The 137,757-nt window shown below is 50.2% G+C and overlaps 9 protein-coding genes across 15 annotated transcripts; 4 read left to right on the top strand and 5 right to left on the bottom strand.

Annotated features, from left to right (window-relative positions):
• The first annotated feature begins 14,150 nt into the window (after window positions 1-14,150).
• LRFN3 (leucine rich repeat and fibronectin type III domain containing 3) lies at window positions 14,151-20,864 on the top strand. The gene is made up of 3 exons (XM_008139841.3): window positions 14,151-15,023; window positions 16,462-17,898; window positions 20,274-20,864. The coding sequence occupies exons 2-3, from the start codon at window positions 16,478-16,480 to the stop codon at window positions 20,731-20,733; spliced, it is 1,881 nt and encodes a 626-aa protein (XP_008138063.2). The 5' UTR covers window positions 14,151-15,023; window positions 16,462-16,477; the 3' UTR covers window positions 20,734-20,864.
• A 21,641-nt stretch (window positions 20,865-42,505) lies between these two features.
• On the top strand, window positions 42,506-43,442 carry SDHAF1 (succinate dehydrogenase complex assembly factor 1). Its single transcript, XM_008140104.3, is given in 2 exon segments — window positions 42,506-42,964; window positions 42,967-43,442. Coding segments are annotated over 2 exon segments (351 nt in total). The 5' UTR covers window positions 42,506-42,648; the 3' UTR covers window positions 43,002-43,442.
• Window positions 43,443-49,550: 6,108 nt separating this feature from the next.
• SYNE4 (spectrin repeat containing nuclear envelope family member 4) lies at window positions 49,551-53,281 on the bottom strand. The gene is made up of 8 exons (XM_054711261.1): window positions 53,157-53,281; window positions 52,816-52,966; window positions 52,127-52,270; window positions 51,735-51,929; window positions 51,412-51,660; window positions 50,546-50,623; window positions 49,853-49,900; window positions 49,551-49,748 (listed from the first exon to the last, which is right to left on the bottom strand). The coding sequence occupies exons 1-8, from the start codon at window positions 53,279-53,281 to the stop codon at window positions 49,551-49,553; spliced, it is 1,188 nt and encodes a 395-aa protein (XP_054567236.1).
• Window positions 53,282-53,902: 621 nt separating this feature from the next.
• Window positions 53,903-58,839, bottom strand: ALKBH6 (alkB homolog 6). 4 transcript variants are annotated; one of them, XM_028143558.2, is made up of 7 exons: window positions 58,769-58,839; window positions 58,055-58,130; window positions 57,686-57,754; window positions 56,225-56,285; window positions 55,705-55,856; window positions 55,412-55,528; window positions 53,903-54,319 (listed from the first exon to the last, which is right to left on the bottom strand). In XM_028143558.2, the coding sequence occupies exons 2-7, from the start codon at window positions 58,118-58,120 to the stop codon at window positions 54,056-54,058; spliced, it is 729 nt and encodes a 242-aa protein (XP_027999359.2). In that variant the 5' UTR covers window positions 58,121-58,130; window positions 58,769-58,839; the 3' UTR covers window positions 53,903-54,055. The 4 variants fall into 4 exon arrangements, with proteins under 4 accessions (XP_027999359.2, XP_054567255.1, XP_054567256.1 ...); XM_054711280.1 differs by having other exon boundaries at window positions 55,412-55,519; XM_054711281.1 differs by lacking the exon at window positions 55,412-55,528.
• A 392-nt stretch (window positions 58,840-59,231) lies between these two features.
• On the bottom strand, window positions 59,232-71,385 carry CLIP3 (CAP-Gly domain containing linker protein 3). Its single transcript, XM_008139842.3, has 14 exons — window positions 71,275-71,385; window positions 70,759-70,965; window positions 67,547-67,686; window positions 67,366-67,459; window positions 67,013-67,174; window positions 66,517-66,635; window positions 65,384-65,620; window positions 63,222-63,357; window positions 62,939-63,067; window positions 61,946-62,089; window positions 61,756-61,879; window positions 61,492-61,556; window positions 61,067-61,139; window positions 59,232-60,760 (listed from the first exon to the last, which is right to left on the bottom strand). Exons 2-14 carry the CDS (start codon window positions 70,922-70,924, stop codon window positions 60,706-60,708), a joined length of 1,644 nt encoding a protein of 547 aa, XP_008138064.2. The 5' UTR covers window positions 70,925-70,965; window positions 71,275-71,385; the 3' UTR covers window positions 59,232-60,705.
• A 1,991-nt stretch (window positions 71,386-73,376) lies between these two features.
• Window positions 73,377-78,519, bottom strand: THAP8 (THAP domain containing 8). The gene is given in 4 exon segments (XM_054711101.1): window positions 73,377-73,600; window positions 73,603-73,657; window positions 74,830-74,955; window positions 78,445-78,519. Coding segments are annotated over 4 exon segments (480 nt in total).
• WDR62 (WD repeat domain 62) lies at window positions 78,474-118,821 on the top strand. Of its 3 annotated transcripts, none has more exons than XM_008140107.3 (32): window positions 78,474-78,655; window positions 80,545-80,636; window positions 81,557-81,619; window positions 85,719-85,776; window positions 86,011-86,181; window positions 87,459-87,596; window positions 88,015-88,197; window positions 89,747-89,907; window positions 91,495-91,684; window positions 95,697-95,834; window positions 97,555-97,733; window positions 98,924-99,015; window positions 100,992-101,117; window positions 104,886-104,953; window positions 105,036-105,157; window positions 105,994-106,069; window positions 106,751-106,862; window positions 106,958-107,021; window positions 107,743-107,862; window positions 108,865-108,998; window positions 110,530-110,582; window positions 112,464-112,682; window positions 114,204-114,328; window positions 114,670-114,773; window positions 115,135-115,245; window positions 115,518-115,652; window positions 115,921-116,032; window positions 116,141-116,273; window positions 116,354-116,414; window positions 116,573-117,241; window positions 118,238-118,395; window positions 118,486-118,821. In XM_008140107.3, the coding sequence occupies exons 1-32, from the start codon at window positions 78,518-78,520 to the stop codon at window positions 118,747-118,749; spliced, it is 4,569 nt and encodes a 1,522-aa protein (XP_008138329.2). In that variant the 5' UTR covers window positions 78,474-78,517; the 3' UTR covers window positions 118,750-118,821. The 3 variants fall into 3 exon arrangements, with proteins under 3 accessions (XP_008138329.2, XP_027999220.2, XP_054567192.1); XM_028143419.2 differs by having other exon boundaries at window positions 78,475-78,655; window positions 116,702-117,241; XM_054711217.1 differs by lacking the exons at window positions 78,474-78,655; window positions 80,545-80,636; window positions 81,557-81,619 and adding an exon at window positions 84,393-84,477.
• A 6,779-nt stretch (window positions 118,822-125,600) lies between these two features.
• POLR2I (RNA polymerase II subunit I) lies at window positions 125,601-126,849 on the bottom strand. Of its 2 annotated transcripts, none has more exons than XM_008139843.3 (6): window positions 126,726-126,849; window positions 126,596-126,650; window positions 126,237-126,310; window positions 126,082-126,156; window positions 125,918-125,969; window positions 125,601-125,704 (listed from the first exon to the last, which is right to left on the bottom strand). In XM_008139843.3, the coding sequence occupies exons 1-6, from the start codon at window positions 126,782-126,784 to the stop codon at window positions 125,642-125,644; spliced, it is 378 nt and encodes a 125-aa protein (XP_008138065.1). In that variant the 5' UTR covers window positions 126,785-126,849; the 3' UTR covers window positions 125,601-125,641. The 2 variants fall into 2 exon arrangements, with proteins under 2 accessions (XP_008138065.1, XP_054567271.1); XM_054711296.1 differs by having other exon boundaries at window positions 126,596-126,678; window positions 126,726-126,770.
• Window positions 126,850-127,361: 512 nt separating this feature from the next.
• On the top strand, window positions 127,362-137,320 carry TBCB (tubulin folding cofactor B). Its single transcript, XM_008139844.3, has 6 exons — window positions 127,362-127,572; window positions 127,945-128,088; window positions 131,553-131,649; window positions 132,276-132,467; window positions 136,776-136,848; window positions 137,032-137,320. Exons 1-6 carry the CDS (start codon window positions 127,459-127,461, stop codon window positions 137,144-137,146), a joined length of 735 nt encoding a protein of 244 aa, XP_008138066.1. The 5' UTR covers window positions 127,362-127,458; the 3' UTR covers window positions 137,147-137,320.
• The last annotated feature ends 437 nt before the right edge of the window (window positions 137,321-137,757 follow it).

The raw sequence follows: 137,757 nt of genomic DNA, 5'->3' as shown, positions 1-137,757 counted from the left end.
TTCACCTATGCTCAGAAAGAGTGTGTGGTTAGTCTCCATGTCCCCTCTCCCTTTCCCACTGCCTGGATGTTGTAGGAAGCATCTTGGATCACGTCCTGTGGATGGCAGGGCCATAGATAGAAGCACCTTGGATCTCTGATACTATGACACCTCCATACCAGTGTCATGAAGCCCTGTGTAGTTTATACTTGGTCTATTGGCAAGAGAGAAATGAAGTTCCATCTTGTTATATTGAGTTCTATTACCGAGGTCGTATTCTACCTAATCTATATCCTACCTAATCTATATCCTATCCAAGTGCTCATAATACATTAGCAATTTCTCATCTTTCTAAACTCTCCGTAGAAATAGACTTAATGCATTCATAATATTATATCCTCTGAAGATATGATTGTTTTATTCACTCATGCATTCATTCCTTTAGTCAATGTACATTTGTTGGATAGATGGGTGAGTGATAGGGATGCAATGGTGAATAAAATTGCCCTTGCTGAGCTTACATCCTGGTGGAGAAAGACAGGTGATAAGCAAGAAAACAAACAAAAAACCCACAACACAATACTTTTCTATTTTCAGATATAGCATGTTCCAAAATGTGTGGCAGAGACTGGCTAATTGCTCACCAAAATGGCTTCCTTTGCTCCTTTGTACACAGCTGGTCTACATTTCCCATCCTAACCTTGCAATCAGGTATGTGGGCCAAGTGAGCAGATGTGTTGTGTCCAACTTCCAGGTGATTCAAAAAGCCCTCACCTCTTTCCTCATCCACTGATGGAGCAGACTGGGGGGTGGAGAAAGGGAACTAAAGGAGCCCAGAGCTGCTGGTTGGAAAGAGCCTCAGGGCAAAGCCACCCTATTCACTGCATTGCATATGAAGTGAAGGAAAAATAGATTGTATTGCGGATGAAAAAGGGTGGTATAGCCCTAGCCGGTTTGGCTCAGCAGATAGAGCGTCGGACTGCGGACTGAAGGGTCCCAGGTTTCATTCCAGTCAAGGGCACATGCCTGGGTTGCGGGTTTGATTCCCAGTAGGGGGCGTGCAAAAGGCAGCCCATCAATAATTCTCTCCCATCATTGATGTTTCTATCTCTCTTTCTCTCTCTTCCTTCCTCTCTGAAATCAATAAAAAATATATTTTTAAAAAGTTATAGGGCTGGGGCACAACTACCCACCATGACCTACCCAGTGAGGAATCTGTGATTTTTAAAAATATATATTTTATTGATTTTTTACAGAGAGGAAGGGAGAGGGATAGAGAGCTAGAAACATCGATGGGAGAGAAACACCGACCAGCTGCCTCCTGCACACTCCCTACTGGGGATGTGCTCGCAACCAAGGTACATGCCCTTTACCGGAATCGAACCCAGGAACTTTCAGTCCGCAGGCCGACGCTCTATCCACTGAGCCACATCGGTTAGGGCGGAATCTGTGATTTATTACAGCACCCTTTAAAAAATATTTTACTGCCGAAACCGGTTTGGCTCAGTGGATAGAGCGTCGGCCAGCGGACTGAAAGGTCCCAGGTTCGATTCCGGTCAAGGGCATGTACCTTGGTTGCGGGCACATCCCCAGTAGGGGGTGAGTAGGAGGCAGCTGATCGATGTTTCTCTCTCATCGATGTTTCTAACTTTCTCTCCCTCTCCCTTCCTCTCTGTAAAAAATCAATAAAATATATTAAAAAAATATTTTACTGATTTTAGAGAGGAAGGAAGAGGGAGAGAGAGATGGAAACATCAGTGAAGAGAGAGAATCATTGATCTGCTGCCTCCAGCACCAGGGATTGAGCTTGCAACCCGGGCATGTACCCTGACCAGGAATTGAGCCATGACCTCCTGGTTCATAGGTCAATGCTCAACCACTGAGTCACACCAGCTGGACCCTATAACTTTTTCTTTAATTTAAATTTTTTAAAAATATATATTTTATTGATTTTTTACAGAGAGGAAGGGAGAGGAATAGAGAGTTAGAAACATCGATGAGAGAGAAACATAGATCAGCTGCCTCCTGCACACTCCCCACTGAGGATGTGCCTGCAACCAAAGTACATGCCCTTGACCGGAATCGAACCTGGGACCCTTGAGTCCGCAGGCCGACGCTCTATCCACTGAGCCAAACTGGTCAGGGCTGCATTTAAATTTTTTATTGTTTAAAAGTATTGCATATGTCTCCTTTTCCCCCACCCCCATTGACCTCTCCCTGGCCATTCCCAACCCCCAGCACATGCCCTCACCCCCCTACTGTCTGTGTCCATGGTTTATGCTTATATGCATGCATATAAGTCCTTGGTTGATCTCTTACCCACTCTCTCGCCACCCTATAACTTCTTTAGTGAAAGGTTTTAAGCAAGCCCTGTCCATTGTTCTTGTGCATCTAGGTTAACACACCACTGAAATGCCAAAAGTAATAGCCCCTGAAGGCATAATCACCCTCAAGAGAACACATAATTTTAATTATCCTGTAATCCAAACCCTGCCTCACTTTCTCCCACCTTTATGTAATCTTCCTTACATTTTCTCCCTAATTTCAAATGCTGCAAAACTGTTATTCTCCAAAGCATTTGAGATCTTGCTTCTAGTCATGTCATCAGTTTGGTTCAAATAAATTAAAAAATGGGCAAAGGTCCTAAATATATACTTCTCCAAAGAGGACATACAGATGGCCAACAGACACGAAAAAATGCTCAAGGTCACTAATCATCCAAGAGATGAAAATCAAAATGACAATGAGGTACCATCTCACACCTGTCAGTATGGCTATCATCAACAAATCAACAAATGATTACTGAGGATGAATTTGGCCTTCATCTTTTTTTAGCTATTTGTATTCTGTGAGTTGTCTTTTCATATTAACTGCCCATTTTTCTTTTGGGTATTAGCTTTTATTCCACATTAAATTTATGTTAATTAATGTAATTCCACATTTATTTATTAATATCTTTATTACATTATGTTAACCATTTTTCTATTGTACCTGTTACAAATATTTTTCTACACTATTTGTTTAACTTCAGTTTTAGTCATACTCTTTTTGGACATATGGAATATTTAACTCTATACAGTCAACCCCATCAATCTTTTCCTTGGTGATTTGTTATCCCACTTAGAGAGAGAGAGAGAGAGAGAGAGGAGAGAGAGATATTTTGTCTGTCTTGTCACCTTCACCATTATATCCATGACACTTAAAACAGAGCCTGGCCCTAGCTGGTTTGGCTCAGTGGATAGAGCGTCGGCCTGCGGACTCAGGGGTTCCGGGTTCGATTCTGGTCAAGGGCATGTACCTTGGTTGTGAGCACATACCCAGTGGGGAGTGTGCAAGAGGCAGTTGATCGATGTTTCTCTCTCATTGATGTTTCTAACTCTCTGTCCCTCTCCCTTCCTCTCTGTAAAAAATCAATAAAATATATTTAAAAATTAAAAATAAAAATAAATAAATAAAACAGAGCCTGGCACATGGTAGGATTTCAATAAATATCTGGTAAAAGAATGAATGAGCCCAGTTGGTGTGGCTCAGAGGTTGAGCATAAACCTAGGAACCAAGAAGTCACAGGTTCAGCCGAAACCGGTTTGGCTCAGTGGATAGAGCGTCGGCCTGCGGACTCAAGGGTCCCAGGTTCGATTCCGGTCAAGGGCATATACCTTGGTTGCGGGCACATCCCCAGTAGGGGGTGTGCAGGAGGCAGCTGATCGATGTTTCTCTCTCATCGATGTTTCTAACTCTCTATCCCTCTCTCTTCCTCTCTGTAAAAAATAAATAAAATATATTAAAAAAAAAAACAAGAAGTCACAGGTTCAATTCCCTGTCAGGGCACATGCGTGGGTTGTTGGTTCAATCCCCAGTAAGGGTGTGTGTGTGTGCAGGAGGCAGCTGATTGATGATGTTTCTCTCTCATCGGTGTTTCTATTTCTCTATCCCTCTCCCTTCCTTTCTCTTTAAAAATCAATAAAAACATTTTTTAAAAAAAATGAATGAATGAGCAAAAAAAAAATGAATGCATCCAATATGCTAGCCCTGATCTGGGCAGTGAGTGTATTTATTTTGGGAATAACATTCTGCCTCTTCTTCTGATTAATAGGAAACAGTTCCCTCAATCTTATCAGGTATCTATTGCTACATAACAAAATTCCCCAAAACTAGTGGCTTAAAACAGCAAGCAGGTTATGAATTACTCACTGTCCTTAGTTTCAAGAATTTGGATAGAACATCCAAGAAAACTTCTTCACTTACGTGTCTGGCGCTTCGGGACAGCTAGAATGAATGAGGCACAGTTAGAGCAGCTGAGTTGGGGTCAGATATTAGGGACATCTTTCACTGTTATCTGACTTTCTCTGTTCCCCACGTGGTTTCTCCACATACCAGTAGTCTTTCTATGTGGCCTCTCCATGTTGCCTTTCCACATGGTTTCCCCAACAGTGTACACAATCAAAAGCTGCTTGGCCTAAGGCTTAAGCCACAACTGGGCAGGAGTGACTTCTGTCACATGATTGGTTAAAGCAAGTCACTTTATGTCCAAAGCAGATTCAAGGAGAGAGTGTGAATAGGGAGGTATAGTTCTTTGGGAATCTCAGTATAATTGACTTTCACAATCAATTAAATGGCTCCTTAATGACTATTCACAAGGGGCATGCAGGAAGCAGATGCAATGGCAGGCCCCACAGACAGTTTCCTGAAATGCAGTGAACAAATGGGCCCAGGTCTTACTGAGTAAGGGTCGTGGCATTAGAAAGGTTGAGAACCACTGCTCTAGGGCAACAGAGAATTTGCATTTCTAATGTTGACCTAAAAAAAAAAAAAAGTTATTTTAAAGTTATTTTAGCAGCAAAAATGGGTTGATTAGGGGACAGCAAAGAATTGCAAATTGGGATATGTGAGCTGAGGCAAAACTTTAGGCAAATCTGGAGAACAAAGGAGAGGAACGGTTCTTCTATAGAGGAAAAGGAGGAGGTGGGAGGAGCTGTTACTGTGAGTCCACTGAAGGAAATTGGGAGTTCAAATGTTTCATTGGCTGAGTTGTGACAATCTCTTATTGGTTGAGTTGTTGCTCAGGTAGGAGAAAAATCTTTCTTCCTCTTGCTCAGGTAGTAAAGTAGAAAACATCTTCCTGTTGGAGATGCAAGGTATGTCTCTTCCTGTTTGGGGCAATTAACCATGAGGGTGTGAGAGCTCCCCCTACAGGCCATGATGACTCCAATTTTAGTTGAGTTTCCCTTTAAGTTTCACACTAATAAGTCATGTTGATGCTGCTGGTCCAGGTCACACTTTGAAAATCACTGGTCTAGAACAACACTTTCAAAGAGAAATATAATGTGGACCACATATGGGGTTTTAAATGTTCTAGTAGCCACATTTTTAGCTGTGATAAAAGTGCTATGTTTTTTTTCAAGACCCTTAGATTTTAGAGATACTAGTATATATGTATAAGTATTTATGGGTGAAATTATATGATGTCTGGGATTTGCTTTAAACTAATTCAGTGAGGAAATAGAAAAAATTAAACAAGATTGGCCATATGTTGATAATTGTTGAAAAATAGTGATGGGTACCTGCAGGATCATTATACTATTCTATTTTTTTGCACGATTTAACATTATCATGATATGTTTTTTTTAACGGTGAGGGGGGGCGAAGAGAGAGAGAGAGAGAGAGAGAGAGAGAGAGAGATGAATGAGAGAGAGAGATTTTTTTTAAAAAAAGACTGGAGCTCCATGAGCAGGCTGGAGAGCTGACAAGGGAGGGTGGAGATGCAGAACAGGAAGGCGGCAGACCTGGCTCCAGGGTATACACAGTGTGGGGGCCTCACTCTTCCTGGAGTAAAGGAGTGCGCAGACTCGACCGCTGCACTAACTTGAACTGCGGTGGTTGCATCTCCTGGGCCAGAACGCCTGTCCCTACCCACCTGCTAGGGTTCAGCGGATGCGGCAGACCGCCCACGCCTGCGCAGCATCGCCCTCCTACGCGTGCAGGGGTCAGTCCCTCCACCCCATAACTCTCCGAGCAATTCTGGAGGCCCGCTTGGGAGGTGAGATAGAGGGTATCGCCTGGCCTTCTGGGAATTGCAGTTCACGTGCAAGACTGGAGCTACCGCTTAACCCGTCCTGGAGACTACGCAACCCACAATGCACGGCGCGTGCAGTGCCTGAGTGGGGTATTGCTGCCCCCACGCGGCACCGCTGAGAGGGGCCGGGGCTGGGGCTGGGGCTGGGGCTGGGGCGGGGGCGGGACTGGGAATGCTGAGGTTCACCCTAGGAACTTCTAGGAAGTCTTTCCAGGAGTGAGCCTCCCAGACCTGGGCCAGGGAAGGGTGGGAGCAGTGAAGAAATTGGCCGTAGGGCCCGCTATGAGGATTAAACGAAATCAGTACAGTAACTGTTGGATGCATATTAGCCTTATCACTAGAGGCCTGATGCCAGAAATGCGTGCATGGGTAGGGTCCCTAGGCCTGGCCAGTGATCAGGGCTGATCTGTGGGGCAACCTGTGGGGCGATGGCCCGCCCCATCCCCCCCCCATCCCCCCCCCCCCCCCCCCCCCCGGCTGGCAACCGCCTTGGCCGGCTCTCAGAAGCCTCTCGACTCCCTCTGCTGGGCTACCGGGAGCTCCTGCTTTGAGCATCTGCCCCCTGGTGGTCGTGCACATCATAGCAACCATCATTTTACCGATTGTTCTGCCGTTTGGTCAATTTGCATATTAGGCTTTTATTATATAGCATTATTACAGCTAGTACTTAATACAGTAAACACTTATGTGCCAGGCACTGTTCCCAGCGTTTTACATGTATTGTCTTGTTTAATCCTCCCAGCTGCCATTTGAAATACTATCAGCCCCCTTCACCTCTTTAGAGGAATGAAGCTGAGGCCAGAGAAAGGATAATTTGTTCAAAGCCACTCAGCTGCTCAGTGGCAGAGCTGGGATTTGAACCAAGGCTCTCAGGCTTCAGAGTCTGTGTTCTTCCTCACTGAATAAAACACTCTTTGATCACTCTATTAATTTATCCCAAGGTTGTATTTAGCACATGAACCAATTCAAGATGGCAATTAGCATGTGGATCTCTGGTTGGTGATGATCTCACACATTCCTGCCCAAGTCTGTGATTTAGCCGAACTCCAAGACGGAGTTGGTGATTACATAAATTTATAATTAGCACATGAATCAGCAGTGCTAGGAGTTGGAATCATTAGGTTTTAATTAGTACCTGTGTTTGCGCACAGCCAATCTGTCCATGCCTAGAAAGCCCTATCCCCTTTTGGTCCAGGTCAGCGGTCGGCAAACCGCGGCTCACGAGCCACATGCGGCTCTTTGGCTCCTTGAGTGTGGCTCTTCCACAAAATGCCATGGCCTGGGCGAGTCTATTTTGAAGAAGTGGCGTTAGAAGAAGTTTAAGTTTAAAAAACTTGGCTCTCAAAAGAAATTTCAATCGTTGTCCTGTTGATATTTGGCTCTGTTGACCAATGATCCAGGTGATCACCTCCTCAAATGCTGCCCCATCCCTTCCATGAGCCCCACCGCAGCATCACCTGGCTAGCAGACTTGCCCCTCTCCTGTCCCTCATCTTGTTCACAATGGAGTATCAAAGGGACACCCTCAGGTTCAGAAATTATCTGTTCTCTTTCTGTCTTATGAGGAGACACAATTCCAAAGCCTGAACTGTATCTAATTCACAGGTATGTTCCCGGCATTGGGCCTGCACCACAGTGAGAGCTCAATAAATGCTCAGCGGAAAAGCACTGTACATGCACTATCATCCTTCTGCACTGACCTAAGGACTTACCAAATCAAGCCAGATTCACTCTGCCCTCAAACGGGCCAAATTTGTGGTCACCCACCCCAAAGTCAAGTACCAGGTTATATGTGGGGGTGGTTAGGGTGGGGCTAGGAACTTCTCCCTGAAGAGGATTTGGTCAAGTGGATGAAACAAGGTTCCATAGCCTCTTCCTTCTGCTTCCCCTGAGGCTGTGGATTTGGTGGAGATTGATGTTGAGTCCGTTGTAATTCACACTCTCTTTAAATAACTGTGCCTGAGAGGAGCTGCCCAGCCTGGGAATACGTTCCAGCACCCCTTCCATCCAGGATGGCCACGTGACTGAAATACGGGCAGAAAGGAGCTTTGTAGGTCACTTTGGGGCCATGTTTTAAAAGAAGTCGGTGAATCTTCCACATCCCATCTCCTTCCATTTTGCCAGGTGGAAGCAGATAATTCTGAGCCCCATAAAATAATTGAGGCACAAAATGGACAAGTCTGTGTATGAATCACCAGGTGGAGGACAGCTGCCAAGCAGGACACCTGTGGTGAAAAACAAACTATCATATGAAGTCACTGAAATCCAGGGGGTTATTTGTTACAGCAGCTGGAATTATGCTCACTAATACACTAAACTTGCCTCTCTGGGCCCCTGATATCAGTAAAGCTTGAGCACTAGTCATTCTGTAAAACATGCCTCTAACCTCCCCTTGTGGCGGTCAGGCTTTTACACGGCAGGTCTACACAGTGGCCCAGAGTCTCTCTGTTTACTGTTTAAAGTTGTCAGTATACAGTATATCCCTCCATTCTTTGCACAAATATAAACTTTTCTCCATATTCTTATGGAAGTTTTATTCCATGTTGATAGCCGGAAGTCCTTAAGCAGACCCTGGAAGTTGTGGTAGGTCTTCCACTGTAGTTAAGCAGAACCTCATGCATAGGGTCTTGGGAGAAGTTGGTGCTTGCCTGGGACCCATCGGTCTGATTTAGGGTTAGTGTATGTGTATGGGGAGGGGATGGAGAGGGGAGAGGGTGTACTAATCTTTCTGCTTCTCTCTTTTGACCTTCCATATGGGGCTGCACCTTCGGGCCTGATTTATTTTTTATTTTTTTTTAATTTGGGAGAGGATTGAGGGAGAGGGAGAGAAATGTCAATTTGTTGTTCCACTTACTTATGCAGTCATTGGTTGATTTTTGTATGTGTCCTGATAGGGGATCAAACCTGCAACCTCTAACCAACTGGGCTACCCAGCCAGGGCCAGGCCTGAACTTTATTTTTATTTATTTATTTAATGTATTTTTATTGATTTTTTACAGAGAGGAAGGGAGAGAGAGTTAGAAACATCTATCAGCTGCCTCCTGCACATTCCCTACTGGGGATGCGCCCGCAACCAAGGTATATGCTCTTGACCGGAATCGAACCTGGGACCCTTCAGTCCGCAGGCCAACGCTCTATCCACTGAGCCAGACAGGTTAGGGCCAGGCCTGAACTTTAAAGTGAGTCCCCAGTCCTCGGTACTGATTAATGTGCTAATTACAAAGCTGAGCTAATTCCCATGAACTCCACTGGCTAGACTGGAGTTGGTGGGTGTTAGTTGAGGATAAAGAGACACTACCTCCATCTTTTCTTGCTCTGATAAACCCTTGACGTGGAAGGGGCCTAAGTTTGTTTATTTTTTTAAAATATATTTTTATTTATTTCAGAGAAGAATGGAGAGGGAGAGAGAGAGAGAAACATCAATGATGAGAGAGAATCATTGATAGGCTGCCTCCTGCACGCCTCCCACTGGGGATCAAGCCCACAACCTGGGCATGTGCCCTTGACCGGAATTGAACCTGGGACCTTCCAGTCCACAGGCCGATGCTCTATCTACTGAGCCAAACCGGCTAGGGTAAGTTTGTTTATTTTTAAAGTGACTTTATTTTGGCAGACAGACTGACTTCATTAATTTGGTTGTACTTACGCACACATGTGCATGTGTGTATATGTGTATCCATCACTTGTAATTGTTTGACTCTCTAAATACAGGGTTGGGCAGAAGTAGATTTACAGATATTCGCATGGAAAATAATACAATAATTAATAAAAAATAATACAAGAATAAACTGTTTCACGTACTCACAACTGTAAACCTATGTTTGTCCCACCCTGTATGTTTCTTGTATGTATGTGTGGGTGTATCATTTACACATGTGTACAAGAAAGAATCTGGGTGCAGAATGTTCCTGCACACGTACCCTCTCACATGTCTGTGAGTCTGTGTATGTGTTTCAGAAGTGTGTGTTTCTAAGTATGCACTTGTGTATGTCTCTTCAACTCGAACATGAGTCTAGGTGTATGTTTGTTCCATGTCCCTGCTGAGTCCATGTGTGTTCTGGTGAGCCTCTGAGTACTTGATGTGCATGTGTGAGTATGGGTATGTCCCCTCTGTGTATCTGTGTATATTCGAGCAGACTCTGTGTATGGATACGAGCAGTCCTCTTCCCACTTAGGTCCCCTCAGCTCTCAGGCAGTTTAACCTCATTCTTCCTCCTGTGGCTGTTTCCATTGCTTCTGTCCCCTTCTCCAAATGCTGAAATTAAGTGAAGGCAGCAATTAAGTGGAGTTCCCCAGACAACCATCCTACCAGGATCCCCTTCCAGGAGCTAAATGAGCACATGCACACCCACGCATAATACTATCCAGGCACAGCAGAGCCCCGAGGCTGCACTTGCTATGGCATGAAGGCACCATTGGGCTGCACACAAACCGCATAGGAGGGTTCTTTGTCCATCTGCTTCATTTGTCCCATCCTTCAGGCTTCAGCATAAAGGTCCGCTCCTGCAGGAAGCCACCGTAACTCCCTAGAGCCTGCTTCTGGGGTCCCACACCCATTTGGTCCCCATCAGAGGATGGGGATGAGGTGTCTGGAGATGTGTCTTTCCCTCTTTTGGAATGTGAGCTCAGTGAAGGCAGGACCTAATGCTCTTAGTCGCTACTTTTGCTGCAGGGCCATCTGGCCCACAAATCTACAGGAAATACAGAACTAGCATCTTTGCCGCTGCCTGTCCCTGTTTCCAAACACCTCTGTCTGTCTCCAAGCACTTTGGTCTCTTCGGCACATCCTTGGGTTGCTATATCCTCTCGGTCCGCCAGGATAACCACAGCTGTAGTGGGCAGTTCCATGCACATTGCAGCTATTCCCGGTTTACCCCAGTGGTTCTCCAAGTATGGTTCCTGGACCAACAGCATTAGCATCCCCCGGGAACTTGTTAGAGATGCAAATAGTTGGACTCCACCTCAGACTTACTGAGTCAGAAACTCTGGGTTAGGGGCCTGAAGGTCTATGGTTAACAAGTCCTTCTAGTAATTCCAATGCAGCTAGCGTGTGAGGATTACTGGTCTAGCGCACACAAGACATCCCTCCCTCCTTTTCTGCCTCAGGTTGTTAGGGGCAGAAATAGAATATTGGAAATGAATGATAATGATAGGAAATATTAATCAAGCTCTGATAACCATGATGGCTCTGTTCTGATTACAAAGCACATTTTCACATGGCTGGCTACCATTGGCATGCAGTCCACTCTCCTTCTGAGAACTGCCTGTCATTATGGAAAGATGTACAACCTGATGGCTGAGACAATCTAGTCCTGGAGGCACCTGCTCTTGACAACCCCCAGCCCTATTTATTGCCTGTAATCTGGTCCCAGGATTCCCAAGGCACTCGCCCGCTGGGACTCCTCCCTCACCCCCTCCCCCCTCCCACCCCAGCCCCAGCCTGCATGACTTGTATCCTGTAATGATTATCCGGTGCCTACTTTCCCATTCCTCTAATTCCCACTTTCCCATGTAACCTTTGTCCTTCTACCCAATATAAGCAGCTGGCTTATGGTGGAGTGCAGAGCAGATTTTTGTTGATAACCTGCTGCTCTCCCATAATGCCAGCATCATTGGAGTAAACACTGATATATGATTCAACCCGGTCTCTGCTTAATTGGCTGAAGTAGAAACAGGCAGCCTGGACCCCTTGGTTGTCCGGTTACAGGATTGGGATGGTTCTCAGTACTACCCCCTCCCCCACAAAGGGACAATCATCACCCAAAGTGGTAAGAATGGGTGGATAAATGCCCCAGCCTCTCTGAATTTTGCAGGTGGGAGGAAGAGGGGAAACAGTGTGTGTTCTACACGGTTCCTTACTGTTCCCCAGAAGAACTGACCCCTAGTTGCCCAGAAAGGTAACTTGCTTTTCATCTCCACCTTCTATTCACTTTCTTCTTTCTCTGTTTCACTCTGCTTCCTCCCTTACCCATTTCCTGCCCCCCCCCCCCAAAAAAAAAATAAATAAACCAGTTCCACTGAATTCTAATCCCACTCTTCTCATGGCATTATCTCCGGGTGTTTCCCTCTGTCTCCCCTCACCTTCACCACTTCTGTAGCACCCCTAAAACTGTCCTTTTTCTGAGTGTCTGCAAACCCGTATCCACTGTGCTGGGCCAGGAGCGTGATGCACTTTGCTGATGATTTGGAAAGATGGGCCCTGGAGCTGAGTTTATTTAGCTGCAATTTTTCAATACACATAAGTGGAAGGAGCCTAAAGTCTGTTTTGAAGCCTTCAGCAAAGCTAGGGCTGACAAAGTGGGTGACCCTGTCCCCAAAGTGGGTGACCCTGTCCCCAAAGTGGGTGACCCTGTCCTCCGCTCAGATGAGGGTTCCCACAGGTGGCTTATGACCATCCAGGTTCCACCAGGCTAGGGCCATGGCCATTGGCCAAGGCTGTGTTCCCTTCAGACCAGGGCTCTCAAAGGATCAGGTCCTCCCTGTTACTATAACCAAGTTCCCAGGTCAGGCTTGTAGACCCCTTCCCACATCCCTCCTCCTGCAACACCATCGCCATGAGACACGTGGGACACCCCACATTACCCTCCCCTATCCTCTCACAGCATCAGGATGAGCGGACACCAGTTCTGGTGAGTCCTGTGTTGGTACAATTCCAGTAGGTCTGCTGGGGCCGTGGATGTGAGTGGAGAGGGGAACTCAATGGATAGACTTCTCTGGGTCAACCTAGCAAGGTCCTGCCTCTCCCATTTCCTATCTCCTCCTCCTTCCATGGGCTATCTGGTCAGTGTATTTTATTTGTTTGTTTTTTGTTAATCCTCACCTGGAGATATTTTTTCCAGTGCTTTTCAGAGGGAGTAAAAGGGAAGGAGGGAGTGGGAGACGAGAGAGAGAGAGAGAGAGAGAGAGAGAGAGAGAGAGAGAGAGAGATTTGAGAGACACATTGACTGGTTGCCTCCCTCGTGTGCTGCCATCGGGGGCTGGGAGCGAACCTGCAACCGAGGTACATGCCCTTGGCCAGGAATTGAATCTAGGACCCTTAGATGCATAGGCCAACACTCTAACCACTGAGCACACTGGCCAGGGCTAGTCAGTGTGTCTCGATGTCTAGCTCCAAGTCCAGAGGGCACAGTCTCGAAGTCAGCGTTTCCCTTTGCAGCCAGGGCAAGGAGTCTTGGGGAGGAGCACTCCCTCCTCTGGCCTGAAAGGTCGGTCCTGTTGCTGGGCAGGGTCCAGGTAAGGAAGCTCCACTTGTGGAAAGGACATCAGGGGAGGTGGTGCTGAGACAGGGGACAGGTTTGGGGGTCCGGGGACTCTGGGATGGAGGGCCACATGCAATGCTCTGAATGAGAACTGGACTCTCTCTCTCTCTCTCTCTCTCTCTCTCTCTCACACACACACACACACACACACACACACACACACGTGCACATACCCATCCTCACAGCTGAGTTGGCCCAGCTCAGTCCCCCCACTGTGTCTCTTTGACTTTCTCTATGTCTTTCTCTTTCTCAGTCCCTGACTTGTCCTTGTCTCCTCTGTTTCTCTCCGGGTCTCTCAGTGTCTCTTTGTATTTCCATCGCTCCTTGAATAAGTCTGTGTCTTTCTATCTCTCTGTCTCTGTCTTTCTCATTCTACTTCTCTCTATCCTCCTAATCGAAGTCTGCCCATATTTTTTTGTCTCTGACTCTCTCTCTGCATCTCTGTCTGTATCCCAGGATTCTTGCTCCCAAGCAACGCCCGGGCGACTCCATGGGAGGCGGGGGCGGGGATGCGCCTTTGAAAAAGGGAGGGCAGCCTACGCCTTTAAGCGCGGGCGCGCGCCGAGCCTGCGCCTTTAAGCGCGGGCGCGCGCGCGGCCCTGGGTTCCTGGCGTGGAGGCCGCGGGAGCACCCGGGCCCGGCCTGCCTGCCCAGCCCCCGCCCCGGCCCCCGCCCCGGCCCCGGCGGGGGAGGGGTCTCTGAGGACGGCCCCTCCCCCCTGCGCCCCTCCCGCGCTGCGGTGCCCTCACCCGGCGTGCCCCTGTCTGTTCGCCCCACCCCGGCCCCCGGGGCTTCCTGGCCGGCCCCTCCCCCACCGCCGCCGACCCCTTCCCTCCTGGCCAGCCTCCGCTACATACTGGGAAGCAAGCTGGTAGCCTGCACCACAGACCCAGAGCCTGCAACCCGACATCGGGGGGCCTGCACCTCGAGATCGGACCCAGAGATCTGGAAACGGACCCCAAGACTGGAGTCTGAACACCAATATCTGGGGCTGGAATCTCAATATCAGTCGCTGAGAACCCAATATTTGGAACCTGAGCCCCAAGACTTGGATTATGGATCCCAACATTTGGAGCCTGAACCTCAAGATTTGGAATCTAAAACCCCCAATCTGGAGCTAAAACTGAATTCTGTGCCTGAGACTTTGAAATCTGGGATGGGATTCCTGTGTCTATTCCCCCAGAATCCACCACTTGGGACCCGAACCCTGAGATTTAGGCCTCAAATTCCAAGATCTGTACCCTGGCATTCCAAGGGGCCTAAACCTGAGTTCTGGCCTGAAGTCCTTGCTGCGAACCTGAATGCTGAAATCTGGGACTAGAGACCTCCAAAACTTGACTTAGCACCCCAATAACTGAATCCAGCACCCCAGTACCAGACCCCAGGACTAGACTTAGGGCTTAGACCCTAAACTCTCCATTTGGCTGTTTTGCATCCCAAGACTGGAGCTGGGTGACCCTGACTCTGAACAACCTAAAGGGGTGCCTGAGTCTCTAAAATTGGACCCTAGCTGCCCAATATTTGGGGACCTGGGACCCTTAAGTATCAAGGTCTAGAGACTCCATGACCACATATATAAGCTGAAACACGAGGACAGTCCCTCTACAGAGGCCTTGGGGACAGGAAGGAGCGACTGAGCACCCCCTCCAGAGCCCTGACCTTTGACCCCCTGGGAGCCTGAAGACTCTGCTCCCTGGGACGCTTCCAACTCAGGTAAGGCAATTGGGAGGGAGTTTCTCAGTGACTCCCATCATGGGAAGGGACTAGAGAGGAACTTTGTGGATGGGGTTGGGGGTAGGTAAGGACCATGTAACCCTGGGAATTCTCAGGGTTTCTCCCAGAAACAGACACCCCATCCATGGATCTACCTCCAGTTCCTCTGCCTCAGACACTCTCTGGACATTTGGCCAGCCCTGCCCCTCTCTGATCTCCTCTTCCCCAGTTGATGGCATCTCTAGGTCTGTGACCCACTCCCAGTAGATCTTCTAACTTCTTCCCACCATGTATCTTGTCTGACCATCTCCAACCACCTCTCCTGCCTGCCTCTCCCATCCACCACTCCTGTCTCTTTTCTCCCCCTCTCTCTCTGACCATCTTTGACACTTCTGTCCACTGCTCCTCTCTCTGGCCACCTCTGGCCACCACTCATCTCAGTAACCACCTCTGTCCACCTCTTCTGTCTTTGATCGTCCACAGCCCTGTCCACAGCTTCTCTCTCTGGCCACCTCTATCTACTGCTTCACCCGTGACCACCTTTGATATCTTGGCTGCTCTCTAGTCATCTTTCATTGGCTCTCTTACCCTTCTCCGGCCCGGACTCTCAGCTGTGGCCTTTGACTGTCTGACCATTTTTGACATCTCTGTCTACGACTCTTCCCTCCAGCCACTTGTCTGTCTATTCTCCGGCTTCCTCTGGTCCACATTTCCTTTCTCTGCCCATCTTTCACCATCTCTCTTGCCCTCCTCCCACTCCTGACCCTAATTGCCAGTTGACCACCATCTGACCATCTCTGGCCTTTACTGACTTGACTACCTCTCTTCTCTGTTCTTTGATCATTTCTCATATCCCTGGCTGCTTCCCTCTGTCTGATGACCTCTCCACACCCATCGCCCAGCTGTCCTCTCCTCCTGACCACCTTTCTGGCTTTTGACCATCTTTTACCGTCTCTCCCAGATCTGACCACCCCTGACCACGTCCTCTCTCTTTGTCCACCACTTATCTTCTTGATTATCTCTAACCATCTCTCTTCCGTGGTCATTTTCAACGACTTCTGACCACCTCTTCTCTCTTTGGCCATCTTGGACCATCTCTCGGTGACCATGTCTAAAGCCCTCTTGCTTATCTTCTCATCACCGCCACCCTGACCAACCTTCCCATTCTATCACCATCTCTGGCCATTTCTAATCACCTCCCTGCCTTCTGACCGTCTTTGTTCATTTCTGCTCCCTCTGTCCTCCCGTGATACATCTGAGTCTTGGACCATCTTTTCCAGCTTTTTGATATGTCTGACCCTTCCTCTGACCATCACTAACCAACTCTTCTGCTCTTAGCTCATTGTGACCTTCTCTCCTGGTCTTGGACCACCCCAACCCCCTCTGGTCGCCCTCTCCTGACCTCAGCCTGCCCTAATGCCTCCCTTCTTCCCTGCAGGCCAACCCTGCCCGAGATGGCCATCCTCCCGCTGCTCCTTTGCCTGCTGCCGCTGGCCCCCGCCTCATCTCCACCCCAGCTAGCGACGCCCAGCCTGTGTCCCCGTCGCTGCCGCTGCCAGACACAGTCACTGCCCCTAAGCGTGCTGTGCCCAGGGGCAGGCCTTCTGTTTGTGCCACCCTCGCTGGACCGCAGGGCGGCCGAGTTGCGCCTAGCGGACAACTTCATTGCGGCCGTGCGCCGCCGTGACCTGGCCAACATGACGGGCCTGCTGCATCTGAGCTTGTCACGGAATACCATCCGCCACGTGGCAGCCGGTGCCTTTGCTGATCTTCGCGCCCTGCGTGCCCTGCATCTGGACGGTAACCGGCTGACCTCACTGGGCGAGGGTCAACTGCGTGGCCTGGTCAATTTGCGCCATCTCATCCTGAGCAACAACCAGCTGGCAGCCCTGGCAGCTGGTGCCCTGGACGACTGTGCCGAGACACTTGAAGACCTCGACCTCTCCTACAACAACCTGGAACAGCTGCCCTGGGAGGCTTTGGGCCGCCTGGGCAACGTCAATACATTGGGCCTCGACCACAACCTGCTGGCTTCTGTGCCCGCTGGCGCCTTTTCCCGCCTGCACAAGTTGGCGCGGCTGGATATGACCTCCAACCGCCTGACCACCATCCCACCTGACCCACTCTTCTCCCGCCTACCCCTGCTAGCCAGGCCCCGGGGGTCACCTGCCTCTGCCCTGGTGCTGGCCTTCGGTGGGAACCCCCTGCACTGCAACTGCGAGCTGGTGTGGCTGCGGCGGCTGGCGAGGGAGGACGACCTCGAAGCCTGCGCCTCCCCACCTGCTCTGGGCGGCCGCTACTTCTGGGCTGTGGGTGAGGAGGAGTTTGTGTGTGAGCCCCCCGTGGTAACCCACCGCTCACCACCCCTGGCAGTGCCTGCTGGTCGGCCAGCTGCCCTGCGCTGTCGGGCTGTGGGGGACCCCGAGCCCCATGTGCGCTGGGTATCGCCCCAGGGGCGGCTGCTGGGCAACTCGAGCCGTGCTCGCGCCTTCCCGAATGGGACGCTGGAGCTGCTGATCACTGAGCCGAGTGATGGAGGCATCTTCACCTGCATTGCGGCCAATGCAGCTGGCGAGGCCACGGCTGCTGTTGAGCTGACTGTGGGCCCCCCACCCCCACCCCAGCTAGCCAACAGCACCAGCTGTGACCCCCCGCGGGACGGGGATCCTGATGTCCTCACCCCACCTTCTGCTGCCTCTGCCTCTGCCTCCGCCAAGGCGGCAGACACTGGGCCCCCTACTGACCGTGGTGTCCAGGTGACTGAGCATGGGGCCACAGCTGCTCTCGTCCAGTGGCCAGATCAGCGGCCTATCCCAGGCATTCGCATGTACCAGATCCAGTATAACAGCTCAGCCGATGACATCCTCGTCTACAGGTGCAGTGTCCAGGCAGTGGGCAGCTTGGGGGGGGGGGGTGAGATGGAGGGAGGGTTAGAGATATGTCTACTGATACCCAGGCTGCAACACAGCTGAGAAATGAGGCTGCAAACTTACAAAGGAAACCAGACAGCAAAGGTAAAAGAAATCAGGCAGAGAGAGTAAAAAGGAATCTGGCAGCAGTGTTAAAAAGAAACAAGGCAGCAAAAGTAAATAGTAACAAGCATATAAAGGAAATCAGGCAGCAAAAGTAAAAAGTGACCAGGCCAAAAGAATAAAGAGTCGAAGGGGAAGGGCAAGTTTGGGGAGATACAAGCAAATTTAAGTAGTAAAGGAAAAGAGAGACCAGGTATTTCCAGATGACAGGACTAAATACAAGACACGCTGCAGGAAGAAAAAGAGATCAAGCAAGAAGGTATAGGGATCGTGGGAAAAAACGGAATGAGTCAGCCCCGCTGCAGAGGCACTCAGACCAGGGGTTAAAAGGAAAAACGGGAAGGAAGTTAAACAGATTTCACTTTGGGTTTGTGCCGTGCGAACGGCTCCACATATTTGGAGTTCTTATATGCAACATCTCAATTTTTTTATTTTCTAAATCAAATGAAACCTAGTTTAAGCTCCACCTGCTAGGTGAGCAGGAATGTTCAGTTTGCCACTGTTGGGGATTCCCTTCTCTCTTCTGTTGTTGCAAACACAAAACCTGGGGCTTAAATACTCCACGAGGTGGGCCAGCGTAACTTGCGCCCCTGCGCTGGAGAGGACGTGGCACATCTGCTGTGGCCACATGTGTTCTGTAGTCTTGGCTCTGGCGTGGGGGCTGCTGACGACTCTCCCCCGGTCCAGCCTTGCATGGATAGCGGTGGATGGCTCCCTGTTCTCACTGCCAGGCTGAGCCAGTGGTGCAGCCCCACCTCCTGGCTGCGGAGAACTGGGCCTCCTAAGACTTGGGGTCTGCACCTTGTCACCTGGCATCTGGGTCCAGTTTCCCTCCTCAGGGACCCCAAGAGATAATCACTTGATCTCCTTTTCAGTCTTGGAAATCTAATAAGCTCATTCCACTCTCTTTCATAGGCAGTGTGCGCAGTAGATTCCATGGAGGGTCCACCTGAAAATCACACCAATTCTATCCACTGTGCCTGGCAGGGGAAGGGACGAATGCTCTCCTAGATAGTCACCCTCCCAGAGACAATCACAGAGTTTCCTGTAGCTCCCTCCCTCATTAAAGCAATTTAAGAATAAAACTGATTATAAAACAAGTTAAATCTCCAACAGAGTGCTCTGCTACAAAAGGTAGTATAGTGGAATTGGGGATCAGAGAAACTAAGCAACAGAGATAAAAGGAATCAGTAGGCAGAGATGGGAATAAATAAGGCAGCAGAGAAAAAAATCAGCAGTGGTGACTGAGGCACATCCGTTGAATGAAAAGGGTATCAGATGGCAGGACTCACTGCAAAGCAGGTGATAGATATAATAAGGCAGTGGGACTAGGAAGGTGTTCGTTCGCAGGTTAGAAGGAAATCGGGCTCAGTGATACGGAGGAATCAGGTGGTTAGATGAGAAAGAATCTAACTGGACACTGGAGGCAAAGAGAAATCGGCACGGGCTGGAGGGAAGTCAGAAGCTAGAGGGAAACTGAGAGGTGGAATCAGAGGGAACGTGGATATGGGGGTAGAAGGAAATGGGAATTGGGTTAGAGGGAGGTCAGAGAAGGTGAGGATGCAATTGGGCGGTGAGCTAGAGATTGCTGGCTGTAGGTCTAGAAGGAGCTTCAGGTGGTAGGCTGGTGGGACGTTAGGTGAAGGACTGAAGGAACTCAGGCAGTGAGCTAGGGGAGACTAGGGTGGGAGGACCAGAGTGAAATTAAGGGGTGGAGTGGAGCAAAACTGGGCAGCAAAGTCAGAGGGAGCTGCAGTTGCGGGCTGGTGGGAAATTGGGCTGGCAGTGCAGGATGGAAATCAGGCAGCTGGGTATAAAATGAAACAGGACTGGGAGAACTCAAGCAGTGGGCCACAGAGAAATTGGGCAGTGGGCGAGAGTGAAATTAGGCAGCAGAGCAGAGGGGAAGCGGTCAGTGGCACTGGAGGGAATTTGAGCTTGTGGGGGAGACCAAACGGGGGGATTTGAGAGGAATGGGACAGTAAAGTTAGATGGTGGGCTGAGGCAAAATTGGCTAACAGACTGGAGGCAGATCAGTCAGGCCACTGACTGGGTGTCAGACTAAAGGAATTCCAGCAGTGGTTAGAGGGAATTCAGAGGTTAGAGTGAAACGCAGCCGCTGGACTGGGGAGAAATTCTCTAGACTGGAGGGTAGGGATGGAGTGCAGGGTGGGTGCTGGCAGCTGGAGACCTGACCCCTACCTGCCTGTCCCTCCAGGATGATCTCCGCCGACAGCCGCTCCTTCCTGTTGACAGACCTGGCGACCGGCCGCACCTACGATCTGTGCGTGCTAGCAGTGTACGAGGACAGCACCACGGGGCTGACGGCCACGCGGCCCGTTGGCTGCGCCCGCTTCTCCACGGAGCCCGCGCTGCAGCCCTGCGGGGTCCCGCACGCACCCTTCCTGGGCGGCACCATGATCATCGCGCTGGGCGGTGTCATCGTGGCCTCGGTGCTGGTCTTCATCTTCGTTCTGCTCATGCGCTACAAGGTGCACGGTGGCCAGGCCCCCGGCAAGCCCAAGGCACCCGCACCCGTCAGCAGCGTGTGCTCCCAGACCAACGGCACCCCACAGGCCCCGTCGGCTCCTCCTGCGCCCTCCGCACCGAGGGCCCACACCATGGTCCAGCTGGACTGTGAGCCCTGGGGGCCCAGTCACGAACCCACAGGACCCTAGCCTCGTGCCCACCAAGGGGTGGCAGGACCTAAAGCACCCTGTGGGGCCTGGCCTCAGACTCACCAAATTGTTCACGGTTTTTAAAAACTCGGATGGGGCGGGTGTCAGGGGCCCTGAGGGGCACAACAAGAAAGTCCTATTTTTCTAAGCGTGGGCCTGGGCCCTTGCCCTTGTCTCTGTCTGTGGGAGTTGGGATTGCCATGCAGGGTCTGGAGCTGGGGATGCCTCTTCTGGGGAGAGATCCATCTAGTTCTGTCCAAGGTCCCTGGATGTGGCGGAGGAGGGTCACCCATTTAGCCAGCAGACATTCCCTGAGCGTCGTCTCTGAGCACGCCCTGTGATGGGTGATGCTGTGGTGCCTCTGACGGCCCCAGCTCTGCCCTCAGACAGTGATCAGAGATGTGGTCATGAGGGAAGCCTGGGAGATGGTGGGAGCCCAGAAAAGGTGCCTCACGCAGCCTAGGAAGGGCTTCCTGGAAGAGACATGGGACCTGAGAATTATCTCTGAAGGAGATAATTGGCCAAGAGCAGAGGGAAGGGTGTTCCAGGCAGAGGGCACAGTACAACCAAGGACTTGGTAAGTGCCAGGCATTGGGGTACTGTGATAGAGGGGAGGTAGGAGGGGTGAGCAGGGTCCAGGCTCTCCAGGTGGCGGAGCTCAGACTCTGGCCAGGTAGTATTGGGAAGCCATGGGAGACTTAATGCAGAGGAGGACAGCATCAGGTTTGGGCTTTAGGAATATCCTTCTAGCTGCCATGGGGAAGGTGGACCAGAGGGGAAGACTGAAGTAAGGAGCCCGGATGGAAGCCAGGGTGAGGACCTGTGTGAGTAAGGACAAGACTGGACCAGGGCGGGAGGGCTGGGAAAGCAGTTAGGGTTGGATGAGAGAGACCTTCAGGAAGCTGAGTGGCTGAGTTATGGAGCTGAAGAACCATGGGGGAGGGAAGTGTCCAGGATGAGGCCCAGGGCTCTGGCCAGGGAAGGGACAGCAGAGCTGCTATGGTCCTGGACCAGGGAGAAGGGGCAGATTTGGGGAAGATACCGAAGCCAGTGTGGGACTTGGTGGATATGGGATACCCAGAGGGTGATAGTCAGGGGTCCTCGGCCTCTGGGAGTTTTCATGTCTAAGGGACAGACAAAGAAAAGCCTAGACTAAAAAAGACTAAACGAGCCGCAGGTGGCGGGACATAGTGAAGCAAACTGGGCAAGTCAGACCCAAGTTATTCTTGTGTTTAATGATATCGAGGCTGCCGTGAGAGTAGTGTTAGGGGTTCAGTTGGACAGATGCCAGACTCCACTGATTTGAAAGTAGGAGGTAAGAAAGTGTAGGGAGGGAGTGTAGACCTGCCATTCTGTGAGCCTAGAGCCTGGTTCAGGTTGATCTGGACCTTTCTGCACATCTCTCCAGCGCTGGTCCTCACTGTCTTGAACTGCCCTAGGGCTCCCCTCCTATACCAAGAGGTTCGGAGGACCAAACCCTGGGCCTTGGAAATATCAGGCCTCATTGGAAATCCAGGAATGGGATTAGCAGTAAGAGGAATAGTGCTCCTTGATCTCAGGCTACCTCTCGTGGTGGGTCCAGAGGCAGAGATGTGGAGGGAACTTGGGTCCTATCCGTATTCTCTGGAGTGATGCTGATGTGAGGAGCAGGGTGAAGTGGGCCCAGGACCAGACTGGCCGTTCTCATGATGTAGGGCGCCACAGCTTTGTTGGTGGGTGTAGGCCTTGGAAATGACCTTCCATTGGCCATGGAACACCTGAATCCCAGGGATCTGGCCTGACTCCCAAGTCCTCCAGCAGCATCATTAGGTCCTTCCTCTTGTTATCCTCCGGGGGCTGAGGTCAGGAGCAGCCGTCAGGGACAGTGGGATATCTTGAGAAAAAGGCCTAGGGAGGAGCAGGTTTGGATACCTAGAGCCAGTTGCTGCCATGAGGGGGAGCCAGAGTGCACTGTTCCTCAACCCTGTTTTTAAGTCATTGTGTGCCTACTTGTGCTACATGCTGGGGATTCAATAATGAACAGATACTGGCCTGTCCGGCCCTCATTTACCTCACCATTTGATGGGGAAACAAATGTTAAATAATCACAAAAGCAAGTGTAAGCATCGGTGGTGACAAGTGGGGCCACGCAGGAGAGATCCATGCAACTGTGAGACCGGACCCAGGCAGGGAGGTTGAAGGAGGCTTCCTGGAGGAAGTGATGCCTCAGCTGATCGGGCCGGAGTTAACTACACGGCGGCGGGCGGAAAGGGCATTCCATGCTAATGGAACAGCATGTACAGAAGTCCAGGAGCTGAGGGATGCATGGTGAGCGAAAGGGACTGAAAGAGGCCCTGTGCTGGAGTATGGTGGGGAGAAGGAAGTGATGCCGTGTTGAGACTGGAGAGTAAGAAGGGGACAGGTGATGCAGGCTGCTGGGAGAGTCTGGATTTTATTCTAAGTGGCATGAGAAGCCATTGGAGGGTTTTGCGCAGTGAGGAGAGTTGTCCTTTTTAATCCTAAAGAAACTCCAGTGGCAGGTCTGTTTGCGTGTGGGAACTAAAGTAAAGCAGGGCGACCAGGGAGGAGGCTAGTGTAATGGTCCAAGCAGAAGGTGTGGGGCCTGAGTGGATGGATTGGAGAGAGATTTGAGACTACTTCGCCAGAAGCCTCCATCCCCTATGCAAATGAGGATAGTGTGGATCACTGCCCAGCTACCTGGTTTTCAGGCAAGATTGCTGAGGCTGGGGAAGAAAGATCCATTCCTTAGATGGGGGAGCTGACCTCTCTGTAGCATAGGAATTGATGACCTTTTCCAGGTTCAAGTACCAGGCAAACAGTAGATCAAGGCTCTGCAAGGCAGAGGCTGTGGCTGGTTGTGGGGGATGTGAACACAGGAAATGTGGGCCCAAAAGGGGGACACACCTGGTGGTAGCTTATTACATGTCTGAAAGCAGGGAGGATGGAAGGAGGTATATAGGAGTAGTCTGGTCCTTCCAGCATACCCCCCCCGCCGCCCGTACAGGCGCCCCCACAGGATGCCTGGACCATCTCCCACTCCCATGCAGAGACAATACAAGTGGACATGTATCTAGAATTTAAAGTTAAAAATGTAGCTTGTCCAACACTGCCTCGCTGAGTCCACCAATTTCCTGAGCTCAGGGAGTGCCACTCCTTCACTGCCCAGCCCCGTGTGGCTTTGAAAATGCCCTGCACATTTTTGAGACCAGCTTTCCTGGTGCCCAAGTGCCACGATACTGGAGCATTTTCTTCAAGTGACGAGTTCTGATACCAGGACTCTGTGTGCTGCCCAGTCCAACCCATGTGTTGGGGTGTGGCTAATCCAACACGGGTGGAGTGTCTGGGCATACTTGTGACCTCTTGCAAGGCCTCAGCTCTTGCCAAGTTTTTGCAGCTCTTCACATGGACACATATGTGGGAGAATCAGAAAAAGGGGTCATCTCTTCTGGGTTGAACGTGAGCATGGCTCCTGCCTTTGATTCCTTTCTGGTGCCTGTGCTGTTTCATGCCACACAAGAGCAAGAATAGGTATCAGTGCTCAGTGTTGCCCTGACCTGTGTAGAGTAGAGCTGAGAATGATATAGCAGTGAGCAACACACCCTCAGACCCTGTCCTCACAGAGTTCCAGTCCAGCGGAGGAACTAGATATGAAAAAATGACAGCCCAGAGAGGCCAGGGCTGGGATGGGGGAAGCACAGGTGAGAATGATTAGGGCCTGTTGAAGCTCAGGGAACTTTGGAAGTCCCGACGGGCTCCTAACAGCCTGGGGTGGGAGTTGGGAAGAGTCCAAGATTTCCTGAAGGCAGGGCCGACTTCATGGCAGTGTGATCTGTGCAGGCACACAACGCTCCACTTTTAGAAGGGCCTTGTGCTTGGTTGAATGACCTGCTATCGCCATTGTGAACTTCTTCGTGGTTTTTTAATAAGGTACTCCACATTTTCATTTTGCACTGGGTCTTGCACACTTGCAGGATATACAAAGAGGGCCAGGAGAAGAAAGGGATATACAAAGAAAGCCAAGGAGAGAGAACATGGTGTGCAAAAGACAAGAAAGGAGGACAGAGGATTGTGTACTTGAAGAGCTGGCCAAAGTTCTGTGCAGCAAAGCCTGGGAGAAGGGGGACGGTGACAGCTAAGCTCACAAAGCAGGCAGTCGCCAGCTGCCAGGCTGAGGAGCTGTGACTGTGCCAAGGGCACTGGGAGTCATGGGGAGGGACGGTGTCAGGTTCAGACTTCAGAAAGATCCATCTGGCTACAGTGGGGAGAGTGGCTGAGGACACACAGCAAAGAACAAGTTTGGAGTGGGGGGCTCAGTTGCCTGTGGAGGGAGTGGGGAATGTCTGGCTCCCGTGGACATTGAAGAGCCTTGAATGCTTGGATGACAAACACCCCAATGTACCTGGACACTGTCTGGGGAGACCACAAAACCACAGGATGAACCCACAGCTTCCTTTTCACTTGAAGATTTTCACTGTTGAGGCTGGGAGGAGGGCACACAAGGGTAGGTTAAAGGGTGTCCCTGGTAAGCACTTGAAAATCTTTTTATATGAATACTCATGGATAGATTAATTGAGGTGAATGCAAAAATTGGCAAGAATTTAGAGCATAAAAGTGAGACTTCAAAGAACTTATTCTGGGTACATTCTGGCTTCGACTCTGTGGAACTCCTAGGGTGCACTTCCCTCTTCCCAGTCCTCTGGAAAAAGTATCAGTTCTTTGGGAAACTCCTCCTCATCCACAGTCCTGAATGCTGTGGCCCCAGGGCTAGGAACTGACCCCCTTCCTGCTTCTCCACTCACTCCTTCCTGGAGCATCACCCCCATCCCCACGTGCCTCACCGCCTTGATTTTCCTTCTCTGCTGATGACCTCTGCCATCTCTGTCCCAAGAACTGGCCCCTCTCCTAGCCCCTTAGGTATCTCACACCCACTGGGAGTTACGCTGGCCTTAGCTTTTCCCCAACCTGAAAAGCCTGGGAAGGATCTTGAGCAGGTGAGAAATGAAGCTATTGTAAGAAAGTCAGTTTCTTCTTGAATTCTCTGCTACTCCCCCTACCAAAGGAAAGGGTTCTGTGGGAAAAGGGGAACTAGAGGGTGCAGGCTCCTAGGTCCTAGGGGAGGAGGGAGGAGGGGGCTGAAAAATATATCCAAGGTCCCTTGCCTCTCCCAGTCTGGAACCAGCCTTGTCCTTCCTCCTGGATCCTCCATGAAGGTCTATTGTTCTCCAGCTGAGACTGATGTGGAAGCCATTGTCTTCCCTTGGGGAGCTCCACCCCAAATCCTCCAGACCTGCACATCTGGCAGGTGGTGTCTTTTGCCTCTGTCTCAGTCACTTCCATGACCTAGGCATTCAGGTCCCTAGTCCCCTATTCCCTCAGACACAAATCAGTCTCCATTCCCCTCCTTTCTCAGAATCAGGAGTCCTGGCTCCTTGCCCCCACCTCCCCAGGACCCCAGAACTTCAAGCCTGAAGCCTCTCCCTCTGCAGCAGGCTCAGGAGTCTGCCCCTCTTAGGAACCATGGTATTCTTGCCCCCTTTAATCTTCTTTTTTTAAAAATATATTTTATTGATTTTTTATAGAGAGGAAGGGAAAGGGACAGAGAGTTAGAAACATCGATGAGAGAGAAACAGTGATCAGCTGCCTCCTGCACACCCCCCACTGGGGATGTGCCCGCAACCAAGGCACATGCCCTTGACCGGAATCGAACCTGGGACCCTTCAGTCCACAGGCCAACGCTCTATCCACTGAGCCAAACCGGTCAGGGCCAATATTCTAAGTCAGTGATGGGCAACCTTTTGAGCTTGGTGTGTCAAACTTCGCCAAAAAACTGAGCATAACTCGGGTAGTGTGTCACTTTGAAGAAAAAACATTATTTCGCAAATGTTTCATCCTCAGGAGCAGCAAATGTTTCATCCTCGGCATGCGGCCACCTCAGCGGCCGCGTGTCATCAGAAATGGCTACGCGTGTCAGTGCTGACACGTGTGTCATAGGTTCGCCATCACGGTTCTAAGTCATCATTTTCTGTCTCAAACTTGGACCCCTCTCCCGTCCAAACACAACCATGTCCTCCACACTCAAAGGCCCTTTTCTGAAGAAATCTTTTTCTTTTCTCTCTCTTGGTCTTTATGTCTCTCCCTCACTCTGTTTTTTCTCTGTTTCTTACCTTGTCTGTCCCTCTCCCCACACCCATCTCTCCATCTGGTTATAATTTTTCTTGTGTTTTCTCTCTCCCTCTTTTAGTGTCTCTGCTCATCTCTGTCTCTCCCGCAGAACTGTCTCTCTCCTCTCTCTGTCCCTCCCCTCCCCCCGCCTCTGCCCCGCTGCTGGGGACATCTGTGTACAGGCCCAGGGAGTGTGCTGAGAGCCAGACCCAGGCACCTGAGACTATACATGCCCCCACAGCGTGCCTGGCCTCAGCCCAGCTCTGGGCAGGTGAGGCTCCCAGCCGTGCCTTTCCCCCTGGACTCCAAGGTGGAGCCCTTCTCTGGGATTCCCCTTGTGCTCCCCTCTGGTCCTGCCGTGGGAGGGCTGGAAGGCAGGCTGGCAGGAGAAACTACCCTGAGGAGCCGGGATCTGTGCATCAGCCGTAGCTGCCCTCACACCTGCCCTGCTGAGCCCGGCGTTTCCTCTGCAGTGAGTGATCCACGGAGACACAGGCTGGGGGGCTGGGCTGGGTTTGGACTGGTTGTGCTGTCCGGGGTTGGGGCTGGCTGCCTGGCTTGGCTCTGTAGCAGGGAATTGGCCACAGTGGAGCTTCTTGGGACAGGGCCCTGGCCAGCTGTGACAAGGGACTGTGTTGGCAGATTCTGGGGCAGAGGATTTAGCAAATTGGTTGTGGGAAGGCCAGGCAGGTCTTTTGGGGATGAATGGTGCAAAGGAAGTGACTTTATTTTAAGCTAATATTTATATAGTTAGACATCGTTCCATGCCCTTTACATACGTCATCTAATCTTCCCATAGCTCTGTGGAGGGGGTGCTAACACCCCCTTTTATAGATGAGACAGCTGCAGTCCAGAGAAGTTACATACTTTGCCCACGTTCACTTGGCTAGAGAGTGGCAGGGTCAGAATTAGAATCCCATGTATTGGCCTCCAAATCCACCTGATTTTGCGGATTCCCTTCTCTCCTCTCCCGGTTCCCCGGTTCCCTCAGGCCCGACCGCTGCGTTTATGAGTTTGCAAGGCCATCAATCACTTCGTCCTGGCTGTCTGGGAGGAGGCTGGGAAAAGCTCACCTTCCCGTAGTGCGCGCGTCGCCGCCCCGCTGACAGCGGTGCTACCTGACAGCACGCAGCCGGCAGGGGCGCCGCCCTTCCCGCGCCTGAGCCTGCGGCCAGGGCGACTGCATGGCACCCACCTTGCGCTTTGGAGCCGAGGGGCTCGCAGCGCGGCCGGCAGCAGGGTGCGCCTCGCTGGGTCTCGATGGGTGGGAGTGACCGCGTCGAGAACGCGAGCGGGCCGGGCGCGCCTCCCTGGTCACAGCGCTAGCCTGTCGGACAGCGGCTACACGGTGGTGGCGCCGTCGCGGCAGCCCCAGGACTGGCACAGGAGTTTGCCGGGGTGGCCCGCGCCCGGCCCACACGCCTGGCCTCACGCCTCCCGTGCCAGTCCTGCTGGACTGCGTCCCACACGCTGCCCGCAGCCGCTCCCCGTGCGTCCTGGGCTCCCAGGCGCTGCAGGTGCAGAGCGCTGATGTGCCAGGCGCGCGCGCGGATGGCCGGCCACAGTTGTTTGCAAGCCGGAGGACGAGGCCTGTAGCCACGAGTCCAAATAATTGCTGCCACAGGGTTGCTGGAGCTACGTCTCCACGGTGCCCCGTCCGTGCCTTCCGGTCCTCCTCATCCACAGCCAGAGACCTTGTGTCTGTGCCGGCTGGCACCCCGGGCAGCCTGCGTTTGGGGGAGGGGAACCGCGTCCAAGCGGCGCGGGCTCTGGGCCCCGGCGCCTTGCCGCGCTCTCTGGTGATTCTGGTGATGCATTCCTCCGCCTGGTGCAAGTGCTTCGCCGGCTACAGCTCAACCCGCCCGCGTCGCCTGTGATCCCTTCTTCTCGCTCATGCCCTAGGTGGGCGCACGGCCGCAGCTTCCTACGCCAAGTGCAGCCCTGCTTTCCCCAAGGGGAGGTGCTGGCTCCTCTACCGGGGTTCGCTGTCATTCCCTCCGGCTGACAGCATTCGGACCAAAGCCAAGCCCTGGCTCCGGCCTTCTCCTGGGCAGAAGCGGCCTATGGCACCGCCGTGCCCCGGCTGGAGAGGTGCAGGGCATAGGGCAGCTGATGGCAGGTGAGCAGCCCCGGGCCCAAGAGAGTCCTGAGGTGGGCAGAGAGATTCCTGGGGATCAGGGTAGGGGGAACATAAAACTTGATATTCATTTGCTCATAGAGCAGCCAGAGAGATAGTATTTAAATGCCAGTCTTGTCCCTCCTCCACTCAAAATCTTCCCCTGCAGGCCTGTCCGGCATGGCTCAGGGGGTTAAAGACTACCCTAGACCCACGCACAGAAGGGTCGCAGGTTCCATTCCCAGTCAAGGGCATCTACCTGAGTTACAGGTCCCATCCCCAGCCAGTGGGGGCACATGCTGGTAGCAATCAATCAGTTTGTCTCTCTCACATCAATGTTTCTCTCTCTCCCTCTCTCTCTCTCTCTCTCCCTCGCTCCCTCCCTCCCTCCCTCACTTCCACTCTTTCTAAAAATCAATGGGGGGAAAAAATACTCAGGTAAGGATTAATAGCAATAACAAAAAAACTTCCCATGCGGGGTAGGGGAGGCTGGGGGAAGGTCAAATGGGGGTTGGGGGGAAGGAGACATATGTACTACTATTTTTAATACTTTAAACCAGGCGTCCTCAAACTTCGGCCCGCGGGCCACATGCGGGTGTTTTTGCCGTTTTGTTTTTTTACTTCAAAATAAGATATGTGCAGTGTGCATAGGAATTTGTTCATAGTTTTTTTTCAACTATAGTCCGGCCCTCCAACGGTCTGAGGGACAGTGAACTGGACCCCTGTTTAAAAAGTTTGAGGACCCCTGCTTTAAACAATAATAAAATAAAATAAACAACTTCCCATGCAATCATCCCACCGCACTCCCAGTGTAGCTGTACGGTGGCCCAGAGGCCCAGGAGGTATCCCTGTGATGGGCCCTGCCGCTGTCTTTGTGCCTGGCAGCTGTGCCTGCATGCTGAGCCATGGCCCTCACCAAACCCAGTGGCCTCCCTGCCTTCCAGCTGTGGGCCTCCTGCTCCAGAGGGAACCACCCCATGCAGTTTGTCACAATGCACATTGTACCAAACCATGTTCAAGACACTGACACTATGTCAGTGACCAAGACAAACAAAATCCTTGTTTTCACGGTGCTTATATTCTAGTGGAGCACTCCTAGATCCTTAGGGAATTACTTATCTGAATTCCTGCAAGGAAGACCTTGGAGTTTTGCATGAGGACACATCTGGGTTTTGGAAACAAGTCTCCTGGTTAGTGGATGAGAGTGAGAACTTCTAGATCCTTAAATCCCCCGCTCCCTCAGCATCCCAACATCCAACCCCTCAGCTTTCATCCCTTACCCCTCCTCAAATGCTCAGGAATGCAGCCTTTCTGGTGACCCCCGTTCTTGAATCACCCCTGCACATGAACCAGCAGCAGCTGCAGATGCCAGTGATCCTGAGTGACCAGTGGTTGCTGTTGTAGTTCCAGGCTCACACTGGAGATACAGCACCAAACAGGGCAGAGAACTGCATACATTCTTGTTGGGAAAACAGATTTAATTTTATCTCTTCCTTAAAAATTACAGAGTAGTCATTTTATATCAGACAGTGGTTCTAGAATTGTCCCTGAACCAGTGGCATCAGCAAGACCCAGGACTTGTTTACAATGCAAACTCTTGCCCTGTCCCAGATTTACTGAATCATAAACTCTGGAGTGGAACCTAGCAACCTACGTTTTAGAAAGCTTTCCAGGAGACTCCGATGCAAGGCTAAGTCTGAGAATCTCTCTTTTACCTGCTTTAGGTCAGCTCACCCACCTTCAAACTGCTCTAGGAGATAGGGACAATTATTGTCTGCCTTCTACAGTTGAGGACAAAGAGGCACAAAGAAGCTAAGGCCTTTCCACCTGGCTCCAGAATCCTTGCTCTGACCTCCTATGCTATAGTATCTCTCCAACAATAATGTAAAAATAGTTCCAGCAATAACATAAAAAGAGCAGCTGACCTATCTATACTAATAATCTTACCTAATAATAGAGAAACATGTAAATTGACTGTACCTTCGCTATGCCCACAGCCAATCAGAGTGAGTATGAAAATTAACCCAACAAAGATGGCGGTTAATTTGCATACATACCTGGGTCCGGGGAACCTCCTCAGCACCCAGGTCACTCCCAACCGGCCATCAGGCAGAGGCTTTAGGCTTGGAAAGGGGCCGAACCTGCGATCAGAGGTGCGGGTCGGGGAACCCCTTCCCAAGCCTAAAGCCTGGGGCGGAGGCTTTTGGCTTGGGAAGGGGCTGCACTTGGGATCGGAGGGAAGGGGAAAATATCAATGGAAACATATCTTCAGGTGAGGATAAAAAGAAAAAGAAAGAAAGAAATGTCATATACTATGAAAGACACATCTTGAAAATGCCTAAAGAAAGTTGTCATTTTTTCATGGTGAAGGGACTGGAGTCCATGTTGATGAAAATACCTTGGCAGCTGTGGTGACTGGCAGTGGCTGCAGCAGCGGGGTGATGGGGCTGTTGCCTTCCCCTGATCAGCCCCGTTGCCTCCCACAAAGGGAGGCCAGACTGCAGCTTAGGTCTGCTCCCAATGGGGAGCGGGCTTAAGCCATCCATAGGACATCCCCTGAGGGCTCCCAGTATGTGAGAGGGGGCAGGCTGGGCTGAGGGACCCCTCCCCAGTGCACGAATTTCGTGCACCAGGCCCCTAGTCTATACTAATAAAAGGGTAACATGCTAATTAGGATGTCTTCCAGACGTCCATCTGGGCAAAGACACAGTGGCTGCGGCTGCGAGGGCCTAGGACCAGCTGTGCGGGAGAGGTGCCACTGTGGGAGAGGTGGGCGGAACCACACGGGAGAGGAGGGCAGCGCTGTGGACCGGTCCAGCGCCACTGGACCAGCACCACAACCCCTTTTGCAGAGGCGGTGAGAAGGCAATGCCGTGCCCCCTTCGAGGCGCAGCCGGGTCCCAGTGCTGCCCCTTCTGCAAAGGCAGCCACAGAGGCAGCAGCGTGGGCCCGGTCCAGGCACCACGCCTCCGCAGAGGCTGGACGGGGTGCAACATGCTGTGCCTCAACCTCCCACAGCCCCTCCCGCAGCCGGCCTGGCCCCAGATCGCTCCCCACCCACCAGTGGGCAGGGGGCGGGGGCAGGGCCAGCGCTAAGAAGCGAGGGCCGAGGGCGGGCAGCTGCGGTAGCTGGCTGGCAGTGGCAGCAGCAGCAGGGTGATGGGGGCAGCGCCTTCCCCTGATCAGCCCTGTTGCCTCCCTCAGAGGAAAACATCCTCTGAGGGTTTTTGGACTATAAGAGGGGGCAGGCTGGGTTGAGGGAACCCGCCCCCCCCCATCCTAGTGCACAAGTTTTCGTGCACTGGGCCTCTAGTATTGAATACTTGCTCGGAATTAAGCCTTGCACTACCTCAATTCTCCCGACAGCCTCATGATGCAGGTACATTTTTAAAAATATATATTTTATTGATTTTTTACAGAGAGGAAGGGAGAGGAATAGAGAGCTAGAAACATCGATGAGCCCTTGACCGGTATCGAACCTGGGACCCTTTAGTCCGAAGGCCGACACTCTATCCACTGAGCCAAACCGGTTTCGGCGATGCAGGTACATTTTATGGAGGAGGGAAACCAAAGCATCGATGGTAAGGAGTTTGCCCAATGTCTCACATCTAGAAAATAATTTGGCATCTGAACATTTGTTCACTTATTTAACAAATTATCATAAATTCTGAGTCTCAATGTCCGTATGTCTCCTCAATGCTCTTCATGGACCCTTGGCCCCACCCTGACATATCATCTTTGTCTCGGTGTCCATCTCTTTCTGATCTCTTTTGCCTCTGGATTTAAATGCCCCTGGCAGGAATCTATTTGACTTGCTCTTTACTTAAAGATTGATGACCTCCATACCTCTGCCTGCCATGGTCATTTATCCAGCCCTCCAATCAGCTGTGGCAGAGGTGAGGTCATAGGGACACCATACAGCCACTATACCAGGCAGGACTCTTAATGGCAGTGTCAGAATCCCAATTCCGAGTAGGGGAGAAAGAAAAAGGGATTTGGAGTACATATCATTGCAAAGACCAAGGGTATTTCTATTTTGGGGCTTAGCTAGATTAAGAAATTTCAAATACAGTTATAGAAGAAATCTCTTTTCTTCTGTCTTGTTCTCTCTTCTCTGTCTTGGTCTTGCCTTCCTTCTCCTCTATGTGTTATCTTTATTCCCAAGAAGAGTCTCCCCGTGTAGAAGCCAGGCTTCAGCAACTCCAAGCTGGCAATTCTTCCAGCCCTCCTAAAAATGTAACACCCGTGCTCACTGGCTCCAGAAAAAGTCCCAGGTTCACCACCCATTCGCTTTAACTGACCAATTTGGGGGGCCCAGAGGAGAGAAGAAAAATCTGCTTAGCCAGCCAGGGATTCTGTACCCATCCCTGAAGTCTAGATGTAGAATCATGTCAGTCCACATGTTGAAAGTAAGGATAATGGTTACCAAAAAGGAGGTGGAGGTATTATTTTAGAACAGTAGTAAGGGCAAAAAAGACATCCATGCTGGAATCCACTGACTCAAGCAGGATAGGAGGTGGGATCACTTGGTTCAAGAGATAATCCCCTTCAGCAAGTGCTGGGGAAGGGAGGGGCAGGACCCCGAGAAAGACAAAGCACAGGGCAGTCATGTTAATAATACCTAGGGCTTGTGAAAATAGGTAGCACATTGCATTGTGTGCAGATATCCTCAGTCATTTCTGGGTATTATTGCTGTTGTGATTCATCCAAGGGAGAGGTCTCTTGGGAAAGATGCAATCTGGGGGTGCTGGTTGACTGGATAGCCAGTCCCTAGCTTACCTGATGCTAACACACTGCCTCTTCCAGCCATGCAGTGCCCTCCACACAGCCACTGTAGCCTGTGTGTGAACCCCTGCCCTGGGGCCTGTCGGGGTGTTCAAGAGGTGGCATAGCTCCCACCTCCCTGTGTGATGATGGATTCTTCCTGGCTGGGGGTGACTGCGTTCCTGTGGACCATCGTTCTTGCTTCTTCTGCAGTGGCCAGTACTTCCCTGTGCTTCCTTGTTAAGAATTTCACTTGGATCCTTCCACTTTGCTTCTGATCTCCATGTGCTTGTATGGGTCTTATCTCAAAACCTCTAGCTGCACCTTCCCTTCAATACCACCTCTCCTTTTACCCTCCCTCCCTTCTTCCGCTGCCTGGCTAGAATATCTTCATCAAGAATTGCTCCTTCTCTTATAACTGGGTGAGGGTGTGACCTGTGTCCCCTTCAGCTGTCCTATGAAGGAAGACTGTTGGCATCAAAGATGAATCCTAGACTGATGATTGCAAGATGACTAGGGCTGTGGTCTGAGGGGTCAGGGATTGGGGCATACCCTAACCCTAACCCTCCCTGGGTTCTGGAATAAGGGGACTGATGACTTAGACTCCTGTGACTTATGAGTCCCTGACCATCTCTCTGCCCTCCAGGTACCTTGGCCCCTTCCCTGAGCCCTGTGGCCCCACTGCTAGTTTCCCTACCTTTGCTCCAGAGCCCCAGTCCCCAGCAAATTCCCACTTTGTCCCATGTGGCTCTGCGTGCCCAGCCACATGTGCCAACCCCGCAGATTCAGAGCACTGTAGTAGCCACCCTTATGCCCCTACCTGCCAGTGCCTGCTTGGCTACCTGTTTGCTGCTTTGGAGCTGTGTATCCTGTGCCCGCTGTTCCTGCTTCCTATTCTAAGACCATACTTTCTAGGCAGACAAGTGAACTCAGCACAGCCACTGCCTAACCCTTGGAGCCTTGGTGAGGAAGGTACCCAGGTGCTGGCCTGACAAGTGCTGTGGTTGCTGCCAGGCCTCCACAGGTGGCTGGCACCACTGCCTGTTAGCCCAATCCTCAGCAACCCCCTGTCCTGGAGAAGCCACTGCTCTGTACTGTCGCTGGAGATTTCCACTTACACACATTTGAAGGAGCCCTCTATGAATTCTCTGGCTCCTGTCTATTGCCTGGCAAGTCTCTGTGGCACAGCCCATGCCAACTTTGAGCCCTTTAGACTGGATTTTACCCCCTTCTGTGGCCAAATGGCTGTGCTGAGGCCCTGATCTTCTCATCCTGTGGTCTGTGGCTGGACATGAGTTCATAAGATCTCAACCACTTCCAGATGAGGCTCCACAGGCTCCACCCACCATCCTTCACTGTCCTCACTACCCTCAGGTCACCCATAGTGACCCCTCTTTTCCTGCTGATACACCCTTTGACTCTCCCATTGGGTCCTCAAAGATGTCTACTCCAACTTCCAGTGGCCCTATTCATCTCCCACCAATGGCTACTGACCCCCACCCCTCATTGACTTGCTTCTTGACTCCTTCTCACTGGCTCTCCACTTGTCATCATTCACCACCCTTGAGACTTCTATTACCCTCTTATTAACTACCCAGAGTCCTCAATGACTCCTAATTGATTTCCTTTTAACTCACAGGCTCATCCCTGACTTTCCCACTGACCCTCCCTCTCACCCCATTGAGCATCCCATTAACCCATTGCCCCCCCCCCAAATGATCCTACTATATTAAATTGACTTTGCTATTAACCTCACTTACTATCCTGTTGACCTCACCCCACTCCCCTACCCCACTGATCTGCACTGAGCTGTCCATTGGCCTTCCCAGGGATCCAATGACTGGCCCATTAATGCCCACATTTACACCCCTGTGGATCTTATCATTGAGCAAGCTCCCACACCATCTGATTTGACCATTGAGCTTCCCATTGATATTCACTCCTCTGTTAAATTCTCAGGCCTTTTATTATCCCAACTGAGCCTCTCTTTGACTAATTTTCTCTCTCACTGAGCCTTCCAGTGTTCCATTATTCATTGACTCACCTTCTGACCCCACCCCCATTCACCCTCTAACTGAGCCTCCCCATTACCACCCAAGACCACCTAATAAGCCTACTTTTGGTCCTCAATGACCCATAAATTTGTTCATCCACTTCCTCCATTTGTCCTCTTCTTGATCCTCCCATTAATCCTCATGTGACCCCTCTCCACTGACTCCCTAATTATTCTTCTTACCTTCATTGAGCTCCCACTGACCCCTCTTTAACTCTGATCATCTACTCTTCTATTGATCTCCCATTAAATCTTTTACTGACCCTCCATTTAGCCTCCAACTGACCTATTGAACCCTCTTGTGACCCATAATGACTACCTACATTAACCAACCATTAATATTCTCCTTGATCCCTCTCTGATGCTTCCAAGAATGTTTGCTAACCACTGCTACCACCCCCTTCCCCAGCTGTTCTCCCCACCCACATGCCCTCCCTGTAGGTGGACAGAATTCTGGGATCACTCCTCTTCTTTCAGAACTACTGCCTCCATATTTACTGCCAGAACTTCCAACTCTATCTAGACACACTTCAGTTTCTTGCTGTCTTAAAATTGGGACAGCCTGGCACATGTGATGCTGTGAAGGCTCTAACTGTGTGAACTCTGTGGCCCAGAAGACCCAAGAGACTGCCCTGTGCCCTTGCCGGACACCTGGAAGATGGCAGAGATGCCAGGCTGTGGCCCAGTCTGTGGACCCTCTGCCCTGGTCCATGCCCAGTGGCAGCACACTCTTTCATTTCACAGGGGACATGTACTTCCAGCTTCTGGAAGGAACTGAGGCTCCCCTGAGGCCATGTTGAACCTGCTTCTGTTCCTAAATGACTGGCTGGATGATGTGTGCTGCCACTGTGGCCCCTGCCACATGGCCTGCCCAGCCCTGGCCACGTACACTGTCACCTGTCAGGCTCTGGGCATGTGTCTGTGGCCCTGAATGATACCTGACTTCTGTCATGAGTGTGTGGGAATTGGCAAAGACAGGTGAATCTCAGAACTCCAACTTGGGCCATTAGGGGACAGAGGCGAGAGTTCAGTCCTGGGTGGATGAGGACAAGCAAAGAAAGATGGGACTTGCAGAAGAGTTAGGACTAGGGTTGAAAAGCGGTCAGACCTGGAGGGGAAGCAGTTGCATTTACTGTGCCTGTCTCTCTCTCTTTCTAAGACTACTTTTATTAAAGCTGGGAACGGTGAAACAAGGAAGGGCCTAGGAGAGAAGAAGACTGCTTTGGCTCTCCAGAACACTTATGGGAAAGAAGTGAGCCTGAGCCGGGCTACTGTTAGCTCACTGGGAAGTCAGAGAAAAGAGGGGGACAGGTTCAGGGGGTTAGCCAAGATGAACTGCCACTGCCCATTGCTCCCTTGGTTGCAAGTCTCTGGGGACCCTTACAGTTTAGGAGATGCACCCTGTGGGGGAAGAAGTGGGGGGAGGGAAAGGTGGGGGTGTGCTCCTGGGAGGGAGAGCGCACTGTGCCTGTCTTTTCCTCACTTTCTCTGTCTTGTGCCTCTCTCTCTTTGAGCCTCATTGTTTCCTCCTGGAGGTCCTACTCTATCTGTTCCTCCTTCTGTCTTCCCTGAGACCCCTGTGTTGCACTCAAAATGCTCCGTCTCTGCTTTCGGGTCTGTTACCCCATCTCTCCCGTCTTTCACTACCTTCCCCCACCCCCAACTCCCCCTAGCATTGCAGTGCCAGGCACTCACACTACAAGCTGTGTGGCAGGTGCTGCCCAGTCACTTGCACGCGTGACAGCTGCTGCTGTGAGAGCCATGTGTGCCACATGAGTTTTGTGCTGAGCAGCGCCTTCTGCCTGCCTGCAGCCATCTATGCCTGCTTTGGTGCAGGCCACTAGACGTGTTCAGGTAACCAAGCCCAGCCAGGTTGCGCGTGCTGTGGCCGCTCCAGCCTGGGTGACGTGGGCACGGTGGTCCAGTGGGTGGGGTGCGTGTGCGGCCTCCATGGAGGCATGTGCCACTGCCTGCTCCACGGCGGCCTGCTCACGCTGCCCCTGCCTGTGCCCTTCCACCCTGTGCCCACACTGGCCTGCGCCTCACACCTGGCGACCTGCCAGGCTGCTCAGTCTGCACCTCAACCTCTCCTGGCAGCAAGACCGTGCCTTAGGGAAAGGCTGCACAGCACTGAGCCAAAGGCAGCAAAAGGCCTATGATGGCAGCAAAAAGAAGAAGCAACAGGAGAGCCTCGGCTGGGCTGCTTTGGCTCACTGAGAAGTCAGAGAAAAAGGGGCCTTGGAGACAGGTTCAGGGGGTTAGCCCAGGATGAGCGGCCACTGCTTATTGCTCCCCTGGTTGCTAGGGGAGGACAGTTTACCCTGAGGGCGAGGTTCTTGTTTTCCCAGTTTTGTCCCTTGCTAGGCATTCGGAGCTTTCTACGCTGGTGAGTTTCTGTACTGGGCCCATTGTCCTTGCTCTGCTCGTGTCTAACAATAAGCCCTGGAGAACTGGATGGTGAGCAAGTCCTGGAGGAACTCACATTCTTCTGGGTAAAGAGATGGGTAAAACAGGTGGCTATGAGAACGATAAAGAAAAATGAATCAAGAGAGAGAGACCGCCAAAACCGGTTTGGCTCAATGGATAGAGCGTCGGCCTGCAGACTGAAAGGTCCCAGGTTTGATTCCGGTTAAGGGCATGTACCTTGGTTGTGGGCACATCCCCAGTAGGGGGTGTGCAGGAGGCAGCTGATCAATGTTTCTCTCTCATCAATGTTTCTAACTCTCTATCCCTCTCCCTTCCTCTCTGTAAAAAATCAATAAAATATATTTTTTTTAAAAAAAGACAAACGCCAAAACCGGTTTGGCTCAGTGGATAGAGCGTCGGCCTGCGGACTGAAAGGTCCCAGGTTCGATTCCGGTCAAGGGCATGTACCTTGGTTGCGGGCACATCCCCAGTAGGGGGTGTGCAAGAGGCAGCTGATCGATGTTTCTCTCTCATCGATGTTTCTAACTCTCTATCCCTCTCTCTTCCTCTCTGTAAAAAATCAATAAAATATATTAAAAAAAAAAAAAAAAGACAAAGAGTACAGAGAAGGTTTAGAATTTTAAATAAGGTGATGAGGAAGACCCTACTGAGAAAGCATTTTTTTAAATTTCTTTATTGATTAAGGTGTTACATATGTATCCTTATTCCCCCATTACCCCACACACACACTCATGCCATCACCCCCCTGTTGTCTGTGTCCATTGGTTAGGCTTATATGCATGCATACAAGTCCTTTGGTTGATCGAGAAAGCAATATTTGACTCAAGATCTGAAGGAGGTAAATGAGGAAGGAGCAAGGCAGAAAGAACACCAAGTGCAAAGGTAAGGGGACTGGGAAGGTGCCTAGTGTGTTGGAGGAACAGCAAGAGAGGCCAGTATAGCTTGTGCTAAGAGTTTGAGGAGGAGGAGATGATGAAGTCAGAGAAGAGACAGGGCCCAGACCACTAGAGACTTACAGAGTGAGCAGAAGTAAAGAATTGGCAGAGTAGTCGCAGGAAAAGCCAAAATGTGGTGAAATTCAGCATCCAGAAGTAGAGGGAGCTTCAAAAAGGTGTGTGGTCCATGCTCATGAGGAAGGTAATGCCAGAGAAGGGGGCCTAGGATTTATTTAGTGCTTATTCTGTGTTGCGTGCTGTTCTGAGCATTTTGCCTCATTTTGTTACAGGGCAGTGAAAAGCTAGGAAAATTCCAGGGCAAGAGGAATAGGAAAACTGAGACAAGAAAATTAAAACAAGGCCAAGCAGTGCGGGCAACCTGCAGCCAGCTTGTGAATAGCGAGCCATTATTTACCCAAACCAAGGACACTTGAGAGCAAATGGTTAAAAGCCTCCCAAATGAAAGAATGAAGGGAAGGAGGGGAAAAGAGGAAAGGAAAAAGGACACTTTTACTCCCTAAGCAGAAAAGCCAGCAGTCTCAAGGTTTGGCAAGATAAAATCGCCAGGTGCTTCTCGTGAATTGTGGGAAGGCCACAACAAAGTAAAAGGGGACTTTGAGAATTAATCTGTACCAAAATAGTCAGCAGAGGAATTCTGAAACCTAGACAGGAGGGTATATAATGCCTCGGACCCCCACCCAACTCACTCTTCAGATTGGCTGAGAGCCCTTCTGCGCCTCATAAGCCAGATGTATAGATTTGCTTGCCTTGCTTCTTTAATAAATTTGCACGTTTTACTTTCTTAATAAATTATTTTCTTAATAAATCAGCTTTATCACAATGCAGTCAGGGTCTCTCATTTAAATTCATTTATATGAGAAGACAAGAACTGGAGTGTGGACATCCCTCTCCCTCTGACTCAGGGGGCTGTCTGGTAACACCTCTCTGGTGTCTGTGAGAGGTGCCTGTTACAATGTCATTTAATCCTTACAGCAGTTGTATCAGTCAGCTAATGCTGCATGACAAACAACCTCAAAAATCTCCGTGACTTGCCCCAAGCAGCTTTTTCATTCACATGTCTGTGAGTTGACTGGCATTTGGCTGATCTCTGCTTGGGTCATAAAGCATTTACCATATGCTCAGCATTGCTCTAAGCCAGTGGTTCTCAACCTTTCTAATGCCACGACCCTTTAATACAGTTCCTCATGTTGTGGTGACCCCCCCAACCATAAAACTATTTTCGTTGACAGAGTAACATCGATCAGCTGCCTTCTGCACACTCCCTACCAAGGTATATGCCCTTGACCGGAATCGAACCTGGGACCCTTGAGTCTGCAGGCCGAGGCTCTATCCACTGAGCCAAACCGGTTAGGGCAGCATGGTCAACTTTTGATGGAATTTGCTGAATTTCCCCAGAGCAAACAGAATGTAGGGAGGAGGAAAGAGGATATAGGAACAAAGAACTGTGCATGTGGGCCAGCATCATGGTGGAAACCCCCAAGGTGCCTGCCTTGGCTAGACAGGGGGAGGGGGAGGCAACTAGAGAAAGCCTCAGCCCATTTTTGTTTTTTAATGACCCAATGGGAGACAGCAAGACTAGGCGACATATGAGGAAACAGGTGACCCATGGTGCTCAGCCAATGAAGAACCAGAGGAGGGACTGAATAAATGGGCTGTGTTTGCTGCCCCAGGTATGCCTGTACAACCTGGTGGACATCTGCTCTCGAGAGCATATTAAAAGTCTTGTTTTTTGCCATACTTCTGTCTCGGAGTCCATTATTTTAATTCGGACAGGTGAGCATTTCTCACAACAGGAAGCACGGACCCATTGATTGTCCAGTTACATTCTGATTAGAGCAGTGATGGGCAACCTTTTGAGCTTGGTGTGTCAAACTTCGCCAAAAAACTGAGCATAACTCGGGTAGTGTGTCACTTTGAGGAAAACACTAACTCCAAGACTCTAGTCGCAAATGTTTCATCCTCAGGAGCATATAGTACTGCAGATCTATCTTGTCAGAGTGTTGGTGAGGACTTAATATCATTTTTTAAAAATGCTTAAAAAATAAAATAAATGCTTAAACTATTTTAAATATTTACTATTTTTAGAAAAATGCATTACATAAATAACATAAATTAGGTGAGACTATGTTAAAATATCAATTGCAACATATTTTATTGCATATTATATTACTATCAAGAGTTTTTTCTTTTTTTTTTCCTTTAAAGTTCCCTTTTAGAAAAGTGTTTACTTCGGAAATTTTCAAACATCACAAAAGAGAGAATAGTGTTATGAAACCCCGTTATAGTTACAAAAATTTTACCATTCTTGCTTCCATCTTTCCTCTCATTCTTTTTGTTTTAGCCTTGCTGGAGAATTTTAAAGCAAATCGCAGACCTTATTCCGCTTGCAAAGACTTGAGATATGTATTTCTGATAGAGACACCAGCAGGATTCACAGTGGTTTTCCGAGCGCCCCTTGACTCCCGAGCTCCCGGCCTATTCCCCGCCCCTAACTCGCCTCCTCTCTCTCTGCAGGTGAACTGCCCAGGGTTGTGGGGTGGTGGTTGCACGCTGGGCGGAGGCCTCCTGGCTTACGCTGGAGGGGACCCCACGCTCTGGGTGGTGGTGGAGCCTCAGGGGGCTGTGGGCCTACGAGCCTCCCCCCGCGCTACCAGGGCGCCTCCTGGCTGCCTGCGTGACTACAACGAAATTGCAGCGGACGATCTGATACTCCCAGGACTTTGGGGTGCCAGCCTAGTCGACGTGCTCCAGGCGTGACGGGGCTTCAACAGCTGGGGAGGACCCTCCTCGTCCCGTCGACCCCGTCCTTCCGGGCGGGGGCTGCCGTCATCCCAACTCTGCGCCACGCGGAGGCTGCCTTTGGCGGCTGGGAGCCAACACCTTCTCTGCTTGTCTTCCCACATGCCCGGGAAGCTGGCCTTGCCCTCCATGTCCCAACACTAACTGCGTGACCCCGTTTCTCTGCACGTCCCCAGGGCTGGGACCAGCGACGCACGGAGCTTCCCGAGACTGTCATAATAACGATGACCACAAAAATGGTAGCGCCTGTCTTCTCTCTCCCAGTGCCCCTGCGCCCGGAAGAGGGCACGGACAAGTGTCCTAACCTCTAGCTCCCTCCTCTGCCAGGACTCAGGAATTCGGGTCAGAACCCCTAGTCGCCTAGGCCCTTCTCTTCCGGGTTCTCGGAACCGTGGTCTCCTCAAGGACACTTACTCCCTAAGGGCTAGGCCAGCAAACCAGAAGTCCCGCCCCTTTGTGACGCAACCGCAGCGACAGCCAATGAGGCGCGCCAGCACCGGATAGCGGGAGGCCGGAGGCGGAGGTTTTAGAGAGCAGAGCGGAAGTCCCTCTTGCCTCCCACCCGGGTTTCTGCCAACTGGGCTGCCGCTCCGCTGTTCTGGGCCGTCGCCTGCGCGCGCCCGCGGCCCAGCTCTGCCATGAGCCGGCCCAGCCGACTGCAGAGGCAAGTGCTTAGCCTGTACCGCGAACTGCTGCGCGCCGGGCGCGGGAAGCCGGGGGCCGAGGCGCGGGTGCGGGCCGAGTTTCGGCAGCACGCCTGCCTGCCGCGCTCCGACGTACTACGCATCGAATACCTGTACCGCCGCGGGAGGCGCCAGCTCCAGTTGCTACGCTCCGGCCACGCCAAGACCTTGGACGCCTTCGAGCGCCCGCAGGGCGCGAACGAGGAGCCCGGCGAAGCGGGGGCCCCTACGACTCCGCCTGAGGAGAGGGACGATTCGAGGAACCCTCTCGAATGGAGTCACCGGAAATCCCGCCGGGTGGACGGTGACAGGCCGAAGAGCTCCGATGGAACAGGGGAACGGTGGGGCGGGATCGCTTGACTGCGTGTGTGGTGGGACCAGGGAACCCGCATGATGGAAGGTGAGAGGTCTTGAGAGACGAGCTCGATGGATTGGGGGAATCGGAGAGCCGTCCTGGCGATGTGGGGTCTTAGAGACCACCATGACGGGTGGCAAGATATGCTTGCCCTTGTACGATTCATAGTCACTTGTCGTACCCCTTCCTGAGAGCCTGGGGCGGGCTGCGTCGCCAGCTGGCTGGACTATGTCAAGCTGAGAGCTGCTGCTAGAAGGCATGGGGAGCCAGGATGCCCCCCTCCCCGCCCCGTTGGACCGAAAGAGACTGAAACACCCTTCTCTCCACCTCTGGCTCCTGAACTCCCCTCTTTGTATTTAATTCTGATAACAGCAGATTTTTTTTTTTTTTTTCTGCTGAGGAATTTGAGATGCCCTGATGGACGACGGTGAGAAGCCCCGAATCCCTTTGGAAAACTTTCCCCCCACTAATTACAGCAAACTACGACTGGTGAGGAAGGGAGTAGGGTCTCATCCCAGCTGATCATTTGTAGACCCCTCAAGACCTCTACACTTACTGTTTCTGAGGGCGAGCCCTGACTCCTCTGCCCTTCCACCCTCAGGACTGTCAAACAAGTGGAATAAAGTTGGGGATGTGCCTACTTCCTGTTGGTGGTCTTAAAAATTTTATGTGTTTGGGGATATTTGAAGAGGCACACACACCAAGAAGTGACCGACCCTCTAGGACAGTGGTTCTCAACCTTTCTAATGCCGCGACCCTTGAATACAGTTCCTCATGTTGTGGTGACCCCCAACGACCCACAGGTTGAGAACCGATAGCAGGGTCGCCTAAGACCATCGGAAAACAGATATTTACGATTCATTAACAGTAGCAAAATTACAGTTATGAAGTAGCAACGAAAATAATTTTATGGTTGGGGTCACCACAACATGAGGAACTGTATTAAAGGGTCGCGGCATTAGAAAGGTTGAGAACCACTGCTCTAGGAGGAATGGGTGTTGGGACCTGTCTTCCCCTCTGGAGCCCTGTAGACTGGCAGATCGGTTGAAACAGCATTGATCTCTCTCCTGGGTAGATCCATAAGAGACCCCAAAGAAATCCCAGTTGACTCTTTAATGAAGAGGCAAGAGAAGAGATGGTAGAGCTGAGGTCTGGCTGGTAACCCCTGAGGCAATAGTGAGGGGTCTTAAGCCTGATTGAGGAGTCCAGCCTCAGGACTCCTTGGATTTTTGTCAGCAAGACCCAGGGGTTGGGGAGGAGAGATGGAACCATAGGCCACAGGCAGAATCTCCCATGTCCCCGTATGGGCTTGCTTTAGACATTCTTTAGATGTCTGCATTTTGCAATCCTGAGATGTATTTGCACCCAGGTCAGTTAAATAAGTGGGAAGCAGATGAACTCTTAGTAGATAAAGTTGAAAGGAGGGGGAGGACCTTAGGAATGGAACCCAGACCTCAAACCAAAGGGAAGAGGGACAAAAGAGAAACAGTCTCTTCCCTAATCCCAGTGGGTACCCAATAGTTATAAAGTGGGGTTGAAATTTGAAGAATTATAAGGACTTTACCAGAAGGTAAGGATAGGCTTCTAAGCTGGAGGACCAGTGTAGGCAAAGTCCTAGAGGAGATAAAGGGGAGAAATGCAGGGTCCCAGGTGGGACCTGGGGTGCCCCAGGGCACAGGCTGACTTCTAGTTCAGCTTTGTCTCTGGTTAATATTCACCTAACCTCTGTCAGGCCCTTTGTCACCTTGTTTATCTATCTTAGCCTCAGTGTTTCTCATCAGGGTGGCCCTGTTAGTCCTGCCCTGGCTCCATCTCAGAGTAAAAGCAAAAGTCAACGTGGCTCACTCCTGGCTCCAGATCTTGTGACCTAACAAGCTTCAGGATGGGAGCTTCTGGAGCTGCAGGCAATGGGCGAGTTTCCACTGGCGCTGGGCTCCCAGATCATGAGAGAGACATTCACTGGAGTATTACAGATGAACAGAGTTTGCTTGGTCGAGAGGATGAGGAAGGGGAATGCCTGGTTTGAGGTTGTAGGTGAGTGGTGATTAAGAGCTTGCACTCCTACCTGGCCAGCATGGCTCTGGTTGAGCATCACCTTATGAACTGGAGGTCACAGCACATGCCTGGGTTGTGGGCTCAATCCCTAGTGTGGGGCTTGCAGAAGGCAGCCAATCAATGATTCTCATCATTGATGTTTCCCCTCTCTCCCTCTCCCTCTCTCTGAAATCAATTTAAAAAAAATATATATTTTTTAAGAGCTTGCACTCCGTAACTGGAATGCCTACATTTGAACCCCAGTTCCAACACCGATTACATGATTGTGGGCAAGTGATTTAACCTCTATGCCTCAACATCCTTATCTGTGAAATGGACATCATAATAGTGCCTCTCTCATGTGACTTTTGTGATGATACAGTGAATTAAGTGTGGCAGATGATATTATCCAACCCCAGGACCCTCTTGCCTACTTCAGTTCACTTACAGCTGCAAAAGGAGGCTTTTCTGTTTCCGGCCCTGAGCTCTGGCATCTCTGCTCCTCTGCTGAGAGCTTTCTGGGAGTTACGGAAAGTGAGCTAATGCTCTCAGCCTAAAGTGGGTATCAGTCACTGGATGAGTGCCCCAGACTTCCTGTTGTCTGGTCCCGAGATTGCAACAGTGTTCTATAGGATCCTCATAAAAAACATCCCCTCCGCCCTAACCGGTGTGGCTCAGTGGATAGAGCGTCGGCCTGCGGACTGAAAGTTCCCGGGTTCGATTCCGGTCAGGGGCATGTACCTTGGTTGCGGGCACATCCCCAGTGGGGAGTGTGCAGGAGGCAGCTGGTCGGTGTTTCTCTCCCATCGATGTTTCTAGCTCTCTATCCCTCTCCCTTCCTCTCTGTAAAAAATCAATAAAATATATTTAAAAAAAAAAAACATCCCCTCCTCCACCCGTTTCCCACAGTGGCTACCACTCCATAAGCACCTTTTCTGGCTTACACCCTACCTGTCTCACCCCATTCCCTGACTCCTGCCTCCTGGAATCAAGTCCTAAATAAAGCACCTCTTGCAAGTCCTTGGGTCCCTGTGCTGTGTGTAAAGCCCACAGTTGATACTCTGTGTCTGCTATGTTTTTTGTTGTTGTTTTGTTAATCCTCACCTGAGGATAATTTTTCCCTTGAGCCCTAGCTGGTTTGGCTCAGTGGATAGAGTGTCAGCCTGCGAACTGAAGGATCCCAGGTTCAGTTCCGGTCAGGGGCACATGCCCAGGTTGTGGGACTTGATCCCCAGTGGGGGACCTGCAGGAGGCAGCCGACCCATGATTTTCTCATCATGGATGTTTCTCTCTCTCCCTCTTTCTTCCTCTCTGAAATTAATAAAAAAATATATTTTTTCCCTTGATATTTAGAGAGAGTGGAAGGGAGGGGGAGAGACAGAGAGAAACATCAATGTGAGAGAGAAACATTGATTGATTGCCTCCTGCATGGGCCCCAACCGTGGGTGGGGATAGAGCCTGGAGGTGAGGTTCATGACCTTCAGTCTGCAAGCCAATGCTCTAACCACTGAGCAACTGGTTAGGGCTGCTGCTGTTTTTTACTCTGCTAAGGCACAGGGTCAGTTGCTTCTCAACCCCTTTACCCTATCTGTTAAATAAGAATCTCCTGCTCTAAGACTTGACAGCAATATTTTTAAAATATTAAAATTAATTTCACCTGTTTCTACTGTTTGTGACTACTAGAAATTTTAGAATAATTTGGAATATGGATTGTGGGTTAATAATAGAACTGAATCACCCTGGCTGGTTTGGTTCAGTGGATATTGTCAGCCCATGGACTTACGGGTCCCAAGTTCGATTCCAGTCAAAGGCATGTATCTCAGTTGCAGGCTCAGTCCCTGTGCAACCAATGATGTGTCTCTCACATCAGTGGTTTTTTTTCTCTCTCTCTCCCATTTCCTTCCACTCTCTAAAAAAAAAAAAAAAAATTAGTGGGAAAATATCCTCGGGTGAGGATTTAAAAAAACAAAACTGAATTGAGTTGTTAAATTTTCCTATTTTGATGACTGTACTCTAGTTGTGTATGAGAATGCCTTTATTCTTAAGAACTGCACACTGAAGTATTCAGGAGCAAACAGTATCATGTCTACAACTTACTCTCAAATGGTTCCAAAATACAGGGTGTCCTCAAAAAAATGTATACACATTTTAACAGCTGATAGCTCCATTTTGAAAATGAAGTGTATTTTAATAAACACTGCCTTTATTCAAAGTGTGTGTATACATTTTTGGGGAAACCCTATATATGCACATATGTAAACATATTAGTGAGAGTGTGAATAGTGAAGTACATGAGGCAAAATGTTAACAGTTGGTTAATCTGGGTAAAGGATATGTGGGAGCCTGTTGTACTAGTTTAAATAGCCCTGGCTGGTGTTTCTCAATGGTTAGAGAGCATCAGCCTGGGCACTGAAGGGTCATGGGTTTGATTCCCAGTCAAGGGCATGTACCTTGGTTGCAGGTTTATCCCTGGCGCCCTGTTGTTGGGGCAGGTGTAGGAGGCAAGCAATCGATGTGTCTCTCTCACATTGATGTTCTCTCCCCCTTTCCTCCCTCCTTCCACTCTCTCTAAAAATAAATGGAAAAATATCCTCGGGTGGGGATTAACAATAAGTAATAAAATAAATAAGGTTATGTATTTTTTACCTTTGAAAAAATGTCTGGTTTCCCTGGCAGATTCTGATCTTCATTCTATTGGGAATGACAGGTCACTAGAATATGTTCTTGTCTTAGGTCACAAACTCTGCTGTCCCAAGGGTCCAAGCCAGATGCATGAGGTGATCCAGGGGGGGCCTTTGGGAATTCTGGGAAACTCACAGTCCCTAAAGAAGAAAGTTCCTACCACTCCTGCTCAATACCCTCTCAAACAGTAACATCCACGGTGTTAATGATGTGAAGGAATGACTAGAATTTTCTATAGGGTAATGAAAGAATTGTGACTAAATTTTAAAACAGAATCCTGACCTGGAGACGCTTCCTGAATTGTTGGTAAAAGGATATGCTGTCTGGACTTCAGAAGAATTAGGAAAGGAGAGTGGGCACCTGGGAGGATTAAAGGGATTGGCCCTGAGTTGGTAATTACAGCTGGTGAAGGAGTCTACAAGGACCTGTAATGCTGTTCCTTTTTTTTTTTTTTAAATACATTTCATTGATTTTTCTCAGAGAGGAAGGGAGAGGGATAGAGAGCCAGAAACATCAATGAGAGAGAAACATCGACCATCTGCCTCCTGCACACCCCCCACTGGGGATGTGCCCGCAACCAAGATACACGCCCTTGACCGGAATCGAACCTGGGACCCTTGAGTCCGCAGGCCGACACTCTATCCACTGAGCCAAACCGGTTAGGGCTTGAGTCTGATTCTATTCCACCTCTTGTCCCAACACTTTAAGCTCTGGGAAGTGGATGATCTTAGACACCTGGCGCTGGGTACTGGACTCCAGGACTGAGTCCTGGAAACTCCAGTTGGTTGTCATCATGACCCATGGAAGAATTTCACACCCTGCACCAGTGATGGCCCCGCCTGGGAGCCCACCATGTAGATTGCTTGAACAGAACACATGTATAAATGAGGTCAGAGGCTATAGCAGGTGTAGCCTGCTTATACCACCTGTGCCTTTTCCGTACACACCTCTAGCTTCCTGTGGAAAGCACCTGTGCTTCTCTGCCTGCGGGATCTTTAAAGACAGGAGAAGCTGGAAGTTCTGGGGAGTTGACAACTTCAGGAACCAATGAGAGCTGTTTACATAAATGCCCATTTCTTTGACTCTTGGGTAGAATAACTTTGAACGTGTTCCACACAGTCTCCTACAGGTCGCTAGTGGGATGGCGCCCAGGTTCCCAAAGCAGCAACCAGCTCAGCGCTCCCTTCCCTGGCCCACTTCCTCAGACCCCTACCAATCTGCCTAGGATCACCTCCTGAAAAAACTACCTGTGCTTGCATCTTTGTCTCAGAGTCTAATGGGCTGATTCAGTTCTGCATTCTGTACTCAAGGCAAAGGAATCTGTGGAGAGGGCTGTCCAGATATATCAGGGCTATATCCTAGATTCTGAGTACTCAAGCACCCAATAGCTACACATTCTGCAATAGACTGATGTTTGTATCTCTTTAAAATATGTATGTTGAAATCCTAACCCACTATGTGATGGTTAGGAGGTGAGGCCTTTGGGGGGTGATTAGGTCTGAGGATACAGCCCCCATGGAAATGATGACTGCTCTTAATCTCTTGAAACCCCAGCGAGCTCCCTGCTCCTTCTGCCATGTGAGGACACAGCAAGAAGACAGCCATCTATGAACCAGGGAGTAGGTCCTCACCAGACACTGAATCTGTCAATGCCTTGAGCTTGGACTTTTCAGCCTGCAGAACTGTGAGAAATAAATTTCTATTGTTTATAAGCCATGCAGTCTATGTTATTTTGTTACGGCAGCCCAAATGGACTAAAACACATCCTTTGACAAGGGACCATTTATTACATATGTCTGGGCTGTGTACTCAGATTGGGGGGAGACCATTGACATAGTTGAGCACCAAGTAAGGTGTCCTGGCCAGTGGGGCCGGAGAACAGCAGGGGCCCCCTGACTGGGACAGGAGCAATGTGAAACCCACCAAGAGAAGGAAGAGAAGAAGGAGGAAGGTCAGGGGCCGCCTGGATGCAGGAGTGGGGGCTCTGTAAAGGAAAATGCAGCGTTAAATACACAGTGGGCTGCCATCATGAGCCCTGTCTCCCTACACCCCCAGACCCATCTCCCAGGCATCTCACCCAGAATCTACCTCCAGCATCACATCCTGGAGACTGGAAGATGCTTGAGTCTTCTTGTCCTAAGGGTAGATAGTAACCAGAAGCAGGATACATGGAAGGGACACTTAGTGTGGACTTTCCCTTACTACCATAGACCTACAGGGCTGAGCTTATTTCTCCTCCTTTCCTAGTATCCCCTTCTTCCCCAAGGCCCCTCATGGGCTTGGAATATCTCTAAGTATAGTGGATGTCTATCTGTGGCTGTCCTCAAACCAATTCCCCTTTTTCTGGTAACAGGGGCTCAATCTGGTGTGCGGGGGGTGTCACATTTCCCCACTTTCCGAACAGTACACCTCCACTTCCATGACTAGACATATGACCCGGATATGGCCTATCAGAGCCTTCCATCAGGTTGGCCACTGTGATTGGTTCAGGACCCACGGGGAGTGAAATCAGCCCTAGGTCTTAGTCAGTGGCATTCTTCTCTTGGGTGGGTAACCAGTAGAACGTATGTAGCTACTGGGGCAGCCATTTTGCTGAGAAGGAATCCACCTTGGGGAAGTAGAGTCTCAAGAGCAAGGGTATGAGCCCTGATAGCATTAGAGGTCCTGAATTCAACAGTACCTGGACTTTTCGGTTATATGAAAAAATAGCATCCCCTCTTTTGTGGAATTCCATTTGGGTCACTTGCACAAATTGATATACCTAACTGAGGACCAGCTGACCTGAGACTTCTGGAGCAGGGAGCGTCTTTGGTGACCTACTAAGTGTTTCCGGTGGCTGAGACCCAACCTGAATATGTCCTGTGGAGAGAGAGAGAGCTGTGTGGTCCCGGGACAACCAGTGACCAAGAGACCCAAGATGGGGAAGGGCCAAGGTAGAGGGTGTCACGGAGACGTGACGCTGGGGGAAGAGAAGGATCTTGGGAAGACACAAAGAGAGGGGCAGAGCCAAAGAACCTGAGAGGAGAAACATTATTCATTCATTCACTCAACTAATATTTAATGAGTGTCTATTACATGCCAGGCAGTGTTCAAGGAGCTGGGGACACAGTGGCGATGGAAACAGGCAAAGTCTATATACTGTCAAGATGTGGTAAGTGCCATTAGAAAATAAAGTAAGAGGGTAAGGATCATGCTTGGAGGCCAGAGCAGGCCTCTCTGAAGAGGTGACACTTTACAGGAGACTGGAAGGAAGGTAGGCGGCAAGCTGGGCATGCATCTTGGGGCTTTGAAATGGGAGTGAATTTGGAATGTTTAAAGGAGAGCCAAGAAGCTAGTGTGGCTGTAGCGGACTGAGCGGGGGGCGGGGTGGGGGGGGCGGGGGGGGGGGAGAGTGAGAGGAAACAAGGACATGTACATATAGACGGATGAGAAAGGAAGACAGAAAGAATAAGATAGAGGAAGATACAGAAACCAAGAGAGAGTGAGAAAGGCACTGAACTGACTCATCAAGAGCGAAAGATACACTGAGAGAGGCAGAGGGAGAGACAGAACCGCCAAGATCACCTTGGAAGGAAAAGACCCTGCTAGGAGGTGCACAGAGGTGTCCTGTGGGTGCCCGGGTGGGGATGTCCCCCACCTGCTCTCACCTCAAGGCCTTGTCCCCTGCTCTGGGGGCCCCTGTGGCCACACAGCTCACAGGGAGCCCCTGGTGTCCAGGCTGTCTTTTGCCCCAAGGGCCCGAAGCCCCCAATGTCCCCTGCTGGGTCCCACTCTAACTCTGCAGGAGTGGGGAGGCTACTGGGTTCCCAGGGCCCCCAGATCCCACCAGGTCCTGGACAGTCTGAATCCGCCTCAATCTCCAAATCCTGGTCCAGTGTGTTGGCCTCCTTGAATACCTGGTCAGAGGACAGAGGTCATGGGGGGTTGTGAAATTGGCACCAGTGCTAGGGATCACCAGTTGGGGCCATACCAGGCTGTAGCTGACCAGCTGGGCCTGCAGCCGCCACAACCGCCAGAAGATGCTGTCTCGGTGGGCGCCAAGGGCCCTTAGGACCTGCTGCAGGGATGCCCGGGCCTGAGGCTCACTCCGCTGTGCCAGCCCCTCACTGAACGCCAGCAGTGCATCTACACGCTCAGCTGTCCCACGTAGGTCTGCCTGCAGGGTCTGGGAACACATGGTTGGACACCACCACTATCCCCACACACACCAGGGAGGCCAGAAACCTAGGACGTGGAATTACATGGCCCCCTTTCCTACCCAGATACCTAGAACATGGAGTAAACCCATTTTTCACCCAAGGGAGCTGGTATCCCTCCTGAGGCCCTGCCCCCCTTCCCACACCTTGGCCTCCCATTGCCCACCTGCAGCTGGACCATCCCATTCTGGGCCAATGTCCAGGGCCCCAGGCCTCGCTCTAGGTCCTGCAGCCGGAGACCCAGGCCCAATAGGCAAAGGTGCAGGCGGTCCTGCTCAGCCTCCAATACCTCCCAGCCAGAGACAGGGCTCTGGGAAACACAAAGGGCTGAGTCAGTGCCAATGGGCCAACCAAGACCTTGTCCCCACTCTCGTCGCCACCCCTCTTTTGCGGACTCCTGCTTTCAGGATGCTTCTCTGAAGCAGAGTCCATCTCTGGCTCTGCACCAGGGCTGCTCCCACCTCAGGTCCTTCCCAGTGGAAGGCCTGGGGACCTCTAATTCAAAGTCTCAAGGTTTCCAAAGCTCCTAGAAACTTGGGACAGCAGGACCTGGAGGTCTGAGGATCACTCTGCTATGCCAGCCCCTCACGGAACACCAGCAGTGCATCTACTGGGAGGGGGTGATGGAGCTGGATACCCCTACAAGGAATGAGGCTGCACCACGGCCAATCATGAAATAATTCTCAGTTTGAAATACTTCTATAATGATTGACAAAGAATCATTTATAGAGTGTCCCTCCTGCCACAGGTGCCCAACACTTTTCCAGAATCATCAATTCATCCCCAGCGTGGAGGCCAGATTCTAGGGGAAAGACAGGAGGTGGGGCACAAGGGGCCTGGGTGACCTCAGCTCACCTCACGGTGTTTGCCCCCAGTGGAGTCCTCATGGGAACAAGGCGTTGGCAATCGGGGGTGACCAGATGCAGGCCCGGTGTTCTTCGGCCCACCCTGTAAGTGCTCAGAAGGGTCCAGAGAGTCCTGCCCCAGAGTCTGGGCTTGCTCTGGCCTGAGAGGTAGGAGGCATTGGCAGACCCTTGGGTGGACCTAGGTGCCCATGATCCACTCTAGCCTACCCATCCCAGCTTCCTCTCCCACATCCCCAGGTGATCACAGCCGCAGTACCTCTTACCCTCAAAGCGCCCCTGCTACTGCCGTCACCCCTTTAGGACCCAAGTTTCAAAAGCCCCAGCTCCTACCTGATTCTTTCCTCTTCGGGAGGGCAGCCGGTGCCTTCAGCAATGTCCAGTTCCCTAGGGGCTCCAGGGGGATGATTGAGGGGCTCTGACCGGGGTCCAGGGTCCAGAGATGGGGGCAGGGCCATAGCTGGGGGCCTGGGGACAGTCAGTGAGAATACTTTGGTCCCAGCCCCAGCCCCTTGGAGATCCCAGCTGCAGCCTAGTTCCTCCCTCTCTGGAGGGACTGCTGACCCCACCCTCACCCCGTTCCCCGTAGCCCTGGCTCTGGGACCCGCTGATTTTCACTCCAAAGTGAGGGGCACACTTGCCCCTCAGTCTTTGTCTCTAGGGACACACTGACCCTCGCTCCGACTCCCAAAATCAGCTAATTTCAAGGTATCCAGCCTTTTCCTAGACAGTGGTGTCCCCTCCGACATCCACAGGACTCACCCAGGCCCCAGGCAGATGGAGGGCCGCCCAGGAGCAGGCTCAGCTTTACCTCCTTTTAAGTGAAACCTGGGCCCATGTAACTTGATGCCAGCTCAGGTGACAGTGGCACTACTTTAACTCCCTAGCAAACAAGTAACTGAACTTCCTAAGCTCACCCCGACCCACCCAATGGTCCTGGATTCTGCCCAGCTCATCTGAACCATTCTTCTGACCCCCAGAACCCACACCATTTAGGGTCTCAGACTCAGCACCCCTCAAGAACACAAGCGTCTGTCCCCTCACCCCCAATCCAAAACCAAAGAAAGATTTTTGTTGGTTTATTTGAAATGAAGCCTTTTTCTGTGGTTCCCACGAAGTTATCGGGAAAATGACTCAGGGGAGCCGCCTTTGCCCAGGGCTTCAAGGCTGCAGGGTTGCAGCTGTCCAGGACTTGATAGTCTGGGAAGCCCAGCAGGTCCTGGGGCCAGGCATCACTTGCTAAGGAGCAGTCCAGCCCGCAGCACACGGGGCACCCGGCGGATGGTCAGCGAGACACGGGTGCCACGGACCAGGTGAGCTCCAGGTCTTGCCGATGGGCAGGCAGCGGCGTTGAGCGGTAGGGAGGCGGTGTCAAGTGGATCTACAGAGGCCGCTGCGATGCCGTGGAGGAGGTGTGTGTAGGCAGTTCCACGAAGTACCAGGAGGCTGCAGGGTTCCAGCAACAGCGAGGTGACCGGCCGGGGCGGGGGCCGGGGCTGGAAGGAATATAAATGGTCAGTGGGTCCCCAAAAATAATAGGAGGGTGGGAGAAGTTAGCAGACTTAATGAGAGTCAGGGAGCAAGGGTCAGTGTGTCCTTAGAGACAAAGACTGAGGGGCAAGTGTGCCCCTCACTTTGGAGTGAAAATCAGCGGGTCCCAGAGCCAGGGCTAGAGGGAACGGGGTGAGGGTAGGGTCAGCAGTCCCTCCAGAAAGGGAGGAACTAGGCTGCAGCTGGGATCTCCAAGGGGCTGGGGCTGGGACCAAGGTATCAGTGGTCACAGGGAACTGGGGAGAACTAGGTTGAGAGCTTGACAGAAGTCAGGAGTTGGGGTGGGCAGGGATGGGGCAGCAGAATGAGGCAGAGATGATCTGATGTAGTCTGGGTGTATCTGCAGACATCAGGATTTTTGAGGAAACTGGCACAATAGGCAGGATATGGGGGTAACCAGGAGCATGGAGCACTAAAAAGGGACCAAAGGTCAGGATGTCCAGGGGGTTTCTGTGAGCACTGTAGTGTCAGAAATGCATCACTCAGAGAAAGAGGTCAGGGAAGCTGCTGTCATGAGCAGCCCTAGAAGGAGTCAGGCTATCCTAGGAGTCTTTGAGCAAGCCAGGTGCCAAGGTGTGCCCTATGACAGATCACGTATTGTAGTGGCAGGCAGGTCAGTGTTGGGGTGCTCTGTACAGTAGGCAGAAAAATAGGATATCTGAAAGGATGTCAAGGACACTCACAAATGAATGGTGTTGGGAGTATCTGAGGATATCAGTGTCTGCTGGAGTATTGGGGAACCCTGCATGGGGTATTGGAGCACTCTGAACGTGTGGGCTAAGGGATCTTTAGGGTGTCAGGACATTCCAATCAGCAGGTAGGGGTATTGGAGGATCCGTGAGTACCAAGCTTTCTAGGGCACCCTGCAAGCAGATGGGTTCGGTGTCTGGGAAGACATGGTTGCATTCTATGAGGAGCAGGGGAAAGTATCTGGGAGGTTAGCACAGGTATCTTGCAGGCAGGCGGGATTGGGGCTTCTTAGAGGATGTGGGTGTGAGAGTGCCCACAAGTGACTGGGGCAGTGTCCCAGGGCCCACCTGCTCTGTAGGGTCATCATCCTTTGGCTGCCGCGGCTCGTAGAGATCCAGCATGGTGTGGGAGCCCAGGCTGATGGTGCTGACGGTCGGGTAGTACAGTGGCCCGTCCTTGTGGGGCTGGGGAGTGGGCACCAGGGCTGGACAGGGCAGGAGTCCACAGCCCCCACCCTCTAGGGCCCAAGGGGGCCTCCCAGCTGGGGACAGGGAGACGAATGCCTGGTGGGGGTGTGTGGCAATGGCCTGCCCCATGATGGATCAGAGGTCTGGGGGTTGGGGTAAGGATGTGTAGTTACCATGATGCCCTCCCCAGGCAGATACTGGTTCACAAGGACATGGTTGGCTGGGACACCCCCAAAAAGATTGAGGTCAGATACTTTGTCCACGTAGCGCTGAAGCCACAGAGGAAGCCGCTCAGGAACCATCCCTCGGGGATGTGGGAGCCCACCTGGAGGAGGGCAATGGGGTCCTGAGAGCACCTAACCAGGGAGCCCTCACACCTCAAGCCCTCAGTAACAATAGCACCAGGTTTGGTAGCATGCTGACCTTCTCAGGGATGCCCGATTCTTTGGAGATCACCACCCAACCCTTCAAAGGTTTCCTGGTGCCTCAAAGGTCTCCTGGAACCTTCGAGACTCCCAACTTATAAGGAAATCCCTAATCCCATAGAACCTCTACTGACACTTCTGAATCCTCCTGGCCGTTGGGACCCCTTGAACCCTCAAGGGCTCCCAATATCTTAAGACTAACCAACCTGAAGCACCTGCCCTAACCCACATCCTTAAGTCACCCGTGCCCCCAGGCAGGAACACTCACCCCAATTCTGTAACTTCCTCCCCGAGAGCTGAGTCCACTTTGGCTTTGGGGCATTGAAGACCTAGGAGGTGGGGAGGGGGTCACTCATTTTTCAGGACTGCTCTCTCTGATTCTCCCACCCAGGCCAACAGAGAGGTCTTTACCCGGGGTGGAAATGGGTTCTCTCAGGATCTGTGGGAATGGTTTTCTGAGATAGAGTGTTCCCAAGATTTTGATGTTTGCTCTTTCCCCTGTGGCAGCTGCTGCTAGCCCCAAAGCCCACCTCGGTCTATTGGGATCGAGAAAAGGAACCAGGGCTACACAACTGCGGTCTGAATCTACTTAGAACTCTGGCCTGCACTGGGCTCTTTTAGCCCAGGAAATAGTCTGCACCCTGTAATTTCCTGGGCTATCTCAGAATAGTCTAACTTCTGGGACCTCCTTGTTTCTATCACCTGAGGGTTGAGGGGGGGTGGGGGTGGGAATGTGCTACACTAGGCTATCTCAGCATAGCAAAGAGAGTAGTTTGAAAAGTCTCCACTGCCAAGATCCCAAAGTTCTAGAATGGGCCATCTTCAAGAAGTCTATACTCAATAATCTCCTTGTTCCCTTTATGGTTATGGGGCTGGAATGGGCTATCTCATCACAAGAGTCTGTGTTCTGTGGCTAACTTTTTCCTGGGACTCAACCTAGACAAGACTAGTTGGAATAGCACAAGGAAGAACTGTGCTCTATTAGTGTGTGTGTGTGTGTGTGTGTGTGTGTTGTGTGTGTGTGTGTGTTTTCTATTATTAAGGCTCTGGGGCTGCAAAGGATTATCCCAGTGCAAGGACTGACCTTTGTAGTCTTCTTTCCCCAAACCTTAAACAGAATACAGACTGGATTATCTCAGCACAGTGGTCTGTGTTTAGAAATCTTGTTCCCAAGACTCTGGGTCTAAGCTGAGCTATTTAAGCAGAGGAAAGAGTATACTCTGTAACATTCTGAGGCCTGGGCTACCTCAGCACTGGAAATCCTTCATTCCCCAAACATCAAAGGCCTGAACTGGGCTATCTCAGCCTATATTTATAATCTCCTTTTCTCTAAAATAGCAGGATTGGGCTCTGTCAGCACAGAGAATATGGGCTCTGTAACGTCCTTATTTCTGAGGCTCTGGGCTTGTACCAGCCTATTCCAGCACAAGGAATCTGATCTCAATAACATCTTTGTTTTGGAAGCTGGACTGGCCTATCTCAGCACAGGAAGTCTGAGCTCCATAATGATCACTTCCTTTCTAAGAGTCAGTTTGGTTTCCCCTGTCTTCCTGGGAAAAGCTCTTTCTGACAGGCCCAGTGGGTCCTGAGAGTGAGGGATGGGTGCTATGTGGCACTCCTCTTCCTGCCAGAACCTCCATTATAGCCTCAGGGCTCTCAAGCAGGAACCAGGGCTTGGGGAAGGATCTGGAAAGATGGGAAAAACAGACCAGAAGGGCACTGAGATCACCTGTCGAAGCAAATACTCTTCCTCTTCCTTGGAGATGAAGTCAGGGACATAGTAGATTACAGGCGGTGCCTAGGATGGAGAGATCCCTCTTGAAACTGGTGCCCTTTGATCTACACGGGGACCCTAGCAATGATGAGCAGCCCCCTCCCTCTGTAGTGAGGCTCAGGATGTCCCCAGACAGGCCAGGGCCTGAAGCTGAGGGACCAATGTCCATCTGGGGGATAGAAAGTGGGAGTGAGATAGGGGAAGAATGAACCTGGAGGGGGCAGTCCCAGCTCACAAACCCAGGAGTCAGTCTGCTTTATCACCACTCTGTCTTCCACCCTCAGTCCTCCCACCTTCACCCTCTGCACCCCCAGTCCTGACAACCTGCTCCACCCTGAATGGTTCCAGGGCTGGGACCCTGGAGTCCTGATCCTCCGACACCAACTCCATGCACCCGATCCTGTGAGAAGGGGAGAATAGGCTAAAGTCACCAAGCCTCCTACCCTCAGGCTCCAGCATGGGTCAGGGCCTCAGGTCAGCCCTCTAACCAAGCATCCTCTCGCAGAAAACATCCTGACCCCACTGGGAGCCTTTCTCAAGAGCTTCACAGCCTCGAGGGCTGCACCCCAGAACCCCTTTAAACATCTTAACTTGAGACCCCTTTCTAACAACCAGACTTGCAACCTTGAGCCTCGCTCTCTAACAACATTCAGGGTCCCTATGGACGCCTCCTGCCTCAAGCCCTTTTAGATGCCGCATTCTGAACGCCCTGTGCCCCGAAACTGAATCTCCTCTGACGCACCCATCCTGTCTCCTTGGATTCCACCCCTCTGGACTCCCTCCGATTTCCCTTCCCGCGCACCCCTTCACTGCAGCGCTCTTGAACCTAAAGCCCTGAGCCTGACTCCTCGCAAACCTCCTTTCTTCCCTGAATCCCTGAGCCGCCCGCCACCGCCCGCCCCTCACTCACTCACTCACACACACACACACACACACACACACACACACACACACACACTCCGCCCTCTGCGCTCCCCGGCCCCCACCCTCAGCTCCCTCGGACCCCTATTCACGCCCTCCGCCACCCACAAAACTGACCGTCCACCAATGTCCCCACCAATAACCAAATTCAACACGCTTTTCCTTTCCCAGCCATTTCCGCCCCCTCATTTCCGACACAGGGAGTCCTGAGACCAATGGGAAGGCTCACGGGCCTTCGGGGCCCGCCTTCCACCCAATTGGCGCTCTCACCCAATGTTGCCCCGCCCCTTCACCCTCGTCCAGTGATTGGCTGCGCCTCCCGGCGCTTCGGTTACCGACCAATCAGCTCCAGAACGGGCCCGGCCCACACTGCGGGGTGGGCCCAGATGGGCGGGCCAGCCAGGGCGGCCACAGGAAGAAGACGGGGCTGTCGGGACTCCCCGCAGGCTAGACCGTCCTGTGCCCAGGCTGCGGGAGGCGAGACTGAAGACGGGACTTCCTCCCTCGTCCTCCCCCGGCAGCGGTGCAGGGTTAGCGCTGTAATCCCCAAACTCAGGTCCGACACAGGGAAGCCATAGAAACGTCTTTATTGAAGGGGGCAGAGGGGTCATGCTGAGGTCTGGGACATGCAGTTAAGGGGGGTAGTCTGAGCTGTCCTTGGTAGTGAGGCCCCCCAGGTCTGTCCTGCACTCTCTGGGCTCTCAGGGTCTCCCTCACGCTGTTAGTCTGGCCTGGGTGCTGTGAGGTCATTTGGGTCAGTGACTCAGATTTGGTGTTTTGGACCTATGACCAGAACGTGCATTGAAACGGGGGCTCCAGGATTTGGGATCCCCCCTCAAGGCCTTGGGGTGCCCTTCATGTATGAGATGGAGGCTTTAGGATTTGGGGTTCTTTGGGGCTGGGACTCTTGGAATTTGCGTGTCTTGAGATCTATGACTCAGGGCATTGAAGTCCTCTGGTTTTCGAGGAGGAGCGTTCCTGTTTGGGGTCTCCTGATGCCTATGCATAGGGCTTAAGGGGCCATGGTAGCCTGGGATACATGTCCTGACTGCAGTCTCCTCCATTCCAGGCACAAGGACTTCCATGATTAGGGTTTCCTGGGGGCTTGGGATTGGATTTTTACATTTAGGAACTCCCTAGGAATTTTGGGATCCCATGGTTTGGGGGTCCTGGAAACTAGGGCTTAGGGTTATTCTAGAGGCTGTAGGACTTGGGGGCACAGGGGAATTTAGGATCCCCAGTCTCAAAATAGGGGCTCCAAATTTTTGGGTCCCCCAAAAGGGAAAGTCATTACTTTAAAAATAGAGAATTTTCTGGGAATCTGGCCAGCACAGGGGCTGTGGGCCATGTTGGGGTGGGCTTCATACAAGGCACTGGGGGATTCTTGAGGGTGCAGAGGATAGGAACACTTGGGGGTCCTGTAATTAGTACTTCCAGGACTATTGTGGTATCTGTAAATTGGAGGTGTCAGTGGCCTGGTTAATGTGTCTCTTCTTCAGGGGTAAGAGCAGGGGTCTTTGTAAATGGAGGGGGGTCTCTGATTGCAGTGTAAGGGTTTTGGGGTAACTATGGGGAATCACATCTTGAGGGGACTGATGTTAAATGTAGCATAGTGACATAAAGGTCTGTAACTGCAGCTCTGGAGGCGTGACGTGTTTATTTCAAGGGGATTTGATGGGAATCTTTTTTAATGGGGGAGGGCTCTGGGATGAGTGACTGAGGAATGTTCTGCTGTGGAGCATTATGTGGAGGTCACCATTTGGGGTGATGTGGAAATCTGTTATTGGGAGTCCTGCTCTGAGTGGTTGAGGATAGGGACTAGCCTGAAGGAGCTACACTCAGGATATCTCTTTCTGGGTAACATGGGATCTGTATTTGGGCATTTATCATGGGGGAATCTGTTAATGATGGGGCCTCAGTGATTAGTAAGGACTGGCTAATGGGGATCTCTATTCTGGATGTGTTACTGGGAATATCTATCTCAGGGTGACTTGGGGGCTCCTTGTGTCAGGAGATGCTAGAGGGGCTGTCTCTTTGTCAGGTGTCCAGGGCCTCTAAGACTGCATCTCCGCCCTCAGCATCCAAGGAAACCAGCAGCAGAAGAGCAATCTGGAAAGGAGAACCATGTCACTCCTTACTGCAGGGATGGGAACATCTGGATCTATCTCCCTCAGCTCTTCCCCAAATGTTTGGCTTTGCTGGATTCTGCCTCTACCTGTTTGGCTGTGCCTTCCCAGGCTCCTAAGTGCCTCCCCTAAGTGCCCCTTAAAAATTGAAGTCTCCAGAATTTAGTGCAGGGCCTCACTCCCTAAAGACTTTTCTCGGTACGCTGACTAGTCACAAGTTTTCCTAACCTCTATTTCTGAGCCCCAACCAGAGCCCCAGACCCCTGTGTCCAATGGCCTGGCTACGCACCTGGAGATTGAGTTCTCTGATGCGATGTCCTTTGGGGTCCGGACTGTTGTAAAGGTGCGTTTGGGCTGCGTCACTGAAGGGGAGGGCAAGGTCTCAGGTGAGGGGATGACAGACCCACTTGTGCCCTCAATACCCACCCAGACTCTACCCACCCAGACTCCTGGACCCCACATTCCCAATATCCATCTGAACCTTTTTTGGTCAATAATATTCTGTGTCCTCCAATATCTACCCATGTCTCGGGTGCCCGCCCAGAGCTTGTTGTCAACATCCCCATATCCCATAGCACCTATCTTCTTGGGGTTCCTGTTTCATCATTTTCCTGGACTCTGTGTTCCCAGTTTAATACTGGAGATTCTGTAAACTAGCATAACCCTTCCTCCTGTCCCCAAACCCTCCTCCCCACACTCCAGCCCCCAACTCACTTGTCACTTGATGTACTTTTTTGGCTCCGACATTGTCCCCAGGGGGGTCAGTGGATCCACCAATCCTGGGAGACATGAAGAGTGGGAGGAGTCAGGGCCTCAGAAGCCAGGATCTGACCCGGAGATGGGGGGGGGGGGGAGGGGGGTCCATGCAGAAAGAGCTCGGGTGTGGTCGTGGGTATCCACACTGTCCTGCTAGTCCAAGAGGAGGAGACACCTGAAGAGGAAATCAGGGTCCTGGGTGATACCTTGAATTGGGCTCACCTCTGAATTCGGGATGCTGGTGCAAAGACTCCATGCTTTGGGGGGCAGGTGAAGTACCGGACACCAAAGACAGAGCCATCATGCTTGCCCGTGGGCTGGTCTAGCTCAATTCCATACCAGTAACCTGAAACAGAAGAGTGTCAGACCTTGAGGCCCTGCATAGCCTCACAGCCCAGATCCCTGTCCTCACCTGGGGCAAAGTCTGTCTTCCCGTAGAAGCGCACGACCCCTTGCTTCTGGCCTGCGACAAGGACTTGGTCTCCAACCGCAGCCTTGGCTCCCTCTCGCTGCTGCAGGTTGCCCAGAGATGGGGATGATGGGGGCTTCTTCTTGCCTGGGGGTAGAGGGTACAGGGGTGAGGGTAGGATGGGGCTCCAGGCACCAGCCCTTGGGACCCCATGGCACCAGAGAGCCCCAAGACAGAAATTCTGTCCTGGCTCTCATCAGGAACTCAAACCTTCCCTAGAACAGCAGGGCTTTGGTGTGGAGGGAAAGTCCCAACCAAGTTAAGAACTGGGAGGACCCCAAAAACCTTTCTCAAAGCTGAGGATATTTGGGCCAATAGAAAAAAAAAAAAAAAACAGTCACAGAAGTCAGGAACCCAGCCCGACCGGCGTGACTCAGTGGTTGAGCGTCGAACTATGAACCAGGAGGTCATGGTTCGATTCCCCATCAGGGTACATGCCCAGGTTGCATGCTAGATCCCCAGTGGAGGGTGTACAGGAGGCAGATGATCAATGATCTTTCTCATCATTGATATTTCTTTCTCTCCCTCTCTTTTTCTCTCTGAAATCAATAAAAAAAATTTTTAATTAAAAGAACTAAAGGTCGCCGAAACCGGTTTGGCTCAGTGGATAGAACGTTGGCCTGCGGACTCAAGGGTCCCAGGTTCGATTCTGGTCAGGGGCATGTACCTTGGTTGCGGGCACATACCCAGTAGGGAGTGTGCAGGAGGCAGCTGATCGATGTTTCTCTCTCTCATCGATGTTTCTAACTCTCTATCTCTCTCCCTTCCTCTCTGTAAAAAATCAACAAAATATATTAAAAAAAAAAAAAAGAACTAAAGGTCATCCTCTAAAATTAGGGAGTTTGGACCCGAGGAGAAACCGAGTCACAGAAGCTAGGCTACCCATAGATGATCTCCAAGCCTGGCTGTCCTCACTCCTCGGGCTCCCCCTCTGACCTTTGTGTTCCCTTCGGCCTTTGCCAGTGACACGGGAGAAGTCCATCCGGGGAGTGCGAGGTGTGGAGGTGACAGATGAAGGGGGCGCGTCCACTGCTTTGGAGATCTTGGACACAGAGGCAAAGAGACCTGGAGGGAGAGAGCCTGAGCTGGGAGCTGTCCAAGTCTCTGCCCTATGCCTCTGCCCCAACATCCCCCTCCAACCCCCATTACCCAGTCAGCCACGTAAGAACCCCTGATGGACCCCAACCACCACGCCTTTTGGGCCTCTGGTGGGACTGACCCTGCTTGGGGGGGCAGATGAAGTACCGGACACCACCGACACTGCCGTCGTTCTTGCCCTCAGGCTCGTCCAGCTCCACGCCCACCCACTGGCCGCTGGCGAACTCCGTGGTCCCGCAGAACCGCAGTGTGCCCGTCTGGAAAAACAAGGGAGGATGTGGCTTGGGGAGGACTTGGGAGGCTACGCTAGGTCACTGGCTCACAGGCAGCGTGGTGGGGGAAATAAGGGAGCCCCAGACTCAAACCTCAGCTCAGACATCACCATCCACTGGCTATAGGACACAACCTCACTGTGCCTTAATGTGCTCATCTGCAAAATAGGAACAGAAACTGTGCCCACCTTATAGGATTGTCATAGAGCTGCCCTGTCCAATACAATCAATAGCCACTCGCCAATATATGACAATTTAAAATTAAAATTTCATTTCCCCAACCAGCCACATTTCAAGTGCTTAATAGCCACGTGTGCCTTGTGGTCACTTCATTGGACAGCACAGTTACAGCAACATTTAAAGTTCGCAGGTCGGCCAGGTGCTGAGTAAGGGATTAGTGAGTGTTGACTACTATTATCATGTAACTTTGGTCCTGGGACCTCCTGGGTCAATTTCATCTGGAAAATTGGGATAACAATCCACCTCCTAGGCTTTGTCTGGTCGAAACACTTTTAATATGTCAAGTTGCTTAGCTGGAGGGAGTGTGGTTATTATAACAGCACGAGGCTCCTTTACCTAAGCCTCAGTCCTTGTCTATAGGATGGGCTAATAACAAGTGCCGCTTTGGAGGGTTAGTGTGGGGATCGGAACAGTACCTGGCCCAGAGAGCACTCAGATGCACCAAGCCCTGTTCTAAGGAATTTATACACTAAACTAATTTAAACCTCATACTACTCCCTGACATGGGTAGTTATTAGCTCTGTTGTACAGATGGAGCAACTGATGCCCAGCGAGGCAGAATCACTGACTCCAAGCCTCAGAGTTGGTAAGATTTGCCTGAGTAAATCCCTGCGCCTAAGCCCATAACTACTGTTTATGCTGATTTTCTAAGGGGCAGGGATGTATATCCTCAAACAAAGGGTTTCACCTCTCTGAGCTTCCTAGAGTCTTCCGGATTGCAAGACAGGGAGAGTGAACTCATCCTGCTTTCAGAATTGTCACATTAATTTAACTAGATCACACACAGAAAGCTTTCCAGATGGGGCTGATGCATACAAAAAGATAGGGAACAAAATGTAACCCTTGCGGTTTCTCAAGAAATAAAATCCAGATTCCTTCCAATGGCATGCAGGTCTGGTATGATCAGCCCCTGCTGACCTCTCCACCTCATCTTCCCTGGGGCCTCCGTACCTGCTGTGTGCTCTGTCTTCATATTGTCGCAGGGTGAGTTCTTTTTCATCTCGGCTCATACATCACCTCCTTAGAGAAGCCCCTTAGAACACCCAGCTAAAACCACCTCTACCCTCATGCAGGGATAATTTACTACATCCAAGCATTTACTGGTTCCCAAAGCCCTCGTTGCCACCAGAAATGATCTTAACTTGTTTACTTTATTGACTCTCTCTCATTAGAAATGAAGCTCCATGAGAGCAGGGCTGGGTCTGACATGGCCCTTTATCCCCAAGAATGGGCTTGGTCCAGCATGGAGCCTGCAGGACACCAGTAAATGAATCAACGTTGGAATGCCTGGATGAAGGTTCTCTCTGTTCCCTGGACCTTTTAACCTGCTCCCCCCTACCTGAGACCCTCTTCTCCTAGCTCACTCCTCATCCTCAAGTAGGTACATCTCGTGCCACACCCCTGACTGTTCTTCCAAAGTACTGGCTACTCTGGGAGCATGGGGGCCCTGACTGGAGACCACAAAGCTCAGGGGACCCAGAGGGAGCAGAGCTTCACTGACCACTCTGACTGTGCTGCCCCGTGATGCCACCACTGCTCTGGACTGTCACTGGCAGTTGATGCATCTGTTTCCCACTGGACTGAGACTTCCGCCCAGATTGGGGCCCAAAAGAGGCACTCACAGAACGACTGTTAGGTGAAAGAAATGACTGCGGATCATCAGAGGGAAATGACTGGGCCGACAGAGGGAAAGTCTGCACACTGCCCAGTGACCCAGTCCTGAGGGATGAGGGCTGAGTCCTGCCCTTCCCTACCCGGTCTAGTCCCTGACCTTCTGGCCATCCAGCAGCACGCGGTCTCCCAGGCGCAGGCCCAATGTGCTGAGCATGAGATTGCCTGGGACGTTGTCATAGTTGGGTAACGTGACCTTGGGGAGGGCGCAGGAGAGTGGCACGGCCTCCTCCAGCAGGGTCCGCAGCTCCTTGGCCACCAGTGCTGCCTCTGCCTTGTCCAGGGACATGTCCATGGGGTCCGGGACCACCTCCGCTGGCACCTGTCCCTTTCGGTTCTGAGGACCAATGGAAAGATAGGGACGAGGACTCAGTGGCACGGGCTGCACCCCCACTGAACCCATGCCCCAGGACCCTGGGTCTAGGTGAAGCAGAGGTGGGACTAGGTCACACTTTGGGTCAACATGGGACTAAGAAGGGGTGGGACATTAAGGTACAGACCACGTTCCAGGGAATCCACCCATGAGATCTCAGGCTAGGGATGTCAAGTAATTGGGAGTGGGACTAGGGGTGGAGCTGCCAGGGACTGAAGGTTATGGTCAAGTGTTGTAGGGTCACGCCTTTAGGGAGGCCATGCCCCCAGAGACCACAGGCCAGGAATGGGGCCATGTGAGGAATGAACACTGAAAATAGGCTCCTATAATACCGAATCAGTGTTCCAATTGAGCCAATGGGGAAGGAGGTGAGGCAAAACCTCAGGGGCGCAGGTGTCAACCCAAGATATCTGTTCCTGGGATGCTGCAGAGTAGCTCATATTAAAGATAGGACCTAGATATGGATGGGTTGGGGTCAAAGATCATATTGAGGGCTTATGCTGGGCCCTCTCATTCACCAAGAGTCTCATTCGACTTTCTTCATGATCTCTAAATACTGTCTACTCAGGGCGACAACATCAGCCAGGACTGAAAGAAGTCCTTGCTGGGTGACCCTGCCTCAGTTTCCCCATTGTAAAACAGTGCCCCTGATATAGTTCACCTGACATATCGTGAACACTAACTAAATGTCATCTATTCTGTCTGTTGAATGTACAGATGATCTTTATCATGTTTTGAGAGCTTCCAGAGATGCAGGTGGTTAGGGCCCCCCCTCATCTTCTGCAGAGGCCTGCTGGCCCAGAAAGGAATGGGGGAGGAAAGAGAAGGAAGATAAAAGTGCTGAGCCAAGGTGGCAGTACCCGCAGCGCCGGGTTGGCACCGTGCTCCAGCAAACATTTGGCTGCACCCAGGCACAGGTTAGAGGCAGCGATGTGTAGGGCTGAGCCATGGTTGAAGTCACTGCATGTGGAGTTCACCACTGGGAGGTGGGCGAGAGAAGAGATCTTGGTAAGTGTTTTACCTCCCAGCCTCCATCTCTTACCAGGCTCTTAACCTCCCAGCCCCAGTGCCTGCCATAAAACCGGCCCCTCCCTGCGAGGTCCAGTCCTGCCCGAGGGTAGTGAACCCCTGAACCCCATCTCCAATGCCTCTAGTCTCCAGCCTCCTACCATCTCCTCAGTGTAGTCCCCCCTTCCTGCCAAGCCAGGACTCAGTTTGGCCCCATCATTTGGCCCCATCCCTCCTTCTTCATACCACATCCCATCCCCCAAACCCTGGGCACCCTCCCTCTGCTTCCAGGGCCTCTTCCCTCCCTGGGTCCTGGCCTCCCACCCCAGCCTGGACTTCACCCCTCACCTCGAGGCCGAGCACCCTTCAGCAGCACACGCACGAGGTCGGGCACATCAAAATAGGCGGCATAGTGCAGCGCGTTCATGTTGGTCCAGCGGCTGCGCAGGGTCACGTCTGCGCCCAGCGCCAGCAGCTGCTGTGAGAGGCGCACCGCCGCAGCGGGGTCTCCTGCATGACAGCCCTGGTCAGTCATGGGTGCAGGGCATGAGGGATTTCCTGGGCCTCGGGGATGGCAATTTGGGATCTTAGGCTGCGGATTTAGGATGGGGATCTGTGGACCAGAGTTCTGGGTGGTTTTGAAGGTGTCGGGTCTGGGGGCCTGGGTTTCGGGTCATGTGATTTGGGGTTTGGACCCTCACCGACTCCGTGGGCCCCAGCCTTGCAGGCATAATGAAGCAGTGTCATGTCGGTCAGCCCATCACGATCATTCACATGGCAGCCTCGGCGCAGAATCTGGGAGTACCAGAGGACCAGGGAAGGTTACCCAAACATGCGAGGGACCCCGATCCTCTCCCTCCTTGGCGTCCCCAGTGTTCTTACCTCATTGCCAATGACATCAATCTTGTGCTGTACTTGGGGTACCCACTGGCGCACAATGGCAAACAGCTCAGGGATGGTAGTCTGCGGGTCAAACAGAATCTCCTGGCACGCCGGGTCATTGGGGTCGAAGAAGGTGAAAGCTGAGGTGGTGAGAGGTCTAAAGTCATCCAAGGCAAGCTGACCCCTCCTTCCAGAGGGGCTTTCGGGTTTTGCCTTTAAGACCCTCCCCAAGCAGGGTCTCAAAGTAGTGGTGCATAGGCCACAGGCATATCCATGTGGCCAGCATGAGGTTTCAAAGTCAGGAGGTTTCACATAAAAATCTGGATGCCCACTATGTCTTAAAAAACTGGAAGACTGAGCAATTCTCATGGAGCAGCAAACACTACCTCTTGAAACAAGAGTGTGGTAAGGAGTGTAGCACCCTCATGTCTGCGTGCCCAAGGAGGCTGTTAGTGCACTGTTGCCTGACAGAGCATGGGGACAGTTTGGACAAATTTCCAGAGTAATAATAATAATAATAATAATAATAATTTAAATCAGAAATGCTGGTTTTTAAGAAAAATCTCCCCAAGTTTTCAAATGCTGTGCCGTCCACATAAAATGTATGCATGGTTAGGATCCAATCTGTGGCCAGCCAGGGTGGTGCCCAGAGGAACTTCCATCTCCCCTATTAGACTGATGAGTATTCCTCTCTGTAGTGACATCAGCACCCAGCTTAGGACCCAGCACATGGAAGAAACTCAGTACATGTTGGGTGAGTAAATGAAACATCAGATAGAAAGCCCGGAGAAGTGCAGCACAGAAAGCGTCTCCAGGAATCAGCCTGCGTGCTTCTTTTAAAACCCCAGTCATAAGACAGCACTCTTTGGCTCAGAATCCTGACCTGGCTCCCATGACATTCAGAATACAGACCAGAGTCTGAAGCTCTGCCTACAGGACCTGCACAAACTGGCCTGTCTGTTCTCTGTTCTCAACTTCCCCTGCATCCACACTGGCCTCCTGTCCTTCCAGCGCACCAGGCAAATTCCTGTCTTAAGGACTTTGCACTTGCTGTTTTTCTTACCTGGGGCAGTCTTCTCTAAGATCTCCTCAAGGCTTTGCAGGTCTTTGCTCAAATGTCACCTCTTCAGAGAGGCCTCCCCATCCACCCTGTTGAAATCAGCACTTCTGCCCTTCTCCCATCTCCTACCCGTTTTTATTTCTTTAACCACAGCACATATCACTACTTAACTTGTTTACACCTCCCTCCCTCTTTTCCTATTCTCCTCTTTTTCCCTCTCCCTTACTTTCTCACTAGTCTCCCTCATTAGGATATAAGTGCTATGTTCCAATCTGCCTTGGTCCCCCTACATCCCCCACACACCCTTTATCCCCAAAGCCCAGCACAAAACCTGGCACAGAGTAGGTGTTCAGTCAATCTCTGCTGAAGTAATGCACAAATTTCATAAACAAATACATGAGTTCCTCTTGGAGTCCACCGTAGCCCTCTCTCTGCCCTACACCACATTTCCAGATTCCTTCCCCTTCTGTGACCAATCCTGCTTGTTTTCAGTCCAGACCCTCTGACTTCCCACCAGGCCAAAGGCCCTGGCCGTATCCAGCTGCATTTCCAAAGGAGATTTTCCAGTTTCCTGGAGTGGAACCCCTGCCCCAGACATCCAGATAACTTCCTTATTTTTCTACCAAACTGAGGTTAGCTTGTTGCCTCTCTGATCCACCTCTAGTGGGTGACATGTCCCTCTAGTTTCTGACCCTCACAGCCAATGTCTTCTAAAAGCTCTTTATATCCAACTCCAGCTGGGCCCCACCCTCTCTACCTTTTAAACATATAAATGAGACCCATCACTTCTCTGCTTTTAAACAATCCCTCAAATGCTCTCTCCCAATCACACTTAGAAGATATCTGAAGTCTTCACTGTGGCCTTTAAGCCCCATTGCCAACCTCTCACCTCAACTCTGACTACTCCCCAGCTGCAGCTCCATGAGCTGCTTTCTGTTCCAAACTCAGTCCTGTTCCACACCCAGGGCTCTGCCCTTGCCGCTCTCTGCCTGGAACGCTCTTTCTCCACTGATTCTCCTCATGCTCTGGGTCTCAGCCTAAATGCTACCTCAATAGCAAGACCCACTTTGACCCCTCTGTCTCAAGTTGCTTCCCTCTAGCCATTCTCTATTTTCTTCCTTTCTTTCTTTCTTTCTTTTTGTTGTTGTTGTTTTTTTTGTTTATTTGTTTTTTGTTAATACTCGCCCAAGGATATTTTCCCATTGATTTTTGGAGAGAGTGGAAGGCAGGGGAGAGACACAGAGAGAAACATTGATGTGAGGGAGACACAGACCAGGGATTAAGCCTGCAACCATGGTACATGCCCTTGATGGGAATCTAACCTGGGACCCTTCAGTCCACGGGCTGACACTATCCACTGAACCAAACTGGCTAGGGCTCTATGTATCTCTGTCTTTTCTTTCTTTCATAGCACTTACTCTAATCTGAACTTACCTGATTTATTGATCTGTTCATTATTCAGTCTCTCCTTTTCTCCTGAGAGAAGGGATCATGCTTGGATTTCTCATCATTAAATCTCTGTCACCCAGCATAATGCTTGTCACAGAGTAGTAGCAATAGAGAAATATTGCTTGATGATTAGATACTTTCAGTTTCTCTAAGAAGAACCCTCTCAGCTCCACACCCTCCTTCCTCAGAACCTTCACTCCAGCAGTTCCTCCTATGGTTACCTCTCCTGGGATTCCCTCTCCCCCAGCCCTTTCCTGATTAACCCCCAACTCATCCTTAGGTCTCCCTAAAATGTTACTTCCTCAGAGAAACCATGTCTTAAACTCTTGCAGTATTCTGTTCTTGGCAAGCACAATTTCTCATCATGTCATGTAATTACATGTTTATATTATATTATTATTATACTTATTACAGAGGCCTGTGAGTTCTCTCAGGGCAAAGACTGGATCTATCTTGCTCCATGCTGTGCTACCAGCTCCTAGAACAGAGCCAGGTCCACAGCAGACTTTCAGCAAACGTTTGTTGAATGACTAAATGATGTATCATGAACCAGTTTAGAATTATTCCAATTCCATTCTCCAATGAATGAATGAGTGAGTGAGGGGGGGGGGGGCGCGTTTGGAATACAAGGACTCAGCAGCTAAGACTCCTTCCCTGGCCATCTAAGGCTCTGGGCCAGATTCTAGGGTGGAAGGATGGTTACCGTAGTCCTTGGGGAGGGGGGCAGGTGCTGAGGGGTGCACAACAGGCTTCTGTCGGCGCTCCTGGGTGGGGCTGGGGGCCTCGGGAACCTCCTCATCCTCCGCATCCTCTTCTTCCTCCTTGTCCAGGAGCGGAGGGGCCATAGGGGTAGGATCTGTCTTAGTCATGATCCTCCGTGACCCTCAGCGGCAGAGCCTTCAGGCCAATCCTGGAAGCAGAGGTCAGCTAAAGAGGGCACCCCACAGGCTCCGGCATCCCCGTCCACAGAAGCTCCCAGGGCCTCACATTCCCAGCTCTGGATGTGGAGCAATCGTAAGGATACCCGTCACCCATCCGAGGACCCTAATATGTGGGCCCAGTGTCTACCACTTCCTGCGGGCCCAGCCCCTCATTCTTCTATCGCGCCAGGGCCCTCAGTCTAGGCCGCCCCCTCCCCGGGTTTGTTTATCTCTGGATGCTGGATGCTGGGTGCTTCGCCCCTCCCCTTCTCCGCGGGCCGCCCCTCTACCCATCTTACCTTGGGCAGACGGGGCTGGAGACCAAAGCTGAGACTGGGGGGGACTGGAGTAATGGGTGTCAGTTCCAGGGGAAGTGATGGGTGAGAAGGAGAAACAAGCCGGGGGTAGATGGGGGGTAGAGAGGGAGGGGCGCTGAAGGCGCATGCGCGCTGTTACCTACGACCCGGCGAGGGGGAGGAGATACTGGGAGGCTCCTCACGCTGATGGAAAGGCTGGATGCAGCGATGGGAAGGGGACTGACACGGAGGATGGGGAGAGAAGAAGGGAGCGAGTCACGGAGACGGAGAGAGATGAAGCAGAGACAAGGGGAATGGGAAAGCGGACTCAGTGCTTTTTGACCCCACCCTCAGGATGGAGCTTTCCTGTAAGCCTGCAAACCAGGCCACTTAAGGCAATGTTTGGTGGTGATTGATGTTTTCTCTGTGAGATCTGAGACCTGACCTCTATACCGGGTGTCTCAGAGATATGATTTCTATCATCATCATCATCATTCTCATCACAGAGTTCACACAGCACTTAGCAGGCCCAGAGAGGGTAAGTCACTTGCCCAAGGGCACACAGCAAGTAGGTTTTGGAGCGAAGACTTGAAAACAGACAGCCTGGGCTTTTAATTACCTTACTACAGATCTGCCAACCCTCTCAGAACTTGTATGTTTTTAAGTTTATTTAGTTAGTTAGTTTGTTGGTTTTTAGAGGCATTTTATTTAGACAACTAAAAATAGATATTCAGAAGCAGTGTACAATGAATGAGGAATCAAGCCAGTTACTGGCCTGTCACACAGAGACATGGAGAGACAGATATGGGGTGTAGAAGAAATGTAGGAGCAGAGAGACAGGGGCATAGATACGGAGGACACAGAAAGATGCGGATGAAGAGAGATATGGGGAAATGGATAAATAGATGGCAGGACAGAGCAATTGGGAAGCACATGGACAAAGATAAATGTGGAAAAAAGATGAGGAGATTGAGAGACAGGGATCGAGTGGGAACAGGGGAAGTAGGAGAAGACACTAAGTCCAGGGGCCTTGGAAGGCTTCATGAAGAGCCCCAGGCCTGAGTCTGAGCTCTGTCCTTGCCCCACTGTCCCTCTTGTGCCCCAGCATGATTCAGGCCACAGCCGCAAGCATAAAGCCTCCCGGGCAGCCACATTGCAGCTCCAGCGGACTGCACTAACGGAATATTAACCCCGCGCTGCTAGATCTGCTGAGCCTTTGGGGAAGATCAGAATTTATTTTAAAGCTCTGTTGAAGTCAAACAAACAATATCTGTGGGCCATGTCCAACCCACTGGCTGTCAGGTTGAGACACCTTAGTTCAGAGGCACTGTGGGGGCTCCTTTCTGGAACCGCTCATACCTCTTTTGTCCAGGCAAGGCCAGAACCCTGGGGCCTCAAACTTGACCTTGGGGTTTTAAGCAGAGAAAAAGCCTGGTCAGATTTTGATTTTTAAAAATAGATTTTTATTGATTTTTAGAGAGAGAGGAAGAGAGAAACATCGGTGTGAGAGCAAAACATAGATCGACTGCATGTTCCCCCACCAAGGATCGAACCTGCAAATATATATATTTTTTTAATTTAAAAAATATATTTCATTGATTTTTTACAGAGAGGAAGGGAGAGAGATAGAGAGTTAGAAACATCGATGAGAGAGAAACATCGATCAGCTGCCTCCTTCACACCCCCTACTGGGGATGTGCCCGCAACCAAGGTACATGCCCCTGACAGGAATCGAACCTGGGACCTTTCAGTCCGCAGGCTGACGCTCTATCCACTGAGCCAAACCGGTTTCGGCTGCAAATATATTTTTTAATATATTTTTATTGGTTTCAGAGAGGAAGGGAGAGGGAGAGGGAGAGGGAGAGAAACATCAATGATGAGAGACACATCAGTGGATCAGCTGCCTCCTGCATTCCCCACCCTGGGGATTGAGCCCACAACCCAGGCATATGCCTTTGACTAGAATCAAACCCGAGACCCTTCAGTCTTCAGACTGACGATTTATCCACTGAGCCAAACCAGGTAGGGCTGAAATGTTCTGATTTTTAAATATTGGGCTCTAGCCTAAACAGAAACACATGCTGTGCGGGCCAGGTAGGCCCCACTCACCCTTCACAGCAGGCTCTCTGTGCAAGCTGCTGCACCCACTGTGCTATAGCCCTCAGCTGCTCCTGGTGCCATTCTTGGAGTTGCTGCAGCCTTCTCTCCTGCCCAGTGCTGAGTCCAGCCTGTGGGTGCTGAAAGGGGACTCCAGGGCAAGGCCATGCAGGAGCCAGCAAAACACTCAGGGGGTTCAGGAACATGGTGGCCGCGCCCTCAGGGTATCCAATGCTGGCCCTAACACCACCAGGTGTTCAGGCCCAGCTGCTGGGATGGCTGGGCCTGGGGACAGGAGGGAGGGCTGAGAGGCCGGCTCAGTCCCCAGCATAAAGCCTCCAAGGGCAGCCACATTGCAGCTCCAGCTGAGGGACTTCCCTCAAGACATGACTCCACAGTTTACTTCCCAGGTGAGGAAGGTGAGGGTAGGGTGGTGGGTGGTTGGCCTTCACAATGGGACCACCTTGCACTCACCTTGGTGGGCAGTGCCTAGGACAGTGATGGGCAACCTTTTGAGCTTGGTGTGTCAAACTTCGCCAAAAAACTGAGCATAACTCGGGTAGTGTGTCACTTTGAGGAAAAAAATTATTTCGCAAATGTTTCATCCCCAGGAGCAGCAAATGTTTCATCCTTGGCATGCGGCCGCCTCAGCGGCCACGTGTCATCAGAAATGGCTACGCGTGTCAGTGCTGACACGCATGTCATAGGTTTGCCATTACTGTTAGAGGAAGAGAGAGAAACATCAATTAGTTGCCTCCCATACACTCCCCAATCAGGGAACAAATCTGCAACCTAGGTACGTGCCCTGACTGGGAATCGAACCTGCAACCTTTTGGTGTGCAGCATTACGCTCCAACCAGCTAAGCCACCCAGCCAGGGCAGACACATGCTTCTTTACACAGGTGGGTATAGGAGAGTTAACAGTTAACAACGTGATATAATAACAATGAGGGGGATTTGTGGCGTGTCCTCTGGTGTGGTGGCTGCACTTTGAGGAGTGGGAGGTGGTGGAAGGAAATTACTTTGATATCCCAAAGGTATGTTATCTTAGATGCAAAAGACAACAGACAGGCTGGGGTTAAGGTGAATACTGACTTTTGTTAGGGAAAAATACCATCCTAGGACATAACTACCCACCATGAACTGGTTTTAGTTAGGGGAAGTTTTTATTTTTTAATTCTCAACTGAGGATATGTTTTTTTCTTGAATTGATTTTAGAGAAAACAAAACATCCATGTGAGAGAGAAACATTGATCAGCTGCCTCTGGTATGTGTCCCAATGGGGGATCAAACCCACAATCTGGGTAGGTGTCCTGACTGGGAATCAAACCCACAACCTTTTGGTGCACCAGATGTCACTCAACCAACTAAGCCACTCCAGCCAGGGCAGTTAGGGAAAGTTTTCATTCCAGACCATTCTATGTGTTTATTTTAGATCTCTGAGTTTGCAAGGCCACCTACAGGCCCCCCTGGCTTGCCAGATTTAGTGTATGGCCCATTTTTGTCCACAACACCCCCCACCCCCCAGCGCCACTGGAAGCAGGAGGGTGTGCAGTGCGACCTGCACAGGTGCTGGTGGCCCATGTGCTGCAGCCAGGGGCCATCCGTCAATGGGATGGTGGGGTGAATGATATTAGGTCCAACCCTACCCTCTCTGAGAACACTCACTCCCAGGGGTCCCTTGGTTCCAAACCTCTGTCCCCCACCCCAGGCTCTCTTTGCCTCCTCCTACCCATATTGCATTCTACCATTCCATCTTTTAAACTCCCAGTCAAGCTAGTTTCAACTCCCATGATTAGCTAGTTTATTAATATTAATAATAGAAGAAAGCAAAGGGAAGGCCAGACATTGTAAGCACGGTCATCTGGGCAGCTTCACCAGTCCCCTCGACTGGGAATTGAACCTGACCCTTTGGTCCATGAGCCAACGCTCTAACCGCTGAGTAAACCGGCCAGGACAGAGTGATATATTTTAAAAAGCAAGTCTGAAGACATTGATTTAGGTTTAAAGACTCTTCTGCATCCCCCTTACCCTGTACAGGGTCCCTCAAGAAACTTGAACTGCTGTGTTTCCTGGGGAGCCCATATGAAATACATTCATTGAATTCATCCAACAAATATTTACTGAGCATCATCACTATTCTGGGTAGAGAGTACACAACAGAGACTAAGACAGATAAAAATCCCTACCTTCATGGAGCTGACATTCTAGTGAGGGACACAATAAACGAATACATCAAATGTGTGGTGTGCCAGACAGTGATAAGTATTCAAGGGAAAAATAAAACAGAAGGAAGACAGAAGAATATGTATGTATCTGGGAGAGGGCTATCATTTTACAGAGAGTGACAATCATAAAGGGAAGAACTTTCCAGGCAGAGCCAACAACACAGACAAAAGCCCTGGGGCAACAATGTGCCTGACAGGTTAGAGGAGCATCAAGTAGGCCAATTAACACTGGGGCAGAGTGGGAGGGGCAGGACGGAGATGAGGTCATCCAGGGATCCAGTTTCTGTCGGGTTTTATAGGCCTGCTTTTTGCCTGTTCCAGCCTCACCTTCTTGTCTTTTATACAGTGAACAGAGGGGGGCCCTGATCTGACTCCGGTGTTCACAAGTTCCCTGTGACTGCAGGAGGGGAACAGAATAGGGAAGTAGGCTGACCAGTGAAGCTACTAAAATAGTGAGGTAGGGAGGTGATACTGGCTAGTACCAGGGAGGGGCAGAGAATGAGGTTAGAGGTGGTCACTTCTGGATAGATTTTATTTCATTAATATATTTTATTGATTTTTTTACAGAGAGGAAGGGAGAGGGATAGAGAGTTAGAAACATCGGTGAGAGAGGAACATCGAACAGCTGCCTCCTGCACACCCCCTACTGGGGATGTGCCCGCAACCAAGGTACATGCCCTTGACCGGAATCGAACCTGGGACCCTTCAGTCCTCAGGCCGAGGCTCTGTCCAGAGCCAAACCGGTTAGGGCTGGATAGATTTTAAAGGAAGAGCTAACAGCATTTGCCAATGGACTGGACAAGGAACATGCCCTGGCCCAGTTCGAATAACAAACCTGTGGTCCAACAACATCAGGTTTATTTACCACAGCAGTGAGGGAGACTCCACACGCGCGGTACTGTGGGGAGTCTCACCACAGGAAAAGATAGTTATTTCGGGTTTGGGGGAAGGGTGACATGTAAATGAAAGTGGATAGGCTCAATGCAAAGTGTAACTGTATATAAAGGGATCTATATCAAGTCTGGATTGTGAAATGGGCCCAGGGTCCTGTCCCCTTGGAAACAATAACGTTTAGATAGAGGTGGAACGCTATGTCCAGAATCACCTTAGCTGAAGCTCTGCACCGCCATTGTAAACTGAGGCTGCTTCTGTGCCAAAGTGACTTAACTCCTCTGGCCTTATTAGTGAGATGTTTCATTCTTACTGATAGAACTTGAAACAACAAAGTTTGTGATAGTCTATGATTTTAGAGAACACAGTTTCCTAGTCAGTAAGAAAGTAGTAGTCTCTCCAAGAAAGGGAGTTGTGTCCTTTTACATCTGCAGCATATCCCTGAAAAAATATAGAAATATTTTTCCCTTTTAACTCTTCATCTGGCTTTTTTTTGTGTCTGTTATTCCAGCCAAATAAATGGGAAGGCAGGTTTTGTTTTTTTTTACAGTTCAAGCGAACTTTTACTTTCTCAAGTGTGAGGAAAAAGAGGTAAGGATGACTCTTAAGGTTTTTGCCTTAAGGACAGGAAGGATGGAGTAAGCTATTAACTGAGGTTGTGGAAGGTTTGGGGGAGACAAGATCAGGAGCTCGGTTTCGGATGTTTTTTTGAGTTTGAACTGTCTCAAATTCGTGGAGATGGTTCATGGTTCCTTACAGACCCAGGAACAACCTCACTTCTCCCTACAGAGCGCCCCCCTCCCCCCGCACTCCCCTTCTTCCGCCTGCTCCCTTCACTCACTACCTGTAGCTAATCATCTAGCCCTGTGTTGTTGTTTTTAATATATTTTTTATTGATTTTTTTAGAGAGGAAGGGAGAGGGATAGAGTTAGAAACATCGATGAGAGAGAAACATCGATCAGCTGCCTCCTGCACACCCCACCCCCACCCCCCACCGGGGACGTGCCCACAACCAAGGCACAAGCCGGGACCCTTCAGTCCGCAGGCCGACGCTCTACCCACTGAGCCAAACCGGTCAGGGCTGTCTAGCCCGGTTTTACGTGTCTGCACCTTCGTTATGTGCGGCGTTTGCTGGTGAAACGCTGAGAATACCGTCTCTTCACCCGCCAACCCTGCTTCCACACTGCAAGCTGGACCAGGTGCCCGCACGGGGCTGTACCTCCGCCCCCTCCTCAGGGAGGCCGCGCTCACTAGCAGAACCTCACAGGGCGGCTGCCGGCCGGCAGCGCTGGAGCATTTCGGAGCCCAGCAGCACTCGGGCACGGCTGTCCAGCCCGTAGCTTCCCGCGGTCTGCAGCAGCACTCCGGGGGCCGCCCGGGGCCGCCGAGTCCCGCCCCGCTTACGCTCACTCCTCTGGGCTCCTTCCGGAGCCCCGGAGCCTCTTCACGTGCCCGGGGAGGGAGGAGTGCGCCTGCGAACTACAGGCCCTTCCGGTTACCTCACCTGCACCCTGGTCACGTGGGGAATGGGGGCTAAAGGAGTCTCCTCCCGTCACCCGGACCTGATCGCCAGTTCGGGGAGAGGTGGCCTCACGGCGCTTCGGAGCCTGCGCCAACTCGTCACCCCGCTTCGGCTCCACCCTGGCTTTCGTCCGGGAGACGCCGCTGCCGGGCTAGTTGCCCTGCGGCGGCGGCCAAAAGCGAGATGTGTCGGCTTTTGGTCTCGGCCACGCAAAAGTGAAAAACCAGTGTGTTTCAGTGAGTGATGAGAACGCGGACCAGATTACAAGCGTCACCGTCCTGGAACCTAGCTGTGGCTCCACCCCGCCGAGCACTCCACCCCGCCTCTTATTCCTCATTGGTCAAAAGCACCGCCCGGCAGTCCTGCGATTGGCCAAACCGGCGGCTACCGTATCCAATGGGCGGCGGCACTGGCTTTCCCGCTGCCGTTCGTTACTTGAGTGGGTCGTGGCGGCGGCGGCGGCGGCGGCGGCAGTTGAGTGTAACGGTCACCCGGCTCCGGTGCGACCATGGCGGCCTTGGGGCCCGGAGGCTACGCGCGGAACGATGCGCGGAGAGGCCAGTCCTCCCCGCCTCCCTCTCCAGCGCTCGGTCTCCGCCGGCGGACGCGACTCCCCGCGGCGCCCGAGGACACAGTGCAGAACCGGGTGAGGAGCGCTTGCCTTCCCCTCCCCAGGCCCTTCCCGGAGATAGTTGGCCCCGCCTATCAGCTCCCGGCTTTTGACTCTCTGGCCCCGTCCCGTCCCTAAGCCCCGCCCCTTTAGTCAAGGCCCCTCCCATTTCCCCATCTCCTCCTCTCACGGGTACTGCCCGTCATTCCTAGCCCCACCTCTCATGCCCTGGCCCCACCCTCAGCCCTGGGGGCATTCCTGGGTTCCTCCCTGGTCTCTGCCTTCCTGCGTGCGAATTCCTTCAGGCTTTAGGCGTCTCTCGGGGCCACCCTTTCACTTGTTGGCCTCGCCCCGGCTGAGTTAGAGTCTCACCTGCCCCAACTCTTCCTCAGCTCTACCCCGCCTTCCCTCACCCCCCTGCCTTCTCTTCCATTCTCCCGACCAAGGTGGGATTCTTATTCTATAGAACCACCCAAAATTATGGTGAGGATGTGAGTCATTGTAATAGCTCAGCAGTGCTACTTGGAGGGAGGCTTGCAGAAGTCCTAAGACACACAAACAAAGGAGATGATTTTTAGAGTAGGTAGAGGGAATTCCATTAGCACAGCAGCAATTTTAAAAATTGCTCTCCAACTTTCTGAGCCATAAAGTATGTTTTTATAAAATGGAGATAACCGTAACCATACCATGGAGTGGCAGGGAGATGAAATAAAATTGTGACTATGACCTGCTTGGCACAGAGTCCAGATAAAGGATGGATACATGCTGTGCCCTGCTGTATCACCCACTCCTGGCTGCAAGGCCCTGGGCACGTGGCCCCTATCCACCCCTCTGGTGGTACCTCCATCCTCCCTCATAAAAAGGTTCAATCTCACTCTCCTGCTGTCTGTTTTCCTGAGGCACCAAGCTCTTTCCCACTTCCTAGCCTTTGTGTTTGGTGAGTCTGAGCTGTTTGCCATAGTCTACCTAGTATGGCTCCTCATCCCTTAAGTCTCAGCCGGAATATCCCTACCCTAAAGGCCTCTTGAACTCCAGCCTAAAGCAAGTACCCACCTTAATCTTTCACCCAGCTTCCTATACTTCATAGCCTTTATCTTACACGTTTCTGAAAGTGTCTTGTCAGCTCTAAACTTTCTATAATGTAGAGGAATAACGATGGCAATTTCAGACAGGCAGTATAGCAAGGTGGGTAAGAACACAGGTTCTGGATCCAAAATGCCTGGATGTAAACCTTAAACTCTTCTTCCATGTGTCCCTCAATTTCCCCCTCTGTAAAATGAGGCTAATAGTATAGATATAACATGAGATAGTATTTGTGAGGATTAAGTGAGCTCATATATCTTAAGCACTTAAAACAACACCTGGTACATTGCAAAAACTCCACCTTGCCACTCTGCTGGTGTGGGACCTTGAACCTCAGTGTCCTCATCTGTAAAAGCAGGGCTGATAATAGTGCCTTCTTCCTTGGGTTGTTTTGGGGTTTCAAGTCTTGCATCCACATGAAATACTTAAAAATTTATTCCAAGGTCATCTTCTTAGTGAGGCCTTCTTCCCTACCCCTGTGCTCCCAGTTTCCTTTCCTGCTTTGTTTTTCTTTATTGCTCTTGTCATCACCTGATACCTATTTTGCATGTTTTTTTTCTATTCATTTTCTTGGTATGTCCTCCATCCCATCACCACCAGAATGTGAGCTCCAGAAGGGCAGGGATTTTTGTGTGTTTTCCTCACCATGCTATGCCTTTAACATGGCCCTGTGTATTTGTCAAAGGAATGTTGAGGAAAACAAGTGTTAGCTGCTGGTAGATGATGATAGAAGCTCAGTGAGTGTGTTGAATATAACAAGAATAGAATGGGTGGCTGAGGTGGCTGTGTCACATGGGACCTGCTGAGGGTAGGTGCTTTTGACTTGGACTTTTCCCCTGCAGGTGTCCCTGGAGAAGGTGCTTGGCATCACAGCCCAGAACAGCAGTGGCCTAACCTGTGACCCCAGCACAGGCCACGTGGCCTACCTAGCAGGGTGAGTGGATGGGCCTTGGTTTTTCCATCTGTAGAATGCAGATAATGCTGCCTACCTCTGAGGGCTGTGGAGAAGATTCCATCGGTATCTACAACAGTACCTGGCATGTGAGCACTATGAAAGCCTTATTGTGACTGCAGGTGGGAGATGGTAGTGATTATGGGGAAGACAAGTGGTTAAAACTTAAGCCATATCAGACAACCTGGATTTGTGTTCCAGGCCCACCATGTGCCCCTCTCTGAGCCTCTGCTTCTATGGTTATAAAACAGAAATAGTGATACCCTCCTCTTGGATTGTTGAGAGTACTGAAGGACATTCTACAACTGTATATTGCACAAATACTGATAAAGTCTGACACTGTTCTGGGCACCAAAGGGACTCCCCCGCCAACCCTCACAGGGCAGGGCAGACCCATGGTCATTACTGATAAACATGAATCTGTTAGTCTTGGGAAGTAAGCAACCCAAGGTAAAGGACAAGGGTGGGCTTTTGAATCTTGACAGGTATAGATTCACATCCCCACTCGGTCCCAGACCTACTGGGTAGCCCTGGACAAAGGACTTCCCCTCTCTGGGCTTCAGTTTCCTCCTCTATAAAATGGGACGAAGATTCCTGACCTTTTCTGGCAGTTGTAAGGATTTAAAGAGATCGTGCACACAAGTCTTTATTAGCCCATGGCCTGGAAGGATAATTACCGCAGAGGAAGTGTTGGTTTCTATTTAAGAATGTTTTAATGATAAATATGAAGTGCCCTAGAATTCTCAGCATAGACATCTGGAAGAGCGATGTCTTACACAGAGAGAATCTTCTGTTCAGAGGGAGCCTTTTTTATGTGTGAGCTCTCTTCTGTTGGGGACAGAATATCCCTGGATTCCAATACTCCCCTCAGTTTGGGCACTTTTTTTTTTTTTTCTCCCCAGCTGTGTGGTGGTGATTTTGGACCCCAAGGAGAACAAGCAGCAGCACATTTTTAACACTGCCAGGTAGGCTGGGGCCTGGGCATGGGCAGGGGTGGAACCCTGGAAGTGCTCATGGTTAGGTGACTCACTCATTCACTCACCCATCAGTTCAGCAACATTAACCAAGTCTCTGTGTTAGGTATTATCCCAGGTGCTGAGGTCACAACAGTGAACAAAAGAGATGAGAATCTTTGCTCTCAGTAGAGCTGACAGCTCAGAGAGGGAGACAGACTAAAGCCAATTGGCTAGCAAGCCCACTGTGACCTTTGCTATGAGGAAATGACAAGGGATGTGTTAGGGCAGGTTTATAGGCAGAGAGTAGAGGATAAGCCATATCAGAGCGCTCTGGAAAGGCATTCCTGAGGCTGAGACCTAGAGGAAGTGAGGGGTAACCCATGTGAAGGTGAGGGAAAAGCATTTCAGGCAGAGGGCAAAGGCTAAGAACCTTGGGTTGTTTGAGGAGCAGCCAAGGATCCACGTGCTTGGAATAGAGGTGTGGGTGGGGGGAGATGAGGCAGAAACAGGCAGAAGCCACATCACCTGGGCCTTAGGGAGGGGCTTGGATACTGACTGCAAAGAGAAGCCACTGGAGGGCATTTATAGGTTAAGGATATGCTTTTTACACCCTAACCTTCCAGTACCCTCAGTCTCCCTTCCCTGTTTTACTTTTCTCCACAAAAGGTACTTCTTTCTCATAATGCAACAAAATTTCCTCACTAGTGATATTTACTGTCTGTCTCCCTTCCATAGTGTGAGCTCTCTGAGGGCAGAGACTTTCTCTTAGTGTATTTCTATGTCCCTTTCACCTAGAGCAGTAGCTAGCACATTGATGGCACTTATTATTTCAGGAATGAATGAATGAATGAATGTGATTTAGAAAGCTCACTCTAACTTCCCCTTATTGGGGAAGGCCCTTGGCCCTGAGTAGCCCAAGTTGGTGTCCAGGGGTCTGCCTTCAGGTTGATTGATCACTGTGCCATCCAACAAATGGCATGGAAAGGGTCCACTCTCAACCACTGATGGGTCTGTCTTAGGAGGTGGTGTGGCCAGAGTAGCTGTTTTCACCCAGCTGCATTTCAGAGTCACCTGACCCCTAGGCCTCACTCCCAGAGAAGGCCTAATCATTGGTCTGGAGTGAGGCATGGGTATTGGAACTTTAAAGCTCTTTATATTAAAATTATTTCATTATATGATTTTTTTTGTTAATCCTCACTTGAGGATATTGTTTCCATTGATTTTTAGAAAGATTGGAAGGGAGGAAGGGAAGAAGGGAGGGAGGATATTGAGGTGGGGGAGAAATGTCGGTGTGAGAGAGACACATCGATTGGCTGTCTCCCGCATATGCTTCCACAGAAACCCAGGTATGCACCCTATACTGGGAATCGAACCCTTCACCCTTGGGTGCACAGATTGATTCTCTAACCACTAATCAACACCGGTCGGGCTAAAATAATTTTTAGACTTAACAAGAATAGTACAAAGAGTGTGTGTATACCTTTTACCCATATTCCCCAAATGTTAACATTTTACCACATTTGCTTTATCATTCTCTGTCTATATACATATTAATTTTTCTCTGAATCATTTGAGAGTAAACTGCAAGCATGATGTTCCTGTATCTCTAAATACTTCGACTTGTATTCCTGGGGGGAGGGGAGATGATGTGGTCCTTTAAAACTGCAATACATTCAACAATATCAGGAAATTAAAATTGATACTTCACTACCATCTATTCCTCATTCAGGTTTCACCATTTGTCCCAAGAATGTCCTTTATAGCAAAAGGATTCTGTCCAGAACCATGCATTGCTTATCATTGTCTCTTTCAGTCTGAAGCAGTTCCTCCATCTTTTCTTGACTTTTATGACCTTGATACTTTTTTTTTTTAAATATATTTTATTGATTTTTTACAGAGAGGAAGAGAGATAGTTAGAAACATCGATGAGAGAGAAACATCGATCAGCTGCCTCCTGCACACCTCCTACTGGGGATGTGCCCGCAACCAAGGTACATGCCCTTGACCGGAATCGGACCTGGGACCCTTCAGTCCGCAGGCCGACGCTCTATCCACTGAGCCAAACCGGTTTCGGATAACCTTGACACTTTTGAGGATTACAAGCCAGGTAATTTGTAGAATATGCCAGCCTTTGGGTTTGTCTGATGTTTCCACATACATAGATTCACGCCTGCATCTTTGGCAGGAACACCTCAGAAGGAATGCTGTGCTCTTCTCAGTACATTCTGTCAGGAAGTTCATGATGTTGATCTCTCTCATGACTGGTGATGTTCACTTTGAGCCCTTGATTAAGGTGGTGTCTGCCAGACTTCTCCATTATGAAGCCTCTATTTTCCCCTTAGCGGAGCTTCTCTGAAGCTTTGCAGATATTACCCTGTTTCTCACCAAACTTTTACTCACTAGTCTTAGCATGGCTTTGACATTTTTAAAAAGCTCCCTAGGGAATTCTGACATGCAGCCAAGACTGAGAACCTCTGGCCTACAGTCCAGGGCTCTGCCCTGTATGGTTAGGTATCCTTGGGCAGGGGGCTTCCCTGTGTTGAAGTTTCCTCATCTCAAAACTGGCTAATGAGTGTTCTGACTTCATGGAATGTGTGTGAGGAATCAGCGTACCGATGCCCATATAGCATTTGACAGAGGGCTGGGCGCAAGGTCAGGGCACATGACAGTCAGGACACAAGGGCATGTTCTTCCTGCACATAAGTCTGGAGGTGGACACCCAGGGGGCTGGTGTCTCTGTGAGCATTAGGGCCCCCACTCTGTCTTTCTGTTCCACCATGCTTATTGTGAGGCTTCTGTTCTTGAAGTCACCACTTGACCCAAGATGGAGTTCTGGCTGTCATGTACTTTCTTCAGAAGGGGAACAGGTAGGGAGCAGGGCAGAATTCCTTCGAGAAGCTTTTCTGGAAATTGCAACAGCACCTCTCATTGGCCAGACTAAGTATGTAGCTGTACCTGTGGAGCTACAAGAACCAGGTGAGGAAATGTACTCTAGCTGGAGACATTGCCATCCCAATTAAAGCTGATATTCTGTGAGTGGGGAAGGAGGGGTGAGTTGCTATTAGGTAGGCAGCTCACCTTTGCTGCTGTAGGAGCAATGGGAAGCCATCAGAGGGTTGAGTGGATGATAAATGTTCTATAAGATTGTCAGAGACTTATCGAAAGACTTAGTTAACTGCACACCAGTTTACTCATGTGAGGGAGACAACTACTAGACCAGTGGTCGGCAAACTCATTAGTCAACAGAGCCAAATATCAACAGTACAACGATTGAAATTTCTTTTGAGAGCCAAATTTTTTAAACTTAAACTTCTTCTAATGCCACTTCTTCAAAATAGACTCGCCCAGGCTGTGGTATTTTGTGGAAGAGCCATACTCAAGGGGCCAAAGAGCCGCATGTGGCTCGCTAGCCGCAGTTTGCCGACCACGGTACTAGACTGTTAAGGAAGAGATGTAAAAACAGCATTAGGAAAAAAAAAGAGGAGAGAGAAAAAAACAATGCAATCTTGGGGCAGTGAAACTTGCTACCAAAAATGTGCAAACTAATCTGGTTATTCAGTTATTGTGCTGGCTATCTGGGGTATCGGAGAGAAACATGTTGATTGGCAACAGGTTTTCCAGAACACCTTGAGCGATTAGCAGTGGAGCACATGCTGTGGCTGTTTCAGTGTGATTGTCTGCCAGGGTCCTCCCTTCAGCACCGCCTCCATATTAGGCCAGATCTGTACCATTTCCCGCTTCTGAATTTCTCAGGATTATAGGGCTGGTGGGGTCTTAGGAAGCCCACTCTTGTAGAGGGAGAGGAAGAAAGGTCCCCATTCAGTGTCCATCCCATCTGGGTTTGGAGTTTAAGGGAGGAAGGGACCTTTGCTTGTATAGAACCCCATTTCCCTATGCTCCCAGCAGCAGGGAATGCAGGAATGCACCATGTGCTGTGCTGGGCACATAGGCAGCACTGGCTCTGTGGGAGCTGCTGGTGCCCACCTCTCCTGGCCTCTCCAGGCTTGGGAGCGAGGAGTGGGCAGTGTGCTGTGAGCATAGCCAGGCTGGGGTCTGGCTTCCCACCCTTAGTGGAACCAGTGATATCAATCCTTTTCCTTGCCCTCAGGAAGTCTCTGAGCTCTCTGGCCTTCTCCCCTGATGGGAAGTACATAGTGACGGGGGAGGTGAGTTGTGATCATGATTGAGTAGGTGGGGAGGTGTCTTGGGGCCATTCATTCTGTCTCCACAGGCCTGGGGAGTCCCTGGAATAGCTCCTTCCTGGGCCACAAAAGCCTCGTGGCAGATGGGGGAGGTGGCTTTTGGGCATACCCTGGGACAATGCCATCTTCAGCCCTGCCAGCCCCTCTAACCCTGCTTGGTATAGAAGCCAGCAGCAGTAACAGCCCCACCTTCCCTAGAACGGGCACAGGCCTACTGTGCGAATCTGGGATGTGGATGAGAAGAGTCAGGTGGCAGAGATGTTGGGCCACAAGTACGGCGTGGCCTGTGTGGCCTTCTCCCCAAATATGAAGCACATTGTGTCCATGGGCTACCAGCACGACATGGTACTCAACGTCTGGGACTGGAAGGTGAGCCAACTGGTGGGTGTGTGGGCAGGCAGCCAGCTGCTGGAGCATCCTGCGTATCAGGCTTTGGAAGAATTAAATGAGATAACTTGGTAAAGTGCTTATTCATCCAGCAAATATTTATTGAGCACCTGATCCCTGTTTTAGGCACTTATTGAGGGGCATGTGACAAGTTCTCAATTAGTGAGAAAATAATTATTTTTTTATTTTATTTATTTATTATTGATTTTTTACAGAGAGGAAGGGAGAGGGATAGAGAGCTAGAAACATCGATGAGAGAGAAACATCGACCAGCTGCCTCCTGCACACCCCCTACTGGGGATGTGCCCGCAACCAATGTACATGCCCTTGACCGGAATCGAACCTGGGACCTTTCAGTCCGCAGGCCGACGCTCTATCCACTGAGCCAAACCGGTTTTGGCGAAAATAATTATTTTTATATTGACCAGCTATAACCTTGATCAAGTGACTTAACTTCTCTGTGGGTCTGTTTCCTTGTGGATATTGATCAAGTGACTTAACTTCTCTGTAGGTCTGTTTTCTTAAATTGGTATTATAGTATACTCCTGGTTGAATTGTGAGACTTCAATGAGTTGATATGAATCACTGGACTCTGGAATAGCTGAGGGAGGACTTGGAATCTGCAGAAGTGGGTACCAAGTCCGGGTTCTGTTCATAACCTGCTATGTGACCTTGAACACATATCTTCCCTCTTAGCATGGCAGAGTGGGAGGAGAAGTACCTCCCTTACAGAGCTATTGAGAGGATCCCATTAGTTATCCAGTGAAGTGCTCAGCAGGGTCCAGAATGGGCGTCTGTCGATGGCAGCCATGGTTGTTATCCTTACATCCCAGCTATGGCTGTCCTCTACACCAGCAGTCGCCATCCGGTGGTCAGCGGACCACTGGTGGTCCGTGAGGCCCAAAAGGTTGGCAACTGCTGGTTTAAGGAAACCTTTGGAGTAGCTATCACTAACTGGTGGTTTGCAGACCACTGGTGGTCCATGAGGTCCAAAAGGTTGGCGACTGCTGCTCTACACCATGTGGGCTGTAGAGCTTGGGCTCAGGGAGAGCTCTGGAACTTACTCTCATGTGGGTACCTTCCCAAGCCTCAGTCTCCTCTGTAGTGGTAAGAGTGTCACACAGGTTCTCCCATAGATTAGCTTACTGGAGGGTCCAAGGAAAACAGACTTGGAGCAGGGGAGACGCAGGGCTGAAGGCAAAGGCTGAAGTCTAACGGGGTGGGTGCTAGCATGAACTTTTCTGTACTGATTCTTCCAGAAAGATATTGTGGTGGCCTCCAACAAGGTATCATGCAGGGTCATCGCCCTCTCTTTCTCAGAGGACAGCAGCTATTTTGTTACTGTTGGTAACCGGCATGTTAGGTTCTGGTTCTTGGAAGTCTCCACTGAAGCAAAGGTGAGTTTCGTCCCTGCCACCTCATCCAGACCTGGGGAGTAACTGTCAGGGGCAGAATGGACTCCTGTTTCTCCCTGAGATAGCGGGCAGTGAACTCAGGCTGTCTGGCCTCTCAAGCCTGTCCCTGCCTCTGGCCTGCTCTCCAGTGCTGACTGGCAAGCCTTGCTAGGAATCTTCCCCACTGCACTCCCTTCCTTGCTAGCCCTGGGCCACTCCCTTGTTCTGGGACTACTGCCTTCCAGCCACTCTGCCTGGAAGTGTGTTCTGTTTTTTTCTTTCCTTCTCCTCCTCTGGGAGGAGTTTCTTAGGGTTCTCCTGTGTAGTTGTGTTGTTCCTTCGGTCATGAGAGACCCATCATGCTGTTGTTGGGGTACAGGTTATGTGAACAATGTCTCACTGTGTCCTGCTATGCCTCCAGGTGACCGGGACAGTGCCCCTCATAGGGCGCTCAGGCATCCTGGGTGAGCTGCACAACAATGTCTTCTGTGGTGTGGCTTGTGGCCGGGGCCAGATGGCAGGCAACACCTTCTGTGTGTCCTACTCGGGCCTTCTCTGCCAGTTCAATGAGAAGAGGGTGCTGGAGAAGTGGATCAATCTGAAGGTACCCCACCTCTCTGCTATCAATGGGGGGAACACTCTTTCCATGACATGATCTCCTGGGACACTCAGCAGTGTTTCTGCCTGATGGTTGATCACACCAGCTCTGGGTTTGTTAATCCTCACCCGAGGATATTTTTCCCATTGATTTTTTAAAGAGAGCGGAGGGGGATGTGGGGAAGGGGGGAGAGAGAGAGAGAACATCAGTGTAAAAGAGACACATCGATTGGTTGCCTTCCCAGCGCAGAGATGGAACTTGCAACCCAGGTATGTGCCCTTGACCAGGAATTGAACCCCTGACCCTTCAATCTGTGGACCAATGCTCTAACTATGGAGCACACCAGCCAGGGTCCAGCTCTGGGTTTGACCTTAAGATCTGCTTGTATTATTCTGGTAAATGACTATCCCTACCTGAGCCTCAGTTTCCTCATCTGTTGATGAGGAAATACTGCTGTATACCTCACAGAGTTGATGAGATAATATAGGTAACGCATTCAGCACAGTGCTAGTCCCCAGAAACAAGGTCAGGTTACAATTGCTTTCCTCACCATTTGATTCAGTTCATATTTCTCTTCTTCATTGAGCACTCTGGGCTAGTAGGACAACTGCATTTTTTAATTTTTAAAATAGATTTTTATTGATTTCAGAGAGAGGAAGGAAGAGGGGAGAGAGAGAGAGAAAGATCAATGATAAGAGAGAATTACTGATTAGCTGCCACCTGCATATCCCACACCGGGTATCAAGCCCACAACTCGGACATGTGCCCTGACCGGGAATCAACTGTGACCTCCTGGTTCATGGATGATACTCAACTACAGAGCCACATTGGCCGGGCCTGAATTTTTAAAAATATATAGAAAGTATCATTGACTTAATCATTTTCGGGCAAAAAAGACTATACCAAAAACATTTTAAACTAAATGATGATATATCAATAAATTGCAGAACCACTTTTCTTTTCGTTTGAATCCTCATGTTAGAACTCATGCAAGTCAGAAGCTTTTGACAGATAGATGTGTAGCCCCTGAGCAGTTGTCATAAGTGACTCATAAATTAAGTCCCTGTGAATTTGTAGAAACTCCTCTAGACTGTGTCCAGAGTTCTGGCATTTTCTGGCTCTATCTATATGTCCTGGCAGGATAGATAGTCCTTTCTGTATACAGTAACTTTTTTCTATGCTGCTTTGGAGTATAATCTCTATGAAGTTGTTTTTAAATAATAGGAAATAAAATTTAAGCCTAAAACTCAACCCTGTTACTGCAAGTGACCTATCTTTAGTCACAGTCTGCTGAACAGATGTTTCCCACCCACAGCTGAGTTCTTCTGTAGGTAGCAATGATAACTCTATCCCAGTCTACCTGCTGGCACATTTCCTTCAATAGTGATCTTATGCTATATCCTGATTTGAAAAGCCTTAAAATTTACTAAGATGGGCTTCGTAGACCCAGGAAACTCTAAGGCTTCTCTGGAGGCCCCTGTTCTGTCAGTCCCCATGTCCCTGAACTGGGCCACATAAAGCACAAAGTTCACTTGGGTCCCCTTTCCCCCCACAGGTCTCCCTGTCTTCCTGCCTTTGTGTCAGCCAGGAGCTCATCTTCTGCGGTTGCACAGATGGGATAGTTCGCATCTTCCAGGCCCACAACCTACATTACCTCGCCAACCTGCCCAAGCCACACTACCTTGGGGTGGATGTGGCCCAGGGGCTGGAGCCCAGGTACTACCTGAGAGAAGGGAAAGGGGCCCACCCAGAGTCTGTCTATTGGTATACATCCATGCTTTTATTTTTTTTATATATATATATTTTATTGATTTTTTACAGAGAGGAAGGGAGAGGGATAGAGAGTTAGAAACATCGATGAGAGAGACACCGATTCAGCTGCCTCCTGCACACCCCCCACCAGGGATGTGCCCGCAACCAAGGTACATGCCCTTGATTGGAATCGAACCTGGGACCCTCGAGTCCGCAGGCCGACGCTCTATCCACTGAGCCAAACCGGCCAGGGATACATCCATGCTTTTAGATCCATCTCCATACTGGCCAGCCCTAGGCAGGAAACAGGATACAGCTATAATGAGGCAGCAAAATCTCTGCCACTGTGAAGTCTTCAGTCTAGTGAGAGAGCTTTATGGTAAACAATTACACAAATAAGATCATTTCAGATAGTCATAAATGCTTTGGTGAAATAAAATAGGGACTCATATTTGGGTGGCCAGGGTAAGCTTCTAGGGAGAAGGAGCCAGCTGTGTGGAGAACTGGGTTCTGACAGCAAGTGGAAAGGCCTTAAGGGGGATAGCACACTGAGCCTGGTGTGTTGCAGGAATACCGAGCGGCTGTGTGGCTGGAGCCCAGTGTGCCCAGGGGAGGAGAATAATAGGAGATAGGTCTGGGAATGGATGGAGGCTGGTAGGAGCTTATAGTCTATTCTGAAGTCCATGGGCAGCCACTGGGGATTTCAGGCATTAGCATTATGTGATCAGGCCTTGAGCATTAGATCACTCTGGCTGCCATGTGGAGAATGGGTAGAAGAGCTGAGCTATGACATATTTTCCCTTTGTTGTAAGTCATTTGGGGAGCGGGGGGGCAGAGGAGCTACCTAACCAGGAGTACTGGGTGCCTGGGGTGACCTTTCTGTAGATTGCTGGACACTACCTTTGGAGTGCCTTTTCTAATAGCCTCGAGGGGGCTATTGGGTGTCTCAAAGGAAAGAGGGTGGGTCAGCAACTCACAGACAGTGGGATGTTGTAGCCAGGCTGCCCAGCTCTGCCAGCTTCTGCTTTGTGCTGTGTGGCCTCAGGCGGGTCACTGTATCAACTTGTGCTTCAGTTTCTTTATCTATAAAATATAGTACCTACCTATCATTGTGGGGATTCAGTGCAGCTAAAGCTTTGGCACACAGTAGATGCTCAATAAACTGTAGGGAGGCCCCAGGTCAGGGGACAACTCTGCTCCCTTGTACAGAGATGTTTGGTCATGTGTTGGTGGAGCCCATGAGCGAGAAGGCCTGAGGTATGTGCCCATTGTCTTTCCATGAGACAGGACACAGCTTGGGTTGGGTGAAATGAGGGGAGAAAAATGCTAACAGGAGTTGAAATTCAAATGTTCCAAGGGCCAAGTGGAAGCTTTCACTTTACAACCTCTGTGTTAGAAACAGAGCAGGAGGGAGAAGTGGATTTGGAGTGGGAGAGATGGACCACCGTGGCATTGACATGAGATAACTCAAGTGTCACCGTGTCCCCACAGGCAGCTGTCACTACCCACAGTGACACTGATGGTGATTGATGACCCATGTTGCCTTGTTAGCTTCCTCTTCTGCAGGAAGGCAGAAGCAGTCTATCCGGATACAGTGGCACTGACCTTTGACCCCATCCACCAGTGGCTATCCTGCGTGTATAAGGACCACAGCATCTATACCTGGGATGTCAACGATATCAACAAAGTAGGCAAGGTGTGCTCGGAGCTCTTCCACAGCTCATACGTCTGGAATGTGGAGGTGAGCCCCTTTCCCCTCCCCAGCCTTTGCTCAGCTCCCATTTGAAGAAAACTTCTGCAGAGTTTGGTGATCCCTTTTTGCCATTCCTTCAAAGGATTCCCTATTCCTTCCAATGAACTCCAGCTATGTGCCAGGTACTGTTCTAGGTGCTGGGGACACAACTAGGAAGGAAACTGACAAAAGTCATGCCCTTAGGAGCTTACATTTGGGTGGGAAAGTAAACCCATAAACATCAGTATAAGACATGCCAAATAGCAGTACCTCTCAGAAGGAAAATGAAGCAGAGTAGGTGAAAAGGAGATCAAGGCTGCTTGCTATTCTAGAGAGGAGAGTGGTCAAGGAAGGCCTCTTTGAGGACTTGACTTTCAAGCAGAGAACTGCAGGAAGTGAGGGGATGAGAGGCATGGGACCACTTGGGAGAACAACAAGAGCAAAGGTCCTGAAGCAGTAGACTGTGTACCTCAGAGAGCCTTCTGTGGAAGCTGTTTGTGTCATTTAGTGGGTTTTTTAATTTGTGTTGAAGATGTTTTTATTTTCTAAGAATGAATCTGTAGGGAGTTTTTCATTCTCCAAAGCTGTTCTAAGTATTCCTTGCAAATTAGACAACTGGTGGAGAAAGAATTGTACTCTACTTTTTTGTCCCCCCTGAAAATATCTTACTACTAGGAATGTCTGTCCTAGAGAACTTGTGTTTTCAGTGGCCCAATTCAGAATTGGAAAAAAATAACTTAATCCTTTCAAAGAAATGTTGATTTAGCCTATTGACTGTTTGAATCCATCTGCTTTCCTGTATCTGATGCTTCTATTACTAGCACTTTTCTCACTTAACAAGAATATTTTTATTTTTATTTTTTTAATATATTTTATTGATTTTAGAGAAGAAGGAAGAGGGAGAAAGAGATAGAAACATCAATGATGAGAGAGAATCATTGATTGGCTGTCTCCTGCACACCCCCTTCTGGGGACCAAGCCCGCAACTCAGGCATGTGCCCTTGGCCGGAATCGAACCTGGGACCCTTCAGGCCACAGGCTGACGCTCTATCCATTGAGCCAAACCAGCTAGGGCAACAAGAATATTTTTAAATAACTTTAAAATTTTATATATAAACTAGTGGCCTGGTGCACGAAATTTTATGCCTCCCCTCCCCTCCCCTCTCCTGCTCTCCCCGTAGATATTTTTCCATTGATTTTTAGAGAGAGGAGAGGAGAGAGGGAAAGACACAGAGAAACATCAGTGTGAGAGAAACACATTGATTAGTTGCCTCCTGCACAAGCCTTGACCAGGGCCCTGACCGGAGAGGAGCCTGCAACCAAGGTATGTGCCATTGACTGGAATTGAACCCAGGACCCTTTGGTCCATAGGCCGATGCTCTATCCACTGAGCCAAAACCATCTAGGGCAGTGGTTCTCAACCTTCCTAATGCCGCAACCCTTTAATACAGTTCCTCATGTTGTGGTGACCCCCAACCATAAAACTATTTTCGTTGCTACTTCATAACTGTAATTTTGCTACTGTTGTGAATCATAATGTAAATATCTGTGTTTTCCGATGGTCTTAGGCGACCCTGCTAGCGGTTCTCAACCTGTAGGTCGCGACCCCTTTCACAGGGGTCACCTAAGACCATCGGAAAACACAGATATTTACATTACAATTCATAACAGTAGCAAAATTACAGTTATGAAGTAGCAACGAAAATAGTTTTATGGTTGGGGGTCACCACAACATGAGGAACTGTATTAAAGGGTCGTGGCATTACGAAGGTTGAGAACCACTGATCTAGGGCATCCTTTATTTTTAAAGATAAAACAGAGATCTTTTTTTTTTAAATATATTTTATTGATTTTTTACAGAGAGGAAGGGAGAGGGACAGAGAGCTAGAAACATCAACCAGCTGCCTCCTGCACACCCCCCACTGGGGATGTGCCCGCAACTAATGTACATGCCCTTGACCAGAATCGAACCTGGGACCCTTCAGTCTGCAGGCCGACGCTCTATCCACTGAGCCAAACCGGTTTCGGCAAAACAGAGATCTTAAAAAACCACATAGGCCCTAACCGGTTTGGCTCAGTGGATAGAGTGTCGGCCTGTGGACTGAAAGGTCCCAGGTTCAATTCCGGTCAAGGGCATGTACCTTGGTTGCAGGCACATGCCTAGTAGGAGGTGTGCAGGAGGCAGCTGATCGATGTTTCCCTCTCATCGATGTTTCTAACTCTCTATCCCTCTCCCTTCCTCTCTGTAAAAAAATCAATCAATAAAATATATTTTAAAAAACACACAAAAACCACATAGCCCAGGGTGGATGTCTCAGTTGGTTGGAACATCATCCTATACACCAGAAGGTTGTGGATTTGATTTCCAGTCAGAGCACATACCTAGGTTGCAGGTTCTGTTCTCAGTTGGGGCATGTATGGGAGGCAACCAATCGATGTCTCTCTCTTTCTCTGTCTCTCCCCTTTCCTCTCGAAAAATCAATTAAAATACTGATTTTTGTGAGAATGAACCCACACACAAGCATACATAAATAAAAGTACAATTCATTGACTGTCGTTAGCAGCTGTTGATGTTCAATGTCAGATCCATTTATTCATTGGGAATTGCAATATGGTAATATTCCAATTCTATCATCCTATATAATAAAAGGCTAATATGCAAATCAATAGAACGGCAGAATGACTGGTGGAACAACCAGTGGAACAACCAGTCGCTCTGATTCACACTGACCACCAGGGGGCAGATGCTCAATGCAGGAGCTGCCCCCAGCCCATAGGCCCCAGGCCAGCCAAGGTGGGTGCGGGGGGTGGGGGGGGGGGGGGGGCCTGATGGCTCTGCAGAGGGAGGCGACCTGCGGTGGCAGGGGATGGGGCTGGCTGGTGAGCAGGCCGGCCGGTGCCACCCCTGATTGCCCTGCTGGTCGCCTCCCCTAGACGGGCAGCAGCGGGGGACAGAGCCAGCGAGCAGGCTGTGCCAGGTTGGCTAAGGTGGATGCCAGCAGGCTGCCCCCTCCCCTGATCGCCCCGCTGGTCACCCCACAGATCGGCCCTGATCACCAACCAGGCCTAGGGACCCTACCCATGCATGAATTTCATGCATCGGGCCTCTAGTGTGTGTGTGTGTGTGTATGTGTGTGTGTGTGTATATATATATATATATATATATATATATATTAGTGCCCAGTGCACAGATTAGTGCACATTGAACAGAAATTAATTAGAAGGTAGCCGGTAGGGCAGGACTGGGTGAGAAGGGCTGGACACACCCTGACCAATCTTTCGTAGTCCCTCCCCAGCCAGCCGTACCTGGGCAGTGCAGTGGCTTGAAGGTTGTCTGTGGAGTGAATGGGGTCCCTCCAGCAGGTAGGGTCCCTCAGCCTGGCCTGTGAGGATTAGGCTGAAACCATCTCTCTGACATCCCCCAAGGGGTCCCGGATTGCAAGAGGGCGATTCTCGGGCACACACCCTGGAATTGGGCTCCCTCTCTAGTTCCAGGTGCTTCACCCAAGAACCACAGCTACCAAGTCACTACAGCTCAGCAGCTCTGCGTTGAGCGTCTGCCCCCTGGTGGTCGGTGCATATCATAGCTACCGGTTGGAGCATCTGCCCCCTGGTGGTCATTGCATCATTGCTACCCGTCAAATGGTCGCTTAGGCTTTTATATATGTAGACTAGAGGCCCGATGCGTGAAAATTCATGCAAGAATGGGCCTTCTTTCCCCTGGCTGCCAGCACCACCTTCACTCTGATGATGTGTGAGGAAGACACATCGACTGGTTGCCTCCCAAAGATACCCCGAACAGGAGTGGGAAGTGAGCCCGCAACCCAGATACGACGTGCCCTTGACCTGGAATCAAACTCGTGACCCTTTGGTGTGTGGGCCAACGCCCCAGCCATGGAGCCACACTGGCTAGGGCTCTGCAACTTACTTTTTTCCCACCAAAATGCAACAGTATATCATAGTGCTGTCATTGAAGTGGTTGTAATGAATTGCCCTTTGTCTTGTTATTTGGGAACTGTAGGTGTATCCTGAGTTTGAAGATCAGAGAGCTTGTCTGCCAACTGGATCTTTTCTGACTTGTTCCTCAGACAACACCATTCGCTTCTGGAACATAAATAGCAGCCCTGACTCTCCCTGGCAGAAAAACATCTTCAGTAATGTGAGTGACTTCAAGGTGAACCATCTTTTAGGAAGAACAAAGACCTGCTTTAAGCTAGGACATTGAGGCAGGAGGACGTTTTATAGGATCTTGCTATTAGACTGCACTTTGGGCAGGAACCAGAAACCAAGGCAGGTTACTTTTTTGTTTCTCTCTCCCTCTCTTTCTTTCTGAGTAGCATAGCTCTCTCTCTGCCAGTGAGCGGCTGCTTTCCAGGTGTGTCTACACAGCCATTCCAGGCAACCTGACATACTCAACAGAAGAGAAATTGCTCCCTAAGTCTTCAGTTGAGCTCCTTAGGAAAGCTCTTAGGTCCATCAACCAAGCCTGTCAACTAGCTGCCATGCAGTAAGGCCATGGGTGGGGGTGCTGGCAGGACACCACAGAGAGCCGTGAGGTGAGGCTGGGGAGAAAACACTTTGCTGAAGAAATGTTTGGTATTGCTAGGTCACTAAGGGAGCTTCTCTGAGGAACTGAGACCTGAATCATGCATTTGTTTATTCTGCAGATACTTATTAAGGTCTGTGCTATGCTACATGCTGGAGACACATCAGTCACTAAGAATAGACCCTTCTGTACTGATGGCACCCACAGTCTAGTGGGGGGAGGCAGAGAGTGAACTAATAACTGTACAAATTGTGATATAATCATAAGCGTGGTAAGCACCATGAAAGAAAATTACATAGTGCTAGTGGGATATATAACAGAGTCATCTGATCTTATTTGTGGCATAAGGGTCAGCTTCCTGGAGGAAAAGATAAGTACACTGAGATATGGAGGACTGGGGGGAGTGAAGAGGGGAGGGGAAAGCGCCCCATGCCAAAGGAACAGCTTGTGCAAAGGCCCTGAGGTGGGAAAGAGATTGGTGAGAAGTTAGTGGGGCTGGGACAAAAAAGGCCATTAATGCCCTAACCAGTTTGGCTCAGTGGATAGAGCATCGGCCTGCAGACTGAAAGGTCCCACGTTCGATTCTGGTCAAGGGCATGTACCTTGATTGCGGGCATATCCTAGTAGGAGGTGTGCAGGAGACAGCTGATCAATGTTTCTCTCATCATCGATGTTTCTAACTCTATCCCTCTCTCTTCCTCTCTGTTAAAAATCAATAAATAAAATATATTATAAATATACATATAATATATATATATATATATATTTAAAAAGGTCATTAATGTAGGGAATGTATAGCAGGAATTCCTTTACTACTCCCTTGACCCTCCACCCCAATGCTATACCATCTTCTCTTCTGCACCTGTGATATACATATTATATTTGGCTGTATACAGTAGGAAATCCCAAAACAAGAGGTAAATTTTTTGTTTTCTGACTCATAAAAATAGTCTAGAGGTAATCATAGTCTGTTATGGCAGCTGCAAGAAGCCCTCAGCAATCCAAGAGCCTTCTAGTTCTTACTCTGCTCTTTATCATCCAAAATGGCTGCTAAAGTTCCAGTCATTATATCAGTGAGTTTCAGGCAGCAAGAAAGAAGCAGAAGGGTTCTCGCTTGCTTTACATCTCATTGACCAGAATTTATTCACAGAACCTCATCTAGCTGCAAGGGAGGCTGGGAAACATAGTTATTATTCTGAGTAGTGAACCTCCCATGTCAAAATTAGAGTTCTGTTTACTAATGAAGAATGGGAGACTGGCCCTTGGGATACAAAATTTCAGAGGTGCTTCAGACCATCTCACAGTACTGACTTCAGCCCTCTCCTTCCTGCAGACCCTACTGAAGGTAGTGTATGTAGAGAATGACATTCAGCACCTTCAGGACATGTCACACTTCCCAGACCGGGGTAGTGAGAATGGGACACCTATGGACGTGAAAGCCGGGGTACGAGTCATGCAAGTCAGTCCTGATGGCCAACACTTGGCTTCAGGTGACCGAAGTGGAAATCTGAGGCAAGTGGGCCCTTGTGGGTGTCCAGTGTACACTTCCCAGTTCAGGCTCAGGTACTCGGGGTGGTGGGAGGAACCCTGACCTTTGCACCTTCAGCTACTCATTGGGAATGAGGGGCTTTGAGTAGCCATTCTGTTACCAGCCACCCCTTGGAACTTATGCAAAGAAGTGTCTTCCAAAAGGACTGAGATTAAAGTAACTACTGGGACCGCACTGCAGAGGTTTTTCAAGATGGTACTGGCTCAACAGGTGCTGATGGCTTATGAGCCCTGTTAAAGGGACCAGGTTTAAATTGATGAATGACAGCTGTGACCATATGGGTACTGGGACTGTCGAGGGATGGAAGGGACCAGGGGAACTGGAGACATGTCCTCTAAGCTGTCGTGTTTTCATTGTCCAATAAGAACAGAAAGTGCAGGATTTTTTCTGTGAAAATTATATTATTTCTTTAAATGCTGGCAACTGTTTTGATATCAATCACCACATGAGGCAAACGGAATATATCAGTAGGCTTCTGTCTGCCATGAATGACAAAAATAGTAACAAGAGCTACGTGGGCATAGCACTCTTCCCCCGGGCTGGCCACTGGCCTGTTACTGTGTGTAACGACCAATTTAGTATTCTCATTGACCCTCGATGTAAGTGCTGCTATCAACACCATTTTCAGATAGGTTTACTGAGTTAAGAGAGGCCAAGTGGCTAGGCTAAGATTACATAGGTAGAGAGAGAGAAATTGGGATGATTGTCTCTTATTTCAACTCTGGATGACCTCTTGATTGTTTTATTTCACTTGGAGAGAATGAAGAAAGTCTAGATTTAAGACTCTTTAAGGATGACAGATTGGAATCAAATGTTCCCCCTATAGGTTCTAGCCTTGAATATGACCTCTGACCCCTGCTCCCCCTTTCCGCTGGGGTCACCTCTGATACAGCTCTGCCCTAACCCTTGTTTTCCTCAGAGGACTGTCCTAGATCTGGCCCATGGAACCACAAAGGGCTGGGTGCTCACTGTGATACTCCCACATTTGACACTGCTTCCTTTAAAATGGCATGTTTCTAGGTGATAACAGTGGTTGGGCATCTCTAAACTAGTTCTCCATGTCACCTGCCTGGCAATGGCAGAGTGTGTGGGGTGGGAGCAGAGGTGGGAGGGCCCTCCAAGAAGGGTATAGCAGTCAGTGCATGTCTCCCAGGATCCATGAGCTGCATTTCATGGATGAGCTGGTCAAGATGGAAGCCCATGATGCTGAGGTGCTATGCCTGGAATACTCCAAGCCTGAGACTGGTGAGCCCATGGCAGGGTGGCAGGGGGAAGGCAGGGGAGTGGCCCCCCTGGCAGAACCACATAGAGGGGTAGTTGATATCTGGTAGGACTCTGAATGACAGCTGGAAGTCCTGTGTTTAATAAGGGCCCCTGTCCTAGGCCCTGGGACCAAGAAGACTAGGACTCCAGAAAGCAAGACACTGGCAGGCAGGATTGGACTTGACTAGCTTACCCTGGTGCCCAGTGCCCCGATCAGTACTCAGGCTGAAGAGGTGAATGCCGAATGTATTAATAAGTTCATCCTCTGATAATGAAGATAGATTGATAGTTAAACATGCTATTTTGAAAAAGTTTAATGCCTACAGAAAAATTACAAGAATATTATAATGAATACCCACATGCTCTTTACTCAGATTCTCCACGTTTTTTTTTTTTTACATTCTGTTGACCCTGTGACTGTATAATGACTTTATCTGCTTCCCCTTTCTCCATTTCTCTCTGTGTTTGTGTGTATATATACACACATGTAATAAAATAATAGCATATACATTCTCTTTTTTTTCTTTTATTAAACTATTTGAGTAAATTGTAGGTATGTTGCCCATTCACCTTTAAATGCTTCTGTGAGCATTTCCTAGGAATGAGGACATCCATTTATATGACCACAGGGCTTATCAAATGTGGGAGTTTCATTTTGATGCTGTATTGTCATCTGTCTTATGGTCCTTATTCACATTTTGCCAGGTGTCCCAATATTGTTGTTTTAGCACCTTTGTTTTTCCAGTCCAGGTTCACATGAGAGAAAAAGGGAGGGAGGGTGGGAGGAGAGAGAGAGAGAGAAAAGAGAGAGAGGAGAGAGAAACGTTGATATAAGAGAGACACATTGATTGGTTGCCGGGATTGAACCTGCAATCGAGGTGTGTGCCCTTGACCGGGAATTGATCCCGCGACCCTTCGGTGTGTGGGCCAGCACTCTAGCCACTGAGAAACACAGCCAGGGCTAGACCAGTCATTTTGTAGAGTTTCCTTCAATTTGGGTTTGTCTGTTTTCCTCATAATTTGATTTTGATGATACATTCTTGGTAGGAATGTAACTTAGGCAGAGGTATATCCTCATATGTTAATGATTTTCCCATGCTCTTCTTTCCTTCTTCCTTCCCTGGCACCCTCTATCCCACTAAACTTTCTCTGAATCTCTCTCTATTCAGTTTACCTTTCCTGAGTTCCCTTCCACCTCTAGTCATATGTTACACCTCAGATGTACCAGGTGACCAGTGCAGGCACTGTCTAAAGGGGCCAGGAGGGCCTAGCCGGTGTGGCTCAGTGGTTGAGCGTCGACCTATGAACCAAGAGGTCATGGTTCGATTTCCAGTCAGGGCACATGCCTGAGTTGCGGGCTCAATCCACAGTGTGGGGCATGCAGGAGGCAGCTGATCAATGACTCTCTCATCATTGATGTTTCTATTTCTCTCTCTGTCTCCCTTCCTCTCTGAAATCAATAAAAAACTGTATTTAAAAATAAATAAATAAGTAAAGGGGCCAGCAGGGAAGGCCTAATGATAGAAGGAAGTGTGGCAGTGGATAGGTAGTCAATAGGGCCTGGACAAGGCCCATGCAGTCAGAGCTCAGAGAGTGAAGGGGAAGTGTTTTGGGGAAGCTGAGAAGTTAATAGGGCTTCACCTGGCATGCCAAGGAGTGGAGGGAGTGCTGGGCTCTTCTAGAATGTCTGCTGTGGCACAAGTGAAGGAGCATCCATGTTTACATGAAGATTAATCCTCCCTGGATTAATGCCTGGATTAATGGGATGTGAAATGCCAGGATTTGGGGGGACCGGGGAAAGATTGCATGGAGCTGAGGGAGTGTTCCCTTTCTGGGTTTGGAGCAAGTTAGCAGCAATTATGGAACCAAAGACCTGGAAAGTTCGGCCGTGCTGCTCTCTAGGAGGCCAAGGCATTAAGTATCTCCGGGGAACCCAGGGCCACCCTCTCCACTCACAGGGCTGACCTTGCTTGCCTCGGCCAGTCGGGACCGACTGATCCACGTGCTGAACGTGGAGAAGAACTACAAGCTGGAGCAGACCCTGGATGACCACTCCTCCTCCATCACGGCCATCAAATTTGCAGGTGAGTCCCTTCCCTCCCACTTCCACCACCTCATTTAATGGGTTCCTTTGGCTGCAAGTAACAGCAAAAACTCTCTTCAGCTTAGACCTCAAAAAAGGGAGAAACAAGCTCTAGATTCAGGCACACGTGGATCCAAAGGTTGAATTTTAAAAAATTAAATTATTAGGACTCTCTTCCTCTGATAGCTATGCCTTTCTCTGGAGGGCAGGATCTTGGTTGTCACTGGGCCACTGGAGAGAGATCTCCCACCTTCCTATCCATTTTGGCAGAAATTGGAACTGACTTCCCTTTTGCTGGTTTGAGGCACCTGCCCTTTATAGAACAGCTATTGGTGCCAGGGCTTTAGAGGTTTCTCTTTGGCCAGGTCGCGCTCGTGTGCCCAGCCTCCGCCTGCCTCCGCTCCTGATCCTGGAGGACTGGTATTAGATGAGTGCTGGTCCCCAAAGAGAAATCAGGGTGCCAGTCCTCTGAGAGGACAGGATGAGCACTGGTGACATTGACTGGAAAAGAAGTAACAGTGACAATTGCTGGAGGCTAATTCTTTGCTGGGGATTATCCTTGTGCCATCCAGTAGTATCCCCTGCCTTAACCCATTTTACAGCCAGAGGCACACAGCTAGTAGGTGCAGGCCTAGGATCTTGCCTATGGCTACCCTTTTCCAAAGCCCATGCTCAATCAGGAAATCAAAGGGATTCTTCCAACACTGAAAAGATTCAGTATAGAGATCCCTGTCCCTCAGGAGTTCCAAGGGGAGGGGAGGCAGGCCCTGTGGGGTGTAAGTGATCAGAACCTAAGAACATGTTCAAAGCTCTATTTAAGAAGTATGTATTCATGGGAGAATGCATTCATCTAGTCTAGTTCTTGACTATGAAATATTATTTACAATATAATTTTGTGACTGAGAATGTATTAATGTCCCTTGGTCCTGTCCACTTCTTGCCCTACCTCTCTCTAGCAAAGGCGATAGGATGCTGAACAAAAACAAGTTAACTATGTTTTATGTGTCTTGATGAAGACCTCACTAAAACTTCTCAGACATCTTTCTCAGACACCCTGCTCTTTCCATTGACTAGAAGTAGTTAAAATAAATCAGCAAATCTGGCAGTTTGGCCCCTCGCCTTTTTTAAAAATTAATTTATTGCCAAAACCTGTTTGGCTCAGTGGATAGAGCGTCGGCCTGCGGACTGAAAGATCTCAGGTTCGATTCCGGTCAAGGGCATGTACCTTGGTTGCGGGCACATCCCCAGTGGGGGGTGTGCAGGAGGCAGCTGATCGATGTTTCTCTCTCTCATCGATGTTTCTAGCTTTCTATCCCTCTCCCTTCCTCTCTGTAAAAAATCAATAAAATATATTTTTTAAAAAATTAATTTATTGATTGATTTGAGAGAGAGAAGAGAGAGGGAGGGAGGGAGGGAAAAAGAGAGGGAGGAAGAGAAAGAGAGAAATATATATAGAGAGAGATCGGCTGTCTCACTTACCTATACATTCATTGGTTCATTCCTGTATGTGCCCTGACGGGGATCAAACCCACAACCCCGTTAGATGACTCTCTAACAACTGAGCTACCCAGCCAGGGCACTGACCTCACCTTTAATGAATGGGCTAGATCCAAGAAAGATGATAATTGGGCCAGGAGTTGGTCCTTTAGGCCACCTTCTGAAAGATGGGCCTTCATTAGAGCCCCAGCCAGTCTGAGAGGATGAAGCTCCTAAATCCAGCTCCTAAGTGCCCCAGGCTGGCTCACTGGTTATGCCCACAACATTGACGATAGTCAGTATAAACTGGGCACCAGTCAGTCCGAACCTGTGTGAAACTACCCTGCTAAAGAAGGACTCAGTCTTCTAACTCTTTCCTGTGAAGCGTGTCCATACAAGTAGAAGACAGTACATATAGTTTACAGAATATAAAATGTGCCACATGACATTTCGATCAATATCAGTCTGCCTATATGAAGGTGGTTCCATAACATAATGAACTGAAAAATTCCTATAGCCTAGTGACATCGTAGCCATTGTAATATCACAATGCAACACAGATCATAGTACTCACGTGTTTGTGGTGATGCTGATGTAAACAAATCTTAGCTGCCCTTCATATAAAAGTATAGCACATACAATTACATGTAGTACATAATAATACTAATACTAATAATAATAATAAACACCTAAGTTACTGGTTTGTGTATTTACTATACTTTAAGTTATTTTAGCATGTACTCTATACTTACAAAACAAAGTTTGCTATAAAACAGTATGCCATGTTACACTGGCAGCAGCCTTATACATCTTGTCTGAGTCTCTTGATCTTACCATTTTCTCTAATGCTTGATTTAATTTTGTGTTGTTTTGTGCAGTAACATGCTGTACAGGCTTATAGTCTAGGAGCAATGGGCTATCCCATACAGTCTAGCCATGTAATAGGCTATATCATCTAAGTGCTCTCTGTGATGTTATCACAATGACAGAGTCACCTGACAACACATTTCGCGGAATATATCCCTATCATTAAGTGGCACATCACTGTAATACAGTGAACATCCACATCAAGGTTCATAGTCCGTAGGTATGAACTAGAATACATACATCAATTTTTTGTAGCCAGCGATTGTTCTGATTGTTCTTGGTCCTAGCATTGCTAAATGTTTGGATCTACCATCCCAGGTTAAAAAGCAGAACATTAACAGTAATGTGCAGGCCCTCTCTGGGTCCTTCCCATGTCACACTCCCTCCTACAAATGGCTCGCTCCCTTCTGTGAGCCAGTGACTCCTGCTTGAGTAAGATCTTAACTTGTATGTCAGTCCTGGGCTCTCTCAAATGTCTTGTCATGAAGGAGCAGCATCTGTTGTACCAGGCTTCTAAGTATTTATTTTGTCTTTTCATTTCACCACAACTCTGTGAGGTATTTGTGCTGTTATTCTTATTCTATAAAGAAAGAATAATAGCCCAGGCAGTATGACACAGTGGTTAAGTGTCAACCTATGAACCAGGAGGTCATGGTTCAATTCCCAGATGGGTTACATGCCCGGGTTGCAGGCTTGATCCCCAGTAGGAGGCGTGCAGGAGCAGCTGATCAGTGATTCTCTCTCATCATGTTTCTATTTTTCCCTTCTCTGAAATCAATAAAAATAAATATTTTTTAATAGAGGAAGAACAATGATAAAAGTGCAGCTACTGTTCCAAAGGTTTCACACAATTTCTTAGGGCAGGGGCCATTATAGGCCCATTATACAGATAGGAAGCTGAGGTTTGGAGAGGAAGCAGGGTTCAGAGCACAGCATTTAATCAGAGAATGCCAGGCTTCAGTCCTGGTCCTGTCCTGCCTCTCTGTGCACCCTGGGACAAGGACTATGTGACTCAGATCCTGGGTCCCATTTGTATATGAGTGGCTAGTGAGCAGTCAGGAAGAGGGAAGCCAACGTGGCATGGGGCCTGGCCTGAAGTATGTGGGGATGTTCTGATAGTTCTTGATGGCATGAGCCTCCCCGTAGTCTACCTGTCTTAGACATGGTGCCCCTTCTGTGTCCCTGGCTTTTGTTTCCCTAGGTGTCCTTGTTCAACAGGGGCCTCCCTTGCAACTGCTCCATCTGTACCCCCTCACACACACCGCTCACATCTTATAGACTCCTGTCTGCACCTAGCACCCACCTCACCGCTGGAAAGCCCTCCCTAACTCCTAGCAGAATTCTCTTGCAATGGATTTCTGTAGCTAGGGTCCTAGCCCCAGTTAGGCCCCGTGATGACCTAATACACCACCTCCTCCTCTTCCAGGCAACAGAGACATCCAAATGATCAGCTGTGGGGCCGACAAGAGCATCTACTTTCGCAGTGCCCAGCGGGTAGAGTGAGGTGGCCTTCTTGGGGGCTGGGGTTTGGGGGCTTGTCAGAGTTGTCCGTTGAAGGCCCTGCCTGCCCTGCCAGGGCTCCGATGGGCTCCACTTTGTCCGTACCCACCATGTGGCAGAGAAGACCACCTTGTATGACATGGATATTGACATCACCCAGAAGTACGTGGCCGTGGCCTGCCAGGACCGCAATGTGAGGTAAGGAACTGCCCTGGGCTCTTCCTCAGCCTGGCCTTGGCTGCTTGGTAAGTGGGGCCTGTATGGGACCTAGTTAAGTCTGTTTTCTCCTGAGCTATCTGCTCTCCTTCACCTGCTCATCTGGTCCCTGAGAAGCTGAGTGGGTAGAGGGAGCCAGCAGGTGTTTCTTAGGAGCCGGGTTCACCTAGGCATAGCCTCCAGATTAGCAGAGGGTTCCTTCAGGCTCTCCAGAAGCCTATGTGGGGTGACTGAGAGGTGCTGATATGGCTCATAAACTTATTCTTTCACCTATATTCCCTGAGCACTTGTCTGGGATAGACAGTAGCAGCAGAGAGCAGGGAAGCTCCAGGCTCTGCCTTTACAAAGCTCACAGTCCTGTGGAGGAGAAGTGGACACTTCACCAGGCAGCGACAGCATGGAGTGGTCAGGGCTGGGATAGGGGAAATCAAGGGGTTGGGCTCTGGAGAGATCCCTGAACCCACCTGGGAGTCAAGCAGGGCCTGATGGAAGGAATGTCTGAACTGAGACTGAAGGACCTAGAGGACTGAGCCAAGGAGGGGAGAAGAGAGTGTGCAGAGGGCATAGCGTGCACAAAGAGGTTCTCACCTTCATTTGCTCATTCAAATTGAGTGCTAGGCACTCAAGCTTGCTCTCTGGCAGGGAGACAGGCATTAACTCAACAGACACCCTAATAAGTAATTTCCATGACTTTAGCCTGAGATGGAATTTCAGTCCAGGCATTGAATGGGGGATGAGCAGTGGCAGTGGGCTTCCAGAGAAAGGAGGGGGCGGGTGGGCAGGTCCATGTTGGCCATATTCTGCAACCACCTCCCCAGAGTCTACAACACCATGAATGGAAAGCAGAAGAAATGCTACAAGGGCTCCCAGGGTGATGAAGGGTCTCTGCTGAAGGTGAGGAGCCACAACCCCCAGGGTGAAAACTATAACGGACCTCACACACAAGGTTCCCCTTTGTATCTGCTATTCTGGTCAAAGGATCACTTGCTGGCCAACTACCCGCTCTGGTCTGGCTGAGAGCCAAGGGGTAGCCCACACTGCTTCACCTTTGTTTACTGAGCCCTTTCCCAAGTGGAGCCATTTTAAGTGGTTTCCGTTTTGAGGGCAACAGAATGTGGTGGGAAGATTTAGAGACCTGGGCTCTCTTGCCAGGCTTATCCCCTGCCTGTGTTACCAGGCCAAGGCAAGGACCTTCTCAGAGCCTCTGAACTGGGTAAGAGTTCAGGCTGATTGTAACCTTGGGCAAGTGTTATCTTTCCAGTCTGGCTCATCATCTGTAAAATACAGATACAGAGAGCTTCTGTCACAGGGTTGTTCTGTGGAGGAAATAATTCACACTGGTATAGTGCTAAGCACAGGGCCTGGCTGCCATCAGTACCATTGTTGTGGTTGTTGATTTCTTTACCTGTGAAATGGGAACAGGAGTTCTTACCGAACCAGGGTGTGTGTCGTGAGGGCTATCTGGGGTGAGTCCAAGTGCCAAGTGTTCAGCACGAGGGTGGTCCTCAATCAGTGGGGGCTTGGGGGGGGGTGAGAAGCAGGCAGCATGAAGCATCACTTGCATCCTCTTGGCAGGTCCACGTGGACCCCTCTGGCACCTTCCTGGCCACAAGCTGCTCTGACAAAAGCATCTCGGTGATAGACTTTTACTCGGGCGAGTGCATTGCCAAGATGTTTGGCCATTCTGGTGGGTGTGCCTCCCTACTTGGGACATCTCCCCACCTGCCCCCACATAGCCTTCTGACTCAGAAGGTCAATGCAGCTTCTCTGCTCTGTTTCTAGAAATTGTCACCGGCATGAAGTTCACCTATGACTGTCGTCACTTGATTACAGTATCTGGAGACAGGTGGGAAAGGCCTCGAGGCTGCCCTGGCTGGCCTCCCCTTAGGAACAGGTGGGACCTACACTGCGGGGAGAGCAGGGGCTCAGAGACTGGGAACACCAGGCTCACAACCTGCCTGTGCAGAGAGCTCTTCGGAGAATTCCAGCTTTCTCTCTCCTTGATCAGCGTGCACCTTGGTGTCACACCCAGTCCTGAGTTCAAATCCCATATCTGCTACTTATTTACTTGTGACCTTGAGCAGGTCATTTCCCTCTCTCAGCCTCAGTTTGCTCCTTTGTAAGAGAGCTGATACCATCTACCTTGAAAATTATATGGTGAAAATCAAATGCGATGATCATATATGTCATTCTGATATATTTCCTTATGTAAATGATATATATACTAATTTATAGTAAATATAATAAATAATAATGAACTTCTTATCACAATGTTGTTACTCAAGGAAGTCCCTTTTGTCACTCCCTTCAATTTGCTACAATGCTTTCTCACAGCCCCCTTCGTTGGTCTGGAAGACTTCAGAACAGGCCCTGGTTAGCTGTCCTGGAGCCTACCCAGGGTGTGGACCTGACATGGTCTGCAGCCCCTGCACTAAGCTGATGCGCTGTGTTTTCTGGGAGGTGCCAGGAAATGCGGTCTTGGCTGTGATGACTCAGGTGGCTTCAGAGTTAGATTGCATCCATAGTCATTGTTCCTCCCCCTCCACATCTCTCTTTGGCCTCTACAGCTGTGTGTTCATCTGGCACCTGGGCCCAGAGATTACCAATTGCATGAAGCAGCACTTGCTGGAAATTGACCATCTGGAGCAGCAGAATACAAAGGATGGGAAATGGAGAAGCCACCCCAGGTCCTGGCAGCCACCTGTACATACCCCATCTGTCCGCCCTCAGAGGAATATGTTCCTGCCCTGGGCCCCACGATGACGATGCTGAGGACACAGCCACAGCCAAGGCAGCCCTGGGCCCTGCCTTCTGTGCTCTCGCAGTCTAGGGTGGAAGATGGGCTTTGAACACAGAGTTGTGATAACACATATGAGAAGGGTTTGGAGGGGAAAAGCAAAGTACCTGGAGAGCCTGAGAGCACTCTGATGGGGAAGCCCCAGGAGTAGGGAGGAAGGTCAGGAAGGGGTCCAGTGGTGTTGAGATATCTTCTATTTGAAGTTTTTATGCTGAAAGACCACTTTCATTTGGAGTGAATTCATGCTCTAGTTTTTTATTTAGGATTTTGGGTTGGAGGTCTCAGTTTTATTGTGAGATTGTGGGATTTTTTTCCTCCTGCTCCTGGAGCTGTCCCCATCTCTCTGTCTTGAGGCTTTGTCATTGCCTCCCTGTGGGGACCAGCCCTTGATATGTGCTGCCTATCCTGCAGTGGTTTGGGAGGCATGTAGATATAGGCACCTAGGGAGAGAGCAGCTACCTTTGGCTCCTGGTTTTGAGTCTCACACCCTACTCTGGGGCTGGAGCAGGTCCTGGCACCAGTGCCCACCTCGTGTCAAGCATGTTTTAGTCTCCTGTACTCCAAAGGAGCTAAAAATCTCATTGCCATCCCCTACTTCCCAAAACAGAACCCACAGCTCAATCCTTGAGCCCCACTATCTGCTTTGCTTTTCAAAGGTCCCATTGCTGTGGGTGGCCCTTGGAGCGTTTGTCTTATTTTTTGAACCCAGACTTTCTCATATCTCATTTATTATGGTGATATGTTTCTAGCAGAGAAGTGAGACCTCCCAGCACCATCTTGAAGTTAGTAATATGTTCATTTGGAACCTAGCACAGGGCCCTGGCCCTAGGCAGGTCCCTCTAGCACCCTGCTTATCTATTTCTCTCCTTGACTTCCTCACTCCTGGTTCCAGGCAGGAGACATATGCGTCCATGCCCAGCGAGATTTGCTCTCTAAGATCTGGAGAGCAGACGGAGGATGAGCTGGAGGGAGAGTGTGAACCTGAAGAATTACTGAAGACACCATCCAAAGAGAGCTTGGATCCAGGTTGGGAAAGGGGCCCATCCAAAGGAGCCCTCTTTTGACCTCTGTCAGTGTAGGGGTCATTGCTAGGTTTCACCCACAGCTTTGCTTTCATGCCTGGCACATATTAAAGTTCAATAATCATATTTCAGTCGGGACTCTCTCAGTGTAATAGCACCAGACTCTCATTGGCTTAAGCTGGAAAAAGAATTTATTGATTCATGTACCTGAAAATGTAAGAGGATTGGCTTCGGCATAGCTGGATCCAAGTAGTCAGGTGATGTTGAAGGAATGTATTTTTCTCTGTCTCTTGGATCTACTTTTCTCCATATTGGCTTTGCCATCAGGTAGACTCTTCCTTTCCTGGGAGGAGTGTAAAGATGATGTCCCAGAAGAAGCAGTGCACGTTAACCAGAAGACAGAACAGATTTTGTAGTTCAAGCAAAAGGGAGAGCAGTAGCTTAAAGTCTTTACAAAAGGCCAGGCCCTCTAAATTTCTGCTCCTCTGCATATTGCCTTGACGTAGGCCTCATGGTTGTAAGATGGTTGCTTAAGTTCCAGGCATCAGAAGCATGTTTGAATAGGACATTTCCTCCCAGAATCTTTTAGAAAGGAACCTTTTCCTAGAAGCCCTGACAGACTTCTCTTAGGTCCCTCTGGCATGATTGCTCCAGCTATGAGAGAGGCTGGGAGTAGTGATTAGCACTAGATGCTTTTAATGTGAGTGCTGGGCTCCAGCAACAAGGGGCCAACAGGCACAGGCCAGCTGATGGCTGATTGGCAGGCCACAGCATCATGAGAATTCAGCTTTGGGGGAAATCAGGATAAGTTAATTTTCTTCATCACCCACCCTCACTCCCGATCCAGTGTCCTCTCCAGGTGTGACTCATAGGCCTTTTCATGAACATTAATATCCATATCCAAAGGAAACACATATTTATGTCCACAAATTGTATTATACTACAATATTGTTCTGTATCTTTTTCCTCTCAATATTCTTCTGTATCTTTTTCCATCTACCTGTATGTTAGTGGATACAAAGCAGAGACTTCCCTCATTTAACCAGCACCATAGTAGGGTATTTTAAGTTACTCCCTCTGGATAGGCATTTAGGTTTTTTCTAACTTTATACTGTTGTGAAGGAGACTATGCTGACCACTGCTAGTCCTCCTCAGGCATGTGTGAGAGTGTTTCCCCAGGACAAAGGCTGAGGACTGGCAATGCTAGGCCCGGGGGTAGTATATTTTTTCTCTTAAAAGAGAACAGGGCCCTCCAAATCCACTTACTGCCTCACCCATGCTCCCTCTTCCTTCCCCCATGTTTTTGCCAGCATTTCGTAGTACGAAGCATTTTAATTTTGGTCAAATCTTATGGGTAAAACATTATATCCCATTGTGTAAATGTGCATTTCCCTGACAGTTAGTGAGGTTGAGCATCTTTTGATATGTCTGTGGGTTCTATATTGTCTGCTTGGAGAATTGCCTGTTTATGTATGTTGCCCATTTGGTTGTTGGGTTATTTATTCCCTTTTCATGGATTCTATGTGTCTCTTCAGATCCTCAGTGCCTGCTGACCAATGGCAAGCTGCCACTCTGGGCAAAGCGGCTGGTAAGTCTGCTTGGAGACTGTGGTACCTGGGAACTGGCCAAGTAGGGGTATCCTCCTCCATGTCCTTGTTTATTTTTCCTCTCCATATCTCTCTCCCCTGGAGAATCCCATCACCCTTCTAGTCTCAGCTTAGATAGCCCTTCATTCATGCAACATGTATTTACTGAGCACCTTACCCTCTGCTAGGCATTGTAATGGCCATCAGACACAGCAATGAACAAGGCAGACAAATCTCTGCCTTCACAAGTTCATTTTCTTACATAGGAGATGGACAATATCCACAGTAAACTATTTTTGGAGCTGGTAAGTCTATGAAGGGAAAAAATTTGAGAAAGAAAATAATATTAGGATTGAATGGATGATTGTTATCTTGGAGGAGGAGCAGGCTAGGAGCTGGTGGTATAGAAGCTGGGAGCAGAATCTTAAACCCTAGGTTGGAGGGTTTATTTTAGGAACAATATCAGGCCTCAGATCAAAGCCTTGCAGGGAAATACCTCCTGCAATCCCCTTCCCTGCAGACCAGGTCAGGGCATCTGGCCATGCTCTCTCAGGCCCCCAAGCTTCCCCTTATTAGTGTATATTAGAGGCCCAGCGCATGAAATTCGTGCGTGGGTACGGTTCCTAGGCCTGGCCTGTGATCAGGGCCATCTTCCCCGGCTGCCCGCAGCCGGCCCTGCCCTTCTGCCACCACCCACCACCCAATTCCCCATTTGCCATCAGGTGATCAGAGCCTGCTGGCCAGGGGAAGGGACCAAGAGGTTGGCCATTCCTGCTCACTTGCCGGCCCCACCCCCACCGCGGGTCACCCTCTGTGTGGGGGGTGACCAGCAGGGTGGGGGGCCTTGGCCTGGTGCCTCCCGTGTCTCCCACCAACCACCCCCAGTTCCCTGTTTGCCATTTGGCAATCAGAGCCTGCCAAGATGTGGTCAGTGCGCCTTATAGTGACTGGTCAAGTGGTTGTTCTGCCATTAGGGTCAATTTGCATATTACCCTTTTATTATATAGAATGGAGGCCCGGTGCATGGGTGGGAGCCGGCCAGCCTGCCCTGGTGGGCATAGAGTGGGGATCCCCACTGGGGGGCGGGGCTTGCTGGGGCGAGGGGCCGCAGTTGTTCTGGTCTCCGGTTTTGGTCGCTGGGCTTTTATTATATAGGACTACAATTGGAATTACATGCAACAAATAATCACTGTACATTTGCTTTGTGCAAGCTTTGTTCTAAGTCTTTTACATGCATTACCTCATTTAATTCTCATTGAGAAAGGGGCTTTTCATATCCCATTTCACAATAGGAAAATTGAGCCCCAAAGAGGTTAAGTAACTTGTCCAAGGTCACACAGCTAGGAATAGAGGACATGGAATTGATGCTAGGTGGCCTGAGTTCTCAAACACCCACCCTCCACTGTCTCAAGCAACAGTCTTGGTAGCAGGCATCAGTTGGCTGGACCAGGGTAGGAGGGGAAGTAGCTGTATCTTGGATGTGTTTGAATGACAAAGCTGACAGATTTTGCTGAAGAAATACAATGTGGAGCATGAGAGACAGAATAAGAGAGGAATGAAGGAAGACCTTCATTGTTTGGGGCCTGAGCAACTGGAAAGAATAGCTGAGATGGGGAAGGCTTTAGGAAAGCAGGTTTTGAGGGGAAGATCAGTTTTCAATGTGTTTGCTTTGAAATATCCACTTAATATCCATTGGAGCTGTAGGGCAGTTGAATGGATACTTCTGAAGTTTCAGAGCAAGGTTCAGGCTGGAGATAGGTGTCTGGAACTTATTTCTGAGTAGTGTTTAAAACCAAGAGATTCGATGAGGTTTGTGCAGTCCCTGGCCCTTATTGGAGTTCGTGATCATTTAGCTGGCTGCCTGACCATCTCATCATCCTCAGCTTGGAGATGATGATATGGTGGATGGCTCAGCCTTCTACACCAAGCACAGCTACCAGCCACATGGCCGCTGGGCAGAGCGGGCTGACCAGGAGCCCCTCAAGACCATCCTGGATGTCCGTGACCTGGATTGCTGCTTTACCCCCTTGAAGTCCGACAGCCTGGAGGACTCCATTCTGGATATAGTGAAGCCACAGCGCCTGGCAGACCTGCTGAGTGAGGTAAGGACTGCCCAGCTCCACAACTGTCTGCTCAGGACTTGGGGCCTCAGTGCTCTCATTTTGAAAACAGGCCTAACTGTACCACTTCAGGGGCCTGAGAGGATTGCCTGAGGTGGTAGAGGGCAGAAGGGTGAGCCCAGGCCTGGTGCGCAGTGAGACTTCTTAGGGCAGACCAGGAATCTAGGAGGTGGGTCTCTCTGATGATTGAGAGTTTGGGCCCAAGAGCAGGCCTGTGCCTGAGTAGGGGGGGCATTTGAACAAGTGGAGCTCGGCTCTACCTCTTCCCTGCTGTGTGAATTAGAGCAGGGCTTGCATCTCTGGGCTTCAGTTTTCAAAAATATAGATATTTTTTTAAAAAGGTAACTAAAAATATTTCTTAAAATGGTTATTGAAAAATAGCCCTCAGAGGCCTGGCTCGGGTGGTTGGCTCAATTGGTTGGGCATCATCCTGTGCTTGAAACGTTGCCTGTTCGATTCCTGGTCAGGACACACACCTGGATTGTGGGTTTGATCCCCAGTCGCAGAGCATACAGAAGGCATCTGATTGATGTTAATCTCTCACATCAATGTTTCTCTTTCTATCTATCTACCTATCTTTCTCTCCCTCTCTCCCTCTTCCTTCCTCTTTCTAAGCATGTCCTCGGGTGAGAATTTAAAAAAAAAAAATAGCCCTCAGAGGACTTTTATAGGAATCCAGTGCTAAGAACAGAGCCTGGGTCCCCTTAGAGGTGCTGAAGCAATTTTAGCTCTTATTTTATTATTTTCCAAATAAAATTCTTCTTTATACTATTATATGTTTTCTTTTTTATTGTGGCATAATATATACAGGCAGTTATGCACAAATCTTAGGTAAATAGCTTGATGAATTATTACCTGTGTATATACCTATGTATACGCACCACCAAGGTAAATATAGAGCATTTCTACCTCCAGGAAGACCTCTGTGCCCCTCCCAGTCAGTACTTCCACCCAGGGAAACCAGCAGTCTGACCTCTCTCACCATGGACTGGTTTGTCTGTTTTTTGTTTGTTTTGTGTGTTTTTTATATATATTTTTATTGATTTCAGAGAGAAGGGAGAGGAAGAGAGAGATAAAAACATCAATGATGAAAGAGAATTTTAGGTCGGCTGCCTTCTGCATGCCCCCTACTGGGGGTTGAGCCTGCAACCCAGGCATGTGCCCTTGACCGGAATTGAACACAGGACCCTTCAGTCCTCAGGCTCTATTCACTGAGCCAAACAAGCTAGGGCTGGTTTGCCTGTTTTTGAACTTCATATAAATAAACACTTAGAGAGTCAGAGCCATATTTATTCCTTATTTGTAAAGGGGCTTATGATAATGCAGTTGGATACATAGTGAGCTCATGGTGAACAAAAGGCTTGATCCAGGTCCTGGTGCACAGTGAGCATCCAACAGTGCGGGCTGCCATTATCCCCAACTTCTTTACTGTAACACTTAGAAACTTGGAAGGGCCCTGGTTGCCACAGCTGCCTCAGATGGCTGTGCCTCTTCACCCCACAGTCAGAGAGTCCCCAGGAAGATGGCTGTAGGAATCATTCCTTCCTGCCTCCACAGAAGGAGTGCTCTGAAGCCAGAGATGTCATCAGCTCCCTGGAGGTAGAGGTGACCGTCCCAGGGACAGACAGGTGGGTGTCTTTCACACACAAGGGGAGCCTTAGCTGGAGAGAGGAAGCCTCAGCTGATAGGCACATCCTGGAAGAACTGCTCTTGCAGTAGGCTGTGGGAGTGGGGAGGAAGGGGTGTGGCCCAGATGGAGTAGAAGCCCAGCCCTGCAGCATGTTTCCATGGTTCTAGGTGGAGGTGCAAGGCACTCGGGGGGGAAGGGAGCCTTTGGAGGAGAGAGGAGAGGCAAAGTAGTGCTCCCAAGGGGAGCAAGGTACAGATGTTTCGGGGTTCTGGGTAGGGACCAGTTGTTTACTAAATAGTATGTTATCATTCCCTCGCTCCACCCCTATTGGCTGTGCAGCAAGTACGGCTCAGAAGAAGTGGAGAGTGAGCCTGGAGACCAGCAAGGTGACTCCTATCTCAGGGTCTCCTCCATGGGCTCGAAGGATCAGAGCAAACTTGAGGGTGAGTCGGGACCTGGCAAGGACCCTGCTGTAGTCTGTTCATCTAGGCCTCTTTCTGGGCACTGATGATGACCTTAGCCTAGTCTTCCTGAAATTCAAGAGTCTATCGTAGAAGACAGACATGGTCCTTGATGTTACCAGAGGATTCTGGAGCCAAACTGCCTACTGACGGCAGCCCAGCTCTGCCACCTCCTCCAAGTGTAACCTTGTTGGTCCATAAAAATAGGGGGCGAGTATTATCATCCCCATTCTCCAGGTGGAGAAACTAAAATCTAGAGAAACTGAACCACTTACCTGACTCACCCAAAAAGGGCCTGGCTTTGGGCTCCTGACTCTCCCATTTCCCCCCGCTGCTTCTTTAGATTCAGGGGATTCAGAAGCCTCCTTGGAGTGTACCTTCACCACCATCCATTCCTCCCCTCTACAACTGGACTCAGACCCTCGGTTTGACGTGACAGTGACCCCTATACCAGGTAAATGGGCCAGACATGAGGAAGGGCAGTGCATGGATCTTGCTCAGGGGGTGGTCATGATACATAAACTCTGGCCCCACATCAGCCCTACACTTGGTGCCCACTGAGCCTCACCTAGAAGACAGAGCCATCAGTCTTTCCTTCTCAGCTTGGTGGCATGAGGGTATGTGCTGGGCAAGTCCAGCTTTCTCCATTGTTAAGTGTCTGTCAGGGTGTCTGCCATGACTAAGTGTTGAAGGTTCTCTCCTGCTTGCTCCATGTGCCTCTCACAGAATGCCCAGGAACTGCAGAAGAGTTGTCTCGGCCTGAGCTGACAGGCATATCCAATGGCTCCCTGCCCCAGACCCCTGAGCAAGAGAGGTTTCTCCGCCACCACTTTGAGACGCTTACTGACACCCACCCTGAGGGTAGGGCCCTGCTCCTCTCAGCCCTGCCTAGGCACTGTGTGGGCATCTCTGGGTGAGGGCTTTCCCTAGCAGGGGAAGATGAGAATAGTGGGAGGGCACATGTTTTATCTTAAGCACTGAGCTGCAGTTTCTTCTTCCTGCTCCAGTTGCTCTGTGTGGTCTATTGACGGGGGTTTTGGAGGATTTGCCTGGTGCTTGGTGGGTCTGCCTGGACCTAGGACTAGTTGGCTATAGGGGTTCTGAGGTCTCCCTTGGCATCTTCCCCCAGAGCTCTTTCACAGATCCCTAAGAGATGCGACGGCCTCTTCGGATGAGGACTTTTTTAATCCCCGGCTGAGCATCTCAGCCCAGTTCCTCTCACGTCTCCAGAAGACACCCAGGTAGGAGCTGGTGAACTGCTGAACGTTCCAGCTTTCTGTATTCCAGGATGGGGCTATGTCCTCGGGAGCATCCCAGGCAGGCACAACTGCCTGGTTTCCTCCCCACAGGCTCAACCACACCTTCCCTTCCCCGCTGCCCCTGCACCTTGTGAAGTCCCCGGAGGTCAAACTCCTAGACCTCCAGGGGAACCAGGCCAGAGCAGAACCAGGTACTGGCTACACCTTCTCAGGGAGGACCAACGTGAGTACTTGGGCCACCTCCTCAGGACATAGGGCTGGGAGCCGGGAAGCCTTGTCCTCACCTCATGGCTATGCTTGCAGGTCCTCTCTGGGAGGAAAGCTAAGGAGTCCCTTGACAACCTGGAGGCCTGGTGCCCACTGAGTGAGTGTCACCATTCCTACAAATGGCCCTGGATGCCCAGCTGAACCATGGGTGGGATGGGGAGAGTCCACTCAGACCCTGCAGCTTCCTGGGGTGGGGCCCTGTCTATCAGTTTTTTTGGCTTGGATGTAAGAGTGAACTGGCTGCTTCCTTTACAGCCCCCTGCCTCACAGGCCCAGCTTCCTGTGTCCCCTCCTCCTCAGCGCTGCCCACAGACAGGAAGCCTCTGGCACCCACAACCCTACCCACTCCAGGCCTCCACACCCCCTCTACCTGTTCCTATATAGAGGCTACTGCCAGTTCCTGTGTCAAGATGTCACCCAGCATTTCCCTTGAGGACAGTGAGGACCCTGTCTTGGTTGACAAAGAGGGAGGGAGACCCCTCTGCAGGCCCTCATCTCTGGGGAAGCTGGCCTCCCTGGACCAGGAGCTTCAGGCCATCACCACCACGGCAGCAACCAGTTCTGACAGTGAGGGCCAAGAGCCTGTCCTGCCCTCCCAGGGCAGCCATGAAGCCCGGGCCAGCTTCAAGCAGACCTTGTCAAGTGTCTGTGACAGACTCTTACTGCCCTCACCCCCACTGGAGCCACCCACTACTTGTGTCTGGTCCCAGGAACCTGTGGCCACCCAGTCCGATGTCACAGTCACAACAGCTAGCTTCCCAGCTTCCAGCCCCGTAGATAGGAGCTCCTTGAGGCTCCACAACTCCACCTTTATCCCAAGGCTTCTGGCCCCTGAACCCCTCAACACCCCTGCCCACCCCAACAGCCCCCCACTTCCAGAGGCCATGCCTGGCAGCATCACCTCCCTCCTGGAGTTCACCCCTGGTGAGTATCACCCTTGGGATAAGGGGTTGTCTCCCAAGCTCATCTCATTTAACAGCTCCAAAGGTAGGCACTTGACCTGGTCACAGGGGCTATGCCATTCATTTATTCTTTACTGGACTATTTAGTGAGCACTTTGTATGTGTTGGGCTTTTTGTTCTAGGCCCTGAGGACATGGATGGGATGAGGTGGTAAACAAGACTACAAAGAATTGACACCTTAATTGGGGAAGATGCCCAAATTAAATCTATGAGGAAAGTGTTAAGTGTATCACAAAGTGATGTGCTAAGGAGGGAAATAAAGAGAAAGGGTTTAGGGAGTGAGAAGTGGGGGCAGTTGTTACAGTTTTAAAAACATAAATAGCCGAAACCGGTTTGGCTCAGTGGATAGAGCGTCGGCCTGCGGACTCAAGGGTCCCAGGTTCGATTCCGGTCAAGGGCATGTACCTTGGTTGCGGGCACATCCCCAGTAGGGGGTGTGCAAGAGGCAGCTGATGGATGTTTCTCTCTCATCGATGTTTCTAACTCTCTATCCCTCTCTCTTCCTCTCTGTAAAAAATCAATAAAACATATATTTTTTTAAAAACCATATATATATTTTTTAATTGATTTTAAAGAGAGAGGGGGAGAGAGATAGAAACATCAATGATGAGAGAGAATCATTGACCAGCTGATTCCTGTACGCTCCCCACTGGGATCTAGCTCGCAACCCAGGCATGTGCCCTGACCGGGACTCCTGGTTCATAGGTCGACTCTCTACCACTGAGCCACATCTGCCAGGCTGTTGTTATAGTTTTAAACAGAATGATGGAAAAAGGCTTCAGAGAGAAGGTGGCATTTGAAACCTGCAGGAGGGGAGGGAAGGGAGCCTTAGGGACCGGGGGAAGTACATATTGCAGGCGGCGGGCCAATAATAGGGATCAGTCCAGTCACCATGGCCTCTCTTAGAACAGCTGTAAAGTTAGAGGTGTCTTTTTCATTCCCTCCCCTCTCTCCCCAGATGCACTCGGTGTACTCAGGGACAGCCCTGGACACTGGGGGGAGCCTGGAGTGCCAGCCAGAGCCCTGTCCCCAGCTTCCCTTGAGGTGAGCAGTGTGGGGAACGTTGTGCACAAACTACAGACTGCCTTCCAAGAAGCCCTGGACCTTTATCACCGGGTGAGCCAAGCCCAGAGTCGGGAAAGGGCTGAGGGGATGCCTGGGGCTGCCTGGCCTGGGTGTTCCTAACAAGGTTGACACCCTTTGCAGATGGTCTCCAGTGACCAGTTGAGTACCCAGCAGCGGCAGGCACGGACTGAGCTGGCCTCCACCTTCCTTTGGATCCACAGCCAGTTAGAGACCAACGACTGGCTGGTTGGGAGTGATGTGGCCCCGGCCCAGGCCCTCCCCAGCCCAGATCCTCCCTCTCCACCTACATTGTGCCCCCTGGCCAGCCCAGATTTGCGTGCCCTGCTGGAACACTACTCGGAGCTGCTGGTGCAGGCTGTGCGGAGGAAGGCACAGGGGGACTGAGGGTCAGCAGCCCTGCTACTTTCTGTTGAAATAGGTATTTTTAAGCAAATAAACGGACAGTTTGGAAGAATGGTTGCTGGTGCCTATCTTGGCACATCCACAAAGCCCCTTCAGATGGACGCAGGGAGGGACGGTGGGGGCAGTGCTCTGGTGGACCATCCCAAAGAACTCTCGTAAGCCCTGATACTAGGCCCTGTTCTCGGAACCTGTCATTGGGAACACAGGACACCATTCCAAGAAGTTTTGGAAATGCAGTGATGATGATCCCAGCACCTGGTTTTCGTATTGCTTATCCCAGCCCACTGAGCTGCTGAGGGCTCATATGTGGTCCTTGCCCACTGAGACCCACCTGTACCCCAGAGAGGGGCCAGTCCTTCTTTCCTACCCCCTACTGATGCCCAAGAACCCACTGCAGCTGCTGCGATCACCATGTGTCAGACCCTGACTACCAGTGCACATATTACCATGCCATTGGCCCCTGGGTCAGGCCCATGCTGGATCCTCTGAGAACCAGGCTTTTGTTCCCATCTGCAGCAGGGGAAAATGAGGAAAGATGAACAGGTTTATCCATTGGACAATCCGGGCAGCATTCCCAGGCCACCCAGCAGCTGGGACAGTAATTATTTCCCCAGCAGGAGGAGGGTACCCAACTACAACATCCCATAAGCTCCCAGTACCAACTTCCCTAGGCAGCAGGCATCTAGCCATGTGCATATCTGCTGAGAGGGCCACTCTTGCCACAAAAGCTCCCACTGTCCCAGGTGTATAAGAAGGAAGCCAGCAGGGGTGGGGCCCTCTCCTAAAGCACAATCCTACCGTGCAGACTGCTATGGCCTGAACTCCCACTTGCCTGAGTTCCTCCCTGTTCTGTTTGATGGTCATGACCCATGAGAAACAGGCTGAGAGAGATCCAGTGTCTTGCCCAGGGTCCCATAGAACTGAAACTCTAATTTGGGCTTGCCTGGTGGCAGAGCCAGACCCTTCAACAGGAGGACATGGCCTACTGCTGCCTCCATAAATATTGATATACATCAGAACCAACCAGGCAGTTGTTAAAAAAAAAAAAACCCTGCTGGCTGGTGCCCAGGTGCCTGTCATTGTTCTACATGTTAGGGGTAGAGTGAGAAACAGGAGAGAAACAAAACATCTGTCCTCGTGGTATTCACCTTCTAGAGAGCAAAACACAAAAATTAAAACAATAACCGTGTAACTAGATAGGCTGAGGGCATTCACTATGCTGGCTGAAGTGTCAGGGAAGGCCTTTCTGAGGTGACATTTGAACTGAGGCTTGATAGAGGGCACAGGCCATGTGGACATCTCAGGAAACTATCCAGGCAGAAGAGCCAGTGCAGAGGCCCCATGGGAGGATCAAAGGTACATGTAAGGAATAGCTCACTATTCCAGGACAGCTGGAATAGAGCGAGCGAGGGGACAGGCAGTGAGAGGAGAAGGAGATCGCACCAGCAAGGTCTTACTACTTCATGACATTTAAATCCAAGAAACACAATCTAAATAAAGTCGCTGATATTTGTGTTTGGAGAGATGCCCAGTCTTACTTATTTTTCAAAGCTCCCTCTTTCTGCCTTAATGAGCCCAGGTGGTCCAGGGCTGGTAGTAGGACTGCATCTCTGCCAGGCCAACAGGCCACCCCCGAAAGACAGGAGACCCATTCTCCTTGCTCCTGCCTAGCTTGGTCACAGTCACCTAAGAGCCCAGAGGTAAGGTTTGGCATCCAGGACCCTGGACACTCAGGAGACCAACTTGAGACTCTGTCCCTTGAGAAAATTACTCCTTCTCCCATCTGTATTATAGTTAAGCTTTCAACTCCAAGTAGCAAACACCTGCTTATGGGGGCGCACGCTATAGGGACATTTGTTACTGTTGATAGTTTATGCTCTATCGCCCTCTATGGCATTCGAGTTTCACCCTCCAGCTTAGGCCTTCACAACTGCAGCATGCACTCAGCAGCACACCCCTACCCAGCCAGTAGCAAAAGCATGAAGCAAAACAGCCTTCAGGGCGGGGGGAGGAGGGGACGGGGAGAGATTGCAAAGCCTTCCTAGACACCTTCCCCTTCAGAGCAGTCACAGGCAGTGGGAATGGAGATTGCTTTGATTTGATTTGCTTGGACTGACCATCTCAACTGTGCTGGACATGCTTAACCAAAATTGGGTTCTCAGCACAAAGGAGGTGGGTTAGTAGTTCAAAAGAATCCAGTATGTCTGCCACTAATGTCAGCTCTTCAGCCCTAGAAGGACCAGACTTTCTCTTGGACAAACAAGCTGGTTAAGAAATCACTGCTGATAAATGTGTATGCAGGCAGCTTATGGACCAGCAGGAAGAGAAGAGCATGTTCACATGGGATATTTCAGAGAGTTTAGTGAATGAATAATTTGCAAAGGAGTGGGCAGGGGAGACTGAAACCACAGCACCTCAGATATGGTACCAAAGGAGAGCTGTCACACACTCCCACCCTACGCCACCAGGCACAAGGGAGTGAAAACCCCAGAAGAGCAAATCCTGGAGAGAGGGCTGCCCTGGGGGGACTTGAAATCCCCTCCCCAAATCTGCAGGGCTCCCCATTGTTCATAACCTACCGGAAGCCCCAGGGCATAGGAGCCCAGATGACGCTGCCTCCCACTACACAGCAGGGCAGAAAGGGAGCCTGAGGGCAAATAGACACCCAACCCCAGATTTCTTCCTTAATGTCTTTTCAGCAACAACACAGGAATCAATTGCTTCAAGAGACATGTTATGCATGAAGAACTGGGCACCCAAGCAGAAACAGAATGGCTCCCCACTCATCAGCTCATTCTTTAGTGCAACCTGGCCCCTGCACGCCACATTGACAGCTCCTAGACACTGGGCTGCCAGGCCTGTGCCAGACATACTAGTCATGGCTGCATGAAATCCAACAATTGTAAGATGGCAACACTTAAAACCCCTAATGGTTTCTACTCAGCTGTAAAAAAGAAAGAACTCTTACCCTTTGCAACAGCATGGATGGACCTAGAGATTATTATGCTAAATGAAATAAGCCAGTCAGAAAAAAATATACCATATGATCTCACTTATATGTGGAATCTAATGAACAAAATAGAACCAGAGACCTGGCTGATGGATCTCAAAAGGGATAGTGTGTGGGGGGGAGGGACTGGATAAAAGAAGGTGAAGAGATTAGCCAAAGTACATATAGGCATAGCCCATGGACAGAGACAACAGTGTGTTGATAGCCAAGGGGTGGGGTGGGGGGAGGCAGGGACTGGGTAGAGGTGGGCAAAGAGTGGGAAGATGGGGGAAATCTGTAATAGTGTCAACAATTTTTTAAAAATATTTTTTATTTTTTACAGAGAAGAAGGGAGAGGGATAGAGAGTTAGAAACATAGGATGAGAGAGAAACATCTATCAGCTGCCTCCTGCACACCTCCTACTGGGGATGTGCGCGCAACCAAGGTACATGCCCTTGACTGGATTCGAACCTGGGACCCTTGAGTCCACAGGCCGATGCTCTATCCACTGAGCCAAACCGATTAGGGCATGTCAGCAATTTTTAAAAACCCACTTTATAGATGTGCTGTGTTGGCACAGCCATGGGTGAACCTGAGAGGGGGTGGTGAAGGATGGACAAGACAAGAGAATAAAGCTGGGGCTAGGTGGGATGCTGCTTCTTGATGGAGAGACAGCACCACAGCCTGTAAGCCAAGTATTTTATAGCCAGATTCCATGAGGCAAAATAAGGACGTGGTCAAGATGTTCACAATGGTTCTCATGGGTTTTGAATCTACTCAATTACATGCACCTGATCAAGTTTTGTTTACTTGCTGTACCCCCCACAACCTATATCACTTAGCCACATGGGACCACAGGTTTGGACCATAAGGTCAAGCTTACAACTCTAGCCTTTGGCTAAAATTGTGCTGGGAGGGCTTTGCCCTCCAAGCTAGGACTTTGCCACGAGAGGACTGTGCCCTCTCATTAGTCCGAGGCTTGAACTTGTCCAAACACTGTAGCTGCTCTCCACATACAAGCAGCTCAATTGAAACTCAGATGCTTGCCTAGCTACCCATCCTCAATTCTAAATGATAGCTTTGCTGAGTAGAGTAATCTTGGTTGTAGGTTCTTGCTATTCATCACTCTGAATATTTCTTGCCACTCCCTTCTGGCCTGCATAGTTTATGTTGAGAAATCAGCTGACAGTCATATGGGTACCCCCTTGTAGGTAACTGTTTTTCTTTTGCTGTTTTTAATATTCTTTGTCTTTTGCTCTTGGCATTTTAATTATGATGTGTCTTGGTGTGGTCCTCTTTGGATTCCTTTTGTTTGGGGTTCTCTGCACTTCCTGGACTTGTAAGTCTATTTCTTTCACCAGGTGGGGGAAGTTTTCTGTCATTATTTCTTCAAATAGGTTTTCAATATCTTGCTCTCTCTCTTCTTCTGGGACCCCCATAATTTGGATGTTGGTACGCTTGAAGTTATCCCAGAGGCTTCTTACACTATCTTCATGTTTTTGGATTCTTTTTTCTTTTTGCTTTTCCAGCTGGGTGTTTTTGCTTCTTTGTATTTCAAATCTTTGACTTGATTCTTGCGATCCTCTAGTTTACTGTTGGATCTCTGTATATTATTTTTTATTTCAGTCAGTGTATCCTTAATTTCTAGTTGGTCCTTTTTCATTTCCTTGAGGGTCTCACTAAATTTACTGGCGGATTCTAGAAGATTCTTGAGTAACCTTATAACCGTGGTTTTGAACTCTATATCCAGTAGTTTGCTTTCCTCCATTTCTTTAATTTGTGACCTGTTTCTTTGTCTCCACATTTTGGCTGCTTCCCTGTGTTGATAGGGTGGCTTTGTGTGCTAGGTGTCCTATAGGGCCCAGTGGCTCAGCCTCCCCAGTTACCTGAGGTGGACACTCTTGGTGCACCCCTTTGTCGGCTGTGTGCACAGTCTTGTTGTATTTAAGCCTTGATTGTTGTAGATATCAGTGGGAGGAATTGACCTTCAGGCCAATTGGCTGTGAGGATCAGTTGTGTCTATGATGGGAGAACTTCTGTGCTGGAGACACCTTATGGGGCAAGACTTGCTTCAGTGGGGCTTTGGCGCTCATTGAGTCTGCCCCCTGAGTGTGTCTCTTATGTATCTGAAGAGTGGTAGTCTGGATGGTCTCTCTCTGACCACTGGGTACATTGGCTCTTGGTTCTCCAAGGAGAGAGGCCACCCAGCAGGAGCTACAGAGAGACCTGCAGATTCCTTCTCTTTGTTTGGGGTTTGGAGGTACCCAGATGAGGCCCAGCTATGAAGCAATGCAAGCTGCTGTCAAGCCTTGGGTCTTCTTTTGGAGGCTCTGGGGCTCTTTGACCCAGCTGCAGTATGTTATGTTTCAGATTGCAAAGGGCCAGGTCATTCATATGCAAAAGCCTCTGTGCACAGCTTGGGTGGGGTTGTAAATTGGGTGGAGCAGGGTCTCAGGGAATCACCAGGGTGGAGCAAACAGCAATGGTTGACCGTCAGCCCTGCCTGGAAGAGGTCCTGTGGCACTGTGCAGGAACAATGATCGCTGCAAGCACCTCTAAGAGAAAGCCGCCCTCGAGTTCTGCCCAATGCCAGACAGTCCAGTTTCTCCCCATATGGGTCTGGGTCCCCAGAGTCTTGCCCGGAACTGGAGTTCAGAGCAGTCGAGAGCTTGTATCTCCCTCCTGATTGAAAAAGACAACAGTGTACTCAGTTGCCAGCCCCTTTTGCACGTGCCTCCGCACCTCTGCACTTCACTTCTGCATCTCTGTACCTCCTCTGAGTCTCGGTGTGCTTTTCTCTTTCCTTCTAGTTGTAGAATTTCCACTCAGCCAGTCTTCCCGTGGTTCTGGATGATACCTGTTTCGTCTTTTAGTTGTAGTTTTGAAGTGGTTGTGTGAGGCAGCAAGTTCAGGTGTTTACCTATGCCGCCATCTTGGTTTCTTGCCTTTCCTTTCTTAGTAGTGAGCTGTTAGGCTTCATCTCAAGCACAATTTCCCCAGCGTGGGCAACCCTTAGGGATCTCTCTGTCCTCTGGGGCAGAATTCCAGCCAACAAGTGGATAGTGATTTGTTGTGGTAAGGGCTTTCACAAGCCTTTGACCTCACGTGCCACATGAGGATTCACACCAGTGAACAGCAACAAGGACATAGAGGGGCTACAGGATCCTGGGTGGGGATGGAACAAAATGGAGGGAGGTGCCCTGGATGTAGAGTTTTTGTTTGTTTGTGTTTGTGGAGGAGAGACTCAGCTTGGAACACCACATACTTAATCAGATGGGTGTAAGATAGCACCAGGGTAGGGGCCTGCTGAGGGGTATAGAGTGAAAGCAGGTACTGGTTACAGGATTCAGGTCCCAAATTGAAGTGTGCAAAGGGAAGCCTCCCTCCACCCTCCTAGCTGCAGGAGAACATCCTGGTGAGGAGGACACAGGTGGCTGGCCTGTGTTTGTACTGAGGCTGCAGATGGTGGGGTAGAGGCTGCACTTGGAGTAGAAATGGGGAAACACTCAGGGGGCAAGGTAGGTTGGCTTTGGTCAGGAGGTCACTGCCCTGTCTGTCCTATCCGCCCAGGGATCCATCCATTCCACTGCAGGGCTTGCGGGAAAGCATTTACACAGCGCTGCTTGCTTGAAACGCATCTTGCCAAGGTGCACAGTCAGCCGGCCAGCTACACTTACCGCTTACCATGAGCTCCGTGAGAAGTTACATGTGTGCAAGGACTGCGGCTTCACTAGCTCGAGGCCAAAGCTTTCGCGCAGCACCAGGCCCTGCACCGCGCTGCTTGAGGCTGTGCACCCGGTGTCCAACCCATGCGAGGCAAATAAAATAAACACAGGCTATGCATTCACAGAACAGAGCATTTATTACACATGGGGGAGGGTGGTTCACTCGGTCCAGCGGTGGCCGCAGTGAGGGGCAGTGCACACATAGTACAAGCGCATAGCGTCCTGGCAAAAAGGATGCAAGGTTAGGAAGGTTCTGGACCCAGGGGAGGGCACAACATGGAACGTCCATTCAGCAGAGCCTCACCCCCAAAAAAAAGACAAGGGGCCTTTCCCACTGGTAAGGGCCCAGCTAAGACGCCAGGAAGGGCAGGCTCCCCTCAGTATTGGTATCCCCGCTCCCAGGAAGGACCAGGGACACAGGATATCCAGACTCACCTCCGCACGGGCACTGTGCGACTGGAAAAATACCGCCTCCTTGTGGCCGCACCTGAGGGGACAATTAGCCACTCAGTTACCAAACCCTTCCCTCCTTCCTCCTCCCCTTTCCATCGGGTGAGGCCGAGCCCCTCTCCCTCCGGAATAGACAGCTGCGCGCTCACTTCTGGCACGGGTGGTCCTCGGTCCGCGGCAATGTGGGGTCCTGGGACACGTCAGCGATGATCTGGGTCAGCTCGCTGAGGGAGAAGAGGGTGGATAATGATGCTCTGATGGTGGCTCTAAGAACCCCGTCCCTAGAGTCCGGTCCCGCACTCACTCCACTTCGTGCGTGATTTTGTTGACGTAGATGCAGCTGTTGTCGGCTTCCTGCTGGTAATCACAATTCCGGCACTGCAGGAGGGCGAGCGTGGCGGAAGGAGGCCGTTGAAAGGGAGGGCAGGGTCTGTCTTCCCGGGAGAGGAGGACTAGGGGATGGAGTCTCAAGGTTGGGCTAACGGGGTGTATCGAGAATCACCTCGAGATGGGGAAAGACGGGAGTTCGGGTTCGTTTGGGGATAGAAGAAACCAGGACAGTCGGGCGGAACAGAGAGTAGCGGTCACGGGGAGTAGGGCGGGGCCACGATGGGAACGGGTGGACCCGGGGGAAGACCGGGTCACCCGCGGACTCGTGCTCACCGCGTAGAGCAAAATGCGGTTCTCCTTGTCCTCCTTGGGGTAAAGCATGTTGTTACTGTGGGGACGGGAGGCCAGAGGTCAGTCTGGGGCCATGGCTTGCTCCCCTTCCCCACCTGTTGCCCCGTCTCACCATTCCTGGCAGAATCGAATACCCACGAAGCCCGGCTCGTAGGTCCCGTCCGGTTCCATAGCGCAGCACTACCCGCCCAGCCTTCCGCGCTCGCCCCGCCTCACGACCGGTCGCGGGAAGGGTCAGACTTACTGGCTTCGCCTAGAGAGGGGCGGAGCTGCACACAAGCGCTGGCTGCTAGCGGCTTTGTGCTCGGCTCTCGGCGTTTAGATCGGATTAATTGCCTGCTTCAATCTTTTGATATCCTAAAGTACTTGCTTCCGAATGTGGGCCTCGCTTCCCCAGTTTATAGAATAGTGTGGGACGAGAGCCGGGAATAGGACGCGTCACGTAACGCGAAAAGCACTTAGCACACTTCCAGAAGCCATTGCTCTTGGGGAGCCGAAGGCCAGGGCACATGCGCCAGTTACCCTCCGGGCGGGGGGGCGGGGGAACGCCTGCCAGTCCTTCTCCCGGCTTCACCTGCGCCGCCCGGCCGTTTCCCGGGCTGCTATTGGAAGACCTGCACCCAGCCCGGCCTCTCAGGATTGGCTGGACCTACCTAGGCAAACGGGAGCGCTTCCGGAGCTGAGGAGACAGCGGCGATTGGCGGGCCTCCCCTGCAGGAGCGCGCGGATTGGCCAGGTCGGGAGCAGGGGGCGGGGTTGATATCCCCGTAGTGGCCTCGGCGGAGCTGGCGTGAGGCGGCTGACGGGGCTGCAGACTCCCCCCGGCATCACCCCCAGAGCGCAAGATGGAGGTGACGGGGTTATCGGCGCCCACCGTGACCGTTTTCATCAGCAGCTCTCTCAACAGCTTTCGCTCCGAGAAGCGGTACAGTCGCAGCCTCACGATAGCTGAATTCAAGGTGTGGCCGAGGGGCGGGGTCCGGAGGGGATGGGCAAAGGAAAAATGGATGGGCTTCCCGATCGCAGGGAGCGGCCAGAAATAAACCGAGGTTGCTAGGATTGGGGACCGGGCCTCAGTGGGGCGAGGCCAGAAGGAACCGGAGGTGCCAGAGAAGTGGGCAGGGCCTGGGAAAATCAGAGGCTTCAGGGGGCGGGGACAAGAGCAGAGGGGGCAGGGCCAGGGATAACCACTTGGGTCCTAAAATGATGGGTCTCTTGGAGGAGTAAGGATGGGGTGATGGTTATTGATACAAGGGGCAGAGAGCGTAGAGGGTGGAGCCACTGACAGCCTTCCTCCTCTCCAACCTCTCCACATCCCCTACTCCTCGCAGTGTAAACTAGAGCTGGTGGTGGGCAGCCCTGCGTCTTGCATGGAACTGGAACTTTACGGAGCTGACGAGAAGTTCTTCGGCAAGCTGGATCAGGAGGATGCGCTACTGGGCTCCTACCCCGTAGATGACGGCTGCCGCATCCACGTGAGACCTCCCTACCTGAGATCCCTCCTCTCCATTCGTTTATTTATTTGTAATATGCTTGTATTGGTTTTAGAGAGAGGGGAAAGGAGAGGGATAGAAAGATAGAAACATTAATGAGAGAGAAACATCGATGGATTGCCTCCTGCACGCCCCCTACTGGGGGCCCAGCCTGCAAGCGGGCCTGTGCCCTGGGAATCAAACCCAGACCTCTTGGTTTATGAGTCGTTGGCCAACCACTGAGCCACCCTGGCTGGGCTCCACTCATTTATTTATTTAAGAAATGCTTGCCATACTTTGTCCTGTGTGATAACCAAGATAGGCCCCCATGAAGCCTGCAGTCCAGTCTGGAGAGAGACAGACCCATCACGAGTGACAGCCAGAGCGGTTTGGGCTGGGGCAAGCCCAGGTAACTGGGGACACCCAGAAGAGGTGCTTGACTCCATCTGGGATTATCAGAAGGGGATTTCTGAAGAAAGAGATGCCTAAGCTGAGACTTGAAGGATGAGGAAAGGACGATTTAGGAGAAGAGGTGGGAAGGGATGCCAGCTGGAGGAAGCAGTGCACAGAGGCCTGTCGTGTGAGGTGGGTCAGGGTGAGCAATGAGATGTGTTGGGAGAAGCTGGAACACAAAGGACCTCTGCATGCATCAGCTCATATCATCTTCTCTGTCCTCACACCCACCCCGACCCTCTGCCATATTCCTCAGGCATCTCAGCATCCCAGGTGAGGTCACCTTCAAATGTGCTGCACATTGAATGTAACCTGTGCCTGCCTGGCTCTTTTCCTATGCTCACATGGCTTACTCTTTCCTCCCAGTCTTTACTTAAATGTCAACTCTAGAGTGTGAGGCCTTCATTGGCTTCAGTGTAAAACTTAAACCTCCTTTTTCCCTTTATTTGATTTTTGTCCATGGCTCTTATCCTCCTGTGACATACTGTGCATTTTTCCTTAGCACCGGGAACAATGCCTGGCACAGAGAGGATGCTCAGTGAATCATTGTCGGATGAGAGTTGAGTCCATAAAATAAGACTTGGAAGATGGCATAATTAACCTTATTTTGCAGAAGAGAAAACTTAGCTTTGCCCAGCCAGTGTAGCTCAGTGGTTGAGCATTGACCTGTGAACCAGGAGGTCACGGTTCGATTCTGGGTTAGGGCACATGCCCAGGCTGTGGGTTTGATCCCCATTGGGGGGTGTGCAGGAAGCAGCCAATCAATGATTCTCTCTCATCATTGATGTTTCTCTCACTTTCTCCTTCTCCCTTCCTTTCTAAAATCAATGGAAATATATTAAAAAATAAAAACAAAGAACAACTTAGTTTTAAGATGGAATATACTGTCCTAAAGGTGAACTAGAGCTACATGTTTTACTCAGTCTGCATGACTCTCGAAGTCAGTGTGCCCAGAGAACTGGTCCCTTTTTTTTAACTTTTTAATATCTTTCATTTTATTTAGTAACTGTTCATTGAGCATCTGTGTTACACCAGGAATATAGCTATGAACCAAATCTTAGAAGGTTTCTGCTTAGCTCTGTCCAATCTGAGATAGATGTTAGCTAAATATTCACAAGAACAAATGTGAAGGGTCAGTGAGGTGAAGACCATGCAGAAAGAGATCAAAGAGCTGGAAATCCTATACCAAGGGACATGACTCATTAATGAGAACTTCCGAGAGGGGGTGCTGCCTTGGCAGAGACCTGAATAGGAAGAGTTAACTGAAGAAGGAAAAAGAGTGCCCCAGGAGAAGGGTACAGCGTGTGCAAATACTCTGAGATGGGAGGTACAAGTGGGTACAAGAGACTGAAGAGTGTCCACTCCTATGGCAGAGGGAAGTGGGAGCCAAGGGAAGACTCTGAGTTAGGAGAGCTTGGTCTGACAGGGTTCACAGGCCCTCTCTGATTCTATGTGTGGAGCAGACTGGAGGGTAGAAGGAGTAGGAAGACAAGTGAGGAAACAACTTGCATAGTCCAGATGATGTGGTAGGGTGGGAGGGGCCAGGACTGGGTCAGCATTGTATGGAAAGACCACAGCACAGATTGGGCTGCCCTGAGCAGCCTCAGCCTAGGGATGCTGGTAGGCCAGGCATGGCCGGTGGCATCCTCTAACAGGAGGTTTTCACACATGAATTTGGGTATAGAGACAGACTGACTTCTGAGGCCATTCAAGGAAGATTTCCCAGAGGTGGAATCCCTGGGGAATTTTTATTATTTCTAAAACTTTTTCTGTTTATACATATTACCTATAAAATATTTAAAATAACAGCAACCTCAAACTTACAAAAATCCCTAATATAAAAGTAGAAATTCTTAGTGACCCTTGACCAGAGATAAGAGCCATTTGTCCCTTGGTATGTTAGCCCAGTGGTTCAGGACAAACACCTCAGAGTGTTTCCTGAGCCCTCTCTTTCCCTCACACCCACATCCAGTCTGCCCCCAAATCCTGCGGGCTCCACCTACAAAATCTGTCCAGAATCTAAATTCTTCTCCCCCTCCAGTGCTCCACCCTGGCCCAGCCTCCATCCTCTCCCTCCTGGACATACAGCCACCTCTATCTCCTGCTCCCATCACCCCTCTTGCCCCCCAGTCTGTTCTCCACACACAGCCAGAGGGAACCTAGGAACTCACCTGGCTCATAGCCTCCCTGGCTGCACCTCATTCCAGGTCAAAGCAAAGTCTGTTGTGTCTCCCATGTCCCTGGCTTATTCCACAAGCCATGCTGGTCTCCCTGATGTTCCTCAAAAGGGCTAAGGGCAGTTCTACATCTAGGACTTTGTGCCTGCTCCTTTTCATCCTTCAGGCTTTGGGTCAGACATTCCCTCCTTTTAGAAGCCTTCCCTGACTACATTCCCAGGCTCCTTAAGCTTCTTTGTGGTATATATATATATATATTTTTTTTTACATCAAACCTTGTTATCTTCTGGTGTTTAATACACACACCTGCGTATTTGTATAGGGTCGGTCTCCCAGCAGGCGTTGATCTGTTTTTGCACTGCAGCCCTAGCACCCAGCACAGGGCCCAGCTGGGCGCTTTGGAAGAGCTCAGCAAGCAGTGAGTTAATGAACCTTGAGGGTGATACAGGAAGAGATGCCCAGGGTCGGGATGTTGAGGCCGCGTAAGAGGCTCTCAGAAGCCCAGAGAGGAGAGGACAGATGTGCTGCCTAGAGGGTTCATGCATAAGACCCGGTTCTTGTGACTTGGGGGCCAGCAGTGATGTTGACGCCAGCGTTCAGGGTTCATATAGGGGTGAGGAAGGGAGATGACTAGCGCAGACACCTGCTCTCATCCTGTCTGCCCAGCTCAGGAGATGAGAGAAGGCTGGGATAAAGTGAGGGTAGAATATAGTTTTTCCTAGACAGGAGAGACTTAAGTCTATGGAATGCTCCACTGTGCAACTGTACCACTAATCCCAGCACCCCAAGCCTCCCTGACCAGACCCTGATCCCCTCTGACCCCTCCTGTTACTATAGGTCATTGACCACAGCGGTGCCAGCCTTGGGGAATATGAGGATGTGTCCAAGGTGGAGAAATACAGTATCTCACAGGAAGCCTACGACCAGAGGCAAGGTATGGGGCACTTGGGGATAAATGGGGTGTGTGGGGGCCAGAAGGAGTGTGTGTAGGTGGGTGGTGGTGTTGGGGGACAGGCAATAGACAGGGACATTGAGGGGAAACTGGTGGTGAGGGCAGTGAGGGGGCAGATGGCTGGGAGGTGTGAGGGACTGCGGGAGGCAGATAGGTACATGGGAAAGCGGAGGGGGCATTAGAGGGATCGGATGTTGAGGGGTCAGGTGTGGGGAGCGTGGTCAGGGTCACATGAGGGCCGAGCGTGATAGAATGTGGAGTGGACAGGGCAGTGTGGTGATCAGTACACTGTGGGGAAGATGAGGGGTTCAGGGGACAGATGGAGGTGAATGTGATGCTGAAGGGATGTGGGAAGATGGGGTGATGTGAAAGACTGGAGACAGGAATCTTTTCTTTAGTTTCTGGATTGTGGGGAGGTCCCAGAAAGCCTGGGGAGAGGCCAGGGCTGTGGTGAGAGACTTGGGGGACTTGAATGATAGCCCTTTGACACCTAGAACAGAAGAGTTTCTCTATGAATGTTAGCCCTGGGTGAGTGGAAGGTTATCTCATTAGACCAGAGCCCCACTAGGTAGACCGCGTCTGACCCCCATCCCCTACCCCACCCACAGACTCAGTTCGCTCCTTCCTGAAGCGCAGCAAGTTAGGGCGATACAATGAAGAGGAGCGGGCACAACAAGAAGCTGAGACCACCCAGCGCCTCACGGAGGAGAAGGCCCAGGCCAGTGCCATCCTTGTGGGTAGTCGCTGTGAGGTGCGGGCACCTGGGCAGCCCCCTCGCCGGGGCACCGTCATGTATGTAGGTATGTGGCCACTGAGGCCTTATGCCCTGCCCTGCCTGATGTGGGCAGTGCTGGGGACCCAGCCCTCAAGGAGATCCCAATTTAGTAGGAGAGACAGACAAAGCAGCTGACAGGGACAACCCAGAATGTTCATGGCAGGGAACTGGGAAGCAGAGGCAGAATGTCTGGGTTGTGATAGAAGTGGAGGCCAGAGTGGTTAGTTCTGAGGCAAAAGTGGTCAGAGCTAAGATGGGGAAACAGGCAGAATTTTTAGAGCTGTGATGGGGAAAGCACAGGCTGGAGTGATAGGGCAGTGATGAGGAAAGCGTAGGAAGCTGTGTGAGCTGAGAGGAAGTAGCAGACCTCTCCTTGAGAGTAATCCAGAGTGCTTCCTTGGGGCAAGGACTATTTGAAGGAAAGGGAGAAGTGAGCCAGGTGCAAAGGGGGCTGAGTGTTCCAGCCAGAGGGAGTAGTGAGTGCAAGGGCTGTGAGCAGGAACAAACTTGATCAGTTGGAGGCAGAGAAAGGAAGTCAGCATGGCTAGTGGGGAGTGAGCGAGGGGAGCATGGGCAGGGCTGAACCATGCATGACTTTGGAGATAGTAGAGAGGAGTGTGGGTTTTCTTTCTTTCTTTCTTTCTTTTTTAAATTATATTTTATTGATTTTTTTTACAGAGAGGAAGAGAGAGGGATAGAGAGTTAGAAACATCGATGAGAGAGAAACATCCATCAGCTGCCTCTTGCACACCCCCCACTGGGGATGTGCCCGCAACCAAGGTACATGCCCTTGACCGGAATTGAACCTGGGACCCTTGAGTCCGCAGGCCGATGCTCTATCCACTGAGCCAAACCGGTTTCGGCGGTTTTATTTCTTATAACAACTTTATTGAGATACTAGAGGCCGGTGCATAAAATTTGTGCACGGGTATGGTCCCTAGGCCTGGCTAGCAATCAGAGCCAATCAGGGCCTTCCTTCTGGCTGCTGACTGCTGGCTGCCAGCCTCCAGCCGGGGCCTTCCTTTGTTCCATGCCGCCCCCTGGTGGTCAGCACACATCATAGCGAGCAATTGAACTCCTGGTCGAACTCCCGAGGGGACACTTTGCCTATTAGTCTTTTATATATATACTAGAGGCCCAGTGCACGAAATTTGTGCACAGGGCAGGGGGTTCCCTCAGCCCAGCCTGCACCCTCTCCAATCTGGGATCCCTCTTACAATCCAGGACTGCTGGCTCCCAACTGCTCGCTTGCCTGCCTTCCTGATTGCCCCTAACCACTTCTGCCTGCCAGCCTGATCACCCCCTAACCACTCCCCTGCCAGCCTGATTGATGTCTAATTGCTCCCCTGCCAGCCTGTTTGCCCCCAACTTCCCTCCTTTGCCGGCCTGGTCACCCCTAACTGCCCTCCCCTTCAGGCTTGATCGCCCCCAACTGCCCTCCCTTGCAGGCCTGGTCCCTCCCAACTGCCCTCCCCTGCTGGCCGGATTACCCACAACTGCCCTCCCTTGCAGGCCTGGTCCCTTTCAACTGCCCTCCCCTGCTGGCCATCTTGTGTCACATGGGGGCAGGATCTTTGACCACATGGGGGCAGCCATCTTGTGTGTTGGAGTGATGGTCAATCTGCATATTACTCTTTTATTAGATAGGATAGAGGTCTGGTGCATGGGTGGGGGCCAGCTGGTTTGCCCTGAAGGGTGTCCCAGATCAGGGTGGGGGTTCCCTTGGGGTGTGGGGTGGCCTGAGTGAGGGGCCTGTGGTGGTTTGCAGGCCGGCCATGCCCCCCGCCGACCCAAGCAGAGGCCCTGGTATCTGGGATTTATTTATCTTCTATAATTGAAACTTTGTAGCCTGGAGCAGAGCCAAGCCTTCTGCTCGCTCCGTGGTGGCAGCCATTTCTGTTGGGATTTATGTATCTTCTATAATTGAAACTTTGTAGCCTTAAGTGGAGACCTGGGCCGGCCAGGGTGTGCAGAAAGCTTGGCTTCCTCCATCGCCAGGGAAACCCAAGCCTCCCTCCTGCTCTCTCTGTGGCTGCAGCCATCTTGTTTGGGTTAATTTGCATACTTGCTCCTGATTGGTTTGTGGGCGTGGCTTGTAGGTATAGTGGAGTGATGGTTAATTTGCACATCACTCTTTTATTAGATAGGGGATATATATAATTAATATATCATAAAACTCACCCATTTAAAGTGTATATTATTCATTCATTGGTTTTTAGTATATTCACAGAATTGTACAACCAACACCACAATCAATTTTAGAACATTTTTATCACCCCAATAAGAAACCCCATAATCACTAGCTGTCACTCCTCATTTCTGAAACCCTGTATCTCCTAGTCCTAGGAAGTCATATAGATTTATCTATTCTAGATGTTTTATATAAATAGAATAATGCTATAGTATGTGGTCTTTTGTGACTGCCTTCTTTCACCTAGCGTGTTTTCAAGTTTCATTCATGCAGCATGTATTAGAATAACGTTACTATGTACATTCTTGTATAAGTTTTTGTGTGGGCATATATTTTCCTTTATACCTAAGAGTGGGATTGCTGGGTCATATGGTAACTCTATATTTAACCTTTTGAGGAACTGCCAGATTATTTCCTAGAGTGGCTGCATTTTCTCCACATGATAGTTATTCTAATGGGTGTGAAGTGGAAAAGCATATGGGTTTGATTTGCAGTTCTTTGATGGCCAATGATATTGAGCATCTTTTCATGTACTTAATGGCAATCTATATGTTTTCTTTAGAGAAATGTCTATTCAGATCCTTTTGCCCATTTTAAAATTGAATTTTTTGTCTTTTTGTTGTTGAGTTGTGTATTAGCTTGCTAGGACTGCCATAACTAAGTATCACACACTGGATGGCTTAAACAACAGAAACTTATTTCTCATAGTTCTGGAGGCTGGAAGCCCAAGATCAAGGCTTTGGCATGTTTGGTTTCTTCTGCCTGTCGTTGGTTTGTAGAAGGCCACCTCCTCTCTCTATCTTAACATGGTCTTTCCCTCTGTGTGCATCGGCTCATTACTGGTGTCTCCAAATTTCTTCCCATAAAGGACATCAGTGAGTTATAATCACACATTAACTTAATCAAAAGCTCTTTATGTATTCTAGATACAATTCCCTTATTAAATACATGATTTGCAAATGTTTTCTCCCATTCTGTGGGTTGGTTTTTGTTTGTTTGTTAATTATTTAATCTTTATTGTTGAAAGTATTACACAGGTCCTCTTTTTTCCCCCATGGGTTGGTTGCTTTTACTTTCCTGATAGTGTCCTTTGTCGTTTGAAGCACAAAGGTTTTTTTATTTTTATGAAGCTCAGTTTATCTATTTTTTTTTCTTTTGTTGCTTGTGCTTTAGGTATTATAACTAAGAAACCAGTGCCTAATACAAGGTCACAAAGAGTTATGTCTGTATTTTTTTCTAAGAGTTTTATATATATACTAGAGGCCTGATGCATGAAATTCATGCAAGGGGCTTGGCCCTCGCAGCCCTAGCTTTGTCTGGAAGGTCGTCCGGCTGTCTGGTCTAATTAGCATACTACGCTTTTATTATAGTATATAGGTATATTTCAAATCTCAGCTGACTTTTTTTTCCTTTTTTCCCCATCACCATTTATTCCCCCATACCCTCGTCTACCTTCACCCACCCCCCTCTCCTCTTTCTAAGACTTTTATAGTGTTACATCTTACATTAGGGCTTTGATAACCTTATTTTGTGTATAGTATGAGGTATGAGTCCAGCTTCATTCTCTTGCATGCAGATATCTTGTTGTCCCAGATATTATTATTATTTTTTTATTATTGATTTCAGAGAGGAAGGGAGAGGGAGAGATAGAATCATTGATTGGGTACCTCCTGCACATCCCCCACAGGGGATGGACCCCAAAACCTGGGCATGTGCCCTTGACCAGAATCGAACCTAGGACCTTTCAGTCCATAGGCCGACGCTCTATCCACTGAGCCAAACCGGCTAGGTCGTCCCAGCATTATTTGTTGCAAAGACTATTATTTTATCATTGAATTGTCTTGGTACTTGTCAGAAATCATTTGACTATAAGCAGTGTGGACTTTATGCTGAGTGGGATTGGCAGCCTTTGAGGAATTTGGGTCAAGATAGTGGTGCTATTTCCCTTTGATTTTTACAAAGACCCCTCTGGCTAGGAATGTCGAATGAGTAGGGAGTAAGGGGTAGGAGCAGAGTAGGGGCTGCCACATTAGTCTGGCAGGAGGTGGTGGTGTTCCCAGTAAGGATAGTTTTCCTCCGTGGGCAGGCACAGATCTGGGATGAGCTGTGTCTGGAGTTTATTGGGATTTCTCCTCTGGGCAGGACTCACAGATTTCAAGCCTGGCTACTGGGTTGGCGTACGCTTCGATGAGCCACTAGGGAAAAACGATGGCAGGTAATAAGTATTCCCACTCAGGCGTCTGTGTGTGTGTCTGTACCTGTGTCTGTGCTTGCCTATGTGAGCATATATGTGTAAGTGCATGCATATACTACTGGGTGAGCCTATTCATCCTAGCATCTGGGGAGGGAACCATGTTGGGAGCTGTCTGACCACCAACTTTTCCATCATGCCCGGCAGTGTGAATGGAAAACGCTACTTTGAATGCCAGGCCAAGTACGGTGCCTTCTTCAAGCCATCAGTTGTGACCGTGGGGGATTTCCCTGAGGAGGACTACGGGTTGGATGAGATGTAATGCCCAAGGAAGGGCATCCTCTTGCTCCAGCTACCTTTGCCCACTTATTGCCCTTCCCTATGTGTGCCCATGACTCTCTTCCCCTGACCCCGTTTTTATGTTATTCACTTTGTCCTTGCCATTGACTTTTAAGACTTGTGCATTAAATTTGCTGGACCTAGCCCTGGCCAAGTAGCTCAGTTGGTTAGAGTGTCGTTCCTATATGCCAAGGTTGTGGGTTCAATCCCTGATCAGGGCACATACAAGGGTCAACCAATGAATGCATAAGGAAGTGGAACAACAAATCAATGTCTCTCTCTCTCTCTCTCTCTCTCTCTCTCTATTTCTCCTCCTACCCCCTCTTTCCCTCTCTAAAATCAATAAATTAAAATTAAATTTTTTTTTAATTGCCAGACATGGGAAGCCTTTGGAAGACTTGGTGATTATAGGAAGGGCTGGGGCAGCTGGGTAGGTAAGGGTGAAATAGGAGGCTGAGCAAAGTAGAGGTAGGACAAGGTGAGGCTTTATCCCCTCGCCGGTAGCTGGAGGCTCATGAGACTCTTGTGTCCTTTATTGGTTAATATAATATTCTGCTGCTATGACAGATAGGCCCACAATAATAGTAGCTTTTG

This window comes from Eptesicus fuscus, chromosome 21 (assembly GCF_027574615.1).
Source record: "Eptesicus fuscus isolate TK198812 chromosome 21, DD_ASM_mEF_20220401, whole genome shotgun sequence".
Lineage (NCBI taxonomy): Eukaryota > Metazoa > Chordata > Mammalia > Chiroptera > Vespertilionidae > Eptesicus > Eptesicus fuscus.
The sequence above is the reverse complement of the archived record's forward strand: the minus strand, read 5'-3'. Positions and strand labels throughout refer to the sequence as shown.

What these genes read in the sequence shown, in the direction of transcription:
- LRFN3 (XM_008139841.3), top strand. Translation starts at nt 16,478, where the DNA reads ATGGCCATCCTCCCGCTGCTCCTTTGCCTGCTGCCGCTGGCCCCCGCC. An exon ending in GATGACATCCTCGTCTACAG is followed by an intron (nt 17,899 to 20,273) that starts GTGCAGTGTCCA and finishes CTGTCCCTCCAG; the next exon opens with GATGATCTCCGCCGACAGCC.
- SYNE4 (XM_054711261.1), bottom strand. Translation starts at nt 53,281, where the DNA reads ATGGCCCTGCCCCCATCTCTGGACCCTGGACCCCGGTCAGAGCCCCTC. An exon ending in CCCGAAGAGGAAAGAATCAG is followed by an intron (nt 52,967 to 53,156) that starts GTAGGAGCTGGG and finishes CCTACCTCTCAG; the next exon opens with GCCAGAGCAAGCCCAGACTC. An exon ending in GCAGGGGACAAGGCCTTGAG is followed by an intron (nt 50,624 to 51,411) that starts GTGAGAGCAGGT and finishes CTCTCTCCACAG; the next exon opens with GACATATTCAGGTTGGGTCT.
- ALKBH6 (XM_028143558.2), bottom strand. Translation starts at nt 58,120, where the DNA reads ATGGAGTTGGTGTCGGAGGATCAGGACTCCAGGGTCCCAGCCCTGGAA. An exon ending in GAGGAAGTTACAGAATTGGG is followed by an intron (nt 55,857 to 56,224) that starts GTGAGTGTTCCT and finishes GCCCTCCTCCAG; the next exon opens with GTGGGCTCCCACATCCCCGA. An exon ending in ATGATGACCCTACAGAGCAG is followed by an intron (nt 54,320 to 55,411) that starts GTGGGCCCTGGG and finishes TATTCCTTCCAG; the next exon opens with CCCCGGCCCCCGCCCCGGCC.
- CLIP3 (XM_008139842.3), bottom strand. Translation starts at nt 70,924, where the DNA reads ATGACTAAGACAGATCCTACCCCTATGGCCCCTCCGCTCCTGGACAAG. An exon ending in TGCTGCTGGATGGCCAGAAG is followed by an intron (nt 63,358 to 65,383) that starts GTCAGGGACTAG and finishes TTGTTTTTCCAG; the next exon opens with ACGGGCACACTGCGGTTCTG. An exon ending in GAAGACAGACTTTGCCCCAG is followed by an intron (nt 61,880 to 61,945) that starts GTGAGGACAGGG and finishes CTTCTGTTTCAG; the next exon opens with GTTACTGGTATGGAATTGAG.
- WDR62 (XM_008140107.3), top strand. Translation starts at nt 78,518, where the DNA reads ATGGCGGCCTTGGGGCCCGGAGGCTACGCGCGGAACGATGCGCGGAGA. An exon ending in CATACGTCTGGAATGTGGAG is followed by an intron (nt 91,685 to 95,696) that starts GTGAGCCCCTTT and finishes TGGGAACTGTAG; the next exon opens with GTGTATCCTGAGTTTGAAGA. An exon ending in CAAGATGTTTGGCCATTCTG is followed by an intron (nt 106,863 to 106,957) that starts GTGGGTGTGCCT and finishes CTCTGTTTCTAG; the next exon opens with AAATTGTCACCGGCATGAAG.
- POLR2I (XM_008139843.3), bottom strand. Translation starts at nt 126,784, where the DNA reads ATGGAACCGGACGGGACCTACGAGCCGGGCTTCGTGGGTATTCGATTC. An exon ending in ACCGCATTTTGCTCTACGCG is followed by an intron (nt 126,311 to 126,595) that starts GTGAGCACGAGT and finishes GCCCTCCTGCAG; the next exon opens with TGCCGGAATTGTGATTACCA. An exon ending in GAGGACCACCCGTGCCAGAA is followed by an intron (nt 125,970 to 126,081) that starts GTGAGCGCGCAG and finishes TTGTCCCCTCAG; the next exon opens with GTGCGGCCACAAGGAGGCGG.
- TBCB (XM_008139844.3), top strand. Translation starts at nt 127,459, where the DNA reads ATGGAGGTGACGGGGTTATCGGCGCCCACCGTGACCGTTTTCATCAGC. An exon ending in TCACGATAGCTGAATTCAAG is followed by an intron (nt 127,573 to 127,944) that starts GTGTGGCCGAGG and finishes TACTCCTCGCAG; the next exon opens with TGTAAACTAGAGCTGGTGGT. An exon ending in AGCCTACGACCAGAGGCAAG is followed by an intron (nt 131,650 to 132,275) that starts GTATGGGGCACT and finishes CCCCACCCACAG; the next exon opens with ACTCAGTTCGCTCCTTCCTG.